The 144,179-nt window shown below is 30.8% G+C and overlaps 1 protein-coding gene across 1 annotated transcript; it reads left to right on the forward strand.

Annotated features, from left to right (window-relative positions):
* Positions 1-35,766: 35,766 nt before the first annotated feature.
* On the forward strand, positions 35,767-120,630 carry LOC148298973 (carbonic anhydrase-related protein 10-like). Its single transcript, XM_088276482.1, has 11 exons — positions 35,767-36,012; positions 77,241-77,520; positions 78,389-78,436; positions 78,688-78,824; positions 82,532-82,723; positions 105,396-105,491; positions 107,160-107,226; positions 107,801-107,955; positions 109,438-109,569; positions 117,938-117,980; positions 118,623-120,630. The coding sequence occupies exons 2-11, from the start codon at positions 77,421-77,423 to the stop codon at positions 118,700-118,702; spliced, it is 1,050 nt and encodes a 349-aa protein (XP_088132608.1). The 5' UTR covers positions 35,767-36,012; positions 77,241-77,420; the 3' UTR covers positions 118,703-120,630.
* The last annotated feature ends 23,549 nt before the right edge of the window (positions 120,631-144,179 follow it).

Here is a 144,179-nt window from a genome sequence, read left to right on the forward strand (position 1 = left end):
TTGGACCTCACGTGCAAATGAAAGAGTTTCTGTCCAATAAAAATCTTCTTTCATCTCACCATAGATGTCTCTAGTGAAATGCGTGAATATCTTCTCTTTTGTAATCTTTAGAATATAGCTTAGATGAAAGTCGTACTAAATTGCTTAAAGAACAAAGTTTATTAATTTTAATTTTAAATATAACAAGTTAAGATATCTAAAACAATAATTCTTAAAATAAAATTGGCTGTTTTAAAATTAAAATAAATTTAAAAAAAATATTTTTAAATATTTACAAACGTAAAATGTAATACATATAAGGGCATGTTACATAAATATTTGAAATGACAAATTAACTTATGTATATTATTTATTAGAATTAAGTTTTGTTTTGAGATTAATCGAACAAACTGTATTTTATACCATAAAATAAAAAGTAAGTTGTTTTTTCCCACTAGTCACCAGTCAGATGATGTCGGTAACGACGAAACCCGGTCACTGTTCAAATGAAATAAGTGTGGAAAACAACACCAAATTCCTTATTTTATTTTATATTACTTATTGATTTGGCGATAATTTTGTGGAATGACATGGTTTAAATATAAAAAAAAACTTGCATTCATTGATTCGGCAGTCAGTTTGTGGTAAAAACATTTCCATTTTTATTTACTAGGTAAAACTTGTATAAAAAAAAATAAAACACTTGTTTCATACTATATTTTAAGTTAATTAATATTAACATGACTGGTTTCGAGAACTACAAATATTCTAATCAAGTTTTCGACAATGAGAAAAATATCACTCACTCTTTTCAACAACGTCAAATATCAAAAAACTTGATTTTTCAGGAGATCGTTTTTAAGGTTTAAAAATATAATAAAATCGTATAGAAATAAATATCAAGCCACTTTCTGAACTTTTACTGCGCAACAGATCTTTTAAGGTAAAACCTGAATATTTTTTCTCCATTTGAAAAATACTTAGTATCTTTAAAATAATAATTAAACAATACCATTTCTTAAAAATGCCAAAACAACACTTTCTGCCCTGTAACGGGTAAATATTATGTTAAAATATGCCGCTTTTGCTGAGATATGGTATATTTATTGGAAATTCCGAAAACATATACAACTGAAATTGTCGATTTTTGGTATATGACGTTGTTGAAAGGAGTGAACTAAATGTGTTCCTAGTTACAAAAACAAAAATAAACTATTACAAAAAATATGTTCCTCGTTAAAATTATAAATTAACTAAAACATGGAATTATTCATGTGTTAAATTCTTATATTTTTGACATTCCTCGACATTTTTTTATTCTTTGAATCTCACTCTTTTTTATAGTTTTTACTTAAATCTCAGTAACACTGACCATGGGACCACACTCCAATTTTGTCAATAAATTTTGTGATCCGTCTTTGAAAATCAGCCAGACATTTCGATATCTGGAATCCATTATTTTTCTTCGTTTTCCTAAAATCCAGATTATACATTCTACATCATTAATGCGATTCTGAATTTCATTATTCAAATCTATTACAGATACATTTTCCTTTGAGCATTTTCCATCTCTCTTTTATTCAAATTTGAAATTTACTTATACTGCTTAGACCGTATACCAGGAGCGCATTTGGGAAAAAACTTTCCGTCTATTTTATGCAAAGGGTACTGCATAAAATAGACGGAAAGTTTTTTTCGGTTGTTTATTATTCGAAGGAATGAGTAGTTCTGCGCTTCAGGTACCAGTTCAGGGTAGTATTATTTAATAATAAGGGTAGAAAATCATACCTTTATTTTGACCCCCGGGAGATTGAACCCGGGACCTCGAGTATAGTAGCTTAATGTGCTAACCACAACACCGCGGAAGTGAACAAATCAGCATTAAAAACAATCAAAATTTTCTAATTCAAATAAAATGAAAATTAATTAGATTACTGGTTTTAATGGAACATTTAATAATCTTCTCTTCTTCTTCTTTTTTTTGCATTTCTTTAGGCCTTGTTGCCTTTTAGGGGGATAAGCCTTCTGCTATATCCATTCCCAGCTGTCAATCCATATATGTATTTGGTAGTCTACCCGGGAGTCTTCTACCTTGTGGTTGGCCGTACAGTGCAATGTAGGGGAGTCTGGATGGTTCCATTCTCTTCACATGCGCAAACCATTGTCTTATTCGTAGCCTTCTCAACCTAACGATATATTTATCTTAATTCATCTATTCTATTTGTGTCGCCTAATTCCAAAATCCGCCAGATCCAATTTTATAGGATTTTAAAATAAATGCTCAATCGGAATGCCAACTGTGGGTTTTATTGTTTAAAATATTTAAATACTTGAAAACCCGGCTAAAAAATACTTAAAATCAGCGTATTTCAAATTCCGCTATATTCATTAAACTTACCCTCTGACCCATATCGATGGGTCGAAAATTAAGATGACGTCATAATCGGCTTGTGTCTCAAGGTGTTTTTTAAATACTGAAAAAAAAATCCAAAAAAATAGGAAAATTCTCTATCTCACAATATTTTTTTCTTATGATAGACAAATCTTTGAAACATATATGTTACTCGGATAATTTTGCATTTCTTCTAAAATCGACTCACATGGATCTGGCGGATTTCGAAAGTAGGCGACACATTTAACCTGTCCGGGAGTATGGCCGTACATGTACGGCCATACCAAACTTTTCTCAAAGGAGTATGGACGTACATGTACGGCCGATACAAAATATGATTTATGACACGATTTATATCAAAACATGTTAAAAACATGATTTATCGATATTTCGATAATTTTGATATAAACCATGTTTACCGGTGTAAATATCTTTGTTTATTCAAGAAAATATGTTGCTTATAGCATAGACTATAATATAAAATTGTAAAAGTACAAAAAAAAAACAAAAACAAATTCACTCCTCAGATACAGTTTTGTCCGGAAAAACTCACACCCGGACAGGTTAAAGTAACCGATTCGGTCCTGGTACACAAAGCCACAAAGCCCTATCATTGGTAGTTGGTTACCTCAGTTTGGTGTTGAGTTGTTCAGGGGTGTATCGGAGGAAGTTGATTTTGTTGATGCCTTGTTTGTCGGCTGTGTTGAGAATATTAAATTTGATGACCCTTAAAGGAATGTTGGATAACCGCGATGGAAATGTGCGCCGATAACATGTTTTTAATTTTTATTTAAATAACAAATCAATAACAAATCGATAAAAACTTACAAACTAACTAACCACCAAGCCGCTTCCCGCAGGGGTAGGCAGAGAGAATAGAACGCCACACCACTCTGTCTTTGCAAACATTCTTCGTCTCTTCCACGTTCATGCATCTCCTCATACATACCCGCCGATTGTTACGACTCCTAACCTGACCTTATTATTCGATTATTGAAAAAAAAACATAATATTCGTATTTTCAATTTGAAATTCCCTAGGTAAATACTATATTTACGTCCGCCTCCGTAGTGTAATGGTCAGCACGCTCGACTACCGTTCTGGAGGTACCAGGTTCGATTCCCAGAGGGGGTCTAATAAATATAAGTGATTTTTTTTACATTAATATTTATTCAATATTACGCTAGACTGGTACCTGTGCAGGGCTGATCACCTTTCTTTCGTGTGTTAACGATCAAGATAACACTGCGTTTATATGATGCAGTGCCCTATGCACCATTGAGGTGCGGATTAGGGTTCGAATAAATACGACATTTTCTTCGAACCGTGTAACACATTATTTACGAAAATGATGTGGATTGAGAATTATTACACTTTAGATTAACATTTTTATTTATTGTATTTTAAATAGAAAATATTCAAAATGTATTATAAATAAAGAAGATAATATTTTATAAACTTTGTTTTAAAATGACTATAAATATTTTATTATAACTTAATTATAATGTCTACCGGTTAGCTTCGAAACCGGTAGACATTATAATTAAGTTATAAAAAAATATTGATATTGATTTTAAAACAAAGTTACATTTTAATTATAAAATGGAAATTCACAAAGTTAGTGCTTCAAATATAAATTTTAAGATAATATTCACTAAATTTATATTTTAATTTGACACATGTATAATTTTTTTCTTCCAATATTTCAATCACTATTACTTTTCGGCAATGAATTTTAATTGCGACACATGTTTCGAAGTATTCTGCATCATTTTATAAAATTATGCGAAACTCGTGCCACAATAGATTTAAAGAAACAGTGGTTATCATTAAGTTAAAATTAATTAAAATTAATTAAATAACTGTGAGTTATTATACAGACCTGAATGATGGAAGTTTAACTTCTGAAACATGTAGTCTATAATAAAACCCAAGTGGTAAAAAACGAAGTGTTTTCTTTAATCATTGTAAGTGAATATTAAATTAAAAATGGATACATAGTTACCATAAACTGTCGAATCAATTTATGTTAATATTTTTAACTTTAAAAAAAAAATCTGTGTAGAGTGTTAAATCAAACCAATTTCATACTCATCCATACGTCATTTGAATATCAAATATATTAATTAAAAAATATATATTTAAGTAATATTTATAATCTTAGGATAGTTGAAAAGCTTAAGAAAAGTTATTAAGGTGGACATGCAGAGCGAGTGGATAACGAGAGAATGACTAGGAAAGCATATTTGGAAAATGTGAACGGGAGAACAGAACGAGGACGGTGAAAAAGACTTATCAGTACCATATCAATCGCATCCTAAAATCTGGTCAAAAGTCTACACAAAAGGAAGGGATGTATGACTAGATGTATGGATGTGAAGGAAGCTAGGAGTGTCTGTCAGAACAGCCGAGTGTGGCGTTGTATCCTCTCTGCCTACTCCTGCAGAAACGGTGCGATGGTAGTAGTATGTACGTAGAGTAAGTTATATTCAAAATCTGAAAACTTTGAGATTTTTTCCAAATATTTTTATAAGGTTTTTACATATGTAAGTCAATTATTTTTAATATTTTAAAAGCATTTATTTTGTTGTTGGTCATGTTTACTTTTTACCTATTTTTACAAAAGCGTTAGTTAAGATAGGTATATAACCACTCATCGAGATTTAAGTCTACCGGTTTCGAGACGTACCCGTCTCTTCGTCAGGACAATCAATACACCACTACTCAAACAATACTACACGTACTACCATAGCACTATTCGCACATTTGCAACTACACAAAATATTAATCACATGCTTTTTTGGTCGTCCTGAAGATAAACATAAACTAAGTATGTTTGTCAAAACAAGTCAGGATTTTATAGATGTGTGTAGTGACAAATCTTGCTTTAACAATTAAAAATAAATCAAGCTGTAATTAAGGAAGTGCTATTTTGAGGAATTTCCAAATATAAAATACTTCCATTTTATTTAGTTTTAATTCTTTGCTGATGTTATTTAAAATTATAATTATTATTTACCCTGTGTCTTTATAAAAATAACATGAATCTATGAGATTATTGGCGTGTAGTATTGTATGCATGCTGGTGTAGTGGTTGTCCTGACGAAGAGACGGGTACGTTTCTAAACTGGCAGACCAAAATTTCAGTGAGTGGTTATATACTAGCATTACTTACATTATCGTTATTTTAATATATTGTATAATAATACTAAATCATGTTTGGTAAATACTATATATAATAAAAGTCTTATTTTTTTGTACGTAAAATAAGTTGTAATTTTCATTGTGCCTTATATTATACAAGAAAAGATATATTGAAAGTTGTATTTTTGTTAGTATAATAAAATTTATTTGTTAATATAATTTTAATAAATGAGTTGTGTGAAGTGCCGTGTTTTTATTTTATTACGTGTAAGTTTTCAGATGTTTTTGAATACAAAAAAAAAACATTTTACTGTAGACTTTATTGAAATTTTATTAATTTAGAATTTAGAATTTTATGTATTTTCTGACAAAAACTATTTTGCAGACGTTTTTGTCATCTTACAAATTTATTGAGGGATCAGTTATTATCATAAAGAAAAAAAAAACGGGAATTGAAAAAAATAGTACTTGGTAAAATCGACTATTTTTTATGATCTATTGTGACACGTGTATCCATGAATTTAACATCATTATCAAACATCATATATGAGATAGAAAAATAGTCTAAAATTGTGCCCTCATGACGTTGCAGGATGAAGAGGGGATAAGAGCTGTATTTTATTTGTATTAATGGGAACATGAACAATCGGGAGGAGGTCATTGTCATATTATTTATATTCCATGGAATTCTAATTGTTTAATAGGATAAAGTTAAAGATGCATGTAAATCGTGGTTCAAAAGTCAACAGACTGTTACAAGTTGTAACAGACATCAATAGTGAGGCAATTGATATGGTATGGGCCCATAGGATGCAGATAAAATGATTATATTGTAAACTATGCAATTGCCATGGAACTTTTTATTTATTTTATAGAATAACCCACAAATTTTAGATGCTTGTCTGCAGGTAGGATACTAAGGACAGGGGAGGTAAATGTGAAAAATACATCATAAACACCCAGACCAATTGAAAATAAATCTTTAATGAATTAATTTTGCGACTGGCGGGAATCGAACCCGCGACGCCAGTTTTGCAGTCCATCGTCTACCCAACTACGCCACAGCACCTGTCTTCTTCCAGACACATCAAGAGGATGACCTGAGAATGTACGGATACTATGGAAGATAACATAATTCGAAGGCATGGCCTAGGTGATGTTGTTCATGATACAGGACCTAGAATCTGAAAATGAGGAAGGCTGACCCGAACAGTCTGATTATTATAATAATTTTTATTATAATATTAGGGTGGGGGAAGTTTCTAGGGGATGGTTACTGGGGGCTTCTTGAGGCTTGTACGGCCGGCCGACCCACCGTGTACCTGGGGATCTGAATTGCTAAACAGGCAAGACTCTTACCTTACTCCAGTCAAATAATGGAAAAATGGAAAATCAAATTGGACACTGCGCGGATGTAATTTTACATTTAACTTATATATATATATATATATATATATATATATATATATATATATATATATATATATATATATATATATATATATATATATATATATATATATATTTATATATATATATATATATATATATATATATATATATATATATATATATATATATATACTATATATATATATATATATATATATATATATATATATATATATATATATATATATATATATATATATATATATATATATATATATATACATATATATGTGTATATATATATATATATATGTATATATATATATATATATATATATATATATATATATATATATATATATATATATATATATATGTATATATATATATATATATATATATATATATATATATATATATATATGTATATATATATATATATATATATATATATATATATATATATATATATATATATATATATATATATATATATATATATATATAAATATATATATATATATATATATATATATATATATATATATATATATATATATATATATATATATATAAATATATATATATATATATATATGTATATATATATATATATATATATATATATATATATATATATATATATATATATATATATATTTATATATACATATATATATATATATATATATATATATATATATATATATATATATATATGTATATATATATATATATATATATATATATATATATACATATATATATATATATATATATATATATATATATATATATATATATATATATATATATATATATATATATATATATATATATATATATATATATAAGTTAAATGTAAAATTACATCCGCGCAGTGTCCAATTTGATTTTCCATTTTTTCATTATTTGACTGGAGTAAGGTAAGAGTCTTGCCTGTTTAGCAATTCAGATCCCCAGGTACACGGTGGGTCGGCCGGCCGTACAAGCCTCAAGAAGCCCCCAGTAACCATCCCCTAGAAACTTCCCCCACCCTTAGCACGCCACTGCACCGCAAGCTTCCCCCATCCGGTCATTCCGTATCGCCGCGGGATTAGGCCCATTTCGATACCATGAAACCTCTCATAACGAGCATCTCTTATAACGAGCATCTATTATAACGCGTGATTCGCATAATGAGCAAAATAAATGTAATTTTTTTTATTTTTTAACATCTCAACAAAGATGAAGAAGAATATGGAAGTCTGGGCATTTACGGGGCTTACGACCGTCATAGGCTGGTTTAATAACTTTACATACGTGCAAAATTCACCAATTCCACCCAAGATTGACAACCACACTACTTAAATTCTTGGAAGTTATACTTATGATACGATTTCGAAACATTGTTCTTGAATCACTAAAATTTCACTAGGAACATCTATTGGTGCGATGAAAAGAAGCATTTTATTGAACAGAAACTCTTTCATTTGTATGTAAGGTCCGAATCCTGGATTATAATCAAGTTAAGAAACGACGGTAAATATAATTTTCATTTTATTATTTAAGTATATAATTTGACCAGTTAACTTATTTACAACATTCTGAGTGTGTCCAAATACCTATTCACAAATCTGGATTTTCTCCAATTACAGAAGTTATATTCTTATCCATATTCTTCTTCATCTTTGATGAGATGTAAAAAAATATTTTGAAAATGACTCTTTGATTTTTTTAAAAATGTCAACAACGATGGAGAACAATAAAGATGTCTGATCATTTACGGGGCTTACGACCGTCATTGGCTGGTTTAATCACTTAACACACGTGCAACATTCACCAATTCTACCCATGATTGACAACTGAACTAACCGTAAATGCCCAGACCTCCATATTCTTCTTCATCTTTGTTGAGATGTTAAAAATGATATGAAAAATAACCCCTTTTATTGGATAATTGTCTCCAACTATATACAGATTTGTGAACAAGTATTTGGACGCATTTAAAATGTTGTGAAAAAGCTGAACGAGCGAAATATCGTAAGGCGAATTTCAGAGAAAGGGCAAGTCCCATTTTCACGACATTCACTTGTAAGCCGGGACATGTAAGGAAAAAAAAGTTTCGCTTAACGAGTTATTCGCTTAACAAGTAAGATTCTGGAAAGAATTATGCTTGTAATGAGAGATTCCACAGTATCTTGCTCAAGGTTTTGTTTTGAGCCGAGATTTCGATGGTACCAAAGGAAATTTTTATAAGTTCCATTGGAATTGAAATACGACCATTAAAAAAATATATAAAAAATTATTATTTATTTTTTAATTTGAATTTTATTCAAAGCATTTTGAATGTAACTTAACTTTGTGGTATGGTAATATAACACTCTGCTTTTCATTCATCGTTCACTTTATGTAATACCACTTTAATAAACACTAATTTGTTACTACCGGATACAGAACTATCATTCCATCATCAGGTCATTTAAATAAATTATTACTGTCTGACATTTAAATAAAAATAAAAATTTTGAAGAGAGAAAGAAGACAAATGAATAAAAATCTTTCAAAATTGTTTATTTTTCTATAAACGTCAGACCGTAATAATTTTATTTTGATGACCTGATGATGGGTTGATTGTTCCGACAGCGGTAGTTACTCATTAGTGTTTATTAAAATGGTATTACATAAAGTGAACGATGAATGAAAAGCAGAGTGTTATATTACAATTCAATTAAATTTCAATTCAATTTATTTAATAAAAAAATAATAAATGTATACATTACAAACAATATTCAAGGCGTATATATTATAATAAAAGTAAGCAATAAGACTTAAAGGTGTAGAAGAATCCCGCTTCGGAAAACTCCTTCGGACACATGGAACAGATCAATATCCAATGTGATATTGTTCAACATAGCGGTAGCTCTTCCTACAGGCATAACCATCGGCAGGTTGGTCCTGTGTATAGGAATGTGAAACAATCTATGCTGAAGCTGTCTAAGGTAACTATCGGGAACATACAGACCAATGCTCTGGATAATTTCAGGATTATCGATCATCCCGCGCAACAATCGATAAAAATGCGTAATCAAATACACATTCCTTCTAGTCTCTAAACTATTGTAGCCAAGCATACCCTTATCATACCACAAAGTTAACAATGCCTTTAATATACAAAATACATTTTAAGTTTGTCCAAATGATTGTTCACAAATCTGGGTTTGGTCCACTTGGAAGATTTTCAACATGAGAACTACTTTGAATGTATTTAAAAAATTCAAACTTTTTTTTATAAAATACAATAAAGCGTCCAATTTATTTATTTAAACTTCATGTACAGAAAATAAATAAGTACATTGGCGGGCTTATTGCTAAAAAGCAATATGTTCCAAACAACCACAAACAGACTAGTGATATTGATCAAAGCGTTTGATACCATATATAGCTGTTTGTGATCAGAGGGTTGATAGTACTTGAACGTTAGAAATTAACATTACAAATTAACATTTAAAAAAACTTAAATTACAAAAGATGATAATAAGTAGGGCAAAGGAAAAAGGGAGTTTAGGGAAGGAGGTAGAGGAAAAAACTAAGGGAGGAGGTTTGATGGGCCATTAGGATTCTAATGAAAAATAGTCATGTCTCAGACGTTTCTTAAGAGTTATTAGAGAAGGTGCATTTTTTACAAGAAGAGATAATTGATGCCATAGTCTGTTTAATTCAATTGGTTAAATATCAATTTTGATTTGTAAAGCATCTATTTTGGTTTGTAAAACGTCCAATTTGAAGTAGAAAACCTGTACTAATATTAAAATTTTAATTCTTATATTTCATATATCCATCAGATATTCATATATCAAAATAACGTATGTAAGACCGTGCAAGAAATCTAACTTGTTGGGCTATCCACCATATTTCACAGTCGTGTAATACATTAATTTCCACTCGAAGGGTTGTATTGAGTATTGGGGGTTCATCCGGTATGTAAACCACGTCACTGGAGCCGTACCTGTTGGGGTGTTGGGCTGGGAGGGGGTTTTCCAGAAAATAATATGCAGTTACTTATGAAGGCACGTGATCAGTACGCCGTTACGTGCTGCTGCCCTGATACCAGAGGCGTGGAATTTAATATGTATATAAATATATATATATATATATATATATATATATTATATATATATATATATATATATATATATATATATATATATATATATATATATATATATATATATATATATATATATATATATATATGTATATGTATATATATATATATATATATATATATATATATATATATATATATATTTATATATATATATATATATATATATATATATATATATATATATATATATATATATATATATATATATATATATATATATATATATATATATATATATAAATATATATATATATATATATATATATATATATATATATATATATATATATATATATATATATATATATATATATATATATTTAATAAAACATTTTGAGTGTATCCAAATACTTCTTCACAAAATCTGGATTATCTCCAATTACTGGAGTTATTTTCAATTAAGTTTTTGACATCTCATCAAAGATAACGAAGAATATGGAAGTGTGGGCATTTACAGGGTGGACGACCCTCATGGGTTGGTTTAAGTGATCTCTTTACACACGTGTGACATTCACCAATTCTACCCATTATTGACAACCACACTACTCAAATTCTTGGAAGTTCTATATATTTTCACCAGTTTAGAAACCTTGTTCTTGAATCACTAGAACTTTACTAGAGACATATATTGGTGAGAATTTCTTTTGATGTATTTCTCTCTTTGGGATCTTGTACTTCTATGCACCAGAACCATAAAGTGTGTTAATTACGATTTGTATGCTTTGTGAGAAGGTGTTTTCTTGTTTAATGTGAGAGTGATTCTTAAAGGGATAAAAAATGATTATTTTAGCATGTTGTTTGAATGTTTGTAATTTGTAGAATATTTCCTGTATATGAATCTCTTTGAACTATGTAATAATTTTTATAAAATAAAACAAGTTTGTTTTAACCACTTTTTATTGGTACACTTTATCCAACCGGTTTCGACAACCTTGTCATCATCAGGGTTTATGTACTAAATTCTAAAACATTGAAATACTCATAGTTAATTACCCTTCCCTTACCAAAAACTTCCAGGCACTCCGTACACCATATGAAAATATGATTTAAAAACTCCTTAATGTTGTTCAAATAAAGTTGATTTATTTTATAAAGTTTATAAAATGTGCCACAAAGTATCTGCAAAAAACATTCATGAAAAAATATGCAATAAATGTTATTTTATTTGACGCCTCTATAGACATTTTTAAAGTGTTTTAAATTTGTGGTACGCCAATGAATTCAGAAATATATTCGTAGTTTGGTTTGAATATCGACGGTTTGAATAGGAGATGAATGTAGAAGTAGAAATGGTTGCTACAGGCAACATAATTTAAAGTTGTTATGTAACAAAGGGAATATTTTAATTTAAAAATGATATGCAACTTGTTCTTTGTGCGAGGAACAAAATTCATGGGAGTAAACCAGCGATACGTGTAAAGTGTGAAATCGGACATTGTCATTTATTTAATATTTAATATTTTTGACATCAACATAGATGAAGAAGAACACGAAAGTCTGAGCTTACAGTCAAACGTTGGTTAAGTGATCACTTTACGCACGTGTAACATTTACCATGATTCTCCCATATTCTACCACCGTTAAAGTTTTTTGGAAGTTAACATATACATGTGATCAATCTCATGATGTTCCGTGATTGAATCAGGTACAATTAGTAGAAAACTTTTTTTGTATGGATCCTAGCCCGGATTATTTTTTCATACTGGCCTGAAAAATGATTTTCTATATTTTTTTATGTAGCATATACTTTAATCAGTTATTTTATTCGCAAAATTTTAAGATGTTCAATTATAATGTTGGATATCTAAAATTTCATGTACATATTTTGTGATGTTAAAAATGTGAAGTAACTTCTTTGTTGTGAAATCCAGATCTGTGATTAAGTATTTGGACGCACTCAATATATATGTATATAAATATAAATATATTTACATTTATATACACACACATATATATATATATATATATATATATATATATATATATATATATATATATATATATATATATATATATATATATATATATATATATATATATATATAAATAATTAATAAATATATGTCCGCCTCCGTAGTAATGGTCAGCATGCTCAGCCACCGTTCTGGAGGTCCCGGGTTCGATTCCCAAGGGGGGTAAAATAAATATTAGTAATTTTTTTCACTGTCATATTTATTCAATATTACCCTGGACTGGTACCTGAAGCTTAGGGCTGATCACCTTTCCTTCATGTGTAAACGATCAAGATAACACTGTGTTTATATGACGCAGTGCCCTATGCACCATTGGGGTGCGGATAAGAGATTTATTATTATTTTTATTATTATAATTATTATTTTTTTTTTTTTAAACCCTTATCCGCACCCAATGGTGCATAGGGCACTGTGTCATATAAACGCAGTGTTATCTTGATCGTTTACACATGAAGGAAAGGTGATCAGCCTTCCGCTTCAGGTACCAGTCCATGGTAATATTGAATAAATATTACAGTGAAAAAATCGCTTATATTTATTTTACCCCCCTTGGGAATCGAACCCGGGACCTCCAGAACGGTAGCCGAGCGTGCTGACCATTACACTACGGAGGCGGACTATAATTATATAATTATATAATTATAATTATAATGATATATATATATATATATATATATATATATATATATATATATATATATATATATACAATATATATATATATATATATATATATATATATATATATATATATATATATATATATATATATATATATATATATATATATATATATGTATATATATATATATATATATATATATATATATATATATATATATATATATATATATATATATATATATTTATATATATATGATACTGGTTAGACTAGTTCAATAAAATAATTCTGGAGAATATCTATCAAGTTGTTGTTTTACTATTTAAAAATATAAAATGAAGTTTGACCAATATATCAGTATAAAACTTTTTTATTGTTATTGCCTTCTAAAAACCTGCCCATATCCGGATTTACAAAATCAGAGTAAAAGTGATTTTAGGACAGTTTGTAAGCAGTGCGACGACTTGTTAGATATATAATTTATGTGGATGTAAACACCAAAGTGATTTGACAAGCGGACAAATCTAGGAATTCGTACGCTTTCTTCCTTCAGTAATCAAATTGGCTTTCAAATTTAAATATTTTGCAGCAAATTTATTCCCAATGGTTCGTTAAGGAATATTCCTTATTTAATTTAAGGATTGATTCCCGATTCGAACTCGCTCTTCCAGAATAATCTACGAATCCCACTTTGAATTGAGAATTTACCGTTTTTGATGAGAATTTGCAGTCAGAAAATGGTACCCAATCAAATAAGCTTTTTTTTCTTCTTTATTTTAAATATTCAAGGCGTCATTTGTAACAAAAATCGAAATTCATATTTTTTGCAAATTTTAAATCAACATTTATTATCATATGAATTAAACGGTAACAAAAAAACAGTATTTATAACCTCTTAAAAATACAGATGAAAAGTCTGGGCATGTCATTAAAGTGATTAATTTAAACACGTGTAACATTCATAATTCTTCCCATGATCGACAACCACAGTTCTGTTTTTTTTGGAACCTGCATAAGTATATGGTAAATTCTATAAATTACATATTCTTCCACATACGTGTTCTCGGCAGTATCTATGGTTGAGTTGAGTAAGCTTTATTTAGCAGAGACCCTTGTACGCCTGATTCTTCTGTAAAATAAAGTTTCACTCACATGTAAAATAACGTGTTAATTATAGAACATATATATCGGTAGTGTAAAGGCAAAGGGGTATATCTGTCTCAGACCAAGTTTTACAGGAGAGCAAAAACAAACTTTTGAAATTAAATAACTGATTTGTTTTATGTATTTTTATATGTACATATCTTAAGAAAACTAAGTAAGTATTGTAACTACAGCTTTATTCTTTTGCCAGATTATGGAATACACTATTTTAGATATTTTGTGGAAAAACTTAGGAAATGCACAATTTGACAGATATACTCCTTTGCCTTTACACTACCGATATAATATCCAAAAAATGAGTAGTGTAGTTGCCAATTATTGACGAAATGCTGAATGTTACACGTGTATAAAATGTGATCACTTCAACAAGCTTATGGCAGGTCATAAGCCCTGCAAATACTCAGCTCCCGTATTCTTCTTCATCTGTGTTGTAATATCTTTAAAAATATATAACCCATAACTAGAAAAACAACATTTATATGAACAAAGATTTCGACACATCAAATACATTTATATTTTGTATTACCTACTCTCCTCCGTAGTGTAATGATCAGTTCGCTCGGCTACCGTACTGAAGGTCCTGGGTTCGATTCCTAGCGGGAGTCAAATAAACACAAAGCTTATACGATGCAGTGCCCTATGTACCATCGGGTACAGATGACGACAAGAATTAATGAATGACCTCTTTTTTATTATATTTTAATAAGCTAAGCATTTATAAGTTAATCAAACGACAAATTTTTCATTCATTGATTCGGCAGTCATTTTGTAGAAAAATCTATCCATTTTTAATTTAAGTTTTACTTAGTAAATACCAGTATTTCGATGCATTCCGTATCCTTTTTAAATACGGTGTTAGAAAATGATGCGGAATGCATCAAAACACGTGTCACAGTAGATTTTAAGAAAAAGTGATATTTACTGAGTAAAACATAAATCAAAAAACGACAAATTTTTCGTTACACATCAATTCAAGTCACAAAATCGCCATAGAGAATTTTCACTTTCGAAAATAGTACGAACCGAATATGTGAACGAATTTGAAAGTTTTTTAACAGCATTTTCAAATTCGATAATAATTTCCTTTCAAAGTCGGTGCGATTTTCAATTTTCGCCTCGTGCTGAGCATTCGGCGTTCTTTTTCGAACGCTGGCGATCCGAATTCAAATTTGAACGGCATCCGATGTAAACGCTCTCTGAACGAAGATTGGGGGAATTTGTAGGCGAGTCATAGCCGCCATATTCCCGAACGGTACGTGATCGGCGGAGGTCTGTTTTACCGACTTGTCAAAATGTAACGGATGTCTTCTTAAAATACTCACCTTGTAGATCTGCAAAATTTTTGACGTACAGTAAAACGGACTTATTAGAAAAATATATGTTCTCCAGTAATATTTTTTTTTATTTTTAACATGTATCAAATTAGGCGCTGTGGCGTAGTTGAGTAGACGCTCGACTGCTAAACTGGCGTCGTGGGTTCGATTCCCGCCAATCGCAAACTGAATTCAAGAAATATTTATTTTCAATTGGTCTGGGTGTTTACGATGTATTTTTTTACATTTATCTTCCCTATCCTTACTATCCTACCTGCAGACGAGCATCTAAAATAGACGCTTTGTAAGGTTTTCCTTCTAAAAAAAAAACAAAAAAGCAAAAAAAACACGAAAGAAGAAAAAAGTCCCTCTCCAAGCACAAGAGCTCAGTCTCTTCTTTGGAGAGGCTCAGCGCAATTAAAATTATAAGATTTTATTAAGTAGAAATGTATAGAAATTGTATTAAAAAAATTTAACTTTATTATATAAAATAAATAAATAAACTATTAGGGGGAGGGAGTGTCCCTTATATCCAAAGACAATTAATTAAAAACAGGTTTAAAATAAATGATTTATAAAAAAATGAACTCCGTTATTAGTAGGAGAGATAATATGGGTACATAGAACAAAAATAACCTGAATAATTATACTTAAATAATGCTCCGAATGCTGGACAATGTATGTATTACGCCTAGTCTAGGAAACTAAATACTCCTGAAATATGAATGCTTAGATGGTCAGCTGGAGTGTCACTCAATAACAAAAAAAGCATTCGTGGAACATATGTATGTATATGTTTAAGTACATGTTTAATCCTGATTATGAACTGGTTCTTGTTGAAACTAGTTGTAGAAAAGTACCTATAGAAAGTGGTCAAAAACAAGGTAGCTTTATTTTATAATTTTCTTTTTAAAAAGTGCGTTAAGATGAATCAAAGGTTGAGGCGCTTCCAAAATAAATAATTATAATAAAATAGACTTCTTTAGAACGCAACGATTAATAAGCGAATTCGCGCTTCCATTTTGCTGGCTTTGCTTCTCGCGTGATAGCCTCCCCCCAAACGGATGGGAAAGCCATAAATAAATCCACCGAACGCGGGTATTTTTTTTAATTGAACGCCTTCACAAAAGGGAAGAATGCGAATTAAAAGTTGCATGTTAGACCGTTGATTAATTAAAAGATTGGGCAGATAATACCATCCGCGCTTCTCAAACATGGAGGAATATATTGAAATTAAAATGTATTTTTTTTAATATTTGACAAACAAATTCATTTATACAAATTCATTTATCGATGACAGTATCTGGCCGAAAAGCATGAGATACAAAAATATTACCCAGGACTAAAATACCATCATTCGGTAGTAAGAAACATTATATATCTTAATATTGCTTTCATTTTCACACTCTGCTTTACATAGAAAAATCTGTGAATTTAGTCATTTTCAAAGTTTAAAAAAAAAATGTACAAAAATGTAATTTTTAAATTTAAAAAAATCTTTTTTCTTGACTCTTTCATGTAATTTTATTCTTTTGAAATTGAAACTTTATATTTTGCAAGGATTGACAATTTTGTTGAAAATATCAAAATGCATAATTTTCAAACCTCGGTTGAGGGCTTAAAGTAGTACGGAATATTTTTTAAATATTTTTTGCTGTATATATATCGCTCACTCCTTTCGACAACGTCATATATCAAAAATCGACAATTTTCAGTTGAGCATGTTTTCAAGATGTCCAGAAAATATACTATATCCCAGCAAAAGCGGCATATTTTTAACTTAATATTTACCCGCTACAGGGCAGAAAGTGTAGTTTTTTGCATTTGAAGAAAAGGTATGTGTTTTATTTTTTTTCAATATTCTAAATATTTTTCAAATGGAGAAAAAACCTTCAGGTTTTACCTCAAAAATCTGTTGCACAGTAAAAAGTTCAATAATTGGCTTGATATTTATTTTTAATACATTTCATTATATTCTTAAATTTTAAAAACGATCTCATGAAAAATAAAGTTTTTTGTTATATGACGTTGTTGAAAGGAGTGAGCGCGATATATAATATAAAACACAAATTACTTTGTGTAATACCACTGAAAATGGTACTGCACAAAGTGACCGACGAATGATAAGAAAAGTGTTTTATTATCATATCACAAAGTTAACAATGATTTTAATATACAAAATACACAAAGTTCTATTAATCAGTTTTTCTGTTAGCTGAAAATCGATTGTAAATTTATTTGAAGTCCTGTAACAGAAAAAAACGAGTGCCTACCCTCAAAATGTACAAACGAGGAACCAAATTAAAAAAATGCTAAAAAACAGGCAACACTGGATTGCGTTACAAATTGTAGGTGTGATCAATTCGGTCATTCCCGTCGGAGAACAAAGCGGGCTGGCGGGAAATCCGACGATTTGGTGGGAGTTTATGCGCGCGTAACATGTTAACTCCCGCCAAAATGGATTTCCCGTCAAAGAATTTCTCGTATTGATGGCGGTAGATAAACAAAGTATTTTTCCAATTGATGGCCATAGATTTAAAGGGCGGAGGGCCCGTGAAAGGGAATTGTTTACATTCGTAAAATGATTTTTTATATTCACACATATCGCTCACTCCTTTCAAGAACGTCATAAATAAAAAAAAAAGATTTTTCAGGAGAACGTTTTTAACTAACTAACCAACTAACCATCACGCCGCTTCTCCGCAGGGGTAGGCAGAGAGAATAGAGCGCCATACCACTCTGTCCTCGCAAACATTCTTCGCCTCTTCCACGTTCATGCATCTCCATGTTATGACTCCTAACCTGACCACTTTCAAGTATTTGGCATACCTGATTGTGCCATGTTTTTCTCTGTCTTCCTCTGCTTCTTTTCCCGCTAACATTCGCCTCACAAATTTGTTTTACCGTTCTTTCCTCACTCATTCGTTCTACATGTCCAAACCATCTCAACACACCTTTCTTAATTTTATCGATAATGCTTGTCTCAGCTTTGCATTCCTTCCTTATTTCACTATTCGTACATCTATCATACATCGTTTTGTCGCACATTCTTCTGAGAGTTCGCATTTCGACTGCATTCAGTCTACTAGGAATTATTTACATTCGTAAAATGTCTTTTTATATTGGTATTTCAGTATAGATGAAGAAGAAGTATATATTAATGAAGTATTAAGGCCCAGTATTTGTACGTTTTTTCGCAGCTTAATTTTTTCTTGACCCAAGTAAAAATATTTCAAAATGGAGTTTTTGTCTTATAACACCGTTTTACACTCGGATGATTGTTTTATGAACAACACACAAAAATGCGAAATACTGTATGTGTTACCTTCATGTTTTTTCTACATACCGTTTTAATTTTTCTAACTGTTTGTCATTTAACTGATTTTAAGATTTATATTTTCAGACAATTGCTTAAATACTTTTCAACTTCACCCTCGTTGTTCGTTTTCAGCAGAAACCTACATACATGACAAGTAAGTGAGATTCTTTCTCGAATTATTTCATACATTAATAATTTATATTATTCACATTTTGAGTGTATCCAAATACTTAAAAAATTACCCTTTTATTCACCCTTTTGTTTGAACCTTACCTTTATCTAAATAAAGGGTCTCTGCTAAATTAAACCTCAATCAATCTAACATAGATGACTGTTGTGAACTCATGTACTGCATCATGAGATTAATGATATATCTAGGAGTTTCAATGTTTTTAGTAGTGTGGTTGTCAATCATGGGTATATGGTGAATATTGCACGTGTGTAAAGTGATCACCTTATCAGTTTGTGATAGGTTATAAGCCCAGTTAACATCCAGACTTTCATTAACTTCAGCATTGATATTATTTTTTTTATTTTTTGACATCTCATCAAAGATGAAGAAGAATATGGAAGTCTGGGCATTTACGGGGCTGACGACCGTCATAGGCTGGTTTAAGTGATCACTTTACACACGTGTCACATTCACCAATTCTACCCATTATTGACAACCACACTACTCAAATTCTTGGAAGTTCTACATATATATATGAACCAATTTAGAAACTTTGTTCTTGAATCACTAGAACTTCACTAGAGACATCTATTGGTGAGATGTAAAGAAGCTTTTTTTATTAAGCAGAAACTCTTATATTAGTATGTGAGATCCGAATCCTGCATTGATGCTGAGAAGTAAAAAATATTCCTTTAAATAAAAAAATTCAAAATTTTTGAAAAATATAGGACACTCAAAATATATTGACGAGTATGAATTGAGGAAAATTCCAAATAAAAACTGTTTTTTTTGGATGTTTGATTACATTTTTTGGATTTTCCTTTTTTCCAAACTACCCCAGTATGCAAGTGAACAAATAAAAAAAAAAGTGTTTATAACGGCCGAGCTGTTTTCAATATATAATTTATTTGGGTTTCCATTCATAGGGCCTCTACCCCTATATTAGTAGCGGTGGTGTAGTGAATCACTGGATATATAACAACAAACAATGAATTAGTGTTTGAAACCGAAGGTCTGACTTTATTATTTGCCGGGAAATGAGAGTCGTTAATCAATACGAACCGAAAAGTGATTTGTCTTCTACTTTTATAAGCTTTATAGTAAAATAATGTTTCATTTTTCACATGCTTTATTGAAAAATAATGTTTTTTTTTAAATGCTTAATTGAAAAATAATGTTTGATTTTTTGATGCTGTATTGAAAAATAATGTTTGAGTTTTTTTGATGTTGTATTGAAAAATGATGTTTGAGTTTTTTTATGCTGTATTTAAAAATGATGTTTGAGTTTCTTTATGCTGTATTGATAAAATGATATTAATTTTTTTTGTGCTGTATTGAAAAATGATATTTTAGTTTTTTTATGCTGTTTTGAAAAATAATGTTTGAGTTTTTTTAATGCTGTATTGAAAAATAATGTTTGAGTTTTTTTATGCTGTATAAAAATAATGTTTGAGTTTTTTATGCTGTATTGAGAAATAATGTTTGAGTTGTTTTATGCTGTATAGAAAAATAATGTTTGAGTTTTTTATGCTGTACTAAAAAATAATGTTTGAGTTTTTACGCTGTATTGAAAAAATGATGTTTGAGTTTTTTTGAAAAATAATGTCACGAGATTGTCAATCATGAGTATGTAGAATGATGAATTTTGCACGTGTGTAAAGTGATCACTTAATCAACCTATTATTATAGGCCTTTTCATATCCAAACATTCATGTTCTTCTTCAAAAAGTCATATTTAGGAATAATTATATTAATTTTCTCTTTGAACGAGCTTTCTTTGAATTTACTCAGATTCCATCTTAATGTCTAATAAATGCATTGAAACTGCAGAACATTGCATCCACACAGAACACGACTTCATAAAGCATTTACCATGTATGTAGTATCTTACCTTCAGCAGTTAGAGCCCAGGGGTGACTAATCAAACACCTTTAAGTAACATTTTTAACTAATATTTGGTACACAAGTAAATTCGTATATCACAAACCCTTACTAATAGTTATTTTGTGACCACTTTATTGTTTTTAATGAACCTAGATGGCTATTTGATAATTGATAATTGGATGAGAATTAAGAGTAAAATTTCAAGGACGCGTCACATTTTCTCTCGGTGAGTAGCACTAACATAAATAACTTAAAAAAAAGTAAAAATAAAAGACCAAAACCACAAATTTAATACTTTAAATTCTATTTAAATAATAATTGAAATTGTATTTTGTATTTATATTTATTTGTATCTGTTTCTCCTTCTCTCAACGTCATATATTTCTTCTCTCTCGTGTAACGAAATGTGCCTAATAAACGTGACGTGTCCTTAAAATTTCAACCTCAATTCTCATTCAACGAATTATTGATTATCGAAGGGAAAGTTTTACTTGAAATGTATTTAATATACTAGGGGTGTCGGTATAAACATTTTTCTAAGTGGAATAATCCGCAAAGCCTCTACTTTTAAGGCTTTTTTGCAGATAGGATAGTAAAAATAGGGAAGGTAAATATGAAAAACACGTGACAAAAACCCAGTCTAATTAAAAATAAGTCATTCTTAAATTTATTTTACAATTGGGGGGAATCGAACCCGTGACGCCAGTTTCGCAGTCGAGTGTCTACCCAACTACGCCACGGCGCCTGTCGCACTGTCATGAAAGGTTTTTTCATAATTTTGACTGAAAACTTGAACTGAAAAGGTTTTCCATCTCGCCCCTGGCTTATGTAGTTTCATTACTATTACACCGTATGGAGATTGCATGTTTCAAATGTGATTACTTTGACGGTATGCAAATTAAATACTTGAATAGATCCTTAATGAAGTCATTTAGTCGTTCCTATGCTCTGTACGGAAGTTTGATTGCATTTTTCATAATGCTGTTCTAAATGCATAAACAAACACTTCCAGCGTTCTCGCAAATAATAATACTAAATAAATATTTTCATGAATTGATTCGACAGTCACTTTGTGATAATAACTATCCATTATTAATTAAAATTTTGTGTTTAAAACGGTGTTTGAAAATGATGCGGAATGCATCGAAACACGTATCACAGTAGATTTTTTTAAAAAGTGGTATATAAATAGGAAAACTTAAATAATAAAAAAAATTGTTTTGAAAAAAAAATATGTACGTGTGCTTGTCCAGAAAAGCTGTTTTCTGCTTAACAAAAAGCTTTTCTTCATTTCACCAATAGATATCTCTAGTGAAGTTCTAGTGATTCAAGAACAATGTTAGTTAATATATATAGAACTTCCAATAATTTGAGTATTGTGGTCGTCAATAATGGGTAGAATTGGTGAATGTTACACGTGTGTAAAGTGATCACTTAAACCAGCCTATGACGGTCGTCAGCCCCGTAAATGCCCAGACATCCATATTCTTTTTCATCTTTGATGAGATGTCACAAAATAAAATGTTAAATATTACTTTTATTATTATAAATGCTCAGTAGTGCTTCGTTTTGAATTTATCGGTTACTCCTTTCAAGAATGTTAGAAATAAAAAAAAAAACTTGTATTTTCAGGAGAACGTTTTTAATGTTTAAAAATATAATACAAAGTATTAAAAATAAATATCAAGCAACTTATTGAGCTTTTTACTGTGCAATAGATCATTTTAGGTTAAACCTGAATGTTTTTTATCCATTTGAAAAATATTTAGTTTATTTAAAAATAAAATTAAACAAAACTTTTTCTTCAAAATGCAAAAACAACCTTTTCTGCCCTGTAGCGGGTAAATATAAAGTTTTAAATATGCCGCTTTTGCTGGGATATAGAACATTTTCTGGGCATTCCGAAAACATGCACAACTGAAAATTGACGATTTTTGATTTATCACGTTCTTGAAAGGAGTGAGCGATATGTATACCCCATTTCCAATTCCAAGAGAATAAATGATTTTTGTTGAGTAAAATGGCCTTTAAATCTCACCCTTAAGACTTCATAAGACACCTGTACTTTTAACAACCGTGGAATATAACTTTTTCATATAAAAATCCGAAGAACTCCAACTTCTCTCCTTCCTTCTCGCTCTTCGTCACATTTTTATTATTTTTCAGCAAACTTTCAACTCCGAAGAGGAATAGAAACTCCTTTAGGTTAATCCTTCCCCTGAAGCTTATTTAATTCTTAAGAAACACCTTATTCAATTTCATATCTTTTGTCTTTCGGAAAGTTTGCGAAATATTTTTTTCATGAAATTCTAAATTCGGGATTATATCGCGAAAACTTGCTGGTTTTTCTTTAAAGCTTTGAATGTGACTGGGAAATCAAAATAATGTTTGAATAGGGTAGTTCAAAATTACTGCAAAAAAAACTCTCACATGTTCATTAAAAATTTCAATTCCCTACCAAAAATAGAGAGATATTAAGCATATAAATGAGACAAGGATTAAAAACCTAAAAAATAAAAAATGCAATACATTAAAGATCATACTCAAATATTCAATTTAATTTATTTTTAATTAGTCAAAGTATACAAAACATTTTGTATAAAAAAACTAGGTGAAAATTAATACTGAAATATTTTATTTTAGACAAATTTAATAACGTTTTAAGTATCTTGATAAATATGTAGTTGTGTGTTTTATTACTTCTTCTAGATACCTTTTTTTTCAAACCCTCATGCACACCCGATGGTGCATAGGGCACTGCATCATATAAACGCAGTGTTGTGTTGATCGTTAACACACGAAGGAAAAGTGATCAGCTCACCGCGTCAGGTACCAGTCCAGGGAAAAATCGAATAAATATTAGAGTGAAAAATCACTTAAATTTATTTGACCCCCCCCCCTGGGAATCGAACCCGAGACCTCCAGTACCGTAGCCGACCATACTGACTATTATACTACGGAAGCAGACGCTCTAAGATATACTTTTTATGTATAATTTTGATTAAAAAATTTCACACAAAAATAATATTTTTACAATGATTAATAATGGTTTGAATTTGACTTTAACCGGGAAGGTTATGGTAGAAGGTGCTTTAAAGAAAAGAACTTATCTCTTACATTAAGTATCAATAAATAAAAATCAGTATCTGTTTACAAAAAAAAAATACTCTCCAAAAAAACGATTTAAAAAAAAAACTTTTTTTCATTGATTGATCACTATTTTTTTATATAATTTTTACCTTAAAATTTCACTATATCGTAAAATCTATTTTGTCACGTGTTTCGATGCATTCAGCATCATACGTTGCTTGTATCAGTGTCTCAGTCCAGTAAAATTATACGTAAAAACGAATCGAAGAAACCCACCATACATACAATACTTTCTTAGCAATATAAGTTTCAGTTCGATATTGGGCCTACGTCTATATAAAAGTACACAGTCGAGGGAGAGTAACTTGGAAGCTATCTTCATGAAAGAAAAGTTTTCAGCCTCAGGCTACATCGGTTTCAGATCCGGGGGTGAAAACGTTCATTTATTATTAAGGGAAAAAGGTTCTATGCCAAACTAAGCAAAGCGATCCTGTGAAGAGATTAGGTGACCTTCTATTGAACAGATTCCTAGATGGAAGATTGCTAGGAAAGTATTTACACATTGATTTCTTTTCAGATATAAGTATTTTTGATCGATTCTATACATTTCACTATAAAATATATTTTTGATTTACTTAGTCGTCTGTGTTAATTACTTAACACGTGTTTCGATGCATTCAGCACATTTTAAAATTGTGTTTGCAAATTATGCGGAATGCATCGAAACACTTGTCATAATAGATTTTAAGAATAAGTAGTATTTACCAAGTAATTCATAAAAAAAGATAAATATTTGTGTCTTGATTATTCACAAAAATACTTCGATTTCATACCATTTCTATGAGTCTTAGCGGCTCATTATAATAAAATAGGTAGGTATCAAAGTGTGGTAGAGCGGGTTCGAATCGAGAAACTCTGACTCAAGAGTCTGTGACCTAACCACGGGACCACACACCAATACACTACTAATACCAATACGTACGAAATTATTCATTAGAAAACAACGGAAAATTCTGTGCTGTAAGGTAAAGTTTCTGTGAATCTAAGTTCAGGCTTTGAGTGTGTCGAGATATTACATAATATTTTAAGAGTGAGCTCCGTGAAAAACAAAAAAACTTGTGCTGTCAAAAGCAACCGAAAACAATTTATTTTCCCTCAACACTTAGAGTAAGTCTTACCGTCCCACTTGACTTAAATCCTCTCGGAACTGACATAACACAGTGGTTGAAATGTACAATTTTTCAAATCTTACACTTTTCAGTGTCAAAAAATTCGCAATTTTTAATTCTTATTATTTTTTTGATCATACTGTTTTATTTTGTGCTAGCTAATACGCTAATTTTCCATACGGAAAAGTCAAAGAAAATAGGTCAAGAATGTTTGCAAAGACAGACTAGAGTTATAACCCTAGTCTGTTTTTGCAAACATTCTTCGCCTCTTCCACATTCATTCATTAATTCGATTTAAATATTTGTTTTACCGTTCTTTTCTCACTCATTTGATCCACATGTTCAAACAGTTCCAGCAAACATTTCATCGATAATACCATACATTCTCTCGTTGTTGGACCATATCGTAGTCGTACAGGTAAATATGACCAACTGACATAACGTAAAATGTTCAGGAGGGCCATTCAAATCACTTTTGCTTGTCAAGAAAATAAACATCAATGCGGTTAGTCATTTTTAACAAGTCAATATATTATACTTGCAAGTTTAAAATCCTTTTGTATTTTTTTCAGGGCAATATTAAGCTAGTAAGATATTAAATCGTCAATGATCACTTTTTTGTAAAAAATGCACTTGGTCATTTTCTCCTGTATGACTACGATATATTGCGACACGTATAATTGATAAGTTCCTTTAAACGTGTGTTTGAAAATATCTATGGTCGAATTGAATAGGTTTTTTTTTAAAGCAGATACCTTTATATAAATGTGTGCAAGATTCATCGAGAATTAATCCACATACTAAGAGACGCCTGAAAACATGTAATTCAATTTTAACTAAGCTAACTATTTAACCAGTAATTTTATCCACAAGAATTTGCTCACATCATATCCTCGATCACGAATCTAAATTTCTCCACCCAGAAGTTATTTTTATATATTCACATCTCAACATAGACAAAGAAGAGTATGGAACTCTGTCATACCTGCCGATGTCCATTTTTCTCTGAAAATAGACCACTGTGAGAGGTCCTCCGAAGCGTGCGACTTACGGCCACTCGAGATAGCGGAACCGTAACTACGTAAGGACGTAACTACCTTCAGGTCGAAGGCACTTAGATTCAGGCCAAAGCACTCGAGAAACTGTGCTGGTATAGAATGGACTTATAAGTGTACACAGTATTATAATATAATATTATTCTTACTCTATAGTGTTAGTCTCTGTATTGTAGTAGTTAGTGCGTTCGGCTTCCTTGCTGAAGGTCCCGGGTTTAATTCCCAGGGAAATCGAAATAGAAAAATTAATCGAAATAGATGTCTCTAGTGAAGTTCTAGTGATTCAAGAACAAGGTTTCTAAATTGGTTCTGCTATATAGAACTTCCAAGAATTTGAATAGTGTGATTGTCAATAATGGGTACAGTTGGTGAATGTTACACGTGTGTAAAGTGATCACTTAATCCAGCATATGACGGTCGTCAGCCCCGTAAATGCCCAGACTTTCCTATTCTTCTTAACTTTGAAGAGATGTCAAAAAATAATAGAAAAAAAAGAAACTTGAAAATAATCACTCATTTGATAAAAATAAAATTCTAAATTTATCACAGACATGCAATAGAGGACTGAAATTAGATTACTTAGAAATATTAGAAATTAAAAAGGCAATTAATAATAATTTATAACTAATATATACACAAGTTCATGATTTTTCTAAAAGTCCGTTATTAAATATGTTTCCAATCACTCATCATCCCTGATCCCTTTTGACTGTGACTGCCAATCAACAAAAAAATAAAGACACTTAAGATCTACCTCGCTCCTTTGCATAACCGTCAAAATATTTTGAATATTGTGTTTTAGTATAAATCAGTCTTGACAAAGAAGCGGTTACCTTCGTAACCGGTAGACATTATAATTAAGTTATAAAACAATATTTATAGTGATTTTAATTATAGAAAATTACGAATATAGTGCCTCAAATATAAATTATAAAAAAAAAAACAGATACTACGCCCTCTTTAACCTTGAACGTCCTATGGACCCAACTCTGAATGTTAGAATTAGTTTCAAATAAGGTGTTTGAAAATCACGCGGAATGCGTCGAAACATGTCTCAAAATACATTTTAAGAAATAGGGGCATTTAGGGAAAAACTTAAATTAAAAATGGATAGATTCTACCTCAAAGAGACTGCAGAATATATTAATGAAATTAAATGTATGAGGTTTATCACTGTTTTACCTATTAATTTATCACCATTAACACAGTCACAAAGTACAAAATGTACCTTTACCAAGTATTTACAACAGTTATTTTTAAAATTTAAAGAAAATTAATTATTTAATTGCAAAAATACGACATGGCTGAATAATGCGAATAATACCTTTTTCAGATCTACCTACTTTTTTTCTCCATTAAAACTAATTATATAAACTACATTTAATTGTATTACTATGTATTGTAAATATTGTACGAGTATAATTAACATAAAACAAGTAAAAAATATCTAATTTTTGTTGATTTAAATTTCAGTTTATAATGTTAATATATAAAAATAGTCAATTTTCAGTTTTGTATGTTTTCGGAATGCCCAGAATATGTGCTACATCCCAGAAAAAATGGCATATATTTAACTTAATATTTACCTGCTACAGGGCAGAAAATGTTGTTTATGCATTTTGAAGAAAAGGTATTGTTTAATTATTTAAAAAAATATCCTTAACTTTTTCCAAATGAAGAAAAAAAATTCAGGTTTTACCTAAAAAATTGATGCACAGTAAAAAGTTCAATACGTGGCTTACTATTTATTTTTAATACATTTTATTATATTTTTAAACTTTAAAAATGATCTCCTGAAAGCAAGTTTTTTGACATATGACGTGGTTGAAATGAGTGATAGATATGTCACGAAATTGATCAATATATCAAGGAGTTCTAAAAATTTGAGTAGTTCGGTTGTAAATTGTGGGTAGAATTGGTGAATGTTGTACGCATGTAAAGTGATTACTTAAATAGCCTTTAACAGGTCGTAAGCCCTGTACATACCTAGAATTTTCACATTTTTCTTAATTTATTTTAAAATGTCAAAATTTAATAAATAACTATATTTTCGTCACCTCTGTTGAGCTTTTAAAATGCATCAATTTTAAAATATAAATTTCTCACAATTTCAGCTAAAAATGTGACATTCTACATAACAGCTGAAAGAATTCAATACTTTTGTCCTTAAGTTCTTATGGTGAAATCTGGTTCAGACGTCATCCAGTCTTCCCGGCGCCGAAATATCGACGCCCCACCCCGACGCCAACTCCCGAATATCAACAAAATATAGGAACATATAAAATAATGTAATATCTGCAAATAATGCGAAAATATTGTAGTTTGAAATAGCATGTACTGTTCATATTATTAGTTTATTTACTTTGCGGAACAACACAATGATACAAGTATTTAAAAAATAAAAAGACTTGTATGTCTATGTGTAATGTGTAATAATATGTAATAACACTATGTGTAATATATTTGTAATAATCAATACTTAATAATATGTAATAACACTATGTGTAATAATAAACTTTTCTAGTTTATTATTTTCAAAAGATGGAAATACAAATCACTGGTTCATGAAAATATCAATGGCTCTCGAAACTAATCCTGTGTATTTACTAAATTAACAACTTTTTATTTGTTTCCGAGCACATATTTTATTTGACCAGTGACCGGGTTTTGTTACTATCGATATTATCAAACTAGTCTGTTAGTCATCACCAGTCTGATGATGTCAGTAACAACGAAACCCAGCCACTGGTTAAATAAAACATACGCGGAAAAAATACTTTATTGTTGTTGTTAAATTATATAAAATGCAGTTCCACCACGAAATATTAACATGAAACTTAAATATAGCCGTGTTTATATACTTGTATAAAAAAACACTTGTTTATGACAATTTTTGAGTTTATTATAAAAATAAAAATAAAACTTCACTTGTTTCGAGAACTACAGTTATTCTCATTACCTTCATCAAAACATCTGTAGTTCTAAAAACTAGTCGTGTTTACATTAATAAACTCAAGAATGTGGTTTGTACAAACGTTTTGGATTTTTATAAAATAAAACAACTTTGTTTTAACCACTTTTTATTGGTACACTTTTTCCAACCGGTTTCGACAAGAATCTTGAATTCGAAAACATTGAAATACTCATAGTTAGGTGAAAGTTAATTATCCTTCCCTTACAATGCCAAAAACTTCCACGTACTCCGTACACCATATGAAAATGTGATAAAAAAAACAACGGGAAAAAACTTAAATTTAAGTAATTTTAATTTTAATTTTTTTATTATAGGAGTCTTCACTTGAGATGAAACATCTTGTTCTATGGACCATTGAGTACGGATAAGGGTGAAAAATCATACCTCACAAAATACCCAATAGTTTAAAAATTTCACATTTTCTGTTTTAACTATTGTTATCTATACATATTTGTGAGTGAGTGCATATATTTTTTGAAATTCCTATTTGATCGAAGGTTTCTTTGAATTTTAACGGTATCTAAGATAGCGCATTTTGAGTGGGTAGTGCGTAAATATGTATTTATGTATCTGTGAAAATACATATATAAACAGTCGTAGGTTGCTACCTATACAGTCACTGAATGGACTTCTGACGCACGACTAACAATTGTGATTCAAGGAAATTTTTCGTACCCTCTACAAAGAAATATCGTTTTAATGATATTTTTCGATATAATAATATTAATGATTTAAATATTTCATGATAAAATTTTTAAATAAATTTAAATTTATAATAAACCGACTTAATTACCCTAACGCCATTTTCCCGAAAGAGCAGGCAGAGCTGATAAAATGCCAGACCAATCTGTCTTTGCAAGCTATGTATCTCCTCATACATACCCGCCAATTATAACAATTCCTAGCCATGTCTTTTTTTTCTTCTTCATCTTATTTTCATATTTTTTTAATACTCGATTATCCCAATATCTCCTCGGTCTTCCTTTGCTTTTATTATTTTATCATTTGCCTCATAATATTTGTTTTTTTCGTTCATTCAACATAATTTCCTTGTTCCCATACATCTTGCATAAAACCCTTACCATATTCATATTTCATTATTGTTAAAAAGGACCTATTGAATCCATTTAATTTTTATGTGAATTGAACGAGTGAAGAAAGGATATGAAAAAATTATGAGGCAATTCGATTGGTGAAAGAAACTGAAGAAGCCTGAGGAACTTAACACGATCAAGTATTTCAAATACCTGGGCGTGGTGTTTTCGATAAAATTATTTATATTGAAAGGTACGTTGAGATGGTTTGGGCATGTGAATTGATTGAGTGAAGAAAGTACAGTAAAACAAATTCATGAGGCAAATCGGTTTATCTTTTAAACTTTTTAAGTTAAAACCTAATCAGGGCCATGAAAAGTTGAATAAGTGTTATATTATCTTAATTTCCATGTCACTTGGACTCTTGGACATTAGGAAAACTTATGATCAAGTATTTCAAAAACTTGAAAGTGGTCAGGTCAAGAGACGGAATAATCGGCGTATATGTATGAGGAGGTGCATGAATGCGGAAAAAGCTAAGATTGTTTGCAAAGACAGATCGGTATGGCGTTCTATTCTCTCTGCCTACCCCTACGGAGATGCTGCACGGCGGTAAGTTAGTAATAAGTGAGTTAAACACTCCTTTTTATTCTCATGTCACTCTTATCGGAAGTGCGCGACCATCTCCTTAAACTTCATACGATCTTGGTCAAGCCGGATGAGGAATGCTGCCTCCGGTATTTCAAACCACTGTCCAAGATCTTTGATCCATGATGTTTTTTTACGCCGGAAGCCCCGTCTGCTTTCTACCTTTCCCTCTACTAAAAATAATACATGATAATATATAATTCTACTTAAGAAACGTTTATGTATAGTAGATCTACGCATTTTCGCGTAATCAAATCACTCAATTTCCGCCAAAAAAATGTACGTAGGATGTTCATTTTTCCGGAGGCGTCTGCGCAAGCGTCGGCGGAGATAAGCCACGCCTATTGTGTGAAGAAAGAAAGGGACGCCTAGATGTCTCATCCCTCATCCCTTGTAACTTGAGACGGATGAACGCCTTAGGATTTTTCTCAGATTTTCCTAAAGGCTTGGAAATGAGAGTACCGAGCTTTTTGTCAAAGAAAGCTCGCGTGTAGATAATACAAGGCGTTTCGAACATGCCTACATATACATATTGCCTTCCATTCTCATTTGTCATAAATACATACATACTGATTGTATATGTATACTTCAAACACACTCTTCTTCTTCTTACCTCTTTTCGCATTCAATGGTGCATAGGGCACTGCATTGTATTTACCTTTTGTTATATTTATCAACATTTTCATTGTATTTATATTTTATGTAAATCATTGTTAACTTTGTGGTATCGTAACGTAACATTCTTCTTATCATTTATTGTACACTTTTGTAATACGACTTATATATAGGTAGTAAAGATATCGCTCACTCCTTTCAACAACGTCATATATCATAAAACTTGATTTACAGGAGATCGTTTTTAAAGGTTAAAAATAAAATCAAATGTATCAAAATTAAATATCAAGCCACTTATTGAACTTTTTACTGTGCAACAGATCTTTTTAGGTTAAACCTGAATGTTTTTTCTCTATTTTAAAAATATTTAGTATATTTAAAAAATAATTAAAAAATATCTTTTCTTCAAAATGCAAAAACAACACTTTCTGCCCTGTAGCGGGTTAATATTATATTTAAAAATATGCCGCTTTTGCTGGGAAAGTATTTTCTGGATAGTCCGAAAACATGCAAAACTGAAAATTGACAATTTTAGATATATGACGTTGTTAAAAGGAGTGAGCGATATCTCAAAATAGATAATAAAGATTTAAATTGGAAACAGAATATGCAAAAGACGGTATGCAGTTGACAAAAATTGATAAGGCAACAGGGCATAAAGGTTTATCGCATTTAGTAGTGTCTTATAAAGAAAATATGACAAGAGAAATAAGATAAATAAATGAAGTATGTGATAAATCTTTATTGATATAAGATGAGTTCTTTGTGTCTATTGTATTGTATCTAATGATTTTTTTTGGGATCAACTTTATTTTTTATTACTTTCGTATGGGTTACCTTGATAGAGATTTTTCTTGATAAATTGACAACCAAACTACTCAAATTTTCGGAACTCCTAAATATATGATCAATCTCAAGACACTACATATGAATTAATAAAGGCCATCCAAGCTGGATTAAGAAATTACCCTTGGCACGAAAACTCAGTGTGGGCATATTAATTTGTAATTTGTAATTTTATGTAAAATGAAAAATTTAAATAAAGTATTTGTGACTCTCAAATGATAAAAATATATATTTTTTTGACATCTCATCAGAGATGAAGAAGAATATGGAAGTCTGGGTATTTCAAAAAACTCAAATTATTGTAGATAAATATATCTTTATTTGTTGTAAGTTTTCTTTTATAATCCAGCATCGCTTGATAAGTGATTAGTTTGGAATTTAGCAGTGTAACTTAAAAATATAATAAATATTATAATATCATCAAACAAAGGAGAACGAAAAAATACATAAGTAATGTAATACTTACATATCAGCTCGCTAATTCGAATGCTCCATAATCCAAAATTTGCTATAATATGATTAATTTCGCGACTCTAGTGACGACGAGCAGCTGATGCTAGTGCCGTGAAGCCGTGCAAGCTTTCAACAAAGCCACCAACTGAGCTGAAGAAGTCGCCCAGAACACTGAGAAATTTATGGTTTTGAGACAAATATGTGATTAAAGCATTGATAACCAATTAAGTTCGTTGGATCAAAAGAAAATATCTGATGTTTTCAAGGTAATATCAAAATTTAATTTTTTGAAATTATTTATTCGGTACCTAAATAAAAATGTTATGAAATAAAGCAACAGAGCATTTTCATTAATTGAGATTTCCTTTTTTTCTTTCATTTTTCTTAAAACACTCAGTAATTCAAACGATTCCCTAGTCCGAACTACACACTGCACAGTACTACATTATTATTTTTATTATATTCAGAAATTTTACAGAAACGTTTAACATAAGTCAAGTCATTCACATAAGTGAGTTATAGAACGTACTATTCCAGTTACAAAATTCCACAACTATAAATTTGTGAAAATACCTGAAAGAGGGATGGAAGGGTGGAAAAGGGGAAAAGTGAAAGTTGAAAGCTTAAGTCAATGACAAATTGTATGAAAATAGGGACATACAAATTGCATGAAAATAGTAACTTTACGTTCGGATTAGCTAGCTAGCATTGTAATTAATATAAAAAGCTATATCACTAGTTAAACACAGAACGATAATGAAAATCACTGGTGAGTATTAGAACACCGCAGTAGTATATGTAAATAGTTCCCGTAAGATCAACAAACTTCAAGTCCGTAAAAGCTCTCATGAATGCATTTAAATGCATCCCGTATGGCTGCATTCAATGCAAAGACAACATTCAAATACAAATTGGTCACATTATCCAGCCACGTTTTCATTTCAATACGAGCGTATTGTATAAAATACGAGTATCATAGAAACTGCAGACAATTTTGAAATCGATATTTTTTATCTATCATTTGTCTGGAATGCAGTTGGTAGTGCTGTAAATTTTAATAATAGTTTTCCATACTCTTCTTCATCGTTGTTTGGAAATTAATGTAAACAATTGATTTCATTAATGATTGCCAGTCAGTTTTAAGTTATATCTACTATTTTTAAGTTCAGTTTTAGTTCATAAATACCATTTATTCTTAAATTCCATTGTGACACGTGTTTAGATGCATTTCACATTTATTTGAAAAATAGTATTTGAAAATAGTGTTATTTATTTTTAGATTTGTACAGAGTTTCTGTATCTAGAGTTGTAGGGACCCTCAGTCCATTTAATCTTCGCAGTCGTTTGAAAATTCCAAAATTGCTAAAACAAGGCGAAAATTGTGTCGGGCTGTGGTCCCCTCTTAAGTGAGAGTTTCTCGGTTTGAACCCACTCTACCACAATTTGATACCTGTTTTTAATAAAGAGCCGCTTAGGCTCACAGAAATAGTATGTAATTGAAATATTTGTGTAAATAATAAAAACGCAATATTTCTTTTTTATTAAAAAAAAACAATTATCACAAATGTTACTTTTATGTGCTTTAATTTATAAAATACAATTTATTAGACTCTAAATATCAGTTACATTAATTAAAGAAAACACTTGTTTTCATACCACTTGAGTTTCATTAAAGACTACTAGTTTCAGAAGCTAAACTTACATCATTCAGGTCTGAATAATAACTGTATTTTTCAGTTATAATATTAGTTATTATCAGTTATTATTAGTTATTATTCAGACCTGAATGATGGAAGTTTAGCTTTTGAAACTAGTAGTCTTTAATAAAACTCAAGTGGTATAAAAACAAGTGTTTTCTTTAATCATTGTAACATGTCTTACCACAAAGTGAATGCCGAAACAATTAATAAAAAACTAACTATCAGTGTTTGTTTTTTTTTAATATTTTAAAGTTACAAATGGTTATTTACCTTGAGTTAAATTAAAATTAAAAATACAAAAACAAATATTTTACGCATTTATTTTTTCAAATAAATTTCACTCCTAAAAACTTGAAAATACTGTTATATTTCTCAATGAAAACAATCAAAGGTCAATCAGGATATTCGATTTTTTATTACCAGTTATTTTCGCTATGTTTTCAATGAAAACAATCGAAGGTCAATCGGGATGTTTTTCGTTCGCGGGACATTAGCGTGTGCTGTCCCCGAACGACGTTTCCTCCCCTCCACTGTGATTTAAGTTGAAAACGCGCCCACATTTCATATGGCCTTCCCGAATTTAGGCGTTCCGCCTAGAAGCGGGACAATCCTGGCCTGTACGTAGGAAAAGCGCTGAATTTCCTTCAGTCTGGCAGTCTGGCGCCGATCTCCGCGCGGGTAGGACGTCTTCACGCCGGAAACTGTGAGAAAATACATCGAAAATTTACGAGATTGAATTTCATCCCTTGTATGCAACAGTGAGTTGAAAACTTTTGAAATACAACTTTTGTAGTTAATTTTTTTTTACAATTGATTGAGTGATTTGAAAAAATATATTTTCTTGAATTTTGCGTAGTTATGTGATTTTTTTAAAAATAAAGTTTAAGTGGAAAAAGTTTTGAAGAAATTTTGCTGAACTTGAAAGTAAGTAAATGTTTAATATTTAATAAGTAACGATTAGTATTTCCTGATATATTAAATTTAAAAAAATATTTTTTAAATTTAAATTAATGAATGTAAATAATAAGGCACAACAGAATGAATTATACCTCCAAAAATCATTTAAAACTGATTTAAAATTATTATGATATAAATATTCTTTCCAAAATTTTCAGATTAAAAAAAATGTTGAAATAATTTTAATATCAAGTTTAAATTAAAGCCAGTTATACATAATATATTGTTATTTAAATTTAAATAAAAATTCGTTAAAACTTATGTATTGACAATTTCTGCCCTCTAATTTAAAACAGTTGAAAAGTTAATAAAGCTGTTTTTGTTGGTTGGAAGATATAACCTTTTAGCAATTAACCGCCAATGCTCATATACTCGAAAAGTTTGATAAATTAACTTACAATTAGGCCGCTTCCCCACAGGGACATGCAGAGAGAATAAAACATCACACCACTCTTTGCAAACATTCTTCGACTCTGATTTCACTCATGAATATCCTCATTCATACCCACCGATTATTCCAAATCCTAACCGTTTTCTAGTTTTTGACATGCTCCAATTTACAACTTTATTAGCCTCATAAATTTGTATAAAAAAATTGGTTTCAAAATTTCTGCATATGCAAAAATTGTATGTCGACAGTGCGGACACCTTTATGAATTGGAAATACAATATACCTCAACTGTTGTAAAAATATTCCCCAATACTTTTTAAGGATGTTCAAAATTTTTGGTACAAAAAAAACCTTGGTAATTTTATTTCTTAATACAACGAAATTTTCTAGTATAATTGCAAAATACTGAAAAGATCCAAATTTGAAATTTGGATTGATCCGTTAATTTGACTTTTTACCTATGATCTTGAAGCAATCGAAATAAAAAAAAATTAACTATAATTAGAATATAAATTGGTAAATTCTACTATTTTTACATTTTTTTTTCACACGTGTTTCGATGCATTCCGCATCATTATTGAACGCCGTATTTACCAAGTAAAAAATAAATTGAAAATAGATAAAAATTAACACATAGTGACTGCCAATAACACAATGTGCCGAATAAGTAAACTTTCGTTTGTTTGTGATTAATTGTGACTATTTTAATGTCCGCCTCCGAAGTGTAATAGTCAGCACACTCGGCTACCGTTCTCTAGGTTCCGGGTTCAATTTCCAGGGGGGTAAAATAAATATACGTGATTTTTTCACTCTGATATTTATTCTTTAATACCCTGGGCTAGTACCTGAAGCGGAGAGCTGATCACCTTTCCTTCATGTGTTAAAGATCAAGATAACACTGCATTTGTATGATGCACTCCTGCGCTTCAGTGACCAGTCCAAGGTTATATTAAATAAATATTAGAGAGTGAAATCACCAATATTTATTTTCACCCCTCCCCTTGGGAATCGAACCCGGGACCTCCAGCATGGTAGCTTAACACGCTTACCATGGCGTTGAAAATTTTTTTTGTTGAATGATATGATTTCATTGGAATTAAAAATGTCCATCCAATTGACTGTAAAGAAAACTTTAAATAAATATGGACAATTATGTATGCGTCACGTATATTGGGTACTCATCAAGGAAAAATAAAAATGAATGTTTTTTATACTCGATCCAATAAATTCATATATTCTAATGAGTATAAGTTTTTAGTGAGCACTTATTTAAATAATTTAGGGTATGACATATCTTTCTGTTAAGCGATATAAGATCCGTCGGTAAAAAAATTATCGGATTTTTGTAATCTATTCCATAAAGGGAATTTTATTTCATTTACAACATTTTGAGTGTGTCCAAAGTATTTACTTGTTCACAAAATCTGGATTATCTCCAATTACAGGAGTTATTTGCATATTATTTTTTAACACCTCATCAAAGATGAAGAAGAATATGGAAGTCTGGGAATTTACGGGGCTTCTTTACATCTCACCAATAGGTGTCTCTAGTAAAGTTCTAGTGATTCATGAACAAGGTTTCTAAATTGGTTCATATATATATAGAACTTCCAAGAATTTGAGTAGCGTGGTTGTCAATAATGGGTAGAATTGGTGAATGTTACACGTGTGTAAAGTGATCACTTAAACCAGATTATGACGGTCGTCAGCCCCGTAAATGCCCAGACTTCCATATTTTTCTTCATCTTTGATGAGATGTTAAAAAATAATTTTTATTTCATTTAATTATTTTTCTTTCTTGTGCTTTTTACATTCATTCGCACCCAATGGTGCATAAGGCACTGTACCAAATTGATGCAATGTTATGTTGATTAGTTTTTTCATTGTACTGTTTAAACTAACTAACCATCACACCCCTACCTCGCAGGGAATGGCAGAGATAATAGAAAGCCACACCACTGTGTCTATACAACAATCTTCGCCTATTCCACGTTCATACATCTCCTCATACATATCCGACGATTATTTCAACTCCTTATCTGACCTCTTTCAAGTATTTGAAATACTTGATCATTTTATATTTTCCTCTGCTTCTATTATCAACTGCATTCAAATGATTTTCTCATAAAATAAAAATTTTAGACCGATATTTTGCAATTTATGTTTGTGTTAATAAAATGGACAAATTTTTAAATTAAAAACTATTATTAATTTTAATATAACGACAATCTTGCGACTCAACCAAAATTATCGCTGAATGTCATACACCTTTCTTAAACTAACCAACTAACTAACCATCACGCCGCTTCTCTGCAGGGGTAGGCAGAGATAATAGAACGCCACACCACTCTGTCTTTGCAAACATTCTTCGCCTCTTCTACGTTCATGCATCTCCTCATACATACCCGCCGATTGTTACGACTCCTAACCTGACCACTTTCAAGTATTTGGCACACCTGATCGTGCCATGTTTTTCTTGGTCTTCCTCTGCTCTATTTTCCACTTACATTCGCCTCATAAATTTATTTTATCGATAATGCTGCATTCCTTTCTTATTGTTCCATTTGAACATCTGTCACACATTTTCTTACTGGACATATCGTTCAGTCTTTTCAACTACGTCATATTTCAAAAATCGTCAATTTTTAGTTGTGCATGTTTCGGAATGCCCAAAAAATGTACTATATACCAGCAAAAGCGGCATATTGTTAACTTTATATTAACCCGCTACACGGCAGAAAGTGTTGTTTTTGCATTTTGAAGAAAAGGTATTGTTTAATTATTTTTTTTGAATATCCTAAATATTTTTCAAATGAAGAAAAAACATGCAGGTTTTACCTAAAAAGATCTGTTGGACAGTAAAAAGTTCAATGAGTGGTTTGATATTTATTTTTAATACATTTCATTATTTTCTTAAACTTTCAAAACGATTTCCTGAAAAATCTAGTTTTTTGATATATGACGTTGTTGAAAGGAGTGAGCGATATATCTGAGAGATTGCATTTTGACTGCATTAAGTCTACTTTCATCCTACTTTTGCCATCTTCATGCTTCATTTTGTATTCAAACCTTAGGGTTGGTACCGGGACTCCACTGTGTACTGCTATGTTTTCGTTGATAAGTTTCTATCAGCGGAAACTAAACAGCTCTTTTCCAATATTCATATGTTTATCCCCTGAAAATAATTGAAAAAAAATTGCTCCATTAATTTGTTGGATTTTTAAAGAAAAATGCTTAAAATATTTTTAAACTGTCTTTATTATCTGAAAAACTTTACCCATAAATGGAGGAAGAGTATAAAATCTCCCATACCTCCCAAAGGACCTCTTATCAATTTCCACCCTTTTCCATACATAATGTTCAAAATATAACCTATTTTCTAGACAGAAGCAACCCTTTTAATCCATGACAACCTTTCGTAATACAAATGAAAATGTCTCATTTACTTATTTTAAAATATGACAGAATGATAACAACATTAGGAATGAAAAAATACAATATTACAATGTTTTAGACAGGCTCTGTGGCGTGGTTAGGTAGACACTCGAATGTCAAACTGGCGTCGTGGGTTTGATTCCCGCCAAGTGCAAAATAAATTCAAGAAATATTTATTTTCAATTGGTCTAGGTATTCTTGATGTATTTTTTTTTTTAAATATTTACCTTCTCAACTCTGAATATCCTACCTGCAGACAAGCCTCTAATTGAGACTTTGTGGGTTATTCCTTAATTAATTATAAAAAAAATTATTGACATTTTTAGGTGGAACTCCATTTTATATGAAAAAAATAACTACCACATAGTTTTTTCTACATATAAACATAAATGTGGAAAAAAACTGTCAAAATGTTATTTTATTTTATAATATAAAAACGATTTGGGTTATAACTAATTATAATAATTTTGGATAATTTATATAGCGCCATTTTCGTAAAATACTACCTTAAGGGCGTTTTACTGTGATTGAATTGGGAAAAAGAAGATTATAGAAATAATTGAAAAAAAATCATTTGTTTCTAGTAAAATTAAAATACGAGGAAAACTCGACATTATCAAGTATTTTAAATACTCGAATGTGGTCAGGTCAGGAGTTGGAATAATCGGCGTGTATGTATGAAAAGATGTATGAAAATGTGGGAAAGAAAATAAAACTGCATGCAAAAATAGATTAGTGTGGGATTCTATTGTTTCTGCTTACCACTGATGGTTAGTTAGTTAGTATAAAAAAAAACATTTGACAAAAAAATAACCGTAATTCCCAAGCAAAATTGTGTTACAAAACCTTTTTTATGTTACAATAATTAAAGAAAACACTTTTTTTTTTACCACTTGAGTTTTACTATAGACTACATGTTTCAGAAGTTAAACTTCCATCATTCAGGTCTGTATAGTAACTAAAATATAAAATATAAAATTTTTCTATAAATAAGGAGAGGGGAAAGTAAGTAAGTAAGTAAGAAAGTTAGTAAAATATTTAATTCACGTTATAATTCCTTCAAAAATTGTGATTATTTTGCTATTGGTACAGAATTTTTAGACTTTTTCTTCACTTTAAAGACCATCAAAATGGGGTATTACAAAATAAAATACTATTTTCATACATTGCTATTTAATACATTTTCATATTTTTTTTTGCATTAAGCTCTTTAGTGAAAAATTATAAATTTTATTTTTACAAAACATGAATGAGGTTTATCAAATTTCATTAGCGTACTACTTTTTGACGCCAATCTTTTCAAAGTTATTGATTGAAGATTATGAAGACCTATCTAAACTAAAATAATCTTTTTCATAGAACTACGTTAAAGAATATTTTACATGAAGATATTTTTTAATAAAGTTTTTTGTTATTTGAAATTATCGTTAGTCATTCTATTATAAATTTTCTGGTGATAAAATATCTATAAAAATGCTAGGTTACCATGTCTTAAATATTTTTGTTTATTTTTTAAAATATCTTTACATCAGTTTTAACTAATTGATATTGAGAGTTTTTATTCATATCTAAACACAGACGAAGAAAAATTTGAAAGTCTGGTCACCTTTATCGCTTACAGCTCTGGACTAAAGGCTGGTTTTAAGCATCCTAGAGCTTATGACCTGGCATTTGGTTAGCTTAAGTAAAATATCACTTTTTTATTTCGACCACTCAAAACATATTAATTTTGTATTAGCAATACTCAGTAAAACCAAATGTGGTATTGAGAAATTTGTATGTAAAAGAAGGTTCAATTGAAAGATAAATATAAATTCCAAAATTTGTCTAGTGTGGTTGTAAAAAACCTAATAATTTGATAAAAGAAAATGGGAAATTTAAAGGATAAACATTTTAATTGTTTGTATAATACTCGAAATAAAATTCGAGTCTAGGAGAGGTACTAGGCAAAATCTATATTCGCAGTATTTGTAGGTACATAATGCAAACTATGCCATGTTCTCTCCGATTCCGAGGCTTCATATGTAAGCCAATGCTTTTGAAAGTATAGATTTATTTAATATATTGTTATCCACCTTGAAGTCTGTACTTTCTCAGCATTTCTTATCCATGTTATAATGGATACATTTAAACGATGTGTTTTACTCTCTCTCGATGCTCGCTGATAGTGTGTAAAGGAGACGTGTATTTATCAGTGCTTACTATTTGTTATTTTATTATTATTTTATGTTTAAGGCTTTTTGTTTCTCTATAAGTGTATTTTTATATAAGATACTGTATATATGAATTATGTTAAAGGCCTTTCAAATAAATAAATAAATAATGCAGGCTGCAATAAGCATTGTCAATCAAAATAAGAAAGGTGTTTTGAAATGGTTTAGATAGGTGGATATGTATGGAGATATATGAATGTATTTTTTTTATTTTATATTTTTATTTATTCGGGAATTGTACAGCTTACATATAAAAAAATGACATAAAACAATAGTTACATTAAGAAAAATAAACATTACATTACAGTTACAAAAATAGTTACATTAATAAAAAAAAGCCAATTAAACAATTCCACATTTATGTTATAAAACTATTAAAAAACATTCAAAGATTAAACAAAAAAGGGTATTATATAAAAAATAGATTTGGCAGGAAGGAGAAGGAAAGGAGAGGAATTAATAAGGGTGGTTTAAGGATTTTTTTTCTTGGTATGAAGTTTAAAAATATATTTATAAATATACATACATACATATACATACGCATACGTACACACATATATATACATATACATACTTATACATATTCATTATACATACAGAAAAAAAATGAATGGAGATTAATGAATGTGTAACAACCAAAGATTGTGGTTTTTTATTATATCCACCTACTAGTTTACTGATTTTTTTTTAGTTAGTATCCATTTCTTAAAATCTAATATAAAATGTTTCGATGCATTGAAAGACAATAAAATTTAAGAAATAGTGGCATTTACCAAGTAAAAATTAAATTAAAAATAAAAAGATATTATCAAATTGTGACTGCCGATTCAAGTTAAGTTTATTTTTATACTTATTTTTCATATTTAGATTTTATTGATATTTCAAGGACATGACTCTTAAGGTGTTACCCATTTTTCTCAACCCAAAAAAGAGACTCTTCTTTCTTGGTAGTGTTTTCCGGTAAATTTAACCCCAGGCGCTGGGAGTTCGGTGAAAGGGACCAAAAAGGCTCTATTGGAAGGCGCACGGGTCATTTAAAGCGCTGCCTCGTTTTATGACGAAGGGATGTCGTTGCTTACTCAGTCAAATATCAGGGGGACATTAGAAACTTTGTCGACGCATGGGTTGGGGTCGGAATGGTACTTACGGGAGCTTAAGGGTTAACGACCCTTCAAATTTACACCTGATTAAGTCATTTTGGTGGTGTTTATGGATGCTAAGTGAATTTGTGACTTTTCAACGCATCAAAATCATGATAAATTAATTTTATATTCATCACAGATTATGTGTGATGATTAATATTCAAATGATTGTGATAAATATGCCAAAATGTATATAGAATATTGTGTGTTATTTATTGTTTCGGCATTCATTTTGTGGTAAGACTTATAAGTAAAAGAAATTTTAAATAAAACTCTGTTTTTTTCTAATTCTTCTCAAGTGGTAAAAAACAAGTGTTTTATTTATAATTTATAATATCTTATGTGTTTGTATCACATTGTGGTGCGACATGATTAAATCGCAAATAAAACATTTGTATTTTACCGCATGTTTAGTTTAATCATGACTTTTCACTTATATGGTAATAAGTGATTGAATTATAAATAAAACATTTATTTGTTTTTTACCACTTGAGTATTTTATTGTTACAACTCTTTATGGAAGCTACAGATGTATAGCGATGTATATATACAGATGTATATATCTGTAGCTTATGAGAGAAGTGTTTTTATTTAAACCAGTAGTTGGAAGTAATTATAGCTTCTGAAACTAGAAGTAGCAATATTATGTTTTATATATTAACAGGTTTATGCCGAATCTTCTTCTTCTTCTTTTAGGACTAGGTCCTGTCATTCTCGGGTCGCTCCTGGGAGGTGGAAGACCAGCTATCCTTCCATCGTTTAGGTTGTCTTCCTAGGGGTCTGATCCCGCTTATGTTGCTGTCCGCTGCCACCCTCACCACTCGATCCGAACTAGCTCTTCTCACATGATCTCTCCAGAAACGTCTTCTTTCTCTTCCCCATCGCACAACATCTTCAACATCGCAGATTTTTCTTATATGTGAGTTTCTTACTCTGTCGCGAAGTGTAAGGCCTGCAGTGGGTCGTAGAGTCTTCATTTCCGATGTCCTAAGAAGGCTTTTTATTCTCGCGGTGTCGGCTCTTGTTTCCGTGCCGTATGTCAGGATCGGTCTTACGCAGGTTTTATAGATCCTCACCTTACTCTTTTTCAGCATGTATTTGTTTCTCCATCAATAAATATAAATATATTTATGTTCAAAAGGAGAAAACTTAATATTTGTATATATTAAATATGCATATTGACAAAATTGTCGAAATTTTATAACAAGAGTCTCCAACTATTTTTTACTACTTGAAAACAACGGTGATTAAAATATTTTTTTTTGCCTTTATCACCATTTTAAAACCATAAAATATGCAAAATAAATAGGAGTTTTTATGTGTGTGTCGAAAATACAATTCATTTTACTTTTCACAATCCCAAATAAGTACACGTCACTTTAGCGAACTTTTAAAACCTCCTATCTAAACTTCGGTATGAAAAGTAAATTGAATTTTCAGTATCTGGTTCAGGGGTAACGCGAGGGTAGGTGACGGAGTTACCCCTTGCAGTTTGCAGCGAGCAGTATGTCAGGTCGTATGGCTGAAGCGGCGCCCCCGATGGCGAACTGTTATACCGTTTCAGTGTCAGGTTTCAGGCTCACTCCTCGACTACTTTCAGGACGTTTCTGTCTTAATTATCTGAATACGTGTGGGAGCCTGAAATTCAGTCTACAGGAAACTGAAGAGCATATAAATGTGTTTTAATGGGATACCTTACAAAACGAGATTAGATGTTTTTATCTTTTATGAAGTTATTTGAGAAAAAAGCATTGATAAAAATAATAAAACAACTTGTATAAAATTAATTAACTTTGTTTTCACAACTTTTTCATTAAAACAATTTAACCTGCCGGTTTCGACAAGAACCTTGTCATCATAAGGGTTTGTTTAAATTCAAAAATATTAAAACACTCTCACCAAAATCTTCCACGCACTCCGTAAAAATCCTAAATTTCATTTACATCACCAGATCGATCAAAATATTTTTTTAATTTTTCACTCTAATTTGTTATCATCCTGGTCTGGCAATTTTTTTAAAATATTTATTTTTATTTAAGGAACATAGATACATTTTTCCGTAGCAAAGGATTTATCGCTTGGCCTTGGTCAAAGAAACAATCAAGGTCACATTGCGTCAGTACAATGCAATGCCCTTTACACCGTTAAGTGTGAATTAGGATGGGAAGACGAAGAATATTGCATTAAGACATAAATTATACGAGTACATGGTTTGTTATTGGATTGCTTCCGAATGTTAGTTATAATTGTGATTGATTTAGAATTTTGTCTGAATTAAAAATTTGTGAAGAGATTATTAAAAACAAAATATTTCTATTATCCACTGACACTTCGTGATGGAATTGCATTTTTAATTTATTATTAGATTAAAACCAATATTTTTAGCTTTTCCACTTTTTTATTTGACCAGCGACCGGGTTTCGTCGTTACCGACATCATCAGACTGGTGAGAGGCTATAAAAATTGTTATGTTATATATAAAAGAAGGCAGGAGTTGATAACCCTCATAAAATTATATCAAATCATGGTTATCAACTCCTGCCTTCTTTTATATATAACATAACAATTTGTATAGCCTCTCACCAGTCTGATGATGTCGGTGACGACGAAACCCGGTCGCTGGTCAAATAAAAAAGTGGAAAAGCTAAAATATTGGTTTTAATCTAATAATAAATTAAAAATATTTCTATTGTACTACGATATGGAAGCCACGGAAATTTTTCATGACATTTCAGGAATTCCTGAAATGCTTCCTAATAAGCCGATTGGCATAGTTTATTCAGTTGAGAGTAATGTTCTCCCAATTTCCTGGAATGTTCCCACTATTCTCAGAGTTACTGGAATAACAACAAGCCAACAATACTAGAGAACGGTTTAATTGTCGGCCTTCTCCGCGGGGTGGAATTCAGGGGATGTTTTGGTCTCAAAATCAAAACTTTGTGTATAAAAGTCAATGAATACTATATTAATTAATATAATTCATTATTATTGCTTTGGTTTCTCTTCGTGGTTAATTCGTAAGTGCGTTTGCATAGCTTGCGCTTGAAGTCCCAGGTTCAATTCCTATAAGGGTCAAAAAAAAATATTATATGCGTTTAAATGATTTGTAGTACAACATTTTGAGTGTGTCCAAATACTTGTTCACAAATCTAGATTATCTCCAATTAAAAGAGTATTTTTCAAAGAAACCAGCCTATGACGGTCATCAGCCCCGTAAATGCCCAGACTTCCATATTTTTCTTCATCTTTGATGAGATGTCAAAAAATAATATGATTTGTAGTAGTTAAATGTCAATTCACAATATTTTGAGTGTGTCTAATTTTGTTGCTCACAAATTTTAGGTTATGTTGTACTTATGAGTTTATATACCAATGAAAAAATATATGGATTTCTGGTTATTTAAGGCGTTAATTAGTATTCAATATATCTAAATATTTTGTGAAGAATCTTACTCCTATATTCTACTCACGCATTCGTTCCACATATCCAAACCATCTCTACACACTTTTTTTGTTTTTATCGAAAACGATTTTCCCAGGTTTGCATCTTTTCCTTATTTTACCATTCAAACATGTGTCATACATCGTTTTGACGCACATTCATCTGAAATACCGAATAATGACGACGTTCAATCATCCTTATTTTGAACTCCTTGCTTCTCTTCTATACAAAAGGGTAGGTGCCAGGACTCCATTGTGCACTGTTAGAAGATGTTGATTCTTAGACAAAACAACAATGTGACAAGTTAAAAAATATTCTTACTTTCCACCATTTACATTTTCATTTACAGTCACCATTTCAAACATGTATCAAATATCATTTGCCGCACTGAGAGATCGCATTTTGATTGCATTCAGTCTACGTTCATCCTTCTTTTGCTAAACTCCATATTATGCTTATATGCATACAGTAGGATTGGTACCAGGACTTCATTGTTGCGTGTAAACTATTGTAACAAGATTACATATAGCATTATGCGCAATAAATTTTGGGGAGGCTATATTTACCTTTTAGCCATTTACAATAGTATGTGGACCTCCGTGGATTGTTTTCGTGAATAAACCGAACTTATAATTACCAGAATAACTTTTTCTTCCTGCTCACTTCTGTAATCCTGTTAGAATTAAACAGGCTTTCCATTAAATCAAAGCCTTGCAGCTTTATCAGAAGATTTCCAACTATTTTGTTGACTCGTTTTCTGCTGAAACTTTAGCAATCAAATGTTAAGAGCGAGGTGAGAGGTGAGTCGAGGAAGGAACATTGGTGACAGAGATATTTACGGAATTCTTAATTACATCGAAACAAAGTTTATCTTCTAAGAACAGCGATACACCTAATTAAAAATTTTCATGGGCCCAAGCCCAAATGACCCATTTTAGCTGAAAGACAATTTTTTACTTGTTACGTATTAAAATATTTAAACCGACATCTTCAAAAATAATAGCAACATTTTAAGTCAATAAAGACTTCTTCTTCATCTATGTTGAGACTAACAAACCATCACGCAGCTTCCAAGAAGGGGTAGGCAGAGAGAGTAGAATGTCAGAAATCTGTCTTTGTAAACAATCCTTGCCTCTTTCGCATTCATTCATCTCCTCAAACATATCGGCCGATTATTGCCCTGACCACTTTCAAGTATTTGCCTTTTTTTAAATTTTATTTATTTATTAGAAAACCACATTTTTACAAAAAAAATTGAAATGAAAAACCAGACTTCAATTGCCATTATAGGTTTCTACTTAAAATAATATTAAAACTGTATACAAGAATAACGTAATATTTGATTATAAGTTTTTTAATTTATTTTAAAATGATATTTGATGACTGTTTCAAGTGGTTTTTGACCGTCTTTATAGTGTAATGGTTAGAACAATTAGCTACCGTACTGAAGGTCCCATTTTCAATTCCCAGGTGGGTTAAAAATAAATATAAGTAATTCCTACTCTCATGTTTATTTCATATCAATCTTGACTATTTCAAAAAACGCTTGACTTCATAAAATTAACGTTCAAGACAACACTTCGTCGATACGATGCAGTGTCTTATGCACCATTGGGTGCAGAGAAGGATAGCAAAAATAAGACATGTAGACAAAATACACGTCTGATATGCATTTCATTTATATTCTGTCACCTGCCTTCCTTAGCCTCCATATTTTTATACACTCAAATAATAATAATAATTCTTCTTCTTCAAACCCTTATCCGAACCCCAATGGTGCATAGGGCACTGCATCATATAAACGCAGTGTTATCTCCATCAAACACACAAAGGAAAGGTGAACAGACTTCCGCTTCAGGTAATTTTGAATAAATATTAGAGTAAAAAAATCACTTATATTTATTTAACCCCTCTTGGAATTCCTCCTGGGAACCTGAGACCACCTGAACGGTAGTCAAGCATGCTGACCATTACACTACGGTGGCGGATAAAAAACTCTTTGATAGTGTTTGATAATGTCTTGGTAAGACGAATATATCGTTGTATATATTTAAATAAAAGTGGGATTCGATCTAATTATTTTTTTATTGTGGATACATTACTCAAAAATTAAAAAAAAAATATTCTACCAACTGACTGCAGTTACAAATAAATCACTCCATATTTTTGTTCAATACTCATATTGTATCATATATTGTTCGTACGCCGTTTCACATATTAATTGCCATTATATGTCTGAGCTTAATTCCTTGATCTTCCCCCATAAAGTACCCTAAACTCGCTGTGTTCTGACGATCACACCCCCTCCCATACCCAGTGTTAATTATCCCATTACGGGATACTTCCACCCTCGAACAATGGCCTGATTCTACAACCCCCTAACAAGGATATAACATTCTATGGGATGCAGAAATTATAAATAAACATACATACGTACATGTCGTAGTTAAATTTAATTAAATAATAATAGTGCACGATAAGAGTGTTATTTGTAACATGACATTTACATAGCGTAGTCATAAAAGGAAAGTCACCTGGTGCATTTTTTTATAAAAACGTGATCATTGACTATTTGATATCTTACTAGCTTAATATTGCCCTGAAAAAATCCCTTTTTTAAACTTGGAAGTATAATATATTGACTTATTAAAAATGACTAACTGCATTGACGTTTATTTTCTTGCCAAGCAAAAGTGACTTAAATGGCCCAAGTGAACATTTTACGTTTTGTTAGTTGGTCACTTTCTCCTGTACGACTACGATGTGTTTAGTATGTAAAACTCAAGAACCATATTTCAATAAAACACAATTTTTATTTAACAAAATAAAAGGAAAAAAGCGAAACACTCTCCTTATCGTTCATCGTTCACTTTGTGTAAAACCACTTTAAAGAACACTACTCTATGACTACCGTTTCGGAATAATCATTAATTTATCAGGTCAAATGTAGACTCAAGTGAAATTGTTAGGGTCTGACATTTATTTGACCTGATGATGGAATGATTATTCCGAAACCGACAGCCACGTTTTAAAAAAAAAGTTGTATTACATAAAGTAAATGATGAATGATAAGGAGAGTGTTGCATTATACTACCGTACCACAAAGTTAAAAATGCTTTTAATATACTATTGTAATAATTTGTAAATTAATGTTATAATTTTATTTTCAACCATTTATATTTTTGGTACATTGATAACATTTTCTTTTTGAATATTTTTTACAGATATTTTATGGCTCATTTTTTAAAACTTTATAAAATAAAATAAAACTTTGTATTTAACCACTTTTTTATTTTTATTTTTGGTAAATTTTTTAAAATCGTTTTCGAAAATCATCTTTCATATACAGAGATGGATAAACTAAAATTAAAAGTCGAAAATATTTATGGCAGGATGAGGAAGTGGGTAATTAAGGCCAACTTACCTACACATCCATCCCTGAATATGAGAAGATGCTTGTCAAAACCGGTTTTATTCGTTATATGAATATGAATTTGAACAAGTGTCGGATTGTGGTCTAGTGGTTAGTGTCGTAGGCTCTTGAGTCAGAGTTTCTGTGTTCGAACCCACTATACCACAATATGATATTTATTGTTAAAAATGATACGCTTAGGCTCACAGAAATCGTATGAAATTCAAGTATTTTCGTATATAATAAAAGTTAAATATGAAACATTAAAAAAAAGTGAAATCACGGTAAATTTCCACCAATTACTGTTATTTAAAAAAAATATATAATTCGTCTCGTTGATATAACGAAGTCTACTATAAATGGTTTTACAATCCATAAAATGAATGTATTGCGTGGGTGAAACTCCTGAAATTAAATACCTCTACACGTAAGATTCAACACGTTTCCATTTTACCCTTAGCCTAGTTTATTATGGTAGATTCAATTGTAGTAAATATAATTTACTAGCATATTGTTAAAAAGGTTGACGAATTAATTTAAATCGCCTTGTTTTTCTACCTCCCGGTTCAATTAGGCGTGCTTAAAATTATAAATTTGGATAATTCGATTCGATCGAATTGAACTTTCTTCAATCCAACATAGATGGTTGTTGTGAACTCAAATGTACTTGTCACGAGATTGATTGATAAATTGTGTCGGGTTGGTGTCGTGGACTCAGAGTTTCCGGGTTCGAACCCACTCTACCACAATTTGATACCTATTTTTGATAATGAGCCGCTTAGGCTCACAGAAATATTATTGAAATTTAAGATTTTTCGTAAAATAATAAAAACACGAATATTTGACTTTTTTTAAAATTAATGTTTTACTTAGTAAACGCCACTATTTCTTAAAATCTACTGTGACACGTGTTTCGATGCATTCCGCATCATTTTCAAATACCGTATGCATCAAAACACGTGTCACAGTAGATTTTAAGAAATAGTGGTATTTACTAAGTAAAACATTAATTAAAATGGATAGATTTTACCACAAAATCACTGCCGAATCAATTAATGAAATTTGACTTTTTATTGAAAAAAATATATGCATTTAAAAAAAGAGATATATTTGTGATTTTATTATTAAGAAGCTCTTATTATTTATTATTTAGAATTTTTATTATCATAAGCTGTGTAATTATCCAGACTTTCATATTCTTCTTCATCAACGTCGACACACGAAAATGTTCAAATAACGTGCAAGTGAAAAAAAATGATGAGCTGATTTGTGAACAAGTATTTGGACACACAAATGTTGTTATATGAATTTTATAAAATAAAACTACTTTGTTTTAACCACTATTTTATTATAAGTACACTTTAACCTACCGGTTTCGATAAGAAACTTGTCACCATCAGAGTTTATAAAATTCTAAAACATAACATAACATAAAAACATTTAGGATTTAGTTTTTGGTAAGGGGATGTAATTAATTATGAGTATTTTAATGTTTTTAGTGTTTTATAATTTAAAAAAGTAACAAACCTTGATGATGACAAGGTTATTGTTGAAACCGGTAAGTTAAAGTGTACTTATAATAAAAAAGTGGTTTAAAAAAAGTTGTTTCATTTTATAAAGTTCACAAAATGTGCCTCAAAGTATCTGCGAAAAACATTCAAGAAATGTTATATTAATCATTATCTTTTAATTTACTTTATTTTAATGCAATTCATTATTGAGTGGCAGGCTTCCGGGAGAGGCTGATGAAGAGCTCCAACCTCATCATAAAGCGGCTTGTGGAACACAGATGGGGGCTGGACATGTGGCGGCACTGGACCACAGTGCTGCGTTTGCCATCGAGCTAATTTTCATCTACATCTCTCCAAATTTATTATTATTATTATTGTTATTCTTTTTTCTTCCTCTTTTTTTATTTGTTTATTATTTTTAATTTCATTGTAAAAAAAAAAATGTTGTAAAACATATTTGGCTGACTAAGTATTGCACCCACCACTTAGTCAAGCTGGAATAAAGAGTTATTATTATGATTGTTATTATAATTATTAGCGAAAATTCCAGGCAAAATACTCGCTATATTTACCAATGTAAACGAGGCATCGGTAATGTAGCTGTGCTCAATTCAGCCTGTGACACGGTACAAACATTTAACTATTACGACTCTCGGAATGAAACAATATCACTATAATCAACTATTTGGTTTGATAACCGTCTTTCTACTTGTAAGGCCGTTATCATATCGCTATAGGCCTCGAATAAAGCTTAGCTAATGCGTATTGGGGTAGTTTGTAGGGGTTTGAAGAACAATAGTGTCGGTGGTTGGAACGATAAGTACTTATATCTGGCTCCGTGGTCGAGTGATTGGATTGCTTGGCTGCCATGCAAAGCTCCGCTTCCCAGGATAGACGAAATATTTTTTTGTAGTAGTTTTGAAATACCGAATCTACTGAGTCCACCTCCGTGGTGTAATGGTAACGGTATTTAGCAGGTCCCGGGTTCGATTCCCAGGGGGGATGAAAATAAATATAAGTGATTTTACACACTGGATTTTACCTTGGACTGGTCATCTGAGGGATCACCTTGCCTTCATGTAAGTTACGATCAAGATAATACTGCTTAAATACGATGCAGTGCCCTCTGCACCCTTAAGAGAACAACAGAAGAAGAATACTACTATTTCATTTTAAAAAAATTGTGACAACGTTTATGTTTAAAAATGATGCGTTATTCATCGAAACTCGTCGAACAATGGATTTTAAGAAGTAGTGGTATATATCAAGTGAAATTCAATTGTTTTAAAAGTACTGTTTATTTTTTTTTTAAATTTAAGCACTTTGTGATAATATCAATCATTAAAGTCACAACAGATTTTAAGAAAGTGTTGTTTACCAAGTAAAATGTAATTAAAAATAATAATGCGAAATATTATTATATTATTTTTTGACATCTCATCAAAGATGAAGAAGAATATGGAAGTCTGGGCATTTACGGGGCTGACGACCGTCATAGCCTGGTTTAAGTGATCACATTACACACATGTAACATTTACCAATTCTACCCATTATTGACAACCACACTACTATATTATTACTATATTATATTATAAGTGAAATATTATAACATATATTTGCTCTTCTAATATGGACAGTATGTTTACCCGCACATATCAATGTCACAAATTTCATGGTTATTTTGGGCAATGCGAAAGAAAATGGTTATTTAAAAATGATTGGGAATGAAAGTATTGCGATAGACAACAAATGTGTTGGATAGATTTCGTTCCTGAAATTGATTCGTCTAACGTCCGTTCATATTTATTTTACCTCTGATTTATTTATATTCATATTTAGTTTATTTATGTTCATATTAATTTTGCTTTATACATATTTATACTTAACATATTTATACATATTTATTTTACCTCTGATTTATATTTAGTAAGCCAACATAAAAACTAGAAGTAAAATAACTGTAGATTCACTGTATTAAGAAACATCTTCAGAGTGTAACTGTTTTCGAAGGAGTTTCATAGACAATTTGAAATGATTAATAATAATAATAAATAATAATAAAACCCTAACCGCACTCCAATGGTGCATAGGGCACTGCTTCATATAAACGCAGTGTTATGTCGATCGTTTACACATGAAGGAAAGGTGATCAGCCCTCCACTTCAGGTACCAGTCCAGTGTAATATTGAATAAATATTAGAGTGAAAAAATCACTTACATTTATTAAACCCCACTGGGAATCGAACCCGGGACCTCCAGAACGGTAGTCGAGCATGCTGACCATTACACTACGGAGGCGGACTAATGAGAATTTTAAAGTTTTAATTTCAATCAGACCTATTTTATAAACTGCTCAACTTTACAAACAAATTTTACAAACTGTTCTTTGAAGTGAAATGCACTGCTGGTAATTTCAGTCACTTGCCGCCTTTGAATATATCAAATACTAAATGAATGGGGTTCGTCATATACAAGTTTATTGTTATTCAAGCCTCGTTAGTTGCGATGTATTACAACATAACGCGTATGGCATCAAAAGGTTTACAACCATACCAATTGAGAGGTTTAATTGTCCCCATGTAAACAAAACAGTGATGTTAAGATGTTAACACCATTTTACTGAGTATTTGGGATAATGAATCTGTTGACTGGTTTCCGAATAGCACTTAAAATTTAAAACCAGCTTATAAGAACAAGATTTTTTTAACATAAGGATGACTGGAAATACTGTTCCAGTCTCTTTCTCCTAAAAATGTATATGTAAATTATTTCACAGTGAAATGAGCATACTTTTCCTCTCTTTCCATTTGTATACGACGTCCAAATCCTGGATTATTTTCACATAATTGAGAGCTGCCTGAAAACTTGATTTTTATTATTTTTATTGACAGGCGCCGTGGCGTTGTTGGGTAGACGGTCGACTGCGAAACTGCTATTTGGAACTGTTATGAACTATGAAACTGGTTCGATTCCGCGAAATGCAAAGTAATTCAAGAAAGATTTATTTTCAATTGTTCTGGGTGTTTGTGATGTATTTTTCACATTTACCTTCCCTATCCTTACTATCATACCTAGAGACAAGCATCTAAAATAGACAATTTGTGGGTTATTCCTTTAAGAAAAAAAAGCTCTGGGCATTCACGGGGCCGACGACTGTCATAGGGGGTTTAATTGGACACTTTACACACGTGTAACATTCACCGATTCTACTCATTACTGACAACCACTCTACTCAAATTCTTGAAAGATCTATATAATATATATATATATATATATATATATATATATATATATATATATATATATATATATATATATATATATATATATATATATATATATATATATATATTTATATATAAATATATATAAACCAATTTCGAAACATTGTTCTTGAATCACTAGAACTTCACTAGAGACATCTATTGGTGATGTTTGGATACACTCAAAATGTTGTAAAACATCTATGTATGTTATTATCTCACCGACTCGAAAAATAATTTCGGATGAAATATTTTTTTAATGAAATAATCGCAGATTATTTGAACTGAAGCGTTTTGGTGTAAAACACCTATTAGCCGTGAAGAAATAACGAATAATTTATCACTGCTCCGCATAATTTTAATTGCTTTTATCAGCGAGTTATTTGGGAACAAATGAATTTTTAACCAAGTAACGATTTTGGCGCCGTCCTTATCTTCGTAAAATGAGGGTTGTTAGGGACTTTATGGACTTCGTTTCGTTTATAAATAGGGGAATGGAGGCACAATCGATGATATCGTTATAAAAACCTGCTTTATGGAATTCAAATAAATAATAAAACATCAAATAAAATGAAACTTTGTTTTAAAATCACTATAAATAATAATGTCTACTGGTTTCGAAGCTAACCGCTTCTTTATCAAGACTGTTTAATACTAAAACACTGTCTTCTAAACAATATTCAAAATATTTTGATGGTTAGGGAAAGAAGCTTAGGTAGATCTCAAGTGGCTTTATTTTTGTGTTGATTGGCAGTCACAGTCAAAAGGGATCAGGAATGATGAGGATGATGAGGAAACATATTTAATAACGGACTCTTAGAAAAATTATTTACTTGTGTATTTATTAGTTGTAAATTATCATTAATTTCCTTTTTAATTTCTATTATTACTTAGTAATCTAATTTAAGTCATCTATTGGATGTGTGTAATATATTTAGACCTTAGTTAGTGCTTCAAATATAAATTATATAAAATAAAACACTTTTATAAGACCACTTTTGAGTTAATAAATGTAAACACGGCTAGCTTCGAGAATATCTGTAGTTCTCGAAACTTGTGCTTACATTAGATTTATATTTCACAGCCTTTTGAGTGTGTCCAAATACCTGTTCACAAATCTGGATTTTCTCCAATTATAGGAGTTGATTTTCATATTATTTTTTGACATTTTAACATAGATGAAGAATAATATGGAAGTCTTGGCATTTACGTTGCTAACGACCGTCATAGGCTAGATTGTCAATCATGGGTAGTATTTGTGAATGCTACACATGTGTAGAGTGACACTTAAACTAGCTTATGACAGTCGCAAGCCCCGCAAGCCCCAGACTTCCATATTATTGTACATTTATGTTGAAACGTCAAAAAATAATATGAAAAGTTAACTTTATCAAGTGTGACTACATATATGGATATGAAGAAAGCTCCTGGTGCATATCAGTACAGAAGTATATGGCATTTTATCCTCTCTGTCTACCACTACATAAAACGTTGTGATAGTAGTAGTAGTAGAATAATCATCGATCGATACTTTTGAGGGTTCAATTAAAGTTTAGCACGAAAGAAAGTTAGATAACCAAAGCGATATTTAATTATCAGCGATACAATTTATCAATTAACAAAGAAATACTTCAATTAATATCTCTGCAACAGGTGGGCTTCGTTTCATAACCTTCCACCCCATTTAATGCCTTCGAATTATAAACCTTCTACATTTATTCATTCATCCCTCATAGCAAGTGCTTATTATTAGAGGGGGTAGCATTTAAACACTAAAAAACTTAAAATATGTAAAATAGCTTTGTTTTAACCACTTTTTATTTGTACACTTTTCCAACCAGTTTTGACAAGAACCTTGTCATCCTCAGGGCTAATGTGCTTATTTTAAAACATTGAAATACTCATGGTTAATTAATTATAAAATATTGTATTGAAAGGGTAATTAATTATAACCTTACTGTGAGTATTTCAACTTTTTAGAATTAGTACATAAACTCTGAGGATGACAAGGCTCTTGTCGAAACCGGTTGGAAAAAGTCTACCAACAAAAAGTGGTTAAAACAAAGTTGTTTTATTTTATAAAGTTTATAAAATGTGCCACAAAGTATTTGCGAAAAATGTTCAAGAAAAACTCTAAAAAACGTTAAATTATTTGTAAATATGTAACAAAATAATATTTACTTTTTTCCGCATGTATTTTATTTGACTAGCGAATCAATTTTTGCCGTTACTGATATCATCAGACTAATGGGAGGCTAGAAAAAATAGTATATTTTAAACACAGCAATGCAGGGGTTGAAAATTATAATTTTATGGTATATAAACGTGTATAAAATATTTAAGAGAATATAATACATCTACATATAATAAAAAACATAAAGTTTTTATGATGTTTGATAATGTTACGGAATGCGTCGACCCACTTGTCATAATAGATTCTCAGAAATAGTGGTTTTTCCCAAGTGAGAATTAAATTGAAAAAGTAACGTATTTTAAAACTTTTTCTTACTATAATTATTTAATGGCCTCGGTTTATTTATTCAAATTGCCCGTGAAATTGCTCCATGTATATTTCATGATACTCGTCGATGCTTATCGTTATAACGGTGTAAACACGATATTTGCTCTACAGCCGATTATCGCACGTGAAACTATTGTAAAATGTTTTCTATACATATTCCTGAAAGTTTGTAAATTTATATGTTTTTTTATAGGAGATAAGAACCTTACACTGCTGTCTTTAGTAAAAATCATCGTGTCTTTCATATTAACCCCTTGTGTGATTTGCCCGAATACAATTCGGATAGGTATTTTGCAGTAACAGTGATTTGCCCGAATCTAGTTTGCGCACATAGTACATGAAACTTTTTATAGTGATTTTTATAGTCGTTCCCCCACCGGTCTAGATATATCCATTCTTCCTTCGTTTTTATTTTTTTTCCTAATATTGTTTATTTCATGGATTATATCTATTTATTATATTTAAAAATATGATAAAAAAGAAAATAGTGAAAAAAGGGAGGTTTTTTTACCCATTTTTTCCAAGAGGTTGACCACGGAAGTGGTTTATGCATATTTTGATATATATACCCGCCGATTTTCTGACTACTCATCTAACCACATTCAAGTAATTGAAAAACTTGATTATATATTGGATTGTAACATTATAAAAAATGAATTATTTATTTAAAAAAATTAATAAATCTAACTTCACCTTCAAAAACATGATAGGAAAAATACAGAAATTATTTCCACAGAAATTTGAAAAATGCTGTTGTTCAAAAGGGAACCAAAATATTCTATCCAGATAGAGTGAGTTTCCTTCTTAATTTTTTCAAAATAAACATACAAGGGTTAAGTAATGAATTAATCAAATACGTTTTAATATAATTTCAATTTGAAATTTTCATATACTCGTATGTTCCACGTGTAAAAGTCTAATGAAAATGTACCATAATTAATGTAAATTGCTTATAAAAATATTATCATTTACTTTGTGGGAAATTTTGGCTTCGTTAAAAGCTATGAAATCATTGCTGATAATATTATTATAATGCTCAGAGGAAAGAAAATATATTATTAATTTTAGTTAGATATTATAATTTTATGTATGTTCAAAGCAAAATATGTACAGAAATTTAATGATGTTACAAATAATTAAATAATGAAAAATTTTAATTAACACCTTTTAAAAAATATATTTTCATTAATTTTTTAATTAACATAAATACAAATTGAAATAACTTGCCTAAGTTTAAAGCATATTTTACAATACAAATTTGTACAATTATATTAAAGAAAATTGTACATGACATGCAATCAAATACGACATGACCGAATGATTTCATTTCCATTATCCATTGGTGAATAACTAAATATTTCATACTTAGTTTAGTTATAAAATTATTTTATGGATTATTTTATAAATTTGTATTGTAAAATATCATCAAGGCACGGCGTTCACTTCTGCGCTTCAGTAACCAGTCCAGAGTAATTTTAAATAAAAGTTTGAGTGTAAAATTGCTAATATTTATTTTCAACCCCCCATGGGAATCAAACCCGGGACCTCTAGCACGGTAGCTAAACACGGTAAAAGTACATTAGTTACTTATTATAAAAATACAGTTGACGAGTATATTCAAACCCGTAAATGAAAGCATCTGTAGATTTTAAAACTAGTCGTTTAAAAATAAAATATAATGTTCAAGTGATAAAAAACAAGTATTTTACTAATCATTTAATTGACAAAAATACAACTAACATTTCAGAAATACCAAAAAAACTTGTGCTTCAAAGTGTCTTAATACTAGTCAGTTTTAATGTTCTCGTTTATTAATGAACACTTATAATTAATAATGCCTAAAAGGGATATTATTTGCCGAAAGCGTGCGCCGTTTCAGCGTTATTCTTCAGCGATAAGCACGGTGTTTCAGTTTTCAGGAAGATACGCAGAAAATTTCATGTTTTTCAGATAAAAGTGAATTGTAATTAACTGTTCCGAATTTAATATCCGGAGTACGTGCGGTCTCGAACGGAAGGCTTTGCTGCTAGCTTTAACGGGGTGGTTTTATTCGTTCAGATAGGGGAGTGTTCGTCTACTGAAAAAATAGACGTGAAAAATAGAATGACTACATTCCCTAAGGGGTTTTTTAAACATTTGAATTTTAGATCAATATCTAAAAATATTTTCAAAAACTTTTTATAAATTCCAATGATATTATGTTGAGAACCATCTAACCATCATGCTGCTTCCTCGCAAGAGAAGGCAGAGAGAATAGAGAGTCACATCAATCTGTCTTTGCAAACAATCATGTTGATTTAAAACATTTTGAGTGTGTCCAAATACTTGTTAAAACATCTGGATTATCTTACACGCTTAGGAGTAATTTTTTCAATTTTTGACATCTCAGCATTTATGAAGAAGAATATGGAAATCTAAGCATTTATAGGTCAAAAATGTATAAAAAAATAATTTGTTAGGGAAATAAAATGAGAAATAGGAATAGAGAAAGATCGAGGAAAACTTGGAATGATCAAGTATTTGATGTGTTTGAAAGAATGTTTGAAGGGGCAAAGAAGTGTTGTAGCGTTCAATTCTTTCTGTTTACCGAAAGGTTGTTAGTTATTTAGTTAACCTTTATTAAATAAAATTGATAATCGCATAAATCGCCTTGGAGAAAAACGTCTGCCAATGAAACGTCTGAAAAACGTCCGCAAAAATCCGATAAAAAAATCACTTTCCGTACTGTATTACTTAAAATATATATGAACGAAGCACATTCCAAGTTTATAAAAAAAAGTGATTTTGAGGGTAAAGGAGTATTATACAACGTGAACATATACGTATATTATCGACTCATTCATATCTTGTATTCGTGGATAGGATATTGAAAATAATGTTTACCGCTTTAACCGAATGCAGCCAATACAAAATCCCTCGTATTTACTGTATGCGGTGTCACAAAATTTTAAATATTTATATATTCTCTCTTTTTTTTCTTCTTTTTATTGGTGTAAGCCTTGTGGCCTACTTTAGAGAGATATTAGCCTCCTGCAATGTCGATTCCCATCTCTTTGGTGGTCTACCGGAAGTCGGCTATGCAATGCAATGTAGGAGAATCTGGATGGTTCCATTCTCCTATATTCATTCTCGTATATTTCTCTTATCCTGGTGTTCATTATTCTATCTTGTAGATTATTGCCAAATATACTTCTTAGAGTCTTCATTTCTGACACTCTTAGAGCGATTTTTCTTACTGCTGTGTCCGCTCTGCATTCGATCCCATACGTCATGAAGGGTCGTATAAAAGTTTTTTTTATTTGACTTTTTTCCATAAAAAAACATAAACAATGGAGTCCTGATTCCAATCCTAATGTATGGAAGTGGAGCACAGAATTGGCAAAAAAGGATAAAAGTAGACTGGATTATCTCAATTTAAAAAAGTCTAACAACTAAAGTACTCATACATTATTAATTAAACACATCAATAAATCGGCTGATCAAATCTTTTTCAAAGAAAATTAAAAGTTTTATTACGTTTAAATAGAAATGAACAAAACGTTGGTTGATATAAAAAAATGCACAAAATTTAAGCCACGAGTTTAGTGTTACCGCGTACAGCTAGAGGCTCACATCGAAAACTTTAGCGATTTTCAAATTTGTTTAAATAGTTTTCGCCAAACTGTGGTTGATTTAAAAACCAGTGGCGTATTTCACGTACGATTACAATTATCTAAACAGAAATTGAGAAAAAAAAGATTGACTCGTCAATGGAATATAATCAGCTAGGTTGGAAAAACGATCGTCAAATGTTAAAAAGAAACATTTTTTTTCAATTTCTCTACAAAAATGAAGAAGAATCTGGCAGTCCGGGTATTTACAGAGCTTGTGACTTGACAAAGGCTGGTTAAATAATCACTTTACACTCGTGCTCATTGACAACCACTTGATTCAAAATTTTGCAACTCCCAGATAAACTCCCAGATTAATCTCATATTGGAGTACATATAAGTTCACAACAGCTATCTATGTAAGAATGAGAAAGCTTTTCTTAAGATGTATTCAAGATCGTAACACCAATTTTTTTTCTCATACTGGGAAAAGCCAAAAATGTGTGAAAAAATGTCTGTATGTTTGAATTTGTATATATTATAAAATATGTCGTTTTTCAATGTTAAAATTATTTTTAAAACATAAAGCGGCCTTGGAGTGATTTCTAAAAAAAGTGCTATTTAATTTGTCCGATAAAAAAATAATGAAATTTATTTTAATATTTATTTTAACCATCGGGATTCGAACCCAAGACCTCTAGTATAGTAACCAAGTGCTCTAATCAACGAAAAATATATTTACAAATTATGCATATTATTACAAATTAACCAGCTGCCTGAGATGCTTAAAATATAACCATTTCAGGGATCCATCATAAAAACGGAAGAAATATTTTATTGGAAGATATTTGTGTTAGTGATAAGGTATATTTTCTCGTTTGTTTCCTTTTAACATGCTTCTTACCTATATTTTTCTTATACGGCTATTATTACTTTATCCATTTATTGTTTTGTATTTTACATTTTTGCCCTTTGCTAATTTTGTTTGATTCCTTATCTTTTTTACTTTCTAATTTCGCTCACTCTTTTCAACAACGTCATATATTAAAAACCGTGAATTTTCAGTTATGCATGTTTTCGGAATGCCTAGAAAATGTACTTTATCCCAGCAAAAGCGCTATATTTTTAACTAAATATTTACCCGCTACAGGGCAGAAAGTGCATTTTTAAGAAAAGATATTTTTTAATAATTTTTTTTAAAAATACTAAATATTTTTCAAATGGAGAAAAACCTTGAGGTTTTACATAAAAAGATGTGTTGGACAGCAAAAAATTCAATAAGTGGCTTGATATTTATTTTTAAAACATTTAATTTTATTCTTAAACTCTGAAAACGGAAAATGACCTTGTTGAAAGGAGTGAGCGATTTGTGTTTCAGTCTTGTTACCTTCAATTTCAACACAAGTAATGGAAAATACTCATTTTGAATATTATATATTGGACTTTTGTCTGTACCATAATTTATCTTAAAATTATCAAATAAATAAATAAAAACTAAATAATAATTATTTATATATGTACAACCCTTTTCATTACCAGTTTTCACTCACCATTGATTACGTCCAATTTTCAGCGCGTGAAGACTTCGCGTCTTAAAAATTTGTCAAGCATTTATTGACCACCATGTGAAAATGATTAAAGTATTTAAATAACGTTATCTGTCTTACCGAGAAATTGATAAGAGCTCTTTCATTCCGTCTGATTGAACTAGACTGTGCGTTGGGAGGGTAACGATAGTTTTCCACCGATTCTAACGCGCTAAGATCACGCAAAAGGGCAATAAAAAACCAAATTATGCGACGGTAGTTCGTATTCCGAAGCCCTCAATGGTTACGGCAAGGAAGCATCAAAACAGAATTAGAGTGAAATGATTTTAATTTATTGCCCCATTCGAAACAATTTTAGTTATAAAAAAGATGTAGAGGAAATCCGGTGGAAAGATATGGGATCGAAATTCTTCATACGCAAATTGGAAGTATAATTTAGATGCATAATAAGGTAGAATAACTCATATCTAATATAAACTCACGAGTAAAATCATAGAACTAAAATTATTTGCTTCAGTAACTTCAATACTCACTTAGAATCATCGAATTGTTTAAACTCACAAGTAAAATCATAGAACTAAAATCATAAATTACAAGTCATAGAAAAAAATAATAAACTCACAAATCAAATCATAGAACTAAAATCAGAAAATCACAAGTCAAATCATAAAATAATCGTCGTTTTTAATCATGCCTTTAGAAACTGAAGTGAAACTTCCTAAAACATTAAGAATAAGAGAAATTCAGTGTGAGAGATAGTGTGAGTGATCATCTCAAAAGAAATATTGTACAGCGAAAAATTTTTATAAAAAATGGTTTATTCAATATTTTCATTGTCATTGATTGGTTTTACTAATATTAATTGTGATAACTAAGACATGATGTGATATATTATCATGTATATTATTTCGAAATGACGAGAATACTTTTTTGATAAAAAAAACCAGCCGAGTTTGGCCCGTAGCAAATAAAGTTAAAAAAATACAAAATTATTCAAACTATTGTAATATCACAATCGTCCATCCCTACATCAGTATTAAAATATTAAAACGAATTTATTTACAGTCCTCGTTTTTTAAATATTTTTCAGGGATTTATTATTGATAACCTTAGCCCAAATCAAATAAATGGTCAAAAAATACAAAATAATTCAATCTATTGTCTAACTTGCATTTTTATTCCAATATTAAAACAAATTTATTTTCTGACGGCGTTTTTCAATATTTTTCAAGGATTTATTATTAATAACTGGCCGAAGTTAGCCCATGTAAATAAATGGTGAAAAATACAAAATCATTCAAAAACTCTTAAATTGCTTACCGTACTAATAATGAACCTACCCCACCCTTATATTAACCCTTTCAAATATTTAGAGCTCAGATATCATAAAACCATCGCCCATATTTACTTTTCAATGGCCGACGCTAGGGTGTGCTAGTCGTCACTTCCGGGAGGCAGCCTTGCTTCCCGCTCAACCGGAAGTACAACCTGATTCGGAGAATACCATTTTTAACATGCTTGATATCCTGTTTTCAAAATGGGCATTTTAACAATGAATTGATTTCCTTTTGTTTTCGCCTTTTGCGATGTGAAAACATTTTTTTTAAAATTGAAATTTATTGATATCTTAACAAAGATGAAGAAGAATATGGTTATAAGCTAAAATAATAAAAATTATATTTTCTGGCGTTTCTGAAGTAAATTATTATATTCTAGGATTCGGAACTCACATACTAATAAAAGAGTATCTACTCAATAAAAAAGCTTCTTTTCATCTCAACAATAGATGTCTCTAGTGAAGTTTTAATGATTCAAGAACAACGTTTCGCAATTGGTTCATATGTATACAGAACTTCCAAAAATTTAAATAGTGTGGTTGTCAATAATGGTTAAAATTGGTGAACGTTACTTTGAAGTATTTGAAATACTTGATTTTGCCAGTCTTTTTCTGCTTCTAATAATTTCGTTTATTTTTATTTCTTCACTCATTTGATTCACGTGTGCATGCTTATCTCAGCCTTATATTTTTCCATATATCACACAAAAACATCTATCATCTATCAAAAACAATTAGAACATGTCTTTAATTGAATATTATTTAAGATATTGATAAAATAAGGGTGGAAATATTATTTCCAGTTAGCCTTGTATCATTTTCCCGCCAAACGCGCCCTTCCAGCGCTTTGTGAATCCCGTAAGGTTTTGGCGGGAACTCTGCATTGTTCTCGATCCGGTTCCGTTCTAGCCGTCACCCTTACATTAGGGTTGTCACAGCTTCCGGAATTTTATTTTATTTCTGATGATTGCGTGCGTACTGGGAAAATAGACGGTTATTAGGTTGACAAGTAATAAAATAAAACAGCATGCATTTTTTTACCCTCTCATTCTTCTAACTCTATCCGCACTCAATGGTGCATAGAGCACTGTATCTGTTACTTACATAAAAGCAAAGTTATCACGCTTACGCTTCGGGGACCAGTCCAGGGTAAAATAAAATAAATATTAGAGTCTAAAATCACTAATATTTATTTTCTTCTTCCCTCTGGGAATCGACCTCAGGACCTCCAGCACGGTAGCTACACCACGGAGGCAGATCATTATACGTATTCTTCTTCTTCTTATTGTAGGCCTTACGGCCTGTTTTTAAGAGGGATTAGCCTCCTGCGACGTCGATTCCCAGCTATCGGCCCATCTCTTTGGTGGTCTGCCCGGGAGTCGTCTACCATGGGGTTGGCCGTACAATGCGATGTGGGGGGAGTCTGGATGGTTCCATTCTCCTCACATGCGCATACCATTGTCTTCTTCGTTGCCTTCCCCACCTAACGACATCTTCGATCTCGCATATTTCCCTGATCTTGGCATTTCTCAGTCTATCTCGAAGACTCTTGCCTGTTATGCTTCTCAGAGTCTTCATTTCTGACACTCTAAGCGTGTTTTTTTGTGGCAGCGGTGTCTGCTCTACTTTCGATTCCATACGTCATGATGGGTCGGACACAAGTTTTGTATATCTTGATCTTGCTGCCGATCTTCATCTCAGGGTTTTTCCATATAGCATTTTTCAGGCATCCTGAGATGGCTGCAGCTTTGTTCACTTGCCCCATCACTTCGCATCGCAGATCCGTCTGAGCACATAGGTCCACACCCAGGTATTTAAACTTTTCCACCTGCTCTACCAAGACGCCGTCCACAGTCACGCTACATCCCACTGGGGTGCGAGAGAACACCATACTCTTGGTCTTTGTAGCGGATATAGCCATATTGAATTTTTGACTAGCAAGGTGGAATGTGTTCAAGAGTAGTTGCAGGTCCCCTTCAGTCTCAGCGAATACAACGGCATCATCCGCATAGTAGACAACATGGATGGTTTTCTCTCCCAGTCTGTATCCTTTATGTAGTCCTTTAATATCCTCCACAATCCCATCCATGATGAGATTGAAGAGGAATGGACTCAGACTGTCACCCTGCCTGATGCCGGTACCGACTCTAACGGGATTTGAGAGATTACCATCTACTCTGATTCTGGTGTTTGTGTTTGAGTTGAGTTGCCTGATTATGTTGACTATTTCCGGGAGCGTTCCTCTTTCAGCCAGTATTTGCGTTATATCATTAAGTCTGGCTCGGTCAAACGCCTTTGTGAGGTCAATAAAGCATACGAATGCCGGCCTATTATATTCAATAGCTTTTTTTTTTATTTGCCTCACTATAAATACTGCATCTGTTGTGGAACGATTTTTTCGGAAACCTTGTTGCTCTTCGCTATTTTGAATGGTCACTTCTAGTTTGGACTTCAGGATCTGTGTGAAAAGTTTAAGAGTTGAACATAACAATGATATTCCTCTATAATTGTCCGGGTTACTTTTCTGTCCTTTTTTGAATATAGGGGTTGTGATACTAGTCTTCCAATCGGCAGGTATATGAGATGTTGCTAGTATCTTGTTGAACAGTTTATATAGTTCTCGACTCAAACTTATATTTAAACGTATTAATAGTATTAATATTAAAAGTGGTATTTATCAAGTTAAACTAATATTAAATTTAAATTTAAAATTGATAGATTTCACCACAAAGTGACTGCCGAATTGATGAATTTTGAAAACAAGTTTAAAACGATTCATGTGTATTTTTAAAATTGCATTAAGTGTTTGTACCCTGTTTATAAATATAAGGTAGGTTTACATATTTACTAAAACGTTTTCAAAGACGTATTGTATGGACAAAAAGGTGAAGCAGTGCAGATCAGCCGCTCTATTCTTCCACACTTTGGCTCAATATAGACTCGTACAAGGTAAAATAAACGTACATACAAAAAAAAAGTTATTACATTTAAATTATAACAAAAAAATGCATTTAAACTGCTTTAAACTAAAATTCATTGGCTTTGCGTAATAATTTCATTTTCGAACCTCAATGATGCATAGGGCACTGCATCATATAAACGCAGTGTTATCTTGATCATAACACACGAAGGAAAGGTGATCAGCCCTCCGCTTCAGATACCAGTCCAGGGTAATATTGAATGAATATAACAGTGAAAAAATCACCTTTATTTATTAGACTCCCCTCTAGGAATCGAACCCGGGACCTCCAGAACGGTAGCCGAGCGCACTGACCATTTCGCTACGGAGGTGAACGAATACAAATAATACGAATAATAGAATACGAATCGGGAAATAAAATACAAATAAATAAAGAGAGCGAAATTATTTCATATGTTCTGCAGTGTTACATAATCAAGAAACGTCTTATATAGGGAATGAGGTAAAAAAGACATTACGGTTTTTGTGTCATATTTAACATTCAAATTTAAATTGAATTTATTTGTGTCAACCCTAACACGTCTCTACAATGAACCTCTATACTTGCGTACATTCATACAGCCTTCTGGCATCCTGTTACAAACTGAATCAGCCTTCGGACACGGGGGTAGTCGCAGGGAATAGGGGTGGAGAATGAAGAACAAAATTAGGCGAATATTTGTCTTAACTTCGCGCGCACTCACACTGGGGGCATCTTCCGGTAAAGCTATCTCTGAACGTGTGTTTTCAATCTAATTTAAAAGTTTAATAACAATATTTGCTTATTTCTTTAATTATTAATTACAAAAGCTTAATCAGAAAAGAGATATGTTTTCCTATTTATTTTATGAGATACAACATTTTGAGTGTGTCCAAATACTTGTTCACAAATCTGAATTATCTCCAATTACAGGAGATATTTTTCAAATTATTTTTGACATCTCATCAAAGATGAAGAAGAATATGGAAGTCTGGGTATTTACGAGGCTGACGACAGTCATAGGCTGGTATAAGTTATCACTTTATTACACACGTGTAACATTCACCAATTCTACCCATTGACAGCCTGACATTACTGAAATTCTTGGAAGTTCTATTTATATGAACCAATTTCGAAACATTGTTCTTGAATCACTTACTTATGTTCTATCAGTACACGTTCAACGTCAGCTTTTTATTTATTTTTTGTTTTTAACATTACAAAACTGGGATCACTAAAGCCGCTGTGATCTTTAAAATTATTGTCAAAATGTCATGACTTGATTGGCTCTGTTAACAATGTTGCAATATATGATATGTGTCAGCCCGATGACTTTTTGAGTGATGTGTTCTATTTTCTCTACTTATTCGGCGTTATGGTTATATTTGAAGTACAAGTACAAGTTTGCCAAAATAACTGGCATATCATTATAAAAAATACTTAAATGATTTAGGAAGCACTTGTTTTTTTACCACTTGAGTTTATGAATGACTTCTAGTTTCCGAAGCAAAACTTCTATCGTCAGGTCTGAATAATAACTCTGAGTTATTATTCAGACTTGACACGATGGACGATTAACTTCCGACACTAGTAGTCATTAATAAACTCAAATGTTTCCTTAATCATTTTTACATGAAACAACAAATATAATTTAAAAAATAAAATACACTTATTCAAAAACTGTAATCCTTATTCTCACCAAATGGTCGACCATCTCAAAATAATCGTCGATTGGTGAAAATTTCATAAGGCAATGTTGTCAGTCGAGGATAATATTGTTAAAATAACTGATTTAAATTGATCCCCCTGATAATCGAACCCGGTACCTTCAGCATTGTAGAGAAACTTGACCTAATCTAACCTAAACACTCCACACTCCCTGAAGACAAAAAACATTACAACACTCATTATTTTAACGAGATATAAAAAATAAACCTAAATAAAATAATGCCATATTCGTATACTTCGAGTTTCGTGTTACCGTATACATCTAAAGGTTCAAAACTTTATCCTATTTTAAAATTTGTTTAAATAGTTTTCACCAAACTGCGGTTGATTTAAAAACTAATAGGGTATTTCATATACGATCACAATTAAGTAAAAAAATATAGAAAATACAAAAATTGAGTCATACGTCAAATAGAATATAATACATCCGTTGTTTAAAAATGATCGAAAAACGTATCACAACAAAATTTAAGAAATAGTGGTATCGAGTAAGTAAAATATGGATGCAAAGGTATTTAAAAGGCTTGTAACCTGTCATTAGCTGATTAAGTGATCACTTAACACTCGTGCCCATAATTGACAACCACTTAATACAATTTTTTGCAAATCCTAGATATATGATTTATCACATAACAGAACACGCTCACTCCTTTCAACAACGTCATATATCAAAAAACTTGATTTTCAGGAGATCGATTTAAAAATTTAAAAATTTAATAAAAGTGTATTAAAAATAAACATCAAGCCACTTATTAAACTTTTAACTGTGTAACAGATTTAGGTAAAACCTTAATGTTTTTTCTCCATTAAACAAAATAATGGCATCTTTGTATTCGGGATAGAGTTTAGGTAAAGTACATAGTATCGCCGAGTAAACATTGCCTAGTCATAGTTGTCATGTTCACGGGTCACACATCAGACATTCATTGACCGGAGGAAAGCAGAAAGTTTTCTCGTTAGGGCTCCAGATGTTCCGACCCCCTAATGACCGAATGGAGGTCACGAGTAAACATCTAAACATGTTGTGTACATCCCTTATTTCCTACCCTTTAACACAATCATCCCCAGCGCTGTTTCAAATTTATATATATATATATATATGTATATATATATATATATATATATATATATATATATATATATATATATATATATATATATATAAACTAACTAACTATCACGCCGCTTCCCCGCAGGGGTAGGCAGAGAGAATAGAGCGCCACACCACTCTGTCCTTGCAAACATTCTTCGCCTCTTCCACGTTCATGCATCTCCTCATACATACCCGCCGATTGTTACGACTCCTATATATACATATATATATTTATATATATATATATATATATATATATATATATATATATATATATATATATATATATATATATATATATATATATATATATATATATATATATATATATATATATATATATATATATATATATATATATATATATATATATATATATATATATATATATATACATATATGTGTACGTATTTTAACATACATTTCAATGTGCGGCAAAACAGTGTGTGATAGATGTTCAAATGGTAATATAATTAAGAAAGGTGTATTGAGATGGTTTGGACGTGTAAAACGAATTTATGAGGCGAATGTAATTGGAAAGAAGCAGAAGAAGACTGAAGAAAACTTGCACGATCAAGTATTTCAAATACTCAAAGTGGTCAGGTCAAGAAAATAATCAGCAGGTATGTATGAGGAGATGCCTGAATGTGGAAATGTCGAAAAATGTTTGCAAAGACATATATTCTCAAACAAACATATATTACAAACGTTATATTCTCTCTGCCCACCCCTGCGGGAAAGCAGCGTAATGTTTGGATAGTTATTTTGTTTCTTAATTCATTAAAAATTTCGATATTTCAACAAATTTGGAATGAAATGATACGTATGTAATAAAAAAGTATATAACAGGATATTTTTTAAAAATAAATTATAAAAATTGTGAAAGCTAAAAAAATAAACAAGTGAAAAAAATTTAATAAGTATGCTGGTTCTCAAGGTGTTGTAATAACCCTAATTTTCGGTTCAACTCAATAGATGTCAGTCTTGAAGTAGACGGACAAAGGGGTTGGTTTTGTTTGCATCAATTAAAAGGACATTTTCAATAGTTAAGGACATTGATGCCAAACATTGTGGTTTTCGGCCGGTCAAAAATTATTAAGGGTTGTTTGCTGTTCGCATTAAGTAAGAGCTTAATTTTTGTCAAATAAAAGTATAATTTGCAAAGTAGAACATTATTTCAAATCATAAGCAAAGGGAAACAAGTTATAATTTAATTTTTAATGAAGTATTATTGTGGTTTTGTATTTGAATTTATTCTAAATATTATTAATATTTAAAGCATTTACTTTGTGGTTAGAAATTTTTACTTTTTTTTACAAAAATGTTAATAATATTAGTAGAAAACCACTCACCGTATCAATTTGGTTTAATTTAAAACATTCATTGAAACGGTATTTGCAACACACCGAGTGTGTCCAAATACTTGTTCACAAATCTGGATTATCTCCAAAGGAGTTAATTTTAGTGTGTAAAAACCAGCCTATGACGGTCGTCAGCCCCGTAAATGCCCAGACTTCCATATTCTTCTTTATCTTGAGATGTCAAAAAAATAATATGAAATGGTATTACAATAATTAAAGAAAACACTTCGTTTTTTACCACTTGAGTTTAATTATAGACTACATGTTTCAGAAGCTAAACTTCCATCATTCAGGTCTGTATAATAACTAAAATATAAAATATAAAATTGTTCTATAAATAAGGATAGGGGGATTTATAGAACAATTTTATATTTTATATTTTAGTTATTATACAGACCTGAATGATGGAAGTTTAGCTTCTGAAACATGTAGTCTATAATTAAACTCAAGTGGTAAAAAACGAAGTGTTTTCTTTAATTATTGTAACATGTCTTACCACAAAGTTAATGCCGAAACAATAAATGAAATGGTATTCATGTAACATGTTTTAGTTACATTTAAAATATTAATTGAACAAATTTTCATTTTACATTGGTGAAGTTTTAATTTTAATAAAACATTTCTTAAAATGGTATTCATCTACAATTGGTAACGTTATTTTAACACATAAATTATAATGATATTCATCTAACACTGTTGAAGTTATATTAAAAACATTTGAATTCAAAATGGTTTTTATAAACTTTATAAAATTGAACAAATTTGTTATAACCACTTTTTTATTATTAGTACACTTTAACCTACCGGTTTCGATAATAACCTTGTCATCGTCACAGTTAATTTAATTCTAAAGCATTGGAAACATTAAAATACTAATTTAAAAAAAAAAAAAATTATTTAATGTTTTTAATGTTTTAGAATTTAATAAGCCCTGATGATGATAAGGTTATTGTTGAAACAGGTAGGTTAAAGTGTACATATAATAAAAAAAAGTGGTTAAAACAAAGGTGTTTAATTTAAAAAAGTTTATAAAATGTGCCACAAAGTACCTGCAAAAAATATTCAAGGAACAAAATGGTATTCAAGTAGCATTGTTAAAGTTACATTTAAAACATGTATTTAAATTGTATTGATCTTCTTGTGTTATGCGAGAGTAAATATTTGAAATGCATATGTAAGGATTGTTTAAGCATATAATTTTACCGTCGCAAGTTATAATTTGTTGAATATTTCCTCTGCGGGAATCGTAATAATTTCAGGAAAGGTTTTTCCAGATGTCAGTATGCAATGAATCTCTAATCAAATACTTCATAAATTAAGTTAATTTATAATACAATTGTATGAACGCAGCTTTAAGCCCTCAAGGTATAAACATACGTGTTAATGAAACCTGTAGGCTTGAAAATTTAGATTGTGTTTTTTATTCTCTACTCTAAAATTCATTCTAAAAATCAGGGGTGTGCTCCATGCCTGACAATTTTATTGCGAATATAGAGTGATGCCTCGTATGACGAATTTAAATACATATATGGAAGGAAGGGAGGTTGAATTTAAGTCATGAATAATTTAGAAATTTACAAATGCATACAAATTTAAATTCAGATAAAACGTTAATTAATAAAATACTGTTTCAAAATACGTCACCATTATTATCTATGTTTCCTTTTACAAAAAATCTTGTTCCTTAACCCCCGCTCCCTTTCCTATATTAATTAACCTATATTTTAACCCTTAACCGCACCCCAATGGTGCATAGGGCACTGCATATAAACGCAGTGTTATCTTGATCGTTAACACATGAAGGAAAGGTGATCAGCCCTCCGCTACAGGTACCAGTCCAGGGTGATATAGAATAAATATTAGAGTGAAAAAATCACTAATATTTATTTGACCCCCCTCCTGGGAATCGAACCCGGGACCTCCAGAATGATAGTCGAGCGTGCTGACCATTACACTATTTAGGTGGACAAAAACCTATATATACCCCTAAATAAATTTTTTGTTCGTTAGTTTTAATTTTGCCAGAAGATGAAAACATCTGTAAGTTTTCGAAACTAGTCTTTTATAGAAATAAAACTCCTTAAGTGGTATATTCAAGTGTTTAATTGTAAAAAAAAATACTGTGTGACAGATTTCTAGGAGAGACAAATCTAGAATGCACTTGGCAGACTATGCGGGTATGCACACGATTGCGGCTATGTTGTTGTCACCAAAGTGTCATCAATATACCCACATTCCTAACAATTTCATTATTATTAAGCAGTTTTTGATATATCATACATTTGAGGATTTGGAAGATTTTAATGCTATTTTATAATACGTAACAGAACATCCGGTTCTTCGATCACAAAATCAATTTGATGTACCAAGGCTGAAAAAGGGTTTGGGAATAATATTAATAATTCAACTTATGGAACATGAAACCGTTATTATAAGGGGTGATCAAAAGTAACGTTTAAATGTATCGATTTTAAATTATTTGAAATTTAATATGTTACGTTATGCTATTATAATGAAATAATAAAAAAAAAAACAAATTTCGTATTAATGAGTAAAGAATGGACAATATATTATTTGTGAGGCAAATGTTGTTGAAAATAGAAGCAGAAAAAGACCGGAAAAAAACTTGGCATGATCGAGTACTCTAAATACTTGAAAGTATTCAAGTCAGGTGCATAAATCTTCGCCTCTTCTACGAGGCGAAGATTGTTTGCAAAGACACAGTGGTGTGGCGTTCTATTCTCTCTGCCTACCCCTGCGGAGAAGCGGCGTGATGGTTAGTTAGTTTGTTTTTAACTATTGATCATGTACACATTCCTTTATTTTGCCTTTGTTCCATATTTTATTTCGACCTCTAACATCCGTCGGCAACAAATTAAAAATGTTCGGAACGATATATTGCAGTGTTCGACTCCCATATTTATTTACAACATTTTGAGTATGTCCAAATGCTTGTTCACATAATCTGGATTATCTCCAATTACAGGAGTTATTTTAATATTATTTTTTGACATCTCATCAAAGATGAAGAAGGATATGGAAGTCTGGGCATAAAAGAGTTTCTGCTCAATAAAAAAGCTTCTTTTCATCTCACTAATAGATGTCTTTAGTGAAGTTCTAGTGACTCAAGAACAATGTTTCAAAATTGGTTCATATATATAGAACTTCTAAGAATTTGAGTAGTGTGGCTGTCAGTAATGGGTAGAATTGGTGAATGTTACACGTGTGTAAAGTGATCACTTAAACCAGCCTATGACGTTCGTCAGCCCCGTAAATGCCCAGGCTTCCATATCCTTCCCATATTTATTGTTAATATCTCACGCAGGAATCGAACTAAGGACCTCCAGCACATTTTATATAAATGAGCTTACCGTTAAGATCATGAGAGATCATGTGAGAAGAGCGAGTTCAGATCGAGTGGTGAGGGTGGCAGCGGACAGCAGCATAGGTGGGATCAAACCCCCAGGAAGACCACCTAAACGATGGAAGGATAGCTGGTCTTCCACTTCCAAGGACCGACACGAGAATGACAGGACCTAGTCCTAAAAGAAGAAGAAGAAGAAGCGCTTACCGTTAAACGCAAAGACAGACTGTCTTTATTTATATGGGTTACAATACATAATAACAGGAATTAAATACGTCGATTCCAACTATTTAATAGATCTTTATAACGAAGGACAAATTATTAAGGCGGAAGCATTAATTTTAATCATGAATATGTAATCTGATTTGTAATATTCTCTGTAGCTTTGTTACCCGGTACATTCCTTGAGCCGCACTAATAAATGTTGAAAGCTTTTAATGTAATTGCATTTAAATTTTAAAGCTCCATTGTTCCCGGTTTAATAGGCAAAATGAAAGCTGGGAAAATCGATAGATTAATAGCTGATGTTTTATGTATCAACTGTTTGAATTAAAGCACTAGTGGCTTAAAAGCTCCTCCACTATATACGGAGATAATATCTGCATTCAAAGCAAACGAGAGAAATTGTGTTTTGTTCGAAATTGATGTAAATTTTCCTGGATGCAATACACAGTAATTGAAATATTATTTTATGTATTAATTTTAAATTAAACACGGATTTTTGAGTAAACTAAGTTGTATTTTATTAACAAAAACACATAAAAAATTTAAATTGTGACAATTGTTTCTCCTTGTTAGGGTATTATCAAACGAATGTCAAGGGTATTATCAAACGAATGTCACAATTTTAATTTTATATGTGTTTTTGTTAGTAAAATACAACTTAGTAGACCCAAAAAAATCTTTGTTTGGTTTCAAATGAATACATAAATTAAAATGGAGTCCTACATATAAAACGCCAAATCAATAAATAAATTGAAATATTTCTGAAAAGTTTTTAAGAAATCTGTTTATACAATAAAATACAGTAACAATCGTATTGTTTTTTAGGTATTCACCAAGTAAAATTTAATTAAAAAAATGTGAAACAATAATAACACAATTAAATAGAGCATGATAACTTCCTTCATAATATCCTATAATCATGGGTTCTCCCACCACAAAGTAATTTCAAATGAAGTAGTTTATTATTCACCCCTACCCCCCCAGTTCCTTAGACTGTTGTTTAACCCCCTCGCGCCCGTAATTATGTGTTTATTAAATCGTTTCGTCTGGCAAACGAGCGACACCCCATTTAGCGGGCTGTTCGCTCATCCGTTCCACGGGACCGAGAGGGTTAATGGACTGGCTTCATATAAATGTTGAGACCCCAATCTTCATTTATAATCCCCAACAAATTGACTTATTTTCCCTATATTGTGACCGTGTCTTAATCTTTGTTCACAAATGTGAGTTTTGTCCAAATGTGGGTGTTCTGTAAGAGTAATATTTTTTTATACAAATGTCAAATCGTAATAATTTTAATTTAATTAATAGATTTATATTATCCACTGACACTTCGTGATGGCATTGCATTTTAATATATTATTACATTAAAACCAATTTTTTTAGCTTTTCCACTTTATTTTTATTTGACCAGTGACCGGGTTTCGTCGTTACCGACATCATCAGACTGGTGGGAGGCTATACAAATTGATATGTTTTATATAAAAAAATCATGGTTATCAACTCCTGCCTTGTTTTATATATAACACAACAATTTGTATAGCCTCCCACCAGTCTGATGATGTCGGTAACGACGAAACCCGATCGCTGGTCAAATAAAAATAAAGTGGACAAGCTAAAAATATTGGTTTTAATCTAATAATATATTTAATTTAATTACCTGATGATGGAATGATTTTCCGAAATCGGTAGTCACGAATAAGTGCTTTTGGTACGAGTATTACACAAAGTGAATAAAGAATAATAAGGAGAGTGTTTTTTTGTAATATTTATGTCCACCTCCGTAGTGTAATGGTCAGCACGCTCGGCTATCGTTCTGGAGATTTCGGGTTCGATTCCCAGGGGGTCAAAAAAATATAAGTGATTATTTCACTCTAATATTTATCCAATATTTCCCTGGATTAGTACCAGAAGCGGAGGGCTGATCACCTTTCCTTCATGTGTAAACGGTCAAGATAATAATGCGTTTATATTACGCAGTGCCCTATGCACCATTGGGGTGCGGATAAGGGTTAGAAGAAGAAGAAGAATATTATTAAATGGATATTTCTCTTAACAAATATGAAGAAGAATATGGATGACTGGAGATTTACAGAGCAGTACGGAAGTATTCATCTAAAAGGTCGTAAATGTATCATTTTTTTTTAAATGGTAATTTTCTCTGATCCCGAATGAGGTGTTTCATTTACACATTTTTTATTGGCATCTCGAAAAGTTGAAGATATCTTGTAAGTCTGGTCATTTACAGGACTTACGACTTGCCATAGACTGGTTTAATTGATCATTTTATTACCACCACCACATTACATTCACCATTCTACCCATGATAAACAACAAGGCTACTCAAATTTCAGATATTGTATTTATCCTTTAATCATTACCTTCATCCCCATGTGCGTTTTAGGCTGTTTTAAATGTTGAGTAATTTATTTTATTTTATTTAGCCCTGTGAATTTCCAGACTTCCATATTCTTCATCTTTGTTGAAATGTCAAATATGTAAAAATAACTCATAAATGGAGAATACCCAGATTATATACTTATGTTTTTTCAGTTCGAAAATGGAGTGAATTCTTTGATTCCGTTCATTTCGATATTGACATCTATATATCTTTTTTTAAAAATAATGATTGTAGTTTTTTCCCACAATTTATTAATAATCAACTCTTTTCTTTGTCCTCAGGTTCTGAAATTCAACAAACTACAAACAAATTCAACAGGACAATGTGCGAGTAAAAGTGCGAGTGGCAGTGATTTAAAAACCAGTTCTTTTCAAAGTTTTTTTCAAAAATGACAAAATAATATTAACTGTCGAGTATGAGCAATGTATTTTGCTAAAAAAATAATATTTTTTTGAGTTAAAATGATTTATTCACAAAGACTTACTAGTGATAGAAATAAATTTTGGTGCAATAGGGGAGGATGGTGTCTTTTTCTTATTATACTATCTTTCCTAATCAAAGGTAAGAATACACATTTTTTATATAAAGTTGTTTTAATTTAATTTATAGATTTTACTTTCAATTTGTGGAATTCTTTCTTCATTTTAATTTATATTTTATAAATAATTTATATAGAAGCACTAACATTGTGATTTTCCATTTTACAGTGAAAATGTAACTTTGTTTTAAAATCACTATGAATTTTAACTTTATTTTAACTTAATTTTAATGTCTACCGGTTTCGAAGCTAACCACTTCTTTATCAAGACTGATTGATTTAATAGATCATCTGTATTAATCAGTCTTGATAAAGAAGCTGTTGGCTTCAAAACTGGTAGAAGTTATAATTAAGTTTTAATAAAATATTTATAGTGATTTTAAAACAAAGTTACATTTTGATTGTTAATTTATATATTAAATGTTAAAATCAAACACTGATTTTTTGAGTGTATTAAATTGTATTTTATAGTTGTTAAAAATCAGATATAATCCAATTCTGTGACAATTATGGCATTTGTTTAAAAATGCTATAACATAGCGAAACAATTGTAACAAAACTTATTTTTAAGCGTTTTTTAACAATAAAATATAACTTGGTAGACTCAAAAAATCAGTGTTTGATTATCACATTAAATACAAAAGTTATAAGTAAACATTTTTATAAATTTGAATTTAAAATATTGATATAATTTATATTTGAAGCACTAACATTGTAATTTTTCCATTTAAAAATTAAAATGTTAATCAGTCTTTATAAAGAAGCGGTTAGCTCCGAAACCGGTAAACGTTAATTAAGTTATAATAAAATATTTAGTGATTTTAAAACAAAGTTACATTTTAATTATGAAAATATTCACTTACAAGAAATATAAATGAGATATTTTTTTAGATATATCTGCAAGCTGGGAAGAATGGTGGACATACGATGGAATATCAGGTAACATAATTTTTATTTATTTATTATAATATTTTTAACACATGCATTTTTAAACTTTTAATACGTAAGTTAAGCTAGTGATTATTTCCAAAGATGATTTTCCAATCACTTTATTTTTCTATCCTTTCTGAATTTAAATTTTACTTGGTAAACATAATAATTACAGTAATGGATAATATCATTGAATGCATCAAAACACTTATCACACTAGATTGTAAGAAAAAGATCTGATGTTTTTTTTTGTATTTTAGGTCCAAACTTTTGGGGTCTTATAAATCCACAGTGGAACATGTGCAATAAGGGAAGAAGACAGAGTCCTATCAACGTAGAACCTGAAAAACTACTTTTTGACCCGGGGCTTCGAAATATCCATCTCGACAAGCATAAGGTAAGGGCATTTTATAAAAAAAATATTACTTTCTTTCAACCTTAGAAAACATACTTCCTAAATATACGAAACCATCTATCTTTTTTTCTTCTTTATTTTAAATTCTTTTGCGTTATACAAACATGACAAAAATTCAAATACAAAAAAATATGAATAAAATATAAATACAAAAAAAAATCCCACAAAGACATGGCCTGTGTGTGGGTAAACAATATAATTTAGGTCATAGTAAAGGACACTGGCAAGAATATAAAAGATATAAGAATTAGAACTAGAATAATAGTGTTAATATAAAATACCAAAATACGAATTACTTGACTATTAGAAAAAAATATTTATAAACTTTTTTTTAATAAAATAAAAAACTTAAAAACATGAAAAAGTTAAAAGTTAGCAAGCATGTACTACATGAGTGATACGTTTACAAGTAAAATGAGCTTAAATCTGTCTCTTCAATAAACAATCCAAGCAAAATTTTAAATCTACACAAATTGAGGTAATTAACATCTAACAAATTGTCTTTGTGGAATAAATTGAACAGTTATATATCTGTTCCATAATTACTCTATTTGGTACTATTTTACACCCAGATCTAAATTTGTCTCTTTCTAAAACCATGACTTTCGATTTTCCAACTATTGTGGGATCAAGAGGTGGAAGGTTGTCAGTAAAATATTGCTAGTTCTTTGACTTCGGTTTATTCTACATACTACTAGGAGCTCTAAGTGACTGTTTTTAAGGAGAGACTATTTTAGCATGACCGCTTGCCAGACTACGTGGGTTTTCACACGGTTGTGGGATGTTGTTCTCACTTCTGTCAGCAACATACCCATATCTCTTATACCAACATTTATCAAAAAATAATTCTCCTTGTACATATAATACATATTTTTTTTACCTGCACCTGTAGGTCTTCTCCGTATTTCTATAAACAAACATATATTGTTGGATAAACATTAATGTAAAAAAATTAAAAAAAATTAACAACGATATTTAGGGCTCTCGTGAAATGCTTGTCAGACTAGAGGGTCGCCTCAGAAAACATTGCATAACTCAATTGCTGTGTGTTTTTGTGTACTTCAAATGTAGAAGTCCTCACAAAAAGTTACATTTCCAATATTACACAAAAATTTTTTTAGATGCAAATCTGTTCTGCTTACTGTATTCTATCGAAATCTTAATTAATGTTGCAACAAAACGTGACCAATCCTGTGTTAAACCAATATGAAATCATTAAATCGCACCAAAACTTAGTAATTTTTCAAGCCAGAATACATAAGTACTTAAAATCATTTATAATGGAAATGTAACGTTTTGGTGACGACCTCCACAAATGCATGTGTGATGTTGTATGGTGGACTACATTTTTCATTGTACGATCCCCATCACAAGGTTATATTGTACTAAGCCATATAAAGAAAGGTTTCGCGCAGCATCGAATTTATAATTATTTTTATATGAATTACGCGTTAATTGAATTTTAGAAGTATAGTTTAAAACGCTTAAATTATCATGTTGGTACATATCAAGCCATGACGTCAGATATTCGTAAAATAAGCCTCGTGCGGGGGCGTTTTCGCCAAGTCCCTCCAATGTTGCATTTCCGTTCCGAGTTTAGGCAAAGCCTACATTCGGCCGTCGTAATCCGCCGGAAGCCCCTTGTAGCCGGAAATAGTGACGGTTAATATTGCAGAGTAGAGCCTCCCGCCATAGATAGGGCCGAACACCCCCCGAACGGATAGTTTAATTACCCATGTGAAGTACCGCCAGCAGCTGTGGCTAGTACGACTTTTAGAAAATTGTAATCGTTTTAGATTTATACGATATTTTGAGTGTGTCCAAATCTTTGTTCACAAATCTAGAATTTATCCACTCAAAATATATTTATATTGACATCTCACCAATGTGAGCTTCGACTCACATTGTTGTTGACCTGTATTTTAAATAAAAACAAAGGTCTAAATAATTTCTTGTCTGCCTCTGCAGTATAAGTAACGTTCATGTAAGTAACCATCAAAATAACACTGCGTCAATATGATTCAGTGCCCTATGCACCATTCGGTGCGGATAGAGGTAAGAAGAAAAAAGAAATATATTACACACATGCAACAGAGGATTTTAATTAGATTACTTAGAAATATTAGAAATTAAAAAAGCAATTGATAATAATTAACAACTAATAAATACACAATTAAACGGTTTTTCTAAAAGTCCGTTATTAAAACATCCCTGTTCCCTTTTGACTGTTACTGCTAATCAACACAAAAAATAAAGCCATTTGAGATCTACCCAAGCTGTTTTGCCTAGCGGCCAAAATATTTTAAAATTTGTTATGTATGTAGATAGTGTTTTAGTATAAATCATGCTTGATAAAGAAGCGGTTTGCTTCGAAACCGGTAGACATTATAATTAAGTTATAATAAAATATTTATAGTGATTTTAAAACAAAGTTATATTTTAATTATTGATTTATATGTTAAATATAAAAATTAAACACTAATTTTTTGAGTCTACTAAATTGTAATATTTTATAGTTAAAAAAACACATATAATTTAATTCTGTGACAATTATGGCATTTGTTTGAAAATGCTATAACAAGGCGAAACAATTGTAACAAAATTAATTTTTTAGTGTTTTTTAACAATAAAATACAACTTAGTAACTAACTAACTAACCATCACGCCGTTTCCCCGCAGGGGTAGGCAGAGAGAATCGAACGCCACACCACTCTGTCTTTGCAAACATTCTTTGCCTCTTCTACATTCATGCATCTCCTAATACATACCCGACGATTATTACGACTCCTGAGCCGGCCGCTTTCAAGTATTTGACATACCTGATTGTGCCTAGTTTTCCTCGGTCGTCCTCTGTACAACTTAGTAAACTTAAAAAATCAGTGTTTGATTGTAACTTTAATTAAAAGTTATGATAAAATATTTATTGTGATTTTAAAACAATGTTATATTTTAATTCTAAAATGGAAAATCACGTTTTTGCTTCAAATATAACAAATAAATTATACTTAGATATTTTATTTAAACCCGTGTTGGAAACAGGAAGGATAATCTAGTGTGGGCTAATCGGGAACTTCTCAGTATTTGCTTATTGCTGGGAGGAAACCAAGTTCCACTCCTCAGAAGAAGGCGGACTGTTGACTGTCATCAACATACCTTATGTTTCACTAGAAGTGGGTTCAGCATTTTGTGTCCTAGCATAGTTCATAGTACCAATGTCCTTCACCTTTTAATCATGTATGATACTCTGAACTCTTAAGTCATCCTCTAGATATCTTTCGAAGAAATTCCATTTAAAAATTATCATCTATTTAAAAAGTATTCAATCAAGCATGCAAAATTTTTGTGGGTCAAAATAAATATTTTTACTAAAAAAAAATTTAACTCTTGAATATACCACTTGTTCCTTAATTTATCATCCTATACATACCCTTAAATATATTTTTTGTTCGTTAGTTTTAATTTTTACCAGAAGATGAAAACATCTGTAAGCTCTTGAAACTAGTCTTATAAATAAATAAAACTCATTAAATTCTATATTAATAATTTTAAAAAAATAATCCACATGTCATTCCACAAAGTCGATGTCGAATCAATAAATAATATAATATTTTTATCTCATTGCGAATGCTTTCAAAGACCCTATCACTGTCAGCGGGGCATGTAAGTTAATGCAAAGTATTATTTCTCAGGTGAGCGGGATCCTTCAGAACACTGGACAGTCGCTGGTGTTCAGAGCCGACAAGGATTCCAAGCAACACGTGAACATCTCTGGAGGTCCCTTGGCCTACAGATACCAGTTCGAGGAGATATACATCCACTATGGGACGGAGAACCATCGAGGATCTGAACATCATATTCAAGGATACAGCTTTCCAGGAGAGGTAAGGTTCAAAATAAAAATAAATAATATTTTATAATATTTAAAAAAAAAACTAACTAACTAACCATCACGCCGCTTCCCCGCAGGGGTAGGCAGAGAGAATCGAACGCCACACCACTCTGTCTTTGCAAACATTCTTTGCCTCTTCTACATTCATGCATCTCCTCATACATACCCGACGATTATTACGACTCCTGACCAAGTGTTTAAAAAAAAAAACACTTGGATAAAACCACAATAAGTTTTATTTCATTACACGATTAGTTTCGAAAACTACACATGTTTACAGGTGAAAAGTAAGCATCTGTAGTTTTCGAAAGTAATCGAGAGTAATAAAATATATTTTATAAAGTGGTACTCACAAAGTGGTGTTTAATTTTGACAAACAATATGACATACGTTTTAATAGAATTAAATGTTTTTTTATTGATTTGGCGTTTAATTTGTAGAACTCCATTTTAATTTATGTATTAATTTTAAATCAAACACAGATTTTTTGAGTCTAGTAAGTTGTATTTTATTTAAAAAAAACACACATAAAAATTAATATTGTGCCAATTATATGAACCAATTTAGAAACCTTGTTCTTGAATCACTAGAACTTCAATGGAGACATCTATTGGTGAGATGTAAAGAAGCTTTTTACTAAGCAGAAACTCTTATATTAGTATGTGAGATCCGAATTCTGGATTATAATCACACACATGAGAAACGCCAGAAAATACCATTTTCATTTTTATTATTAAGCTTATAATTTGACCAGACAATTTATTTACAACATTTTGAGTGTGTCCAAATACTTGTTACTTGGTCGTCAGCTCCGTAAATTGTGCCAATTGTTTCGCCTAGTTACGTCCATTTACGTTACATGACCGTCAGTCCATTTGATCTTTAAACGTTACTCTTTAAATAAGCTAAGGCACCCATTAACCGTACTCTTATTTTTTTGTAACTGCAGACAGTTGGTATAGATCCATATTTAATTTTTGGGTAACATATCCAAAATTAAACACGGTTATTGGATTGAATCTCACTTTTATTAACATAAAAGTAAATGATAATTTATGACGCGTTTCGTCTTATTAAGATATTATCAAACACGTACACTGTACACATCCAATGAACTATTTAGAAGCTACATGGTCCTAGACATGCGTCAACTGTTCATCAAAGAAGCATTGATTTACTTCTGGAATAAAATGGATTAGGTAAGAACTTAACAAAATATCCTAACCCGGGCAGCATTAAATATAAACTATGTTGGCCCATCCGTTAAAACAAGTTTTGCTCAAAAAAACTTTTCATTACTTTCGCCAAAGATATTTAATTTGCTGTCTATAATTTGATAAAAATTCCAGTAGTGATCATGTCTTCAAGAGCAGTGTCCGTCGATGGTCGCTTCTCGTTGGAAGTGACAAGGTAGAAAGTGAATTAATTAAGTCCAGGTGTAATTATTTTATTATAAAACCTTTATTTTATTTATTGTTTCGGCATTAACTTTGTGGTAAGACATGTTACAATGATTAAAGAAAACACTTCGTTTTTTACCACTTGAGTTTTATTATAGACTACATGTTTCGGAAGTTAAACTTCCATCATTCAGGTCTGTATAGTAACTACATTATTGTTATTATACAGACCTGAATGATGGAAGTTTAACTTCTGAAACATGTAGTCTATAATAAAACTCAAGTGGTAAAAAACGAAGTGTTTTCTTGAATCATTATAAAACCTTTATACTGTAAATAGTTATTGTATCTTTTGAATGTAATGTAAACAATCTAATATTTTAAAAGAAAAACAAATAATAATTGTATTAACATGTAAGTATTCGGCTCAACACAGGCCATGCCTAAAAGAGACATAATACATATAGTTAAAAAAAAATGTATGTATCTATGAAATAAATAAATAAAATAAAATACACTGCATTTACATAGGCATGTAACTTCTTCTTCTTCTTCTTTTTTGGCTTTCCACCCTACGCGAGACTAGATATAAGTCCTCGCTGATAAACTAAGAGAGTGTTACCACTTTGATTTTGAATCGTGGAAAGTGGAATATCCGAAGTAAATGAAGGGGAAAATCTTTATGTGTTTTTTCGAGTAGATGTTAGATAAAGAGCCGGAATGGAGGGTGGAATCCGAATGCTTGAAAGGTCAAAAGCGTATCGATTATTTCGGAAACATCCCCGTGCCTAATGAAATAAATTTATGCTATCAGCGATCATGGCGCACTACGGCGCGGGAGGGAGACAGCTGAATCACAAAGCTCACACAGGGCCGGCAACATAATTTATTTATGATTTAAATATAACTTTGTTTCCTAACTTACTAACTAACTAACCATCACGCCGCTTTCCCGCAGGGGTAGGCAGAGAGAATAGAGCGCCACACCACTCTGTCCTTGCAAACATTCTTCGCCTCTTCCACGTTCATGCATCTCCTCATACATACCCGCCGATTGTTACGACTCCTAACCTGACCACTTTCAAGTATTTGGCATACCTGATCGTGCCATGTTTTTCTCGGTCTTCCTCTGCTTCTTTTCCCAATCACTATAAATATTTTACTATAACTCAATTAGAATTTATTTATGGATTTGGCGTTTAATTTGTAGAACTTCTTTTTACTTCAATCAAATCAATAAAAAAAATTAGCGTTTAATACATAAATTAATTATAATGCCTACCGGTTTCGAAGCTACCCGCTTCTTTATCGAGACTGATTAATACAAGCGATTAGCTTCGAAACCGGTAGTTTCACCGATAGTCACGCTACTCTATAATATTCTTAATACACCCAATGCACCTAAATATCTCGCAGAATTTTTTTTATACATCTCAGGTCTAGTCTAGTGCCTTTGAAGAATGAACACTTTCCATTCCTCGCCATAACACATCATTCTTTAGTAATTTTTTCTGTCCAAGCGGCCAGGCAATGGAATGAATTACCTTTCCTAGTAAAAAACGCACCATCCCTTTTATGACTTTAAAGAAACATCTGAGATATTACTCTCTATCATTAGATTCCAACTGTCCATCAAACCTCTTCCCTTAGTTTTTTCCTCTACCTCCTTCCCTAAACTCTATTTTTCCTTTGCCTTCCTCTTTATGATCAACTTGTAATTTATGTTTTTTTTTTAAATGTTCAAGTACTATCTACCCTCTGATTGCAAACAGCTTTATATATGTAGTATCAAACGTTTCGATCAGTATCACTAGTCTGTTTTTGGTTGGTTGAAAGATATTGCTTTTCTTATTTCTTTTCTGTACATAAAGTTTAACTAAATAAATAATCCAGTATCGAAAAAATAAATTATATTTAAAATTTAAGCGACCGTCCGGTCCTGGTACCGCGGCTCACAGGTTTCACACACAATTACATTAAGGGAAACAAAACAGAGTATATTTAGATTTTAAATTAGCGATTCTCGCCATAAAACTCCCGTGGGTTTGGTTATCTACTCTAAATTTTAATTCCTTCACGTTTCTGAAAATTGTAATTTGACTGAAAACTTTCACAAATTATTTTTCATGATATCCTATCATTTAAAATGTGTTTATGTTCAAAATAACTGAACAAAGAATAATTGGTAATGTAGGTCTCAAATTGAGACGAAGCTTCATCGAAGTCTGAGCATCCCAGAGCTTACGGCCTGGCATTTGGCTGGCTTAAGTGATCACTTTATACACTTTAAATACAAGTTGACCATTCCGCCCATTCCTTAGTTTTGAATGACGGTGGTGCGTTCAATTGAGTATTTGTGAAGTATGATGAATAGTTTTGATCAATTTAATATGAGATGGTGAGATAGATGGCTCTAGTGTATTTACATGTACAGCGTCATGAGATTAATGATACAGTATATGTATGAGTTCCAAAATTATAAGTAGAATGGTGAATGTTATACGTGCATAATGTGATCACTTCTCCATCTTATAACAATTTTTAAGCCTTGACAATACTTACACTTTAATATCTCATATATTTCTTCGCAAAATATTATTTTTTATTATTTTTTTTTACTTGATAAATACCACTATTACTTAAAAACTATTTTAACACGTTTTTTTATGTATTCCGCATCATTTTCAAACATTGTATTGTATGGAATAAATCTAAATACGTATCACATTAGATTCTAATAAATAGTGGTATTTACCATATAATACTTTAGTTAAAAATGAATGAATATAACCAGAAAGTGACTGTCGAATCAATAATTTTTTAAAGGAAAATTTGATAAATAATATATATATTCTTCAAACCCTTATCCGCACCTCAATGGTGCATAGGGCACTGCATCATATAAACGCAGTGTTATCTTGATCGTCAACACATGAAGGAAAGGTGATCAGCCATTCGCTTCAGGTACCAGTCCAGGGTAATTTTGAATAAATATTACAGTGAAAATATCAATTAAATTTATTTAACCCCCCCTGGGAACCTCGAACCCGGGACCTCCAGAACGGTAGCCGAGTATGCTGACCATTACACTACAGAGGTCATCAAAATATATGTTTATCTTACATAATTCTCGTTTGTTAAATTTTCGTACCTTACAACAGAGTGACTGCAGAATCAATACGAGTTAAAAGATATTTGTATATCTAACATAATTCTCATTTTCTATTGTACCTAAAACAAACATGGATATAACTCGTAGAGAAATCAGTTTATTTTACCATTATTATATAAAGTGCTTATAAACATTTAATAAAACACGAAACTAGTTGCACTTGAAGTTGTTCACACATCACACATATATCTTTCGCCCTATAAAATATGAAATACGATTCCTCTGGCGCAATAAAGACGATATTTGTATGCCGAACCCTGTCATAGTGCAGGATAAATGTCCATGGCGTAAATCAAACTTGCCTAGCAAACAAAAAGAAAGAACATTGATAAAGTTCGCGATTTGCACCCTTGTGGAATCGCAAGTGGCATTTTCGGCGACTGGACCATTTTCAGATAGCTTTTTGAACTTGGTAAATACCACTGTTTCTTAAAATCCATTATGACACGTGTTTCGATGCATTTCGCATCGAGAAAATGGTGCGGAAATGAAATGTTGATCATGATACATGAAAACACAAATATATAAGGCTAAGAAAAATACTGGATTACATTATAAATTGAGTAAAATAAATAAATGAAGAAGAGTAGGAGGATCTGGGCATTTACGGGGTTTACGACAACCATAGGCTAATTTAAGTGATCACTTTACACACGTGTAACATTCACATATATTCCATATTCTTCTTCATCTTTATTGAGATGTCAAAAAATAATATGAAAAATTACTCCTATAACTGGAGATAATCCAGTTTAGTGAACAAGTATTTGGACACACTCAAAATGCTGTAAATAAATAAATATTGAGTGAATGTAAATCTTACTTCAAGCACAAGAGCTAAGTCATTTTTTTGGAGAGAAATACTGTAACAAGTATATTTTTTTATAAGTAGATATGTGAAGCTTTTGAATTGCAATATTTTTTGTAACGTTAATGCAAATAAATAATCAAAAATTAAAATCTATCAAATAATTCATTCGTTGCTTCGGCAGTCACTTTGTAGTAGTATCTATCCATTTTTAATTACATATTTACTTGGTAGATACCACTATTCCTTGAAATCTATTGTGTCACGTGTTTCGATGCGTTCACCATCAGTAGATTTTAAGAAAAAAGTGGTATTAACCAAGAAAATTTTAAATCTTAAATAAACAAGTAGTCGTTTGAAACTGCAGTTTTCCCGGCGGTGCATTTCGAGTCCGATAAATTGACACCGCTTAGCGTAGTAAGATTCTTGGCACATCTTCGTCTTGGCGCAGTATTTCCGGTTCGGAATTCGAATCCTATACATGAGTCGTGCGGCGACCGGAACTGGGAAGTAGGTTGTTCACAAAGTTAAATGGTTGGAATTTGAACAAGACGGTTGACCCATTAAATGCAAATATTCGAAAAGTTTAAAATTGAATTACGGAGCCGCCGATATTTCAAAAGTCAATTCAAACAAACAAAATAATTCATACATGTTACATCTTTGATGCATTTTGCTTATTTTTTACATATACTTTAGCTTCAATTTAGTATTCTAGCTACTCATTATCTTATTATCAGCTTCATTTTATTTTATGTAGGAAATGAAAAAGGTTTGGAACGATATACCTACATACATATATGTGTAAACTCACCAATGAACAAGTACCTAAGTATCCTTTTTTAACATCTTAACATAGATGAAGATAATGGAAGTCTGGATATTTACAGGGCTTATGACCTGTCATATGCTGGTTAAGTGACCACTTAAATCACGTGCAACATTCGCCATTCTACCCATGATTGACAACCACGCTACTTTAAAAATCTAAATATATGATAAAACTCGTAACTCAATATGCCCGAGTCACAATAGCCATCGATGGTGGGATGAAGAAAGCAAAGGTTCTTTCCATTTGTATGTGACATGAGAAAATAATGTAAAACGTACCACCTGATTTGAGATAATCAAGATTTGTTAACAAGTTTTGTATTTTTATTTTGTTATAATATTTTTTAGTTAATAAAATATGTATTAGGGACTAAAAGTTACACCCACTTATTTAAATTATTTTCATTTTATTGTTATTATTATGTTAAAAAAATATTTGAGAAAAAAAAAACTAATTAGAATCTAACGTGTCCAAGAGTATGGTCGTATATGTATGACTTGAATACAACACATGATTTATGACGTGATTTATATCAAAACATGTTTAAAAAATGATTTACGTCAAAATTATTGATGTAACTGTACATGTTTACTGGTGTAAACGTTATTTTTATTGACAAAAATATGTTGCTTATAGCAACGACTATGATATAAAATTATAAAAAAGTAAAAAAAAAAATTCAAAAACTCAATCCTGGATAGGTTAATCTAAAAAAAACAGATTTTTGACATAAGATTGAGTGACACAATCAAAATCGTAAGTTAAATAGGAATCTAATTTTTTTAAAGCTTCTTTTGAAGGGGTTAACGACGCCGACGCTAACGCCTCCGTATAGATCCGATTCAAATGGCATCGCGACGCTCCTATTGAAGTGATAAATACTTAAATCATCCAGCGAACTGCCTTGGTTCCGCTTCCAAACTTTACATACCGACTCATATTAGGGGCATACACATCAACATTAAATTAATTAAAGAATATTCGGAACTGCAAATATATTTATATTTATATATATATATATATATATATATATATATATATATATATATATATATATATATATATATATATATATATATATATATATATATATTTAAATATATATGTATATATATATATATATATATATATATATATATATATATATATATATATATATATATATATATATATATATATATATATATACATATAATGATAACACTTGGCGAGATCAGATCAATCAGAACCACAAATCTGGTGGTGACAAAAGTCTGCGTAATCGGCGTGTAAGACTAGATGTATGGATGTGAAGGAGGCGAGGAGTGTATGTCACACAGAAGAATGTGGCGTTCCATTCTTTCTGCCTACCTCTGCGGGGAAACGGCGTGATGGTTGTAGTACTAGTATAAATTTAAATTATTCCACCCTTAATAAATTAAAAAAGTTTTATACATAAATAATACGTATCAAATATATATAAAGAGTTTAAATATCACTATTTAAGTTAGTGGTTTGGTTGTATTTACGTACCAAGTGAAATTTGATGTTAAATTAGATATATATTACCACAAAATAAAATTATTGATATTTCCTGTTGATAATGGGTTTCTCTGTAAAATGTTAATAATGGGCTTATAAATAGGCATATTCTTCATCTTTGTTGAAATGACAAAATTTAAATGTAACTCCTAAGCGGAGAAACCCCGATTTGTGGACAAGGATTTGGACACACGAATGTTGTAAAATACTGTCATTTTTATGCTAAATGCACTCCTACCCAATTTCATTCTCTTGCCGCCTCTGATTTTGAAACATCATCCAACTTGATACGTTGCATTAGGCTATTATCCCGTGTACGGAGAGAAATACACACACTGTAAGACAGTCTGCATCCACGTTCTACGTTCTACGTAACTACGTTCTACGTGTAAGTGTGTTCATGCAGTGTCTATTGTGAATTACATTATCACATATAGGAATTATTCCACACATCGGGGGATAACAACAGATCCACATGTTCGTTTTGATGAAGAAAAGTTTATTGACATGATGTATCAATATGAACTGTTTTTCTGTTTTAACGTAATAAGTAAATTTCGATGATATTATGTGGTATTAAATAACGGATATCAAACGATTTAATGGAGAAATAATGGATGTTCTTTAATGTTTTTCGCAGATACTTTGTGGCACATTTTATAAACTTTATAAAATTAAACAACTTTGTTTTAACCACTTTTTTATTATGAGTACACTTAAACCTACCGGTTTTGACAAACACCTTGTCATCATCAGGGTTTATTAAATTCTAAAACATTAAAACATTAAAATACTAATGATGAATTACATTCCCTTACCAAAAACTTCCACACACTCCGTAAAAAAGCCTAATAATAAAAAAGTGGTTAAAACTAAGTTGTTTAATTTTATAAATTGATTATATTCATTCTTCAGTCAACACACCAAACATATTTAAAAAAAAAAACATTTAAATAAACTAAAAGAATGGTAAATTAATAACACTTGTATAATACCACTTAATGAGTTTTATTACATTACACACTACTAGTTTAAAAACTAAAAGACTTTTTTTTCTATTTATTACCCTATCAACTTCTTTACACACATATACGGCTGTCCAAATTCAAAACACAGTAAGGGACATTTTTTTTAAGTACGTTTTTTTTTGCATTTTTGGACTAAGTAGATTTGACTTAGTCCAAAAATGCAAAAAAAAGTACTGCAAAAAAATGTCCCTTACTGTGTTTTAAGTTTGGACAGCCGTATACCTAAATATGTTTTGCTCGTTAGTTTTATTTTTCACCTGAAGATAAAAAAGTCTGTTAATTTTTAAAACTAGTAATGAATAATGAAGTAAATCTCATTTAGTGTTATTATACAAGTATGGCACATTTTATAAACTTTATAAAATAAAACTCAAACTTTGTTATTTAACACTAACTTGTGATAATTTTTTCAATTGGAATCGACAAGCACTACTACATCTTCGGTACAAATCCATCCCCAAAGATGACAAGGCACTTGTCAAAACCTTGACTAAAAAATAAAAGATATGAAGATATGAAGTATTAATATTTATGAGTTTTTAAAAATTCAGTTTTTTTTCTAAAATATAATAAAACATCTAATTTGTTTTGTAAGACGTCTAATCTGATTTATAAGGCGTCCAATTTGGTTCGTTAAACGTCCAATTTGAAATGAAAAATTTTTATACGAAAACCGAATTAACCGGCTTATTAATAAAAAGTAATTTCATTTGTTTTATTATTATTATTATATATTGTCTATCACTAGAAGGAAGGAAGGTAGAGCTGTTCGTCAATTACACTAATGCACTTCTGGTACCCCTGTACATCTTTGGCTTCCATCCGACTAAAAACTGAAGTCTGTCTAACTTGAAAACTTTCAAGTTTGAGCAAATCTGCGAAGCAGGGTGTAGCGAGTAGCTCCCAAGTTCCGGGTAGCGCAGTCAATTCAATCTCCCGTGCAATGTTTCAATCTTGTTCTCTCCGCTGCAGACGCCCAGGGCTGGAGGCGTCGCGACGCCCTAAAGCTCTCCGCACACTGCACTACGTGTCAACCTGACTTAGCCGAGCTTTGAATGAATTATAAACTATTTACTTTCATATTCTGGAAAGTGAACTTTTAAACCATGCTCAAATGAAAATTTACAGGTAGCGAGGGGTTGATATGTGGCCATAATTGAATTTTTACAATTTGACAATTTTTTTCTTCTTCTTTATTTACGGCTAGCCTATTTGTACATAAAAAAATGTAATGCATATAACAACTGTTGTAATAATTTTTGCAAAGGTGAAGAAGTCTGGATATTTGAAGGGTTAATGATCTGTCATAGGCTAGTTTTATGAAGATGCAGATTTAGTGTACTTTTATTTATTTAATTTAACTTCAGTACCGAAGAGAAATATCTATAAAGGCGGACTTATTGCTAAGAAGCAATATTTTTGAAGCAACCAAAAACAGACAAGTGATATTGGTTAAATTATTGACACCTTATGTAGCTGTTTGCAATCAGAGGGTAGATAGTGGTTGAACGTAAAGTTTAAATGACAAAAAATAATCACTTATTAAAATAAACTGATATTTTATATTATATATATATATATATATATATATATATATATATATATATATATATATATATATATATATATATATATATATATATATATATATATATATATATATATATATATATATATATATATATATATATATATATATATATATATATATATATATATATATATATATATATAAATATATATATATGTATATACGAACGTAAACATGCTTTTAAAAGCTACATATATTAAAAAATATGATCACCCAAATTAATTATCCCAACGCTATAATAGATTGGTAAAGTTTCACCTTGTAAGTAGAAGAATTTACCATAGTCGTGTAACTTAAGCTAAAACTTAGTTAATTACAAGTTTTCTTACTTTAAGGGGATGTTTTATTTAAGGGTGAAGATCTTCACCCTCGAGCTTTAGGGATAATTTCCACGGAGCGTAATACATTAATTTCAAAATGACGCCCCCAAAATTGACTGATGTTATGCCTTAATACCTACAGTAATTTGATGTTATAATACAATTTATGTGTTGGGTTGTGGTCCCGTGGTTAGTGTCGCGGTCTCTGAGACAAAGTTTCTTGGTTCGAACCCATTCTATCAGTATTTAACTAACTAATCATCACGCCGCTCTACCGCCGAGTTAGGCAGAAAGTATAAAACGCTACACTACACTGTTTTTTCAAGTATTCTTCGCCTCTAAACATTCGTGCCACTTCTCATACATATCAACCAATTACCATGTTTAAGTCCTTTCACAAATCAGAGTTTTTCCACAAAGAAGCTATTTATTAATTTTCGAAATCTTGTCAAATTTGAAGAAAAATATGGAGTATTTACAGGGTTAATTTCCTATAATATATATATATATATATATATATATATATATATATATATATATATATATATATATATATATATATATATATATATATATATATAATATATATATATATATATATATATATATATATATATATATATATATATATATATATAATATATATATATATATATATATATATATATATATATATATATATATATATATATATATATATATAATATATATATATATATATATATATATATATATATATATATATATATATATATATATATATATATATGTATATATATATATATATATATATATATATATATATATATATATATATATATATATATATATATATATATATATATATATATATATATATATATATATATATATATATATATATATATATATATATATATATATATATACTTTTTTTATATTATCCACTGACACTTCGTGATGGAATTGCATTTTTAATTTATTATTAGATTAAAACCAATATTTTTAGCTTTTCCACTTTTTTATTTGACCAGCGACCGGGTTTCGTCGTTACCAGTCTGATGATGTCGGTAACGACGAAACCCGGTCGCTGGTCAAATAAAAAAGTGGAAAAGCTAAAAATATTGGTTTTAATCTAATAATAAATTACATATATATACAATAAATATATATATATATATATATATATATATATATATATATATATATATATATATATATATATATATATATATATATATATATATATATATATATATATATATATATATATATATATATATATATATATATATATATATATATATATATATATATATATATATATATATATATATATAAATATACATATATTATGCAATTAAAATTATTTTTTGAAATTCTTAATCAATTTGCATTATTTTAACAATTTAAAAAAATGTATTCTATAGTTTACGCACTACGTACGTATGGGAATGCCTTTCTCATCCACAGTAAACTGAAATACAACAAAGATATAAAAGTAAGCTGCAGACACAGTTGCATATTTACAAAATACAGTATTGCATTTTACACTGCGAGTGTCTGAATGTATCTCGAGAGACATGAAGTGTACTCCGCAGATACATACAGATGAAAAAATTAACGTTTCATGCATTTTGAAATTTCAAATTTATTTTTGAATCTTAAATTTACACATTACGGTAATTCATAAATTTAAATTCATGTTTTACCGTAATTCAATACTGTTGTGAAAGCAATTGAATTTATTTAAAAAAAAATACTTATATAATTATGTATGGTATATGAAAATAAATACATAAAAACGAGAAATTTTGGAATTATACATCGTTTTAATTTTTACTATTTATATTTATAATGTTATATTTTAAATGCATTGAAATACGTGTCACAATAAAATTTAATAAGTGGATATATTAACCAAGTAAATATTTAAAAAAAACTGTTATTTGTACAAGTAAAATTTTTGGAAAGTTTTTTTTTTACTTTAAGTTTACTTCTTCGGTACCATCTACGGTTGATTTTAGTAAGTTTATAATTTTTGTTTTTTAGTAAAATCCTTCATGAAATTAATGTAAGATTGTTACTATTTTTTTATAAATACTAGGGGAGATGCCTGAAAATACCGTTAAATAATATTTAGTTATCTTTTATTTTGTCCGCCTCCGTAGTGGTCGGTACGCTCGGCTACCGTTCTGGAGGTCCTGGGTTCGATTCCCAGGAGGGTCATATAAATATAAGTGTTTTTTAATATTACCCTGGTCTGGTTCCTGAAACGGTGTAAACGATCAAGATAACACTGCGTTTATATGACGCAGTGCCCTATGCACCATTGAGGTGCATAGGGCATAGGGGGTTAATATTTATTATATAGTATTTATTTCCCACTTAGGAGTTATTCATATCAAGAGTTTTGTTGATATATCGATAAAAATTGGATAATAATTTAATTTTCTTCGTCTATGTTGAGATATCAACAACAACTAAAAACTCTAATTCGGAGGCCAACCCAGAATTTGAGAACAAAGTATGTTAAAATCATTTCATTTTATAATTTTCATAAAAAAATAAATCGTTTATCAGACTTGTATCTTCAATGATGATATCTTCAATCGAATTCTGAGTTTAGGATGAAAAAAATCCAAGAAATATTTGAGATCAAATCCATCTTTATCAGTAAAATCGCCAACGTAGCCAATTCCTTCAACGAGTCACAAATTTTCACCCCATCATTAACTCTCCGTGATCTTTTTGATAATGCGATATTAAACCCCCGGTCACCTGGCTAAACAAACTACCTCTATCTGGCGCGAAGCCACCCGTTCGAATCATCCCTCCACTCCAATAGTCATAAATAATTCAGTAGGCGTTCGAGACCTGTAAACGTAGAACGAGTAATTCCGTATAAAGTCACCCTCGCAGACTAGCGACCAAGAAAGAGAAGTGGCCATCTTGGGGGTGACAAATGGCTGGACCACAAATGAGTCTCGGACAGGAAGGACATTAATTGCACCAGTTATTGACTCTGTCAATAAATCATGCTTCATTTTGACATGTCCTGAAATCGACATTACAATAGAGACAAAACAAAGAATGCATCGAAATACTTGTCATAATAAATTTTAAGATAAAGTGGTATTTACTAAGTAAAATTTAAATTAAAAATGGATAAGTTACCACAAAGTGACTGCCAAAATAATCAACGAAACTAAATTAGGATGATGATTTTTTTTCGAAACACTAACTATGTGACAATGTAACTTTGTGATTTTCCATTTCATAATTAAAATGTAACTTTGTTTTAAAATCACTGTAAATATTTTATTTTAATTTAATTACAATGTCTACTGGTTTCAAAGCTAACCGTTTCTAAATCAAGATTATTACTAAAGAAACGGTTAGGTTAAAAGCCGGTAGACATTATAATTAAGTTATAATAAAATATTTATAGTGATTTTAAAACAAAGTTACATTTTAATTATAAAACAAAATCAAGAGTTTTCGCGTTCGTGGAAGCCTGGGTATAACAAGCATCAATAGTAAGGAAGAGGAAAGGCATTTGAGATAGCATTTTTTCCTCAATTCAGTCACAGTGAAATGCCTTTGAGATACGAAAATGGCGCTATATAAATTATCTAAAATTATTTATATTATTATTATGGGATGCAGAAAACATAATCGCAGTGTGAACCAGGCAATTGCCATGAATTTTTGTCGAAAGACATCTAGAGGAAGACCAAAGAATTCATGGATGAAACAGAAAGTTCAAATATGTACTTGTTGACAAATCTCGGTTTCCCCACTTGTGTGTATATTTTTAAACAAAGATCTAAATCTAAACAACGATGCTCCATCATCAATATGGAAGTCTGTATATTTACAGGGCTTATGACATCTCATAGGCTGGTCATGTGATAATTTTACACACGTGCAACATTCACCATTTTACCTAAGGTTGATTACCACAATTCTCAATTTTTTAGATCTCCTTTGTTACATATGTCATAAATCCCATGTCGTGAGAGTTCACTGGAACCATTTTTGGCTGGTTTGAGAAGACTCATATTAGGCAGAGAACTTTTTTTATTGTAGATATATGCAAGATCATTGCCAAATTATTTTACATACTGCTCCTCCTAAATCCTAAGTGGAGAAACCTAAATTTGTGAACAAGGATTGGGACATAACTAAAAATGTTCTAAATGAAAATTATGTGTTGAAATTGAATGTTTTTGGTACAAAATTATGTTTATTTTGACAAAATTTCAATACAACATTTTGAGTGTGTCCAAATACTTTTTAACAAAATCTGGATTATCTCCAATTACAGGAGTTATTTACAAATATGTATTTATTTATTTTATTGTGAAGTGATCACTTAAACCAGCCTATGATGGTCGTCAGCCCCGTAAATGCCCAGACTTCCATATTCTTCTTCATCTTTGATGAGATGTCAAAAAATAATATGAAAATTTAAATAAAATAAAAATATTTTAATACCGCGAAATATCCATAGTTTATCTTTCGTATTTTGCCAATACTGCATACAAACCTTAGCCTCACTTATAAATTATTCAGTAAAAACACATTTTGACGGAATTTTTACCGGCTGAGCTAGAATACCAAACGGAATAACTCAAGTTCAGAGGAGATGGAAATGTAAGCAATATATCTCTCTTCGTTGGTCCAGTACCGCTGGTTCATACAAACCTCGGTTTTATTGTGACACTTGGTTCTTTTGTTCTAGCCGTCTTGGAACAGGAGGGCAGAGAGGAGGAGAGGGTAGGGCGGTCAGGGTGGAATAAATAAACGAGATCCTAGTTAGATCTCCTCGAAGGGTGTCTAGGAGATATCTAGAGAAAGCGAGGGATTGATACGAGAAACGTTAGAGAAGTAAAGCTGTCAAAGATAAAGCTTTTATTAGCTCGGCCATGGGGCATCGACGTATCGACCAAAAATGATCGCTGAATTAGGACTGAAATTTTGACCTGAAAAGGTCGGACTTTAAAACTTATATTTTTTCAAATTTATATTTTGGAACTGATAAGAAAAACGCGGAAAAAAGTCTTTATTACATTTTAAAATCTTAACATAGATGAAATAGATTTATATTATCCATTGACACTTCGTGATGGAATTGCATTTTTAATATATTATTAGATTAAAACCAGTATTTTTAGCTTTTCCACTTTATTTTAATTTGACCAGCGACCGGGTTTCGTAGTTACCGACATCATCAGACTGGTGGGAGGCTATACAAATTGTTATGTTATATATAAAAAAGGCAGGAGTTGATAACCATGCTTTGATATAATTTTATTTAGAAATTAATTTAATTTGAGTGAAAAAGTAAAAAATATTTTTATAACGTTTTTTTTTGTATTGAGAGTATCTATTATAACTTGATATAAAATCGTGCTCTCAATACAAAAAAAATAAAAATAAAATATTTTTAATACTATACAATACTTAAATTCACTCAAATTAAATTAATTTCTCAATAAAATTAAATCAAATTATGGTTATCAACTCCTGCCTTGTTTTATATATATAACATAACAATTTGTATCGCCTTCCACCAATCTGATGATGTCGGTAACGACAAAACCCGGTCGCTGGTCAAATGAAAATAAAGTGGAAAAACTAAAAATATTGGCTTTAATCTAATAATATATTAGATGAAATAGAATATGGGAGTCTGTTTATTTACACAGCTTATGACTTGCAGATGTTGGTTAAGTGATCACTTCACACTCGTGTAACATTCGCCACTCTACCCATAATTGAAAACCACCCTACTCAATTTTTTGGAACTAATACATATATAATAAATCTCACTACGCTAGATTCTTTTTAAAATCTATTTGAGTTCACTGTAGATATCTGAAATTATCCGGAGCATTGGTCTGTATGTTCCCGATAGTTACCTAAGACAGCGTCGGCATAGATTGTTTCACATTCCTATACACAGGACCAACCTGCCGATGGTTATGCCTGTAGGAAGAGCTACCGCTATGTTGAACAATATCACATTGGATATTGATCTGTTCCATGTGTCCGAAGGAGTTTTCCGAAGCGGGATTCTTCTACACCTTTAAGTCTTCTTGCTTACTTTTAATATATACGCCTTGAATGTTGTTTGTTATGTATACTTATATAATTTTTTGTTGTTGAATAAATTGAAAAAATTTAAAAAATTGAAAAATTGAAAAAATCTATGGTTGATTTGAAAAATATTTTATTTTAGCAGAGATCCTAGCAGGGATTATTTTACATATTAAGAGATGCCTGAAAACATGATATTTTTTTATGTAGCTCATAATTTGACCGGATTATTTTATTCACTATTTAAAATAACTCCCAAGTGGAGAAGCCCAGATTTGTAAACAATGATTTGTGTACACCATAAAAAATTGTAAAGTTATTGATCTGAAATATTAATTTGAAAATGTCTGTCTGTTTTAATCAAAATTTAAAAGAACCGTAATATTTAACCGAAAATGAGAAATACATTTATGTTAAAAGCGTCTTTAATTATTCTAGAATTAATATTTTTATGCTTTATTGTATTAGTAAATATTTTCATTTTCACTCTATATCCCTGACATGACAGAACTTGTTGGCATTTTCACCTTTTGATGAGAAAATCTGTAGTTCTCAAAACTCAAGCTTTTTATTTTCATATTTTAATCATCATGTTATTCCACAGTATGAATACAAAATCAATAAATAATATAACTTTCCTCTTATCCTGTCTTATTAAAGCTACTTCCTCTCAAGAGACATTATAGATCCATTTAGCTTCTTATGCCTTATAAGGGTAGACAAAAACTACCCCCTTGTAATAAATCACAGGCCTTTATTTATTTACTTACGTTCATCTACCCTTTACTTCTAAGTTCTGCAGCCTTACAATTCTTTACAGTGTAAATAAAATCCTGTATCGATTTTGTTGGTACGAAAATGAGGAATTGGAAATATTTACATAATACTATTTTTTGTATCGTTTTCGGATGGCGATTTCAAATAAATGTTTGTAATTTTTGTATCGTTTGTTCAAATATACAGTTTCATTAAGATTTTATCTTGTATATTAAACATATATTTTACTTTTTTTGTATGCTGACGACGCTGTGTTTCTTGCCGATAGTAGAGAAGACCTGTGGGAGCTGGTGACAAAGGTGTATAATGTGTGCAAGGAAAGTGATTCGCTGGTGAATATTGACAAATCTATAGTCATGGTAACTTATTTGTCAATAATGGGTAGAATTGGTGAATGTTACACGTGTGTAAAGTGATCACTCAAACCAGCCTATGACGGTCGTAAGCCCCGTAAATGCCCAGACTTCCATATTCTTCTTCATCTTTGATGAAATGTCAAAAAATAATATGAAAATAACTCCTGTAATTGGAGATAATCCAGATTTTGTGAACAAGTATTTGGACACACTCAAAATGTTGTAAATAAATTATCTGGTCAAATTATAAGCTTAATAATAAAAATGAAAATGGTATTTTCTGGCGTTTCTCATGTGTGTGATTATAATCCGGGATTCGGATCTCACATACTAATATAAGAGTTTCTGCTTAATAAAAAAGCTTCTTTACATCTCACCAATAGATGTCTCTAGTGAAGTTCTAGTGATTCAAGAACAAAGTTTCTAAATTGGTTCATATATATAGAACTTCGAAGAATTTGAGTAGTGTGGTTGTCAATAATGGGTAGAATTGGTGAATGTTACACGTGTGTAAAGTGATCACTCAAACCAGCCTATGACGGTCGTAAGCCCCGTAAATGCCCAGACTTCCATATTCTTCTTCATCTTTGATGAAATGTCAAAAAATAATATAGTCATGGTATTTGAAAGAGATGAATGTAGATTTTTAGGTAAAATAGAAGTGAATTGGGAAATTTTGTAACAGGTTGACAGATAATTTTATATATTTGGGAAGTATTTTTTTTAAGGAATGGAAAGATTGGTAAAGTTGAAAATGAATTTCAGAATTCTTTCAAAACCCCTATTCATTGCTTAAAAAATTCATGAATTCTTTCAAAACCCCTATTCATTGCTTTAAAAATTTAATTCGATAATATTCAAGAGATTTTGGGTCATTGATGGGTATTCTTGATGTATGAATAATTTAGTATGGGCGGGTTGCAGTCGATATGTTAATACGATGTAATGTACTTTACATGTAGCTAGATAAAGCCCTTAGTGCCCACAGACACGCTAACTGTACTCCACGTCAATAAAGTACTTCGCGTACATAATATATTTCAATTTTTTTTTACCCAATGATAAAATCAGGTCTTTTGATTTGTGAAGCATAAAATTTTTATCACAATATTTATATTGTTTCCAAATACATGTTAAAAATCTAGATTTTCGCCATTTATGAGATATTTTTTAATGTATTTTTATTAATTTTTGTTTAGTCTTAAAATGAAAATATTTGTTCCTTGTAATTGACAATCGTTTTATTTTTATTATGCGAAAGTTATCAAAATATCATTGGATTAAATATACAGAAAATTAGGCTACGAGAGCTCAAATCACAAGTTAGATAGTCTTTCTATTTTTATGTGAATTTATATAACAAAAGTTATATTTTTTAATTTTGATACTTTGAACTATGTATTGGAGATTTCTTTGAATTAATATAAACATTCAGCTCAGAATCATAATTCATACACATACATATATATATTACATACATATATATATTAATATATTTATATATATATATAAATATTATATATATATATATATATATATATATATATATATATATATATATATATATATATATATATATATATATATATATATATATATATATGTAGCTATATTTATACACAATTTTAGAAATTTGAGTACTGTGGTTTTCAATCATGGGTAGAATGGTTAGTGGCAAATGTTACACGTGTATAATGTGATCACTAAAACCAGCCAGGTCGTTAGTCCTGCAAGTATCATGTTGTAACAAATATGCTGACAAAACCCAGATTAGTAAATAAAGATTTGGACGAAAATTCAATATTATGTGAAGATCATGATCGTTGAGACTACTGCACTAGTCGATTACCCTAAACGTATTCAAATGTGTAATGTAAGTAGTTCTCAAAATCAAAGTAGCTCTCAAAACTAGTCGTGGTCACATTAATAAACTCAAAAGTGGTATTAATCGAGTGCTTAAGACCACTCTATGAGTTTATTAATGTTCTTTTACAACATTCTGTGTGTCCAAATATAGGAGTTATTTTTCATATTATTTTTTACATCTAAACAAAGATACATAAAGATTCTTTAATAAATTCAAAAAGTAAATATTAATCTTTTCGATCGGTCCTGATATATTATCCTTACTAAGCGGCAGTCAGTTAATGCACAGTGTTACCTTGCAATGTAAATAACCGATACATCATCAGTACTGACAAGTTCATATATGTATTGTATTACGTACATACATATCAGCAGCATACACTCCGTGACAAAGAGATACCTCAACATATCAGAACTCGAGTCTTTTATCATTAAAAGCTCCTTCGATATCCTGATCTTATTTCAAAACCTTTGGTCTTATTTAAATTTGATTTTGCAAATAAAAGAATATCACATCATTTTTTAAGATCTCATTAAAGATATTTTATTTATTGTTTCGGCATTAACTTTGTGGTAAGACATGTTACAATGATTTAAGAAAACACTTCGTTTTTAACCACTTGAGTTTTATTATAGACTACATGTTTCAGAAGTTAAACTTGGTAAAAAACAATCATTGTTTTCTTTAATCATTGTAACTCTTTAAAGATGATGAAAAATATGGAAGTCTGGGCATTCACAGGGCTGACATTTAACAATTACACCCATTATTGACAACCACAATGCTCGAATTCTTGGAAGTTTTATATATTTGAACCAATTTTGAAACATTTCTTGGATCACTAGAACTTCACTAAAGACATCTATTGGTGAGGTAAAATAAGCTTTTTATTGAGCAGAAACTCTTTTATTAGTACGTGAGTTCCGAATCATGGATTTTAATCTCGTATACGAGAAAAGCAAGAAAATATCATTTTAATTTTTATTATTTAAACATATAATTTGACCAGTTAATTTATTAACAACATTTTGAGTGTCCAAATACTTGTTCACAAATCTGGATTATCTCCAATTAAATGATTTATTTTTCATATTATTTTTTGACATGTTATCAAAGATAAAGAAGACTACGGTCCATAGGCTATGACGGTCGTCAGCCCCGTAAATGCCCAGACTTCCATATTCTTCTTCATCTTTGATGAGATGTCAAAAAATTAAATGAAATAAAAGCCTTATAAATACTCAGACAAAACTCTTAAGTCATAGTTCAAAAAATGTAAGTGAAACAATTGTATATACATATATTAAAAAAATTAAAGCCTTAAAAATACCCACATTTCCATATCTTCGTCTGTGATGAGTTGTCAAAATAAAAAAAAGGTAATCAAACAAATTTCCAAAAAAGATGTACGGATTACTTGTTAAATTTTGAATTTTAAAACTTGAATTTTCAAGATTTATAAAATCAATCGTTGGAAGGCAAATTGTTTGAATATATTTAATAAATTCGTGCACTTTTCGGGCACGTGTTATCCACCCCGCAATCCTCAATCATCCCTTCCACGTTCCCGGGGGAAGTCCCAAATCGGGAGCAATTTGCGACGGGGATCGATCTATCTTCTAGAGTCAATAATGTCTGAAGTGTGCTCAATAATCCGATCCGACGAGGCATAGCCACCCACGAATATAACGTACTAATCACTACACCAACATCATCAAAATATAATTATTTAAAAATAAGTCATGCTGAAAAATGGGCTGTTTTAAGAGGTCGATGGGGAAAATGTGTTCCTTTCTTTAATAAAGATACGAGTATATTGCTACAAACTGAAATCAATGTCAAAATCAATAGAAACTGACAGGTGCCGCGCCGTGGCATAGTTGGGTAGACGCTCGACTGCGAAATTGGCGTCGCGGGTTCGATTCCTCCCAAGTAGGAAATAAATTCAAGAAAGATTTATTTAACATTTATGAGTTTTTAAATCAAAATTTTTAATTCATATTTTCATATTGTGTACGGTGTGTAGAAGTTTTCGGTAAGGGAATGTAATTAACTATGAGTATTTGAAAGTTTTTTTTGTATTTTAATGTTTTAGAATTTAATAAACCATGATGATGACAAGGCTCGTGTCAAAACTGATTGGTTAAAGTGCACTAATAAAAAAAGTGGTTAAAACAAGGTTTTTTAATTTTATAAAATGTGGTTAAAATAAAGTTTTTTAATTTTGAAAATATGCCATAAATATGCCATAAGTTTCTGCGAAAAATATTTAAGAATTTTTTTTTTTTTAATTGGTCTGGGTATTTTTAATGTGTTTTTCTCATTTACCTTATTTACTATCCTACCTGCAGACTCTTATACAGGCTTTGCGGGTTATTCCTTAAAAAAATTAAATTATATATTATAGGTGTTTATCAAGACGAAGCATCTTTATGGAAGTCTGAGCATTCCAGAGCTTACGACATTTGACTGATCACTTTATACACTTGTGTAATGTTCACCATTTTGCCTAAATACAAATAAAATCCGTGTTGCATTTCAGTTTAGATGAATGCAATGTTGCAGGATTAGTAGGTTGGTCTGAATTTTGATAGATATAGAATTACGACAAATGATGCTGCCATCAGTTAAAAAGTTTCTAGCTTTTGGCATTATTTATTTATTTTTAATCAATGTATTACTAAGTAAATACCAAGTTTTCTTAAAATCTACTGTAACACATACGGTGTTTGAAAATGATGCGGAATGCATCAAAACACGTGTCACAGTGTATTTGAAGAAAAAGTGGTATTTACTAAGTAATACTTTGATTAAAAATGGATAGATTTTACCACAAGTGACTGCAGAATCAATTAATGAAAATATTTTTATTTATTTTACTGATGACATATTTTCATTTTTGTTTCAGATACAGCTGTATGGATTCAACAAGGAATTATATCACAACATGTCTGAGGCACAACACAAATCGCAGGGCATTGTTGGGATATCGCTGATGGTGCAAGTAAGTTATTCTCTATTTTAAATGTGGTTATTTATTAAGCCTCCACTCGTTTACGAGTGATTTTATTAACCGTGGAAATCCTCACCATAACGTTACATTTCCATTGTAAATGATTTTAACCTGAAGATGGAAGCAAAGCTTCGAAAACTAGTCGTTAAAATAAAATAAATATAACTCAAGTGATAAATAACATGTGTTTTTTTTTACAATTATGGAGGTCTTCAACAAAACGTTACATTTCCATTAAACATAAAAAAAAGAAGAAAAAAAAATCCCTTACCGCACCCCAATGGTGCATAGGGCACTGTTTCATATAAACGCAGTGTTATCTCGATCGATTACACATGAAGGAAAGGTGATCAGCCCTCCACTTCAGGTACCAGTCCAGTGTAATATTGAATAAATATTAGAGTGAAAAAATCACTTTTATTTATTAAACCCCCCTGGGAATCGAACCCGGGAACTCCAGAACGGTAGGCGAGCATGCTGACCATTACACTACGGAGGCGGACAATTATATATAAATGCGGCCATTATACATAAATGATTTTAAGTAATCAGGAATTTTAGCTTGTAAAATGGTTACGTTTTGGTACCATTTAATGATTTCATATAGGTTTAACATAGGATTGGTCACGTTTTGTAGCAACTTTAATTAAGATTTCAATAGACTACAGTAAATTGCGTTTAAAACTTTTTGTGGAATATTGGACTTTTTGGTGAAGACCTCTACAATAGTGGTTAAACTGTCATAAAATACATGTTCCAATTTCTATCGTTTATTTTATTTTTATTAAAACATAACATAGATGGAGGTTTTACTTATCAATTATTTTTCACGTATTTTACATAAATTTTGTACTTATAATTACATTTCAAAAATGTTAATTTTTGTGAGCAATTGGGATTAATTGATTTGGCAGTCACTTTGTAGTAATATCTATCAATTTTTAATTGAAGTTTCAATTGGTAAATTGCACTATTTCTGAAAATCTACTATGATACGTGATTTGATGCATTCCGCATCTGGAGTTTGAGAACACGTATCACAATAGATTTTAACAAGAAAAGTGATTTTAAAAATAAGTTCTTTACTTATCAATCTGTATAAGTCATATATTTTTCATAAATTTTCTACTTTTAACATAAAACTATTCGAAAAATAAGTATTTTTTGGTGATAAATGGATTTTTAAAGTTTGTAAATATAACAACACATTTTATGTATGGTATAAAATTTATTTACTTAGTTAATTAAAGCCGTCATGAGCAGATATTTCCTACTTCTTTAAATTTATCAACTTACATAACTCAACCATAGATGGTGCCGAGAACCAGCATGTGAAAGAACACGTCAATTAAAACATAAATACAACTTTTAAAAATTGAAAAGTGTGGTTGTCATCGTGGGTATGTATGGTGGTGAATGGAACACGTATATAAAGTGATCATTTAAAGCTTAAATTTTAAACCAACAAATGACAAATCATAGTCTTCTTCGTCTCTGTTGAGGTATCAATAGCCGAGGAGATGCGTGAACGTGGAAGAGGGGAAGGATATTTGCAAAGACAGAGTGGTGTGGCGTTCTTTTCTCTCTGCCTACCCCGGCTAGATGGTTAGTTGGTTTGTTAGTTAATCAAAAAATTTATTTGTCCATATTTTTTTTCAGATTGGTGACACCCCAAATCCAGAACTTCGAATAATAACAAGTACTTTTAATAAAGTATTATTCAGAGGTGAGTCCACAGTTAAAAACATTTGTTTTTCAAATTATATTATTAACCTTGAGGAAAAACATGATGATTAAACAATAAACACTTGTGTAAGACCACTTTTTAAGTTTATCAATTTAAACACGACTAGTTTCGAGAACTACAGATGTTTACATCAATAGGTGAAAACAAAATATATATTTTCAGCCGTTGATAAGAATATATACAGTTTTCGAAGCTATTCGTTTTTCATATATAAACCTGAAAGCATTTTAGAAGTATTATTTTGTATTTAGTATATTATTTTGAGAAATCAAAATACTTTGTTTTTTGTTCCACTCACATTTTAACTAAGAATTTAACATTTTTATTTCTCGAAATAATATTCACAAAATTAATGCTTTCAATATTAATATATATATATTTAAAGTGTTTACATTTTTATTATTTCCTATCCACTCGTTAAACTAAAAATCATAGACAGATGTAAAGAGTGTGCTAAGTCAGATTTATGTGGCGTTCTATTCTCTCTGCCTACGATGCGAAGTGATAGTTAGTTACTTTAGATTTTAATATTTATTATTTTTTTGTCCTAAAGGTGCATCCACACCAATCAAACATCTGTCACTGAGCGCGCTATTACCAGACACAGAGCACTTCATCACTTATGAAGGCAGCACTACACATCCCGGTTGTTGGGAGACGACAGTGTGGATCATCCTTAACAAACCCATCTATATCACAAAACAGGAGGTGAGTTTTTTTTCTATCCATAATAAAACCACTAATGACCATAATTTGTGATAATATTTATAGATATAATTTATTGACATGATTTATTGTACCTCTAATAAAACTCAAATTTTGTTTTAGCCACTTTTATTTTTGGTACTTTTTTCTAACTGGTCTCGTTGAAAAAAGTACCAAAATTAAAAGTGGTTAAAAACAATGTTGGAGTTTAATTATATGTATAAAGGTTATACAGTGTGTCAAAAAGCATCAGTAAAAATGCATACAAGTAATTATTTTTTTGTTGTTTTGGTATTAACTTTGTGGAATAACATGATGATTTTGTTAAAAAAAATAAAATGCTTTTATAAGATCCTCCGATTTTTGTCCACCTCCGTAGTGTAATGGTCAGCATGCCCTGGTACCGTTCTGTAGGCCCCGGGTTTGATTCCCAAGGGGGGTAAAATAAATAAAAGTGATTTTTGCACTGTTATATTTAATCAATATTACCCTGTACTGGTACCTGAAGCGAAGGGCTGATCACCTTTCCTTCATACGTAAACGATCAAGAAAACACTGCGTTTATATGACACAGTGCCCTTTGCACCATTGGGGTGCGGATAAGGGTTTTATTATTATTATTATATAAGATCACTTTTTGAGTCTATTAATGTAAACACGATTAGTTCTGAGAACTATAGATGTTCTCATTAAGAGGTTGGATTTTCGTTTGTAATGTGTAGTTTGTATTTTCACGTCTTGTTGAGAACATCTGTGGTTCTTAAAACTCGTCATGTTTACATTAATAAACTAAATATGTGGTCTTACACAAGTGTTTTATTTTAAAATTTTATATTTTTAGATAAATCATTGGTCTCAGAATTTTAATATGATTTGAAAGACAGATATCAAATATCTGTCTTTCAAATCATATGACATTGAATACAGAGACCTAAGAAGTACCAAATTGAATTAAAACAAACCATGAAAATATATTATTTTTTTGACATCTCATCAAAGACGATGAAAAATATGGAAGTCTGGGTATTTACGGGGCTGACGACCGTCACAGGCTGGTTTAAGTGATCACTTAACACACGTGTAACATTCACCAATTCTACCCATTATTGACAACCACACTTCTCAAATTCTAGGAAGTTCTATATATATGAACCAATTTTAAAACATTGTTCTTGAACTGATTCAGTGATTTAGTGATAGAATTTCACTAGAGACATCCATGGGTGAGATGAAAAGAAGCTTTTTACTAAGCAGAAACTCTTTTATTAGTATATGTTACGTCCGAATCATGGATTATAATTACACACATGAGAAACGCCAGAAAATATCATTTTCATTTTTATTGTTTAAGCTTATAATTTGACAAGATAATTTATTGGCATTTTGAGTGTGTGCAAATCCAAATCTGGATTATCTCCAATCACAGGAGTTATTTATATATTATACTATGTTAAATATATTTTAAAATAAACTATTTTTTTCTAGATGTATGCCTTAAGGCGGCTCATGCAAGGCTCTGAAGAAACTCCAAAAGCTCCTCTGGGAAACAATGCCAGACCCCTGCAAAAACTTCACCATAGAACTGTCAGGACGAATATTGACTTTCAAAGTCAACAGGTTTGTACATTTCTCTCACTCTTAAATATTGAATCAAAGCAGTGAAATTGAACGAATGACCAGTAGGACCATTCTCAAGAGATCTGTGTCACAATGGAAATGGCAATAAATTTCTTCTTCAAAATCTGTGACCTCCTCAGTTATAAAAACTTCAGTGGAATTGAATGAATGACTAGTAGAACCATTCTCAAGAGATCTGGGTCAGAATGGAAATGGCAATTAATTGCTTCTTCAAAATTTGTGATCTCCTCAGTTGAAAAAACTTCAGTGGAATTGAATGAATGACTAGTAGGACCATTCTCAAGAGATCTGTGTCAGAATGGAAATGGCAATAAATTTCTTCTTCAAAATCTGTGACCTCCTCAGTTATATTTTCTCCCAGCAATTATCAAATGCTAAAAACCTTCAGATTGGCTCACACTAGCTTGTCCATCCCGTTCCTAACGTAGATTAAAATAAAACGTGTTTTTAGCTAGTAGAAACAAAAATTCACATAATGATCTTTAAACCTTGTACATAATAAGCAAGGTGTCGGGTTGTGGTCCCGTGGTTAGTCGCGGACTATTGGGTCAGAGTTTCTCGGTTCGAATCCACTATATCACAATTTGATATCTATTTCTAACAATGAGCCGCTTAGGCTCACAAAAACAGTATGGAATTGAAATATTTTTGTAAATAATAAAAACACAAATATTTCTCTCATTATAAAAAAAATATACCGTAAGTAACAGATTAATTGAAACAAAACTTTTTTCGTATTTTCAACACCTTCTTAAAAAAATGTTTTGGGGGTGTTCCTCGTATTATGGACCAAGGCTGCTTCTTTCAGTGAGTGAGATGATGAATAGCGAGATCACCCAATTCTACTAGAGGATCACCTGATTCTACTGTAAAAGATACTATCAGAGATACAAAACGAATAATGTGCCCTCACTAAATTTTCCGATTCCGAGGGCACATTTTACAGTAATTATTTATAAAACTATGTGTAATAAAAATGATTTCCAAGTGTAATCAAATACGACATGACCGAAAGATGCAATCTATTTCAGATCAACCTACCTTCATTATCTATTTATGAATAGCTCTTTTGTACTTAGTTTTGGTATTTAATGACTTGAATAATGGAAGCTGGTCGTACAATTGATTGCATACTAATCAAAGTTCTTTGAACATGTGTTCAGTTTTGTTTGATGTGTTTCTGTATTATTGATCTTGCAATACTATGTACCTTACAACATTTTGAGTGTGTCCAAATACTTGTTCACAAAATCTGGATTATCTCCAATTACAGGAGTTATTTTCATTTTATTTTTTGATATCTCATCAAAGATGAAGAAGAATATGGAAGTCTGGGCATTTACGGGGCTTACGACCGTCATAGGCTGGTTTGAGTGATCACTTTACACACGTGTAACATTCACCAATTCTACCCATTATGGACAACCACACTACTCAAATTCTTGGAAGTTCTATATATATGAACCAATTTAGAAACCTTGTTCATGAATCACTAGAACTTCACTAGAGACATCTATTGGTGAGATGTAAAGAAGCTTTTTACTAAGCAGAAACTCTTATATTAGTATGTGAGATCCGAATCCTGGATTATAATCACACACATGAGAAACGCCAGAAAATACCATTTTCATTTTTATTATTAAGCTTATAATTTGACCATTACATTCTTTACATCTCACCAATAGATGTCTCTAGTGAAGTTCTAGTGATTCATGAACAAGGTTTCTAAATTGGTTCATATATATAGAACTTCCAAGAATTTGAGTAGTGTGGTTGTCCATAATGGGTAGAATTGGTGAATGTTACACGTGTGTAAAGTGATCACTCAAACCAGCCTATGACGGTCGTAAGCCCCGTAAATGCCCAGACTTCCATATTCTTCTTCATCTTTGATGAGATATCAAAAAATACTATGTACCTTAATGTATGTACCATAAAGTGTGTAATTGTCATTTGTGTGCTTTTATGGGAGGTGCTTTCTTGTGTTATGAGAGAGTTATTCTTAAATGCATATGTAAGAATACTTTAAGCATGTACAGTATCGAACAGATTAATTGAAACAAAACTTTATTGTTGAATTTTTGTAAAAAGTCATCTATTAATATTTAAAATAATCTCATTTGGGCTCAATCAAAGATTTGATTCTTCTTGGCATCTATTATATAAGGTTTTGGCACCTGGATTATGAATAAAATGAGCTTTTCCGCCGTAGTGCAATCAATTTTGGAGAGCCGTTTCTTACAGATTGCCGATAAATTTTAAATAAAGTTTATGTCTGGCGAAATTCTAGACCAGTCCATCACAGTTCATTGTTTTTGTGTGAAAAAATCATCATTTTTTTTGGATTTGTGGCAGGGGGTTAAATCCTACTAAAATATTCAATTACCATTTGACCTTTGTTTTTGTATCTCAGGTAGTATCTTTTCCAGTAGAATTGGGTGATACTTCTCGCTATTTATCATCTCAGGCACTGAAAGAAGCAGCCCTGGTCCATAATACGAGGAACACCCCCCAAAACATTTTTAGAAGGTGTTGAAAATACGAAAAAAAAAAATTGTTTCAATTAATCTGTTCGATACTGTAGTTTTTTGACTGTCATAAGTTAAATATGTGGATGAAGAAGAAAATGGAAGTCAAATCGTGTGGTTTTATGTACGTTCTTTAGTGTTAATTATTGAGAGTTAGTTAAGTTATAGTAGTTTTGTAAAGTACAAAGAAAAAAAGCCATTAAAGGACATATTATATATTGAATGCTGGGAACAAAGTGAATGGTGCACTGAAATCAGTTATAGCAAATAAAAACCTATCAGCGGAAGCTAAACTGGCAGTGCACAACGGAGTCCTGGTTCCAACTCTAATGTATGGAAGTGAAACATGGAGTTGGCAAAAGAAGGATGAAAGTAGACTAAATGCAGTCGAAATGCGATCTCTCAGAAGGATGTGTAACAAAACGATGTATGATAGATGTGCGAATAGTGAAATAAGGAAGGAATGCAAAGCTGAGATAAGCATTATCGATAAAATTAAGAAAGGTGTGTTGAGATGGTTTGGACATGTAGAACGAATGAGTGAGGAAAGAACGGTAAAACAAATTTATGAGGCGAATGTTAGCGGGAAAAGAAGCAGAGAAAGACCGAGAAAAACATGGCACGATCAGTTATGCCAAATACTTGAAAGTGGTCAGGTTAGGAGTCGTAACAATCGGCGGGTATGTATGAGGAGATGCATGAACGTGGAAGAGGCGAAGAATGTTTGCAAGGACAGAGTGGTGTGGCGCTCTATTCTCTCTGCCTACCCCTGCGGGGAAGCGGCGTGATGGTTAGTTAGTTAGTTATATATTTCCAATAACAACCGATAGTTTTCGAATGAAAAAGTTTTATTTTAAATCATGTACCCAAAACAAAACAACATCGGTTAAAAACAAACTTTTCGTGTTGGAATGTTCATTAAAGTAATGGAATATAGTGTGATTTATTCGAAAACGATAATTTCGGTACCGCAAACATAAAATAGACGTAAAATGTAATGATTTTCCGTCGAATAATCGTAGTGGCACATTAATTGGTACATTATTTATGACCTACCCTGTTTCTACATTAGCTCAAATGGATAGTACATAGGAGTACGTTGAGTATGGTGCGTAAATATATGCTGTATACAGAGTGTTCCAATTTTTTTTTCTTTAATATTTTTTAAAAACCTAATTTATTTTTTAAAACTTTGTCAGAGGAATCGATCGTGTTTTCGAAAATTAAAACGCACCCATACAGTGAATACTTAAATCAGCCAGCGATAGGTCGTAAGTCCTATAAATGGCCGGATTTCTACATTAATTTTTATTGAGGGTTGAAAATAAATATGTATTGGTAATTTCCCACTCTTATATTTATAATTAAATGTAACTTGATTTTGAAATCAGTATAAATATTTTATTATAACTTAGTTATAATGTCTACCGGTTTCGAAGCTAACCGCTTCTTTATCAAGACTTATTAATACAAGTATAAATCAGTCTTGATAAAGAAGCGGTTACCTTCGAAACCGGTAGATATTATAATTAAGTTATAATAAAATATTTATAGTGATTTTAAAACAAAGTTACTTTTTAATTATAAAATGGAAAATCACAATGTTAGTGCTTCAAATATAAATTAAACTCTTATATTCATTTGACGTTACCGTGAACTATTTTCTGAAGTGCAGGAGTAATCACCTTGCCTGTAAGAAACAATCAAAATAACACTGCGTCAATACGATGCAGTACCCTATGCACCATTGGGTGCGGATAAGGATTAGAAAAAAAAACATTTCTTCAATTTTTTTTTGTAGATTTTTCTATTGAGGTTATTAAAATGTTTTACTACATCTATGTTGAATAAAATTATACATATCATCTTTACATCTGTGTCAATGAAAAATCATGGAAAATGCAATTTGAATAAACGATCCAATCAATAAATTTCATCATCCTGTAGGAAGAGGAAATAGGTAAAACCGGATGTCATGATAACCCCGCAATACACGAGAGACTATGTAGGGTGTTGATTGATTGACTAAATATTGTCACCCCGCTGTGGATTGATAGCCAGCCATTGTTTAATGGAAAATGGTTTTTATTCAATTCTGAAATGTACCATACATTTACTGATCAAATAATGGACACCGAATAACAAATGCCCCCGAACGACAACAAGTCGTGAAAAACAACTAGTTTAACAAACAGCCTATGTAGTGAAAAACAGCGAGTTTAACAAACAGCCTATGTAGTTTTATATTTTCATTTAAAATAATCACCCTAACGGTAAAAATAATGCAAGAATTAATTAAATTCCTCGAATGACAGCAAGTCATTAAAAACAACTAGTTTAACAAACAGCCTATGTAGTGAAAAACAACGAGTTTAACAAACAGCCTATGTAGTTTTATATTTTCATTTAAAATAATCACCCTTACGGTAAAAATAATGCAAGAATTAATTAAATTCCTCGAATGACAGCAAGTCATTAAAAACAACTAGTTTAACAAACAGCCTATGTAGTGAAAAACAACGAGTTTTACAAACAGCCTATGTAGTTTTATATTTTCATTTAAAATAATCACCCTTATGGTTAAAATTATGATAGAATTAATTAAATTCCTCGAATGACAACAAGTCTTGAAAAACAACTAGTTTAACAAACAGCCTATGTAGTGAAAAACTGCGAGTTTAACAAACAGCCTATGTAGTTTTATATTTTCATTTAAAATAATCACCCTTGCGGTAAGTCTTGAAAAACAATTAGTTTAACAAACAGCCTACATAGTGAAAAACAACGAGTTTTTTCAAACAGCCTATATAGTTTTATATTTTCATTTAAAATAATCACCCTTACGGTAAAAATAATGCAAAAATTAATTAAATTCCTCGAATGACAGCAAGTCATGAAAAACAACTAGTTTAACAAACAGCCTATGTAGTGAAAAACAACGAGTTTTACAAACAGCCTATGTAGTTTTATATTTTCATTTAAAATAATCACCCTTATGGTTAAAATAATGATAGAATTAATTAAATTCCTCGAATGACAAAAAGTCGTGAAAAACAACTAGTTTAACAAACAGCCTATGTAGTGAAAAACTGTGAGTTTAACAAACAGCCTATGTAGTTTTATATTTTCATTTAAAAAAATCACCCTTACGGTAAAAATAATGCAAGAATTGATTAAATTCCTCGAATGACAACAAGTCGTGAAAAACAACTAGTTTAACAAACAGCCTATGTAGTGAAAAACAGCGAGTTTAACAAACAGCCTATGTAGTTTTATATTTTCATTTAAAATAATCACCCTAACGGTAAAAATAATGCAAGAATTAATTAAATTCCTCGAATGACAGCAAGTCATTAAAAACAACTAGTTTAACAAACAGCCTATGTAGTGAAAAACAACGAGTTTAACAAACAGCCTATGTAGTTTTATATTTTCATTTAAAATAATCACCCTTACGGTAAAAATAATGCAAGAATTAATTAAATTCCTCGAATGACAGCAAGTCATTAAAAACAACTAGTTTAACAAACAGCCTATGTAGTGAAAAACAACGAGTTTTACAAACAGCCTATGTAGTTTTATATTTTCATTTAAAATAATCACCCTTATGGTTAAAATTATGATAGAATTAATTAAATTCCTCGAATGACAACAAGTCTTGAAAAACAACTAGTTTAACAAACAGCCTATGTAGTGAAAAACTGCGAGTTTAACAAACAGCCTATGTAGTTTTATATTTTCATTTAAAATAATCACCCTTGCGGTAAGTCTTGAAAAACAATTAGTTTAACAAACAGCCTACATAGTGAAAAACAACGAGTTTTTTCAAACAGCCTATATAGTTTTATATTTTCATTTAAAATAATCACCCTTACGGTAAAAATAATGCAAAAATTAATTAAATTCCTCGAATGACAGCAAGTCATGAAAAACAACTAGTTTAACAAACAGCCTATGTAGTGAAAAACAACGAGTTTTACAAACAGCCTATGTAGTTTTATATTTTCATTTAAAATAATCACCCTTATGGTTAAAATAATGATAGAATTAATTAAATTCCTCGAATGACAAAAAGTCGTGAAAAACAACTAGTTTAACAAACAGCCTATGTAGTGAAAAACTGTGAGTTTAACAAACAGCCTATGTAGTTTTATATTTTCATTTAAAAAAATCACCCTTACGGTAAAAATAATGCAAGAATTGATTAAATTCCTCGAATGACAACAAGTCGTGAAAAACAACTAGTTTAACAAACAGCCTATGTAGTGAAAAACAACGAGTTTTACAAACAGCCTATGTAGTTTTATATTTTCATTTAAAATAATCACCCTTATGGTTAAAATAATGATAGAATTAATTAAATTCCTCGAATGACAGCAAGTCATTAAAAACAACTAGTTTAACAAACAGCCTATGTAGTGAAAAACAACGAGTTTTACAAACAGCCTATGTAGTTTTATATTTTCATTTAAAATAATCACCCTTATGGTTAAAATAATGATAGAATTAATTAAATTCCTCGAATGACAACAAGTCTTGAAAAACAACTAGTTTAACAAACAGCCTATGTAGTGAAAAACTGCGAGTTTAACAAACAGCCTATGTAGTTTTATATTTTCATTTAAAATAATCACCCTTGCGGTAAGTCTTGAAAAACAATTAGTTTAACAAACAGCCTACATAGTGAAAAACAACGAGTTTTTTCAAACAGCCTATATAGTTTTATATTTTCATTTAAAATAATCACCCTTACGGTAAAAATAATGCAAAAATTAATTAAATTCCTCGAATGACAGCAAGTCATGAAAAACAACTAGTTTAACAAACAGCCTATGTAGTGAAAAACAACGAGTTTTACAAACAGCCTATGTAGTTTTATATTTTCATTTAAAATAATCACCCTTATGGTTAAAATAATGATAGAATTAATTAAATTCCTCGAATGACAAAAAGTCGTGAAAAACAACTAGTTTAACAAACAGCCTATGTAGTGAAAAACTGTGAGTTTAACAAACAGCCTATGTAGTTTTATATTTTCATTTAAAAAAATCACCCTTACGGTAAAAATAATGCAAGAATTGATTAAATTCCTCGAATGACAACAAGTCGTGAAAAACAACTAGTTTAACAAACAGCCTGTGTACTGAAAAACAACGACTTTTACAAACAGCCTATGTAGATTTATATTTTCATGTAAAATAATCACCCTTAATGTAAAAATAATGCAAGACCCATACATTTTTTTAAGTCAAGGGATCTTGCATCCCTTATGTCACCGCGACCGTATTAGGTATATTGTGACCTCCCTCTGTGTTACAGCTCACTGCCAAGACTTACGTGAGTCACGTAACTCACGACCTGTCTTGTAGGAGCTTCACCTTCTCTGAGTCCAGTAGAGGTCCTCCAAGTGTGATGTGAATTCGTTTGTGAGCGAGTGCGTCACAATTGTAGAGAATGTGGATTGGCGTTTTGTTATCCTCCATACAAAATCTGTATACTGGGGAGTCATGAAGACTCACATATATAGATATATTTTAATTTTAACAGTTGCACCAAAAAAATTTGCACAAAACTTAAGTCCAAGAATTTAAACATTTGTAAAGGTATATCATAAAAACCTGTTTTAACATTTAAAATAATTTCGTAGCTCTTTTTCATCAATATAACGTGAATATTCATAGTAAGTTTAAATCGAGAGGTGGAGATTTTTGTCTAGAGTTTAATTGAGAGCATTACTTTAAAAGCTGATATACTGTTTGAAAAATATATAATTTGAAATGTTTATAATACATTGTATTAATATAATACATTTGTTTCAGAATGGTAACTGCCCAACAATGTACAGAGACATGCACTACAAAGGTATTTATTTGATTTCTTAACTGTTTTTAAATTTGTCATTTATTTTATTATAATATCCATATTTGTATTCTATATTAACCAATCTTTAACCTTCAAACCCCGTATCCTAAAAAATTGTCCAGGTAATATATATATGTATATATATATATATATATATATATATATATATATATATATATATATACATAGTCCGCCTCCGTAGTGTAATGGTCAGCACGCTCGGCTACCGTTCTGGAGGTCCCGGGCTCGATTCCCAAGGGGGGTAAAATAAATATAAGTGATTTTTTTTTCACCGTATATATATTCAAAATTACCATGGACTGGTACCTGAAGCGGAGGGCTGATCACCTTTCCTTCATGTGTAAATGATCAAGATAACACTGCGTTCATATGACGCAGTGCCCTATGCACCATTGGGGTGCGGATAAGGGTTTTATTATTAATATTAATATGAAGTAATATTTTTTTCTACATAAATTTTATTTGACCAGTGGCCGGGATTCATCAGTTTGAAAAAAAAGCTAAATAGTTGTTATTTTATTATATAAAATGCAGTCCTGCCAAGAAATGTTAGTACAAATTTTAAATTTCATTTTGTGCTTTCATCGTGATTCATGCGTTGTGTTTTTATTATTTTCATAGCTACACAATGGCCCAGGGACCACAGTGCGAGGTACAGGAGCGCAGAAGAGTTTGGCACAGCCCTGCAACCAATTCATTGAGTGAAACGAAGAAATGTCCATTATAGAGAAGAAACCCGTCAATAATTTCAGGGTTACCAAAATTTAGACGACATATTTTTTCTTCATATTTTTGTCAATTATTAAACTTGTTCTATGGTTGTTAGTGTCAATTTTTTAAATTTTTAATAATTTAAAATGGAATTTGGAAATAATTCAAATATGTCAATATTTTAAATTATTGTGTCCATCTGGCTTTAAATTGTTTTTAAAAACGTTCACTTCCTAATTTTTTAAATGTTTTTAAATATGTATGGTTAAAATTATTACTAATTAGTAGATATATTTAAAAAAATAAAAGCTTATGAAAATGATTATGTACATACTGTTTTCAATGTTAAATTTAAGGCTTTGTAAAATTATAGAGAGAAATATAAATTATTTATTGATTCGGCATTAATTTTGTGGAACAAAATAACAATTTGATTATAAAAAATTAATATTTTTTTTTCTTAATAAAACCACTTTTGAGTATATTAATGTAAACACGACTAGTTTCGAGAACTACAGATTTCCTCTACTACTTCTTAACTACTGGTGAAAATACAAATTATTTGTTAGTATTTTCATATAACATCTGTATTCTCGAAACTAGTTATGTTTACATCTCAAAAAGGTCGAATACATGTGTTTATATTTCATAATTAAAGATGTTTTAACCATGTCATTTTTATTAAAAAATATAACCATTTTAACCCACTCCTTTTTAATTTTTATATTTAATTTGATTCTTTTAAAGCGTAATTCGTTGTAAAAAAAATGTTTTGAAGATAACAGGTAAATAAAACAAGAAAACAAATACACTTATATTGACAGGTTTAAAATAAAATCGAAATAATTAACTTTCAATTTTTAAATCAAGGAATGAGCTTTTTATTTGATTTTTTCTTTTCTTAATTATATTAAAAATAATCATAATAAATCAATAATAAAGTGTGGTTGAAAAATAATTTCTCACAAAGTTGACATAATTTCAAGTGATTGTGTAAATTTCCTTAATTTATTTATAAAATTAAATAAAATATTTGTTTATACTTATTTAAAAATATTCAATAAACAGCAATGTTGTAATGCTTTGTCTAAAGTATAATGCGAGTATACCCTTTATTGTAAAGTCAGCAATGTGTTGGAATTAAAAGGTGAATTTTATAAAAATTCTGTCCACTGTTATCTTTTAAAAATCTAGAATGATTAGCTTCATTTAAATATTGTGTATTATATTATAAAATTAAATAAATAGATTTTTAATAATTGGTTAGCATATAAAAATATCTAATCCAAAAAAAAGTACATATAAAAATTTGTAAATAGCATTTTTTGGATTAAAATATTTATTTTACAATATTTTTATCTTAAAAAGAAAGATCTTATTTTTTTTGTAAGTTGTTTTTGGGAAATACATGAAAAAGTACATATGTCATTTATTAATTTGTCATTAACTTTTTGATTTCTTAATAAAATAAAAAAAACACTTGGATAATCACTTTTTTTAAAGTTAATTTAAATAAACACGACTAGTTTCGTTCTCATGAATAGGCGAAAATAAATATTGTGTTTTCAACTTATAAAACTTGTAGTTCTCCAAACCAGTCGTGTTTACATGAAAAAACAAAACTACAAAAAAGTGTTCTTTATCAAATGTTTTTTTTTAAGTTAAATATATCATTATAATTGTTTAAAAAAAGAGTTTTTATTTTAAAATAAATCCAACTTAATTGTGTTTTAAAATTAATAATTAAAATGTTTGAAATTGTTTAATTTAAGAATTCATTATTTTTCCTTACTTAAATAAACTATACCCTTATTTTCGTTTAATATATCCATTTAGAATTCGTACATTAATTTAGATATAAAACCATTATACACTTGATAAAAATATACTGATTGTTATAAAAAAGTCAATGAGTAGAATCGATAAGAAGTTAAAACATGTAAAATGTAGATAACTAATGAAAGTATAGAAATAAAATTTTATAAAAAAATATGTTTTTATGTTGTCATTTTTTTAAACTGATAAGTATCCCAACCATTCCTACCTGGACATAAGTTCCATAAGATCAAATTTATATCAAAACATATCTCAAACCTTTTCGGTCCCCCAAAATTAAAAAAAAAATGTAGGTAGACATTCCAATAGGAAAAATCTTTTGTCTTCTGCTCCACATACTGTTGTAATAGATACGAGTGACAAAAATGTAAGCTTGGAATTTAAATAAATAATACTAATGATGAAAAAAATGTCGAATAACATCCGACATGGTACCTAAGAGGAAAAAATCGATGTCGAATGAGATTAGAAATTGGACCAGTAAGGGTTAACACTAGTTTTGATTAATATTTATTGATAACATAATGATTTTAATATAAAAATGAAATACCAGTCTCAGACAATTTTTGAGTTTATTAATGTAAGCACGACTAGTTTCGACAATTACATGTATTTTTTATCAACAGGTGAAAAAACAAAGTAAAACGCAAAAAATCATTTAGAGGTGGGTGGGGTGGTTACTGGAGGGGGTGTTTTAAGGTTGTCGTTAAGCAGGAACATGGAGGGTAAGTGTATATTTAACAAAAAGCATATTTGTACCTAATATTGTATAAACTTACTAACTAACCAACTATCACATCACTTCCTCCCAGGGGTAAGCAGAGCGAATAGAATGCCACATCAATCTGTCTTTGAAATTAATCACTCATCTTCCACATTCATGGTTCTCACAATACATGCTGATGAGAATATCAGCAATTCTCAAAACAAGTCGTGTTTACATTCATAAATTCAAAAAAGTTGTAATTCACCAATGTTTTATGTTTTATTTGGTAATATGACTAATTAACTAACTAAACATCACGCCGCTTCCGCGCCGCCGTAGGCAGAGAGAATAGAATGCCACACCACTCTGTCTTTGCAAACATTATTCGCCTCTTCCACGTTCATGCATCTCCTAATACATACCCGCCGATTGTTTCGACTTCTAACTTGACCGCTCTCAAGTATTTGGAATTTTTCTCGGTCTTCCTCTGCTCCTTTTTCCAATTACATTCGCCTCATATTTTGTTTTACGTTCTTTCCTCACTCATTCGTTCAACATGTCCTTTCTTAATTTTCTCAGCTTTGCATTCCTTCCTTATTTCACTATTCGAACATCAGTCATGCATCATTTAGTCGTACATTCTTCTGAAAGATTGCATTTCGACTGCATTCAGCCTACTTTTATCCTTTTTTGCTAACTCCTGGTAATATGACACTAATCACAAAAAAGTAAATTACTGGAATTAAGAGTTTCGTATGTTTAAGTAGTGACAATATACAGGATACTGGTTTTTCACTACAAATTAGTCGTTTTACAAAACAAAATGGACGTTAAATTGTATTCATAACAAAAGATTTTTATAATATATTTATATTAGTACTATATAAACATCACTGTGAATACCTGTAAAACGTCCAATTTTATGTGTTAGACGTTCAATTTAATAAGTTTTACCTCCGATTTTGTTTATAAAACGCCAATTTGATTTACGATGCGTCCAATTTGGTTTGAAAGGCTTCCAATTCAATTTGTAAAACGTCTTACTTGAAGTAAAAAACCTGTACTGACAAAACACAGTAATGTTTTAATTCACTTGGTTTGAACGCCAAGCTCGGAGAAATATTGCAAAACACTGCGCTAGAGAGGCCGACGAAATGCGAGGATAAAATAAAATAGCGCAGAAAGAAGTTGAGTAGCTTCATATCTCAAAGCCGGCATTGTTAAGCGCTGCAGAGCACGTATGTTTAAAGTAACCGGAAGTAGCGGCCATGACTCCAAGATGGCGTCCGTGGCATCCGTTTCCTTTTCCCGCCGTCTGCGGCGCCATTACCCCGCTTTCCCGCCATTTTCCGCGCTGTAAAGCACTTTTTTCCTACCCCGCGTCGTTTCTGAAAACTTTTCTATCGAAAATGAGATAAATACGGGAGCCGTTTTGCCTTATCTTACGAAAATATCATGTGTACATTTATAAAATGGTATGTGTCCTGGGCAATTTTTAAAGAAGTTTGACGTTTTTTTCCCTAATCGAATACAAGGTTCATTTTTTTTTGACATCTCATTAAAGATGAAGAAGAATATGGAAGTCTGGGCATTCACGGGGCTGACGACCGTCATAGGTTGGTTTAAGTGATTACTTTACACAAACGTACATTCACCAATTCTTGTATTAATTTTTTTCACCAAATTAAACGCCAAATCAATAAAGAAATAAATAAAAAATTCACCAATTCTACCTTCATAAATAACTCTTGTAATTGGAGATAATCCAAATTTTGTTATTGTAAGATTATTTTTACTTACAATATTTTTAGTGTGTCTAAATTTTGGATGACAAATTCCAGATTAAACTTCACCCCAAGGAGTTATTCAGAATAATATTGAATAACAATATATCTTGATATGGATGAAGAATATATAGAATCTAAAATTAGTGAACGAATTAGTATAAGACTGATATTCAGAAATTTGAGTATTACATGCTTTATCGATCAAATTAAAGGTGTTTTGAGATGGTTTGAACATGTTAAGAGTAAAATGAATATATGAGGCAAATGTGGTTGAAAAAAGGAGCAAGAAAGACCGAGGAAAACATAGCATAACCAAATTTTTGTCAAATAATTGAAAGCGGCCGGGTAAGTTTTAGAAATAATCAATTTTAAAATTATATTAAAGCATGTACGAAGAGATGAATGAATGTTGAAGGGGCGAAGAATATTTGCGAAGACAGAGTGGTTTGGCACTGTATTCTCTCTGCCTACCCATGGCGTGATGGTTAGTTAGTAAGTTTAGTTTGTAAGTTTATAAAATAAAACAACTTTGTTTTAACCACTTTTTATTGGTACACTTTTTCCAACCGGTTTCAAAAAAAACTTTGTCATCCTCAGGGTTTATGTTAAAAAACCCTTATCCGCACCCCAATGGTGCATAGGGCACTGCGTCATATAACGCAGTGTTATCTTGATCGTTTACACATGAAGGAAAGGTGATCAGCCCTCCGCTTCAGGTACCAGTCGAGGGTAATATTGAATAAATATAACTGTGAAAAAATCACTTATATATATTTGACCCCCCCTGGGAATCGAACCCGGGACCTCCAGAACGGCAGCCGAGCGTGCTGACCATTACACTACGGAGGCAGACAAGACAGGGTTTATGTACGTATTCTAAAACATTATAATACTCATAGTTAGTTTAAAGTTAATTTATTTCATTTCAACAAAGTTTTATTTTATAAAGTTAATAAAATATGCCACAAAGTATCCTTGAAAACATCCAAGAAAAGTTAGTAAGTTAGTTAATGGTATCAATAAACCAATATCTTATAAACCTAGTGTTATAGCATTCACTACACTGGAATGGGCTATCAGTGGCGTGCACAGATAATTAATTAGTGTAGGCAGTAGAGTAAAATAGTGAGTTTAAAAAAAAGGTACTACTTACTAGGGTAGGCTGTAGAGGTAGGTAGTAAGATAAGCTGGTACTACTTAGTAAGATAGGATAGGTACCTACTGGGTGCGTTTTTATATATCACGCGGGTATAGGATAAGCACTGCTTTTCTACCTACATGGAAACACGCCCTTGCTAATAAGGTTTGAAGTAGCAGGCTCCTTAATTTTTTTAAAGTTATTTTTTACTATTATGTTAAATAAACAAACATAAAAATATCCAAATATATTTTTTTAAGCGTGGCATGAACTGGTTAACTCTCCGTCGCGACACCGCAAAATTTTGCGACCACAATTAATCTAAAAGTATCATAACCCCTTCAAACCCTAATAAAGTCATCTCGACCTCCTTTGGAGATGTAATATAATCCAATTACGAACGGCGGTGGTATAAATATTCATATCGCCACCGAGAGAAGAGATGGCTCCACTGTTACTGGTTTTCTTAGCAGACAGATGAAGTTGAGATCAGAGTGGTTTCTGGCAAGCCGGACCAGAGCCGGTATCTTCATTTTATATCGGTATTGATCAGCGTACAATGACGTCATTCAAAGTTTAAGATCTTTAATTCAATATAATATAGTTTACGCGAAATGATATTTAAAAATTAATATTTTTACAATTTTTCACTGGATGCATTGACTGATATTAATATGAATATTAATTCTATATATACCTCAAATAAATTATCGAAAATTCTTTTGAGCTTTATTTTAAACTTCATAACTTGATGAGCTGATATGTATCTTTACATATACAGGTATATGCCATACAATGATGTGATGATGGTTTTAATATAAAGAAGACTTACAGTATGTTTTTTTGCATGACTAATAAATTTTTATACCATCTATATTATCCACTGACACTTCGTGATGGAATTGCATTTTTAATTTATTATTAGATTAAAACCAATATTTTCAGCTTTTCCACTTTTTTATTTGACCAGCGACCGGGTTTCGTCGTTACCGACATCATCAGACTGGTCTGACCAGTCTGATGATGTCGGTAACAGTCACCTCAGACCAGTCTGATGATGTCGGTAACGACGAAACCCGGTCGCTGGTCAAATAAAAAAGTGGAAAAGCTAAAAATATTGGTTTTAATCTAATAATAAATTTTTATACCATCATTATTTTATAAAAAAAACAAACGTAGTTAAAATAAATTTGTAAATAAAGTTATTGTAAGTGCTAAAACTGTTTAAAAAAAATATTAAAATTAAGTAAATTTTGAAGTTAAATCATATGTTAAAACAAATCTCATATACTGTTTTAGTTACTAACATTAAGTTAAAAAAGATTTTTCAAAAAACCATAAAATTTTCTTAAAATGAGTGTTAAATCTATTTATAATATGTATGTGCTGAAACCTACTTACTACACATAAATTGTTTTAAATATCATTTTTAGCCTTTTTTCAATTTCAAATTTATTTATTAAAATTAAGATGAATTTAATCTTAAAATGCTAATTTAAATAAACCTAAAGCAAATGTTAAAAAACAGCGTAATATATTTTATTTGATTCAAAATTGAAAATATATTATTCATGTAATAAATGTCATTAAAACGAAAAAATATTATTCGTGTAATATTCCCCATGTCAACGTTTTTCATTCCGTAAAATATTAATGTTGGCATATGATCGTATGTATATTCCGTTTATTTTATGTATTTTGATAAAATGTTTACAATATTTCAATAAAAAAATATTAAAATGTTTTAAACATTGATCTAGTGAGAAAGATATATTTGAAACAAATTAAGAATACAAACAACAAATATATGTTTTAATTTACTTCGAAAATCTGGTATTATGGCATTTATTTATAAAAAAAAGCAATTTGCAATTGCCTGCAAACCAGCTTTCGCTCTGTGCCTGAAGGAAGGCAGCAGCTTGTACCAGTAATCAAAATGTGAGTGGATTATTTATTATTGTAATTGGCACACCTGTGGGCTTCAGGGGGTTAATAAATTGGATTAATATGGAACAGGATAAAGAATAAGTTAGTGGGGTTAGTCGCGCGGATATCTTAGCGAAGGGTTGAAAAGGGTTGGAACGGCGAAGATCAGGAGAATATTTGATACGAAAATAAAAAAAAATTGTTTTCTAATAAAAAAAAAGATAAAAAAGTGGAATATATATATATATATATATATATATATATATATATATATATATATATATATATATATATATATATATATATATATATATATATATATATATATATATATATATATATATATATATATATATATATATATATATATATATACATATATATTTAAATTTATATTTATATTTATATTTATATATAAAAATATACTTTTATATATATATAAATAAATATATATATATATATATATATATATATATATATATATATATATATATATATATATATATATATATATATATATATATATATATATATATATATATATATATATATATATATATATATATATATATATATATATATATATATATATATATATATATGTAATAAAATACCTAGGTACTCATACATTTTATTAAGTACCTACATTAAGTACAAATCTACCACCAGATGTCGCATGCGTCGCACTGAATAAACAAAAGACATCAGATAGAAAAATATAATATTGTGAACTGTCAGAAGAAAAATATTGTAAAGATTAATTAAGAATAAACTTTTACTGTCGTAACTATAATTACAAAGCAATACGTTGTTTATGTTGAGTGATTTTAAAACAAAGTTTTATTGAAATTATAAAAAAAAGAAATCATAGCTTAAAATAAAAATTATGAATAATAAATACCCATTTTATTGATATATCATCCGTGGGGTATATAATCCTGTATCTGACAAGATATTAAAAAAATATATATGTAAATATGAAGATTTATTTTCGATTGGTCTGGGTGTTTGCGATGTATTTTTCACATTTACCTTCCTTATCCTTACTATCCTTCCTGCAGACAAGCATCTTCAATAGAAACTTTGCGGGTTATTCCATTTAAAATAATAAAACGAAATACACATACATACATTAAATTGTCTTTTTTTAGATAACGTTTTTGTATTTCTGACGTTTGTGTAGATTTAAATTCACCTTGGCTTACTGCACTCGATCAGATTTTAAAATATATATATTTTAATCTTCATGGATGATTACAGTATTCTCAACTCTATGCAAGTTCAGGCGAAATTGCATTGAATAAACTTAAGAGTCCAGTAGGAGGGAGGTGGTTCGTCAGGTATGTAAATGCGATCGAAATTAGATTTTTCCCGAACCCCTACAAAGGCTTGCGAGGTGCAACTTTGGATACAGGATAATGATGCAACGGTATACGAAGGGATGGTACAATCGAGGACGAAAAGAATCGCACGATAAATATACACATTTTCATAAATATTACAATGTTTTTTTGTTAAAATTTTATTTAAATAATTATAATCGTCATATTATTTTTTGATAACTCATCAAAGATGAAGAAGAATATAGAATTCTTGGCATTTACGGGGTTGACGGCCGTCAAAGGCTGGTTTAAGTGATCACTTTACATACGTGTAACATTTACCAATTCTACCCATTTTTGACAAGCACACTACTCAAATTCTTGGAAGTTCTATATATATGAACCAATTTATAAAACTTCTTCTTGAATCACTAGAACTTCACAAGAGACATCTATTGGTGAGATGTAAAGAAGCTTTTCATAAAGCAAAAACTCTTATATGTATTATAATCATATTTTTGGACGTCTCTTTAAATGTGAAATAATTCGGGAAAAATTGGACAAACATTTATATAAGGGTTACTGCTAGATTAAAAGCTTACATAACTCAGTCATTGGTAATTCTGCAACTCACATATGAGAGAAAGATTAAATTATACGATATATATGCAATGAAAAAACACTTTTATATCATCAATTAAATAGATCAATGAACATTGAGTGCATTCTCCAAGTACAAGAGCTTAGTCTCTTTTTTGGAGAGTATAACATATAAATAAAAAATCAATTATACGATATATATGACTAATACAAAGAAAAATACTGGTTTGTCATTAACTTATTATAAATTTATTCCAAAAAATTCATAAGTGTGATTGTCAGTCATAAGTAGAATGGTGAATGTTAAACGTGTATAAAGTGATTACTAAAATCAGCCTTTGACAAGTAATAAGCCCTGTAAATCCATACAGGGCTTTTAACTTGAATAAATAACCTCCTAAATTATATTATTTTTTTAACATCTAAAAATAACTCCTGTAATTGGAGATAATCCAGATTTCGTGAACAAGTATTTGGACACACTCAAAATGTTGCTCCTAAATTATACTTTAAGTCCATTAAAAAACATCCATTGTGATTCATTTGTCTTCTTACTTTGTTTCAAAAAAAAATTTTTTTTCAGACTGTAATAAATCTATTTTAATGATCTGATGATGAAATGATTATTTCGAAACTGGTACTCATGAATTAGTGTTTATTAAAGTGAATGATAAGGAGAGTTGCATAAAATCTTCACGCTACCCACCCCTATGTGGACACCCTTTCCTTACACATACGTTTGCCGAGATATTACGAGTTTTGGCAACTTCATGCAGCTAAATCCAAATGTCCCATGTAGCAAGCACAGTGCAGTCGACATGTCCGCCAGTACGAGGTTCAATATTTCTCACAAGTTAGACACAGACATATCCAGACACACCAGGCAGCCGTGTCTGGCGACCAACTTCACGCAAGTCTGTGTCGAGGTGCTTCCGAGCTAAAAGTTTGACAACTTCTGGACCGAATTCCCACCGTGGTTCTCAAACTTTGATATCTATATCGCCATCGAAATGTGTGTCATCCGGTTGGAGCGTTTGGCTACATGACATGTGATACGGGGTTCATGTATTTTTGAAAAATCAAAAAAATTACATATGCATGAATCTCACATACCAAATGAAAAAGCCTAGCTTTGTATTTTTGAAAAATAAGAAAATATACATTCGTATGAATCTCACATATCAAATGAAAAAGTCTCTGCTTAATAAAAGCTTTCCTCATCCCACCATAGATGGCTATAGTAAACTTGCGTATACTGTGTTATATGTTTGATCAATATATCTAGAAGTTTAAAGAATTTGAATAGTGTGGTTGTCAATCATGGGTAGAATCACTAAACCAGCTTATGACGGCCGTAAGCCCTGTATATTATTTCTTCTTCGTTTTAATTTGAGATGTCATAAAATAAAATGTATGTTACATATTAATGTGAAGTTTCAATTAAATTTTACACTGAAATGCACTCGCAAGGCGAAATAGCTGTCACTTTAAAAAATCTAGCACTGCAGGATCATATCGTAGTCATACAGGAGAAAGTGACCAAGTGCATTTTTTACAAGAACGTGATCGTTGACTATTTGATATCTTACTAGCTTAATATTGCCCTGAAAAATACCAAAGAATTTTATACTTAGGAGCATAATATATTGACTTGTTAAAAATGACTAACTGCATTGATGTTTATTTTCTTGCCAATCAAAATTGACTCCTATTGGTAAGTTGGTCACTTTCTCCTGTACGACTACGATATGTAGTATTTTAGTTTATGCATAACACCCTTAATGGATGAGATCACCAATATCCTATATATTATAGATATTTTAATAAAAATTATCGCACCAAAATATACCGATCAAATACTCCCGTTGTAATAAAACATACAAACTGTTTTGCATCGTACGTTATAAAATCTCTTATAAACCACGTATTCAGAATTTTTTTGCACATTTATATAGAAGTTTTATTTTTTTTCTCATTTATGAGATACACGTTACAACTTAAATATAACAATATAAACAAATTAAAAATATATATATTTTACAAACTGCTTCATAGCAATTTATTGTGAATTTTTGGCTAGTTTATTTTATTTTTTAATAATTAAATATACTTCTACAAGTCTCATTGAAAATAAATTTTGAAATCGTACGTATTTATTTTTTTATTTTTTTTATATTCATTGGAAAACCAACAGAATATTATCAAATAATATAATATATAAAGTTTAAAAAACAAAATTCCATTTACAGGTTTTCACTTAAGTAATCTTAAAATAAAAAAATAAACTGTCGTATACATAAAAGTATAACTATTTAATAAACTTATATTAAATGTTTTTACCAAAGAATAGAAACTTTCTTTATCAAAAAGACAAATAAACATCAACAATATTTCTAAAATATTCGTTTATAATACTGTTTTTAAAATAGGTTGGTTTTGTTTCGCTTAATGCCGTTCAATAGCTTTTCAAAAACAGGTCATAACTAGTCTTTTCGGCTTATAACGCATGATTTGACAATTTCCAAAATGCTCAACGCCCGCCGTATTTCCATTCACTCTGACCACTAGCCGGAACCATTAGTCGAATTATCGGATGATGTCCGGTGCGTTTTAAAGGCGAAACCGGGAAACCATTTCCAATCGGGAATCGGCGAACAATGCGAGTAAGATACGGATGTAGATATAACACTTTTGTTCAGAGCGTGTAGAACAAACTCTAAACAAAGTTTCAATATTTATCGTTCATCAAAATTCAACGATGAATTGTTCAAATCGACATTATCAGCGCTGAGATCATTCAACAGTGTCAATCGACATTGATGTCATGTACTCTCTACACATCGCTGGAAAAGAAGGGTTAAGAACCTAATGACTAACTACTTCATTACCATATTATTTTTTAACATCTCATCAAAGATGAAGAACAAGTCTGGATATTCTTCCTCATCTTTGATGAAATATTAAAAAATAATATGAAAATAACTCCTATAATTGAAGATAATCCAAAGTATTTGGACACACTAAATATGTTGTAAATAAATTAACTGGTCAAATTATAAGCTAAAATAATAAACACGACAATGATATTTTCTGGCGTTTCTCACGTATATAATCCAGGACTCGGACCTCACATACTAATATTTATAAAAGTTTCTGCTTAGTAAAAAAGCTTTTTTTCATCTCACCAATATATGTCTTTAGTGAAGTTTTAGTGATTAAAGAACAATGTTTCGAAATTGAACAATATATATAGAACTTTTGAGCAGTGTGGTTGTCAATCATGGGTAGAATTGGTAAATGTTTCACGTGTGTAGCGCGATCACTTAAACCAATGCCCAGACTTCCATATTCTTCATCATCTTTGATGAGATGTTAAAAAATAATATGAAATAACTCCTAAAGTTCAAGATAATCCAGATTTGGACACACTCAAAATGTTGTAAACTTCATAACCAGTTTGTCAAGTCTTTTTTTGTTTATAATTAATATGTAACTTTGTTTTAAAATCATTATAAATATTTTATAACAAATTATATTATATCATATGTACCGGTTTCATTTATTTTTTTTAATTTTGTAAAGTAGATAGTGTATAAGTATTAATCAGTCTTGAAAAGGAAACGGTTAGCTTTGAAACCGGTAGATATTATACATAACAATGTTAAAAAAAATTTTTACTGATTACAAAATAAAGTTTATATCAATTATAAAATGGAAAATCACTAAGTTATTGCTTCAAATACAAATTGTTTTTTCTAAAATATTTTATTTTATTTAACATATTATAATTTAAAAAAAAAAAGTAATTTCAGTTAATTGCGTGAAATAATTTCAAAGAACTCAGTGATAATTATCATTTTTTAATAATATTCCCATTGTAAGTCACTTTCAAAGTAAAATCTCAATTCGTAACGTATTACGGCCATAATTACGGAAGCCATCCAGGGCGCTTTTAATTTTCTCCAGCCGCTATAACGTTTCCGAACTAATTACCGAAAACATCTGCAATCTCACCTCCAATCGGCCCGCGCCCACGGGCCCTCGGTCTTGGCGGCCATTTTGCAGAAAAAGCGCGGGAAGGAGTATTATTGGCGGATATATTTGTAGCGAGGTGGCGGCGCTAATTAAAAGAGGCGGCATTTAAGTGAATTAGCAGAGACAACTACCGCCGGGTACTTACCTACAGAGATTGCAATTCGCAGCAAAGGACTACAGGGCTACTAGAAAATGACTATATAACTAACTCACTACTAGAAAATGACTACATAACTTACTAACTGACTAACCATTACGTCGCTTCCCCGCAGGGGTAGGCAGAAAGAATAGAAATTTCAAATTTAATTTAAATTTCATATAATGTTTAGTAAATATATACCAACGTTTGAATATTCTGCGAAGTGCATTGAAACAATTGTCACCATAGATTTAATGATAAAGTGGTATTTACCCAGTAAAACTTAAATGAAAAAAAAAATGGATACTTGACTTGTATCCTTATACTACTGGCGTGTAGGCATACCAATGTACGTAAGCTAAAATTTCATTTATAAGTAAAACTTCAATTAAACTAACTAACTAACTATCACGCCGCTTCCCCGCAAGGGTAGGCAGAAAGAATGGAACGCCACACCACTCTGTCTTTGCAAACATTCTTCGCCTCTTCCACGTTCATGCATCTCCTCATATAAGTATATATACCCGCCGATTATTACGACTCCTAACCTGACCACTTTCAAGTATTTGGCATACCTGATCGTGCCATGTTTTTCACGGTCTTTCTCTGCTCTTTTTTCCAATTACATTCGCCTCATAAATTTGTTTTACCGTTCTTTCCTCACTCATTCGTTCTACATGTTCAAACCATCTCAACACACCTTTCATTGTAATTTCAATAATTAGGAAAATGACTACATGTTTCCTCATTATTCTTCTTTCTACTGATAGATGCTCCCAGGGCTACAAGATAATGACTATGTTTCCTTTTTATTTTTCTTATTCCTTCATTTAGGTTTTTGGATCTGCTGTTCCGTTGTCCGTCTCTTGTGATGTGGACTCTCACAGGGCCCCAATAAAATAACTCTATGTTTCCTTCTTATTCTTCAGCGAGTGTTTTTGCTTAGAATTTTCACTTTTGAATCATGAAATTATACTAACTTTAAACATAAAGAGTAAATCCACTCACAAGTAGGCATAGGCCATGAAAGTAATAAAGTTAAAGCCTGAGTAGGGACATGACAAACGGTGTTGCATAAGCCGTAGCTAGATTTCAGAGTCACTTGGACGTTAGGTAAAAGAAAATCTTATTCTTCTTCTTTTTTCTTATGGATCCTCGTATCTGACTGTTTCGTTATCCGTCTTTTGTGACGTGGACTGTCAGCTGTGACGCCATAAACCACAAATTATCAAAAATAGAAATCTTGTTAAGTCTTGTGAAATAAAAAAAAATAAAAAAAACTTATCAAAGTCTTGGTAGAATGGGCTCAAACCCAGAGACTCTGATTCAAAGTCCGTGACACTAACCTTGATTTGGAAACCAATTGCTTTAGAGGTCTTCCAGGAGGTTTTCTTCCGTCTGGGTTATCTTGAAGAGCAATTCGGGCCAGTCTTTTTCTTTGTCATCTTTGACTTGGGTAATGATCTCAAAGTTTCCACAAATTTCGAAGGTTTCATGTTATTTGATTACTTTTCGCCCCTCAGAACCAGTGGCGAGCATTCCATATGGGCACATAATAATAATAATAATAACTCTCTATTCCAGCTTGACTAAGTGGTGGGTGCAATACTTAGTCAGCCATATATGTATTACAACATTTTTTTTATACAGTGAAATTAAAAATAATTAACAAATAACAGAGTGAAAGAAAAAAAATTTTGGAGAGATGTCGATGAAGATTAGCTCGCTGGCAAACGCAGCACTCTGCTCCAGTGCCGCCACATGTCCAGCCCCTATCTGTGCTCCACAAGCCGCTTTATGATGAGGTTGATAAATAGTGCCTACTCTAAAACAATGGAAAAAGTATGAAAAATATTGATTGCGAAGGAAATACGGAGGTGTAGTCTTTATATTCTTATAACCCTTATCCGCACCCAAAGGTGCATAGGGCACTGTATCATATTAACGAAGTTTTATTTTGACCATTACTTACATGAAGGCACAGTGATCACTCCTGCGCTTCTGGAACCAGTCCAAGGTGATATTAAATAAATGTTAGAGTGTAAAATCACAAACAAGCTAAACACCCTAACTTTTACACCACATTTTTTACAATAGTGAAACTTTTTTGTAATCACACTGTAGGTCCATAAGTACTCAGAGGGCTTTTGCCAATTGAATTAGCCGATGCCACAAAGGAGATAGGAAAGTAGCTATAAAACTTTTTCATCGAAAGAGAAAAATAAAACTTTTAGTTACTACTCCCTTAAGTGGAACTCGTATTTGTGAAATATTTCTTAGGAAAGCCAAAAATTATACTCACCAATATAACTCATCCTTAGGTTGGTCTTATTGCTATCCGCATTCGCATGCTTAGCGTTGGTAACACTGAAGTCATTTGATTAAAAAATGGCGTTGATCGGGTAATTTTCAATTTTTTTTGTTTTTTTAATTACCTAAGTCCAATTTAACTACCTAATTACTTAAGTCCAAGTGACTCTGAAATCTAGCAACGGCTTATGCAATACCGCTTATCATGACCCTCCTCAGGCTTCAACATTTTAAGTGTCATAGCCTATGCCTACTCTTGAGTGGATTTACTCTTTATGTTTGAAGTTACTATAATTTCATGTAATTCACGAGTGAAAATTTTCATCGCTATTGTGGCAAGAAAATCTACGTGACTATCTAATAGATATTAATAGATATTTCTATCCTCAGATATATCATCCCTCGAGGAATTATTTATTCACGTTTTGTTTTATATATATATATATGTACAAAAGAAAGTCTGTTTTTGTCTAAATGGACCTTACCATTCCAAAACAGAACTAAATTATGGATTTATTCATAAGTATTACTTTTTATCAAAAAATTTCATTTTGTTAATTTATGGAACAAATGTAGGTACTAAGAAATAAAAGCATAAAAAAACTTCGCCATAATCAAGTATTTCATGTACTTAAAACAGGTTATATCAAGAGTGTTTTATTTTATTGTCGCTGTTTATACTTTGATTGGACCATTATTATAAGGCCCAGTTTGCGTTAAGACGCAACTTAATTTTCTCTAAATCCAGGTAACATTTTAACTTATTAAATTTTTCTCAAAACACCGTTTTTGCATTGAAAAAATAAGTTTTTCTTCGAAACAATTATACGGTTCAGAAAAAAAAATAGTTATAGAAAATAAGGACATTAAAAAAATACAAACAATTTATTTTCTATATGAATTTTCTTCTTTCCATGTTCGCTCACTAGGTGGAGCATATGGCCAACACGAGTCGTTTCCAAGTCACTCTGTCACGCGCCATCTCTTTGGCTTCCTCCCAGGTCAGTACGGCGTCTCGAAGTTCCGCTGAGTATAGTCGGTGAATGGTCGTCAGCGGCCTTCCGGGGCGCCGGAATCCTCGGGGTTGGAAGAAGAGACATGAGGGGTTGACGCCCTCAGGTGGCATTCTAAGGAAATGTACCAACCATGTCCACCTTCTTCTCTTCAGGACTTCCAGTATGAGGGGCTGTTGAGTTCTTCTCCTCACATCGTCATTCCTGACGAAGTCGTACCACTACCACATTTTAAAAAACAAAAAAATATCCAATACACATTATTTGAAAAAATCGGGTGTGACCAAGAAAAAACCAAGTTGTGACCTTTCCAGTGATCTCCAATGGAATGAATTTTGTGTTTGCGAATATCCCCTTAAGAACCCGTTGACCAACTGCTTCTTTAACAGTTTATTGGGACTTTTTCGTTTATTTTTTGTATTTTTATTTATTAATATAACTAAAAAACAAAAACTACGGTGCCTGTTTAAGCGTCGGTGTCATGAGTGTTTGATAGATTAACGTAGATTAGAGTAAACCACTTCGTGCTTTCGATGCTCCGCTTGTAGATATGTAGTTCCGATGCACAGCCGGTAGGATTCCCAATCCGTGACCTGCCCTACCCTATAAACATTTGCCTTCCAAAATTGAGCCATTGAAAAATAATGTATCGCATAAAATAATGTAATTGTTTAAATAATGAAGGTGGTTTAAATGCCGCTGAAAAGCTACACTTCATGTGAGAAATCAAATAAAGAAAATAATTTAATGTCTTAACAGAGAAGAAATAACAGCCAGTTTGACTTTCGCTGACAGGGTATTATTTTGCTATAGCTGAATAGTGAACAGCAAACACACACACACAAACACACACACACAAATATATAAAGATTAATAAAAAAAATATAATTAAAATATAGCTAAAAATATTTAAGGAAACACTTGTTTTTATACCACTCGAGTTTATTAATGACTACTAGCTTCGGAAACTAAACTTGTATCGTCAGGTCTGAAAAATAACTATGAATAATAACTGAATAATAACTATGGTTTTGAAGCTAACTGCGTCTTTATCAGGACTGATTAATAACTTGATAAAGAAGCGGTTAGCTTCGAAACCGGTAGGCATTATAATTAAGTTATAATAAAATATTTAAAGTGATTTTAAAACAAAGTGGTACTTAATTATAAAATGGAAAATCACTTTAGTGCTTCAAATATAAATTATACAATATTTATATTTTAAATAATTCAATCATATTTGAAACAAAACGTCATTTAATTACGATTATTAAACACGTTTCTAATCAATAAAAGAAAAATAAACTGAAAATCAGGTTTTTAAAATTTTCAGGATTTTTGCCCCATGGATGATTTTTGGTAGGCTTTCTCTTCGTCAAAAATACGTCACGTTTCCGTTGCATAAGGATTACACAGGATCTGTATTGAAAACACGTTAATTTCTACATCCTGTGTTGTGTTTTTGTTTGCGCATTTTCAACAGGGCTTTGCTTTATTTTTTAAAAAGGATTTAATACGAGTGGGGGTTTAAAAAAACACGACACCTATAAATGAAAAATTCCGGCGTTTAAAACGGTTTTACCATAAAATATTAGCATAAATCGAACTTCGTTAATTTTTTATTTCGTCGATATTTTAAACTAGCTATACCAGGCCAAGCATTGCTGTGATTCAGTCTGTTCATATAAAAATTAAATGTCATAGAAAGCACATTAATTTTATTTCTTTATTTCATCATACAAATAATTACAAAGTACAAATAAATAGAAAAAATGCCTTTACTGAATATTCTCCAGTTTTTCTCATCCATTTTGAGAAATGATTAAGGAAACACTTGTTTTTATACCACTTTAGTTTATTAATGACTACTAATATTAATCAATTATATATTAATTATAATTAAAAATAACTTATTTAGACCTGACGATGGAAGTTTAGCGTCCGAAACTAGTAGTCTTTAATAAACTCAAGTGGCATAAAACAAGTTTTTCCTTAATCATTTTAACGTGTCTTACCACAAAGTAAATGCCGAAACAATAAATAAAACATCCATTTTGAGACATCAAGATTTTGTTATTTTTATTTTATACATTTTTTATATATTTACAAAAATATAAAAAATTAATTCATTTGATAGACATCCTCGTTTAACATATCTTAATACTACAATGATTAAAGAAAACACTTGTTTTTTACCACTTGAGTTTTATTATAGACTACATGTTTCAGAAGTTAAACTTCCATCATTCAGGTCTGTATAATAACTAAAATATAAAATATAAAATTGTTCTATAAATAAGGAGAGGGGAAAGTGAGGGGAAGGGATTAGTCAAAGGGCGGAGTTTGAAAACAAAGTTTAAAAACAATAAATAAAATATCTTAATACTAGTTACGCTGCTCTTCTCCCAAAAGAGATTAAGATCTTGTGCTTGGAGAGGGACTTACACTGATATTTAATTGTTTATACTTACGAATGATATATTAGTTTTATTCTGATTTATTTTTATTTCAATGTTTTTTTTTCAATTAACTTGTATAAAAAGCATTATTTTTATTTATTTTTTTATATCGTAATTTTTTTCATATCAGTAGGAAAGTTATTGAAATACTTGTTTCTCAAACATTTGAAGTTCTGTTGGTATTGTTTGGTATTGCATTTTGCTATGAACTTTTTTTAGATTCAAATATTTATCACCCTGTAATAGTAGTCAATTTGCTATTTTATGAAACTTGTTTCTACATCAGGGAACTCAAAAATTCGCCTTATACGACTGTTTTATGTTTATACATACATAATCATGTTTTTCTACAAAGTTAATGCCAAACCAATACATATTATGCTATCGAAGTTTTTTTATTTTTATTTTTACTTTTTATTTTTTATTTTATTTTATTTATTTTTTTTATTATTAATTTTTTAATCAAAGATACATTGTACGGCAAAATAATCAACATAGTTACATTTTTTTTTTTTGCAAGTTGCAAGCATAAAACAGTATACAAACATACGTTGCCACGGATCCATGCGAGCTGGTACAATTATGCAATGAAATAGGGTATTGCCTCAAACGTCGCGTCAATATACTCGGCTTGCTAGGGGAGGTTGCTTATCTAATACCTTTCTCAACCATATCGCATTACTCGGGAGATATCATGTCTAGTCTACCGGATCCTGCTGAATATTAAAAGTTCAAGAACCACTGGCAGCCTTCTAAGGAGAGATGCGTTCTGTAAAAGCTTGCAAGGATATGAATTCGCGTATAAGTAAATGTGTATATAAAAGTTATTTGTATTTAATTTTTGTAAGTTAAACGCATTATAAACTTCGTAGTATGGTAGTATAGCACTCTCCTTATCATTTATCGTTAACTGTGTGTAAAACCTTTGTTTTTTAAAGTGGTATTACACAAAGTGAACCATGAATGATAAATAGGGTGTTATTTGAACTTAATTTATAAAGTTGAAATTACAATTTTTTCAGCCCTTTACCGCACCCAGTGGTGCTTAAGGTACTGCATCGTATTGAAGCAGTGTTATCTTGCTAGTTATTTCATGAAGGCAAGATGATCACTCAGGGACCAGTCTAAAGTAGTAGTAAGGTTTAAAATCACTAATATTTATCATCACCCCCCTGGAAATCGATCCCGAGACCTTCAGCATGGTAGCTTAACACGCTAACCATTACTATGGAGGATACAATGCAAAATTACTATAAAGTAAGAAATATTGTAGACCTAGGTGTAAAATGCTAGCGAATGGGGAAATTATGAAAGAGATTGATGATTTCGTACGTTTTGAGAGCACATTTTCACAAAGGATGGAAAGATTGGTACAATCAAGTGATAATAAAGGAGAGTAAATCATGGAAACGGCGTGAATTGTACACAAAGACAGAGTGGTGTGGCGTTCGATTCTCTCTGCCTACCCCTGGGGAAAACAGCGTAATGGTCGATTTTCTAGTTAAATAATTCATCATCTCTCGCTTACATTTTCTATCCTACCTGTATCATAGGTAAGTAATAACCTTGTACAAAGATATTAAAACTATATACAGGAAAGTTTTTCCATTGTCTAGTGAAATGTCAAACGTATATAATTATCAGTTATTACAAACAAAATCCGAGGCCTTGAAAGCTCTGCTCAAAACAAATCTATTAGCCTTATTCCCTTTCACTGTACTTTTAATAATCCATAACACCATTAATGCCTAAAAGTGAAAGCGGGAGAATGAAAATAATAAATAAAAAAACCCGTTAAAACAATACTCGCCCATCAATAACGGAAGTCCATCAATCAATTTTATCATTTCGACCATAAATATTTTGAATTCGCCACCCCCTTGCCCCAAACTTTTGTGAAATCAACCCCCTAACGATTTCCTTCCAGTCCGTATCGTTTGTCACAGATACAGAGGTCAGTTAATGAATATAAATGGGTTTGGCCATGAAAAAATCGGCTGTTGGACGAGCCTACGCGCATGATATATCTAAAAATTGGAATCTAAAAGCTCTGTAGGAATGTTGATAGAGCTGGAATTTGTCAACGTAATCCGTTAATAAATGAATATTGATTCTGTCAGTTGCTATTTATTGGTTGATATATATATATGGGTTAGTGCCTTCAACGTAGTATTTTACGCAAATGACGCTTCATTTATTATCATTAATAATTATGTTAATTAATTTGCAAAACTCTACAATATATATTTTAAATATAAAAGTCAAACAAAATTGAAATATATAAAACTTGTGTGCGACCCATCGTTACATATGGGATCAAATACAGAACGAAAACCAAAATTACTCTAAACGCTAAGAGTGTCAGAAATGGAGACTCTCAGGAGCATATCTGGCAAGAGTCTACGAGATAGAATGAGGAACACCAAGATAAGAGAAATATGCGAGATCGAAGATGTCGTTAGGTGGGGTAGATAACGAAGAAGACGATGGTATGCGCATGCAAGGAGAATGGAACCATCCAGACTCCCCCACATTGCACTGCACGACCAACCTCAAGGCGGACAACTCCCAGGCAGACTCCAAAGATATAGATTTACAGCTGGGACTCGACATCGCAGGAGGCTTATCCATCTTATAAACTAGCGTACAAGGCCTACACTAAGAAGAATAATAAAATATAATACTACACAAAACAAAACAACATATTTTGAGGTCTCAACATAAATGAAGAAGTATATGAAAATCTGTACTTTGGAGTATTTTCGGGGCCTACGACCTATTATTGGCTGGTTTCAGTGACCACCTTAAATACAAAAATTAAAAAACTAACTAAATTCAACCATAAACGGTGCTTAAGAAGAAATAAAGGATAATTTCAATATGTTTTTCAAAATGAACAGTTTGCAGGATGCATAATACTCATAGTAGGTACACAGGGCAATGAAGGACATCATCTCTGTTATTACATTTTGTTTGAAAATTATTTCTTGCAGCCGTGTCGACCAATTTTGAACGTCTCCGACGCAATGCCATTCTGTGCATCGTGCACTCTGAAATTCAAATGCGCTTTTCGCTGCACACCCTGTATTATACGCTACATAGTGCATAAGGCGATAGGACATATTGAACTTGTAATATCAAAGGACAAATATTTGTGAATGAGGACGTTTTAGAAGAGTTAAAAATCTTTTAAATTAATTATTTTTTAATTAGCTGGAGGTCCCGGGTTCGATTACCAGGGGGGGTGGTAATAAATATTTGTGATTTTACATATTAATATTTATTTAATATTACCCTGGACTGGTGCCTTAAGTGCAAAATTGATCACCTTGCCTTCGTGTAAGTAATGATCGAGATAACACTGCGTCAATATGATGCAGTATCTTATGCACCATTGGGTGCGGACAAAGGTAAGAAGAAGATTTTTATAATTTATATTTGAAGCACTAATTTTGTGATTTTCCGTTTTAAAATTAAAATGTTACTTTGATTTAAAATCGCTATATATATATTTTATTATAACTTAATTATAATGTCTACTGGTTTCGAAGCTAACCGCTTCTTTATCAAGACTGATTAATACTAAAACACTATCCACTAAACGAAATTCAAAATATTTTGACGGTTATGCAATGGAGCTTGGGTAGATCTCAAGTGGCTTTATTTTTGTGTTGATTGGCAGTCACAGTCAAAAGGGATCAAGGATGATGAGTGATTGGAAACATATTTAATAACGGACTTTTAGAAAAATCATTTACTTGTGTATTTATTAGTTGTATTATTATTATTGAAAGAACATAAATATTGACATGTTTTTGGTAATTAGTAATATCCTCCAACCAACAAACATACTGCTGTTTGAAATTACAAAATGGATAATTTTAATTGAATTATTTATATGGTAAATGTTGACAATAATAACTTAAACATAGACATTAATAAAAATATTGGTATTAATAAAACATTTTTGACTAACTAATTAACCATAACGCCCGTAAGGTAGGTAGAGAGAATAGAACGCCACACCAATATGTTTGCAAACAATCTTCGCCTCTTCATTAATGCCCGAAAAATAATTAATCAATTCTGTAAATAAATCTGAACATTATTTCCCAATCAATTTCATTACGTGGTTAGCTTATCGACTAGCTCTCTGATAATATTAATTATATTAGCGAGTGGTAGTACCTGAGCCACCCCCCGCCACTGGAGCTCCCCCCGTAGGTGTGGCGAGCTGGCGGGAAATTGATATTGATGAGTCCAGTGCGACTCGTGACCGAACTCCGGAGAGCGTTGTGTTTAAAAACTTTTCAAATCATTTGATGGATCACACTCCTGCACTGGGGATAGATTTACAGCCATAACATAGCCAGTGTTACGATGTTTTTGTTTGTATTTCAAAAATGCACTGTTTTTACAATATATTTACAACGTTTTAGGTGTAACCAAATCATTGTTTACATCAAAATGTTGTTTGATTTGGACACCACGCAAAACGTAGTAAATAAAATTCTTCTTATTATTTTTTGACATTTCATCAAAGATAAAAAGAATATGGAAGTCTGAAACATTTACGGGGCTGACGACCGTCATAGGCTGATTTAAGTGACTTTAAAAAGTGTAACATTCACCAATTCTATCCATTATTGACAACCACACTACTCAAATTCTTGGAAGTTCTACATTTATATCGTAGCCATACAGGAGAAAGTGACTAAGTGCATTGTTTTACAAAAACGTGATCATTGACTATTTGATATCTTACTAGCTTAATATTGCCCTGAAAAATCCCAAAGCATTTTAAACTTGGGAGTATAATATATTGACTAGTTAAAAATGACTAACTGCATTGGTGTTTATTTTCTTGCTAAGCTATAGTGACTTAAATGGCCCTCCTGAACATTTTACGCTTTGGTAGTTGGTCACTTTCTCCTGTACGACCACGATATATGAACCATTTTAAAAACCTTGTTCTTAAATCACCAGAACTTCACTAGAGACATCTATTGGTGAGATGTTAATGATTTGAAAATAACTCCTGTAATTGGAGATTATCCAGATTTTGTGAACAAGTATTTGGACACACTCAAAATGTTATTAAAATGGACTGTTTTCAGTCGTTTCAGGACAACTATATTGAAAGCAGCTTTAATTCTGAAGGATTTTTTCATTGTTTTCAGTAACAATTGGAAAATATCGGGGTTTATTTGCCTTTTATGAACCGATTCGTATAAATCACGCACGCGGAGAAGATACAGCGTCGGACGGTCGCGTCTCGGGGCGGGCCGGGCGGAGCGGGCGGCTGACTGGAGAGAAATTGGGGGGTAAATGAGAGATGTAAGAACAAGTGCTGACCCTCACTGCTACGCCTATCGGGGCGTAGGGTGACAATACTTTGTATGTGATCCTCATTTCATAGTTTTATTTATTTATTATTTTTTTAATTATTAAATAAACATGTAAATATTAATAATATGGAAACTAACCACTCATTTGACTCTCATACACTTAAATTATTACACTCTGTTGCAAATAAAGGTCAAGTCATGAATAATTTATAAAATTTAGAGATACATAAAAATTTAATTCAGATAAAACATTAATTTATAATATACTTACTGTTTCAAAATACGTCACCATTATTATTAATGTTTCCTTTAATTTATTATTAGATTAAAACCAATATTTTTAGCTTTTCCCCTTTTTTATTTGACCAGCGACCGGGTTTCGTCGTTACCGACATGATCAGACCAGTCTGATGATGTCGGTAACGCCGAAACCCGGTCGCTGGTCAAATAAAAAAGTGGAAAAGCTAAAAATATTGGTTTTAATCTAATAATAAATTAAAAATGCAATTGCATCACGAAGTGTCAGTGGATAATATAAATCTATTAAAAAATGTTTCCTTTTACAACAAATCTTGTTCCTTAACCCCCCTCCCTATTTTATTAACCTATATATACACCTAAATATATTTTTGTTCGTTAGTTTTAATTTTACCAGAAGATGAAAACATCTGTCGTTTTCGGAACTAGTCGTAAATATAAATAAAACTCATTAAAGTGGTAAATTCAAGTGTTTAATTTTAATAAAATTAATTATCTGTATATTCGCTCTTTATACATAGCCTGCGTTGAGCCGAAATACTAACATATTTATTAGATATAAACTTTGTACTTTTGTGGAACTGCATTAT

This window comes from Brachycentrus maculatus, unplaced genomic scaffold, assembly GCF_059751285.1.
Source record: "Brachycentrus maculatus isolate JH-2025_06_01 unplaced genomic scaffold, ASM5975128v1 h1tg001466l, whole genome shotgun sequence".
Lineage (NCBI taxonomy): Eukaryota > Metazoa > Arthropoda > Insecta > Trichoptera > Brachycentridae > Brachycentrus > Brachycentrus maculatus.

Bases quoted from the DNA above. Each gene is read 5' to 3' on its own strand.
- LOC148298973 (XM_088276482.1), top strand. From the start codon at position 77,421: ATGATTTATTCACAAAGACTTACTAGTGATAGAAATAAATTTTGGTGC. The intron at 82,724-105,395 runs GTAAGGTTCAAA...TTTTTGTTTCAG, and splicing joins GATACAGCTTTCCAGGAGAG to ATACAGCTGTATGGATTCAA. The intron at 107,956-109,437 runs GTGAGTTTTTTT...ATTTTTTTCTAG, and splicing joins TCTATATCACAAAACAGGAG to ATGTATGCCTTAAGGCGGCT.